Source organism: Vulpes lagopus, chromosome 8, assembly GCF_018345385.1.
Source record: "Vulpes lagopus strain Blue_001 chromosome 8, ASM1834538v1, whole genome shotgun sequence".
In the NCBI taxonomy this organism is placed as follows: domain Eukaryota; kingdom Metazoa; phylum Chordata; class Mammalia; order Carnivora; family Canidae; genus Vulpes; species Vulpes lagopus.
The window spans coordinates 6,031,632-6,151,026 of record NC_054831.1 but is presented as its reverse complement, the minus strand read 5'-3'; the positions used below and the strand labels follow the sequence as shown (position 1 = coordinate 6,151,026).

General features: G+C 45.4%; 2 protein-coding genes across 2 annotated transcripts; one reads left to right on the top strand and one right to left on the bottom strand.

Moving 5' to 3' along the window:
• The first annotated feature begins 30,771 nt into the window (after positions 1-30,771).
• Positions 30,772-106,917, top strand: TRPM8 (transient receptor potential cation channel subfamily M member 8). Its single transcript, XM_041767598.1, has 25 exons — positions 30,772-30,888; positions 34,798-34,871; positions 42,391-42,547; positions 43,482-43,659; positions 45,778-45,950; positions 51,428-51,602; positions 52,869-52,936; positions 54,993-55,190; positions 60,226-60,328; positions 61,447-61,565; positions 65,557-65,847; positions 67,524-67,619; positions 68,468-68,597; positions 70,154-70,299; positions 73,312-73,424; positions 73,821-74,037; positions 80,301-80,392; positions 81,599-81,740; positions 82,786-82,957; positions 84,101-84,278; positions 94,009-94,199; positions 98,248-98,347; positions 99,386-99,419; positions 103,960-104,052; positions 106,737-106,917. Exons 1-24 carry the CDS (start codon positions 30,772-30,774, stop codon positions 104,008-104,010), a joined length of 3,315 nt encoding a protein of 1,104 aa, XP_041623532.1. The 3' UTR covers positions 104,011-104,052; positions 106,737-106,917.
• LOC121497865 (glutathione S-transferase P-like) lies at positions 41,465-42,185 on the bottom strand. Its single transcript, XM_041767599.1, has one exon. It carries the CDS (start codon positions 42,183-42,185, stop codon positions 41,553-41,555), a length of 633 nt encoding a protein of 210 aa, XP_041623533.1. The 3' UTR covers positions 41,465-41,552.
• Positions 106,918-119,395: the final 12,478 nt, after the last annotated feature.

Below are 119,395 nucleotides of genomic sequence, written 5' to 3'. Positions count from 1 at the left end.
AGAGACTTCATCCTCTCCAGACAGCATATGCATCTCTTGCCAGCCTCTTGGCTATAACTAGAGCTATGTCAAAACAAAACTTAGCAAGGGCTGTGCTGGGTCTGCCCCAGACAGAAACACCAAGGTAGTATGTTCCAGAAGGAGCCAGGAGCCCACAGCTGTAACTATGACAAAATTATAGGGGTATTTCTATTTAGATCAAGAAGAAGACAAGGATGTGCGTTAGTAACATTATAATTATATCTCTGCAGTATATAATTATATTAATATTAATAAAAAGAACTACCCAGTGTATTATGTGTAAAAAAAGGAAAGAGCTTAAACATTAGGAAAAAATAAACAGATGATTTGCAGGTGATATAATTGTCTATTGAGAAAATTTGAGAGAATAAACCAACTGAGAAACATGTAGAATTAATTAAGGCTTTCATCGGGTGACTGAAATTTTTTCCCCTAGCATCGCTCCCTTTCTAGGTAACTGAAATTAAAAAAATATATATATATGTAAATAAAATTCTCTAGTTTTCCCATATATCAATGACTAACTATAATATATAGTAGAAAAATAGAAAAGTTGGAATATAAATAATAAGGAATATATGGGGCCTATGTGATTGTAACTGCAAAATTTTTTTGAGGGAGGCAAAATATTTCTCAAAATTGAGTGATATGTCCTTAAACAGCTAGACAAAATGTTTTATAGTACAAATGTTAATTCAGGATTTATGAATTAATTGGTCAATTAGATATTTAACTGTATAACCTTTTGTTTTTTTTAAATGGCTAATTATAAAAAATTAAGTAATATAGGAAATGCAAAAAAAAAAAAAGGAAGAAGCGGAAGAGAATCATGTAGAAATAATCATTGTCACTGGTTTTAGGCAGGTGTCTCTGAACATGATCTATATAGATCTATGTATACAAGTTCACATTAAGAGAATATTACTAAACTTCATATTTCAGAACTTGTCTTTTTCATTCAATAATATATCATGGATATCTTTCCAGGTCAAATAAGTATACAACCACATCATCACAGCATAAACTTGGGGTGGAGCAAGAGTTACACGAGGGATTCTCTCTTCTTGGGCATTGTTGTTATCCTTTTCTGTTATTAAAAATGCTACATACTAAATAGTTCATATATTTATCATAATTCCAATAAATATCCTAATGGATTTTTTTGTTGTTGTTTATGAAAGGGATAGAAAGTGCATCTGGAATTACACATGTACAAGTTTAGGAAGGAAATACTTGAAAGAGAAAACCAATGTGGGATATTTGTCCTAAAAGATGTTAAAATACCTTCTAAAGCTATAATGATTAGACTATGAATAGACCAGCAAAGTTTCGGAAACAAAGCAAAATGACTAGAAAAAAATTAAAGTTAGATTCTAATCTCTTATGATGAGCAAAAAAAGCATTTCATATTAAGTAATTATTTAATTATGTATTTAAAGATTTTATTTATTCATGAGAAACAGAGAGAGAGAGAGAGAGAGAGAGAGAGAGGCAGAGACACAGGCAGAGGGAGAAGCAGGCTCCATGCAGGGAGACTGACGTGGGACTTGATCCTGGGTCTCCAGGATCATGCCATGGGCTGAAGGCGGCACTAAACCGCTGAGCCACCCAGGCTGCCCTCATATTAAGTAATTATTTATATGTTAAATGTATTAGGACAAATTATATGCAATCATTAATATAATTGTGAGGTGTGGAGTATATAAGCCTGATACTGAAAGCCAAAACCATAAAGGAAACACCAGATAGATTTTACTTTAGCAAGAAAATGAAGAACTTACACAAAACATTACATCTTTATGATATAGAATGGTTCTGTTGAACAGAAACATGATGTGAGCCACATATGTAATTGTAAGCTTACTATAGTAATATATATTAAGAAAGTGAAAAACAGGTAACATTATTTCAATGACAAATTTCATTTAATTCAATGTGCCTAAAATATTACCATTTCAACACGTAATCAATGTTATTTCACTCCTATGTGGAATTTAAGAAACAAAACAGATGAACACAAGGGAAGGGAAGAAAAAATAAAATAAGATAAAGATAGGGAGGCAAATCATAAGAGACTCTTTTTTAAAAAAAGATTTTATTTATTTACTCATGAGCAACGCAGAGAGACAGAGACATAGGCAGAGGGAGAGCAGGCTCCATGCAGGGAGCCCAATGTGGGACTCGATCCCGGGTCTCCAGGATCACGCCCTGGGCTGAAGGTAGACACTCAACCACTGAAACACCCAGGTGTCCCCCATAAGAGACTCTTAGCTCTAGGGAACAAACTGAGGGTTTCCAGAAGGGGGTTCGGGAATGGGGTAACTGAGGGATGGGCATTCAGGAGGGCACGTGATGTAACGAGCACTGGGTATTATATGCAACTGATGAAGCACTAAATTCTACCCCTGAGATGACTAATACCAAATTATGTGTTAACTAAGTTGAATTTAAATTAAAATTTTTTTAAATTAATGGAATATTTAATGTTTTTGTTTTCATGATAAGTCTTCAAAATCTGGTATGTATTTTATCCTAACAGCATATCTCAAGTAGGAGATTTGTGAAGTCTCACTAGCCACCCGCAGCTAGAGGTTACTGTAATAGATAGCCAAATGCAGGGGCACCTGGCTAGTTCAGTTGGTAGAGTGTGCTACTCTTGATCTTGGGGTTGTGAGTTCAAGCCCCACATTGAGTGTAGAGATTCCTTAAAAATAAAATCTTAGGGCACCTGGGTGGCTCAGTGGTTGAGCATCTGCCTTTGGGTCAGGTCATAACCCTGGGATCCTGGAATCGAGTCCCACATCAGGCTCCCCGCAAAGAGTCTGCTTCTCCCTGTGCCTATGTCTCTGTCTCTCTATGTGTCTCTTGTGAATAAATAAATAAAATCTTAAAAAAATAAAATCTTAACAAAAAGATAGCACAAGTATAAACTGTTAAAAAGTAAAAGCCAAATGAAAACTGCTTTGAAAAGATGAATGAAAATGAAAAGATGAAGCAAATGAAAAGATGCTTTGTTTGTGTGTGTGAGTCAGTAAGGATGGGTAAGTAGATCCTTAGAAAAACAGGCGAATATGGGAACAAGTAATTCACAAAAGAATCAGTGAACGTAGAATGGCCAAGTACTAGTTATCAAAGAACGCAGATTAAAATACAATAAGGTAGTTTTACCTACCGTACTGTGACGTGTCACAAAACAAATTCTAATTTCCTGGGTTAGTAAGAATATGATAACATGGACCCCTGTAGACGCTGCAGTTGGAAATGTAAATAGATACAACCCTTTGCAATAAAAATATGTATCAAAAACCTTAATATTGGGTTTCCTATGAAGTAGCAATTCTGTTGTAGGAATCTATCCTAGGGAGGCGTTATTAGTCTTTATTAGTCGGCTAGGGCTGCTGTTCCACAAATGAGGTGCCTGGAATAGCAGAAATGTGTTGTCTCACAGTTCTGGAGGTCAGAAAGTCCAAGGTCGGGACACCTGGGTGGCTCAGTGGTTGAGCGCCTGCCTTCCGCCCAGGGCGTGATCACGGAGTCCCAGGATCGAGTCCCACATCGGGCTCCCTGCAGGGAGCCTGCTTCTCCCTCTACCTGTGTCTCTGCCTCTCTCTGTGTATCTCTCATGAATAAATAAATAAATCTTAAAAAAAATAAAAAAAGAAAGTCCAAGATCAAGGTGTCAGCAAGGTTGTTTCCTTCCGGAGGCTCAGAAGGAAAAACCTGTTCCACACCTCTCTCCTAGCATCCAGGGATTTGCTAGCAGTCTTTTTCCTTGGCTTATAGAAGCATCACCTGCTCTGTGTCTTCATCCTTGCATGGTGTCCTTCCTTGTGCACGTCTGTCCCTAGGTTTTCCCCTTTTATGGGACATCAGTCATACTGATTTAGGGACCCACCTTACTCCAGGATGACCTCATCTTAACTAATTATATCTGCAGTGACCCTATTTCCAAATAAGGTCACATTTTAAGGTCTGGGAAACCAGGACTTCAGCATATGAATTTGGTGGGGGCAGGGCACAATTCAACCCATAACAGAAGGTAAAGATTTGAACAAAGATTTGGTTGTAAGCGGACTTCTCTCCATGTCCACTTTCCTAACCTTGGCTAAGCCACCACCATTCTCGTTTGGATTTTTGCAATTGCCTTCCCACTGGTGATTATGTTTTTAATCTCTGCCTTCCTATGGCTCATTCTCCACAAGCAGCAGTTGGGAGGAACACAAGTCCTGTCCCTCCTCTTCTGTTAGGAACCCTCGGTGGCTCCCCTCTTACTTGGGGTAAAATCCCTAGGACTGACCCATGTTCTCCAATGTCCTATGTCATCTACTTCTCCCATCCCTCTGGGCCTTGCCTCCGCCAGGCTCAGGGGTCTTTTGGTGTAATTTGGGCACCTCATTTGTCTGGATGCACTTTCCTGGGTATCTGCTTGGCTCACTCCTTCATCTCATGTGCTTCTCTGCTCAATGTAAGTTCCTCATCTGGTCACCGAGTTAACCTACCAACCTCCCTCTTGCTCTCATTCGATTTTACGTATAGCCCTTGTCACACTGTCCACAGATCATATGTATTTGTTTGTTTACCGTCATTCTTCCCCCTTTGGAAGGGTTGGAAGGGAATTTTTCTTACTCCCTTGCTGTGTCCTTACTGCTTTGAACAATGCTTGGCATAAGGCAGACGCTTACAGACGCTTATGTTTCTTATATGAAAGAATGAAGAAATACATGAATGAATGTTTACTTCCATGCTTTATAGAAACTGGAAACAGCTTATTTGTTTTTTTAAAAAAAGAAGGGGCATGGCTAAAAATATTATGGTCATTTCTAGATTAGAATAAGTCTTAGAAATATATTTATCAACATGAAAATATTCCTAAACTGTGAAAATGCACATTTTAAAACAGTATACCTCAAATAATCTACTTTTTTTAAAATTTGAGGGAGAGAGACACACAAGAAAGAGAGAGAGAGAGAGAGAGAATGCATGCGAGGGCCTACAAGAGAGAATGGGGAAGGGGCAGAGGGAGAGAATCCTGAAGCAGACTCCCTGCTGAGTGGGGACCCCCCCCCCCCCCGCCGCTGCAGGGCCATCCCAGGACCCTGAGATCATGACCTGAGCTGAAACCAAGAGCCAGCTGCTCAACTGACTGAGCCATCCAGGTGCTCCTTGAGTGATCTACTTTTGGAACATATAACTGGTTACTAAAATCTGGAGAAGCATTAAACAACCTGTGAATAGTAGTTCTCTCTAGTGTGGAATTACAGGAGATTTAAATGCGTTTTTATGTACTGCTTTTTTCCAATTTCTAATTACCTATGTGAATTTTAAAAAGTTATTAACAGAAAAAAGAATAAGGGAAAGTATGCAGCACATTTTAAAGAGCTTTCCTGCAAGAATAACTAAAAGGCAAGGAAAATCAGTGAAGTAGAAATCAAAAGTCATCCATAGCCCCATGCCACAATGATACAGGTAAACCCGCTGGTGATTGCATGCATCAAAAATGGCCACGTGTTGGGGCACCTGGGGGGCTCAGTGGTTGAGCACCAGCCTTTGGCTCAGGTCATGATCCTGGGGTCCTAGGATCGAGTCCCACGTCGGGCTCCCTGCATGGAGCCTGCTTAACCCTCTGCCTATGTCTCTGCCTCTCTCTGTGTCTCTCATGAATAAATAAAATCTTTAAAAACAAAAGAAAGAACGGCCATGCATACTAAACATTATGTAATGTTTGCCAGGCATGGTGCTAGGTGATTTCCAACATTTAACTTGTAGGGAAGGGGTGTCTCAATGAAGTTTGTGTAATAGAATTACCTTGAGGAACTTTTAAAATACTGATGTCTGGATGGCCAGGCTTCACCCCAGATATTCTGCTCTCATTGGTCCAATGTGGCCTGGACATCAGTATTTTTAAAAAACCCTCCTGATGGGGGCATGTGGGTGGCTGAGTCAGGTAAGCAGCTGCCTCTGATTTTGGCTCAGGTCATGTTCTTAGGGTCATGGGATTGGGCCCTGCACTGGCCTTCATGCTTAGTGGGGAGTCTGCTTGAGAGCCTCTCTCCCTGTCCCTCCACTCCTCGCTCACACGCTATTTCTCTTTCAAACAATTAAACAAATCTTAAAAAAAAAAAAAGCCCTCCCGATAGCTCTAATATGCAGCCCAGGTTGAGAAGCGTAGCATTAACTATTTTATATCGCACAACAACCCTCAAAAGAAGATTCAACCATTACCTTCACTTTATAGGTGAAGAAGCTTGGCCTCAGAGAGATTATGCAACTTGCTGAGGTTACACGGCTTGTCTGTGATGAATGTGATTGGAACATAGGCAGCCTGGCTCTAAAGCGACCCTCTTGAGCAAATAATGTATATGGCCCATGTGCTATGTTGAAATGCCAGATACTTGGGTTTCATTTCATCCAGGCTAGTGTTTAGCTGAAATATGGGTAAACAAAAAGGCACAGCATATTCAGAAATTCTTCATAGCTGATAAGGAACTATTTAAATATGACACATTATTGTTTCAGGTCATATAATTTCCCGTTTGAAGCCTTATCCTTTTACTGAATGAGATCTCTGATTTGACCAATTTCAGGTTCTTCATCCTTTCTTCAGGAATAAGGCCTTCAAAGCTACTCTTTTTTAGTAGATTACTTTTATCAACTTTCTAAATTTAAGAAGAAACCACAATGGTGAGAATGTTTGGGGATGGAATCTAGCGTGTGAATTATAGAGAAGGAAAGAATTCAAATCCTAAAGATTTGAAACTGATGAGGCCCTTCAAGGTTTGTCAACAAGGAATCATTCCCCCCCACCCCAGTACATCCAGAACTGGTTTGTTCGCTCATTTTTGGCATGGTACATTAATTACACAATGTATTCCAAGCACTCTCTCTCTCTCTCTCTCTCTGACTGTTCTGGGCATCCCAGGATGCCTTGAGAACTCCAGGAGACATCAGCCCTGACCTCACAGAAGTCACAACACAGTGAGGGACCAACGTAGCAGCAGTGATGGTCACACAAGGTATGACTCAGGGAAGAAAAGGGCAGAAATGGAGAACAGGGTTCTTGAAATGGAAATGTTCAAATTGGGCCCTTCAAGGCTGAGCAAAGGGGTTAAGCCAGGCAGAGAAGGTGGGAGAGAAAATACCCCAGCGAGGGAGCAAGCCAACATGCAAAGCATGGAGGAGAGAGTGTCAGGCATGGTTGTTCAGCCTGATGGAGGCATGAGATCAAAGTCAGTCATGAAAATAGAGAAGGGATGCAATGGCCAGCCAGCTTGCTGGTATTTAAATACCACCAGAAGGTGGGTTGGACTTTAGTGGTTGATCCAGGCTGGCATATGGTTTTCCCAATGAGTGGGCACCTGCAGTTGAGCTCGTCTTGGAGTGAAAGAGTCTTCCCCACCACTGCTACTACTTCTATCTTGAGTCATCTTCACCACTTTTCCTACTTCTTCTCTGACACTCCAGGAGTTTCTGTTCTGTATTAGCAGGCACTGTTGTTACTACTAGAGATCCAAGAAGAGGAAACAGCACAAAGATAGAAAAAGGCTAGAACAGCCATCTGTTAAACACCATCCCTGGACTTGAATTCTGAGTTCATGTTCCCTGGGTGCAGTGGGGGGTTGACCAGACGTCATAAAGTAACTTGGGACAAGTCTGATCTCATACTTGTGGGTGTGGCCAGGACATCAATGGGACATCTAATCAGGATCATATCTGAGCCAGGATAATGCCTAAGATGTCCATTGTGTTGGGCCACCAAGAATGTTCTTAAGAATAGCATCATCTTTATAATCACGGAACGTATTGGTCCCCTTTCCTCCCCCGCCAAAAAAAAAAAAAAAAAAAATCGTTGTAGAAATTCTCACCATAGCTTTAGGAGGCAGAAGGTAGGAGAAGTAACTTCCTTGTAAGGATGAGGTTGATTCTGATCCCAACAGCTTATTCTTTCTTTCCATGCCAGTCACAGGAGAGAAAGCACATCGTGAAGTGGAATCTATAGTCTGTCCCTTTAAAGAACACATTAAAGCACCCAGTCCTAAGTGGTTTTAAGCACACAGCATCACAGGACTTGATAAATAATTGATATAAATTAATGGCCAATGAAAGAAACATATCCGTACTGATCTATAATTACTGGAAGCAACCTCATCTATTTTTCATAAAAGTGTCGTTTCATTGCAGTTTTTTTTTCTAAAATTCAGTGTATTTAGAATTTAAATTGTTTTCAATAATTGCTTTCAACCGCTTTCAAATGGCTGACTGTCTCTGTCAAAATGGGGATCAGAGAAGCCTGTGATTTAGATGTTCCTTTCTTATCTTCTGATCCTGCCTGACTCTCACCTGGAGCAGTGGTGCCAAAGAAGGAACTTGGGATGCGCAGGCACACCTGTGGCACGCTTCAGCCTCCTGTCGCTCTGAATCCGTATCCCACTGAGCCTTGGGGGGGAATGTCGTTGCTTCAGAAATTTGTGGGAGCAGGAGCCGAGTCTGGGGTTGGCACGAGAGCAAGTTCACAGCCCAACCGACTGTCGGTTCCATTGGGTCCAGTGCAGACATATGATTTCACAATGAAATGAACCTTTTACGCAGTGATGGAGATTTCAGCTAGTGTTCTAAATTAACTGCGCCAAAACAATCATTCAGATAAAATAATAACAACCAACACCCGGGGCCTGATGTGGAAATTGACTTTTGTTATTAAGGACACGGTCTCTGGAGCTAGACAGACCGCGGTTCGATTTCTGGCTCTGACACTTGTAGCTGAACGTGGGTGAATTACTTCATATTTTTCAGCCTCAATCTCCTTATCTGTGAAATGGAATAATGCCGCCCACTCCATGGGGTGATTCAGAGACCGAATGAGCTGAGATAGCCAAAGCTTTTGGTACAAGGAGTAAAAGCTGGTATTTGACAACCGATCAGGACAATTGAAATCACTCATTTTGAGAAGACTTGTCTCTGAAGTGTGCAGGTAAAGCATTAAGTGTCATCTCGAGGGATGTCTGGGTGGCTCGGTTGAGCATCTGACTTGGTTTTGCCTCAGGTCATGATCTCAGGGTTGTGGGATCGAGCCCTGCATTGGGCTCCATGCTTAGCAGGAAGTCTGCTCAAGATTCTATATTCCTCCCCTTCCCACTCACTCTCTCTCTCAAATAAATAAATAAACAAATAAATAAATAAAAGCTTTTTTTTTTTTAAAGTGTCATCTTGAGGCCGTAGGGATAAGGATGTGGAGACTATGATCCAAGTGAATGAGACCCTTCATTTACATTCAATTTTGGTTCAATCTGATTCAATTTTAAGACTTCTGTTTATGTGGTCTGGGAAGTGGGCACTCTTTCCCCCATGTTCTTTGCACAAGAGATGATGTAGACCCAGCTGTGTGGCCATCCTAGAATCATGAGTAGAAAAACATGTCTGAGAAGAAAGCATGGATAGAGAAATACACAGACAAAGGCCAGATCCTGGTGATGTTCCCTGAGCCCATGACCAAGCTGATCCTTAAGATGGTATGACCCTGTCACATTCAGTCCTGAGCTCATAAGTCCCATACTTGACCTAACTTGAGTTTGGGTTGGATTTTCATTTACTTGCAGCAGAGAGTCAAACTGATAGGCTGATCTCTTTAAAAGATCTGATGAATAAAATTTCTCCAAGTCTCTAATATAATAGATATGCCACTGAGGGTAGAGAAAGATCTAGCAACTTTCAAGTGTGAGTATCAGTGGTTGGGCTCAGAGTGATACTGCAATTGCCAAGAGTCCCGACGCACTGGTGAAAGAGAGGGTACAAAATGAGGAGTGAAAAAGGCAGAGAGAGAGAGAGAGACAGACAGACAGACAGACAGACAGAAGGAAATGTCCTTCACAGAAAAAGAATCATGGTGGGTAGAAAAGTCCTGGTATGTGTTTCCATTCTGTTTTGCAGCCTATATAGGGTGTACTTGTTCTTAGTCCACAACTGATGGCTTTATATGACTTGAGCCCAGAAGTAGAGTTGTTTGCAAACAAGAGTCTCACGATGGAGACTTAAAAAAATATTTCTTTATTTAAGAGAGAGAGAGAGAGAGAGAGAGAAAGAGAGAGAGAACGGGGGAGAGGGGCAGAAGGAGAGAGAGAAAGTCTTAAGCAGAGACTGTGACCTGAGCCCAGAGCCTGGCATTGGGCTTGATCTCAGTGTGACCTGGGATCACAGTCTGAGCAGAAATTACGAGTCAGCTGCTAAACCAACTGAGCCACCCAGGTGTCCTGAGACTTCTTATCTTCAAACGAAGTAGAAAAGGAGCCCATCTTCTGGGGAAGTGGGAGTACAGGCAGGCAGCCTATTGGGCCTTAGTTTCTCTTTAGAGAAATGCCATTTGGAGGAGCTCTGGTGACGTGCTGATGACTCAAAGAACCAATATTTATTGGGCACTGGCCATACCAGGAGTCATGGGAGGCAGAGTTATTATGCTGTTGTCACCCTCTCTAAACCTGAGCTATAGCATCACACAGCAACTAATTTTCCATTTGTTTGTAGTCTACAAGAAAATGAACAAGAAAGCACTGGACGTAGTTGAATGTTACATATTTTATCTTGTTCTAGGATTAGGAAAAAGTTAGGAGACAAAAAAGGCAGAAACACCCACCAATGCACCTATAGATCTCAGGGCTCCATGTTAATGTGTGTCCAGTCTTGGTTGTCATTGGAGTTGTAACCTTCTTTGTGTAAAGACTAATGATGTATACGTTGGTGCTGATCCTCCATCCAGAGCTTGCAATTGATTAAAGGTGACGTGTTCAAAAGGAGGTTCAAGGCTTTCTTCTACTGTATTTCATGGTGAAGAAGCTAATGTAAATAGTGGTCAACACGAAGATGACAAACAAGACAGGCGGTGTGACGAGTGAAGGGGGTAGGAGATCAGGGTGGGCTTCTTGAATGAGGGGATAGTTTGTGACTGTTTACTGTGTGCCAAGTACTACTTTGAACACGTTACATGTGTTAACTAATGAAATCCTCACAAAATATCTACAAGGATATTGTAATTATTACCTCCTTCTTACAAATAGGAAAAGTGGGCACCAAGAGGTCCAGTAACTTGCCCAGGTTCACACAGGTGAAATGGTGGAGTTGGGGTTTTCACCTGGGCAGTCCCCTTCTGAAGCCTGAGCTCTTAACCTCTGCTCTAGGCATCCTCAAAGCAGCCATGTGCTAGGAGACCTGGGGGAAGAGAGTTCTAGACATGGCAAATGGAATATGCCTACAGCCTGGGGAGGGAAAATAGGGAGGATGCTGAGGAAAAAGGTCAGCAGGTTGCTAACCACTGTGGGCCACTGTTTGGCCATGATTTTATCCTGCCTACTATGGGAAGCCACCTGAAGACTCCATAATAGGGACTGATGTGATCTGATAGGGGCTTTGAGGAGATGGCTTTGGAAGAGGGGTAGAGAATGGGTTGTGGGAGCATGAGTGGAAGGGGACAGACCAGCTAGATGCCATATAGGCTTCCAGGAAAGAGACAGTGGTGCCTTGGATGGAGGAGGTGGCAGCGGCGACCCCTGGAATGGTTGGATTTGGGGTACACCAAACTGGGACTGGCAGCAGAGCCCCCAGGAGCTACTGATGGATTGGGTCATGGAGGGAGACACCCAAGAATGACTCTGGGATGGTGACAGTCACCAGCTGCCATGGGGAGGTGCAGATTAGGGCTGGGGTGGTGTGGACGCAAGTGATCTGATTGGCACTGGTAAGTCTGAGACACCTCCGAAACACAGAGGTAAGACATTAAGCAAGATTCCTTGGAAATTCCTGAAAACATAATGTGTCCCACAAAAGTGTGGCTGAAGAGGGCAGCTGAACAGCCTTGCCTTTCTTTGAGTTTTATTAGGGCCAACCTGCTCCCCTGTGCGTCCTCTCTGATTGTGTGTATATGTAGGTATGTGCGTGTCTGTGTGCATCTGTGTGTGTGTGTGTGTGTATGGTGTGAGCCTGTCACACAGAAGTTACACAAAAGGACGCTGGAAATCACCAGCCTGGATCTCAAACCTGGCTCTTCCACTTGCTAGTCATACACTTCGAGCAAGTTACTTACCCTGTCTGTGCCTCAGTTATACTACCTGTAAAACGGGGCTGATGATACTAGCGGCACCTGCCCGCACATTTGTTGGCGGGTTCCATGAGTCAGCACATGGAAAGCCCTTGGAACCGTGCTTGCATACAACAGGCGCTCAACAAATGGCAGCTACTGTCGCAGGTGGGTGTGGACACATTCCCACGACAGGAGGAAATTTCTGATTGCACTTGTTAAAAATAGGACTAGTTTATCGGGTGAATGGTCCGGTACTTTCCTCTTTGAGACACCGTCGTTATAGGATGGATATAAGGAAAGGAGCTTAACAGAAAGCCCATCCTTGGTCTCTGGCTGGGAAGCCTCATGAAAACAGACCGGAAGCCAGCCACGATAGACTCCCATTTCATTACCTACCACGATTTTTACTGGACTGGATGCCTCGAGTGCTGGGCTTCGCCTTCAGCGTGTTTGAATCTGCAGCCCCCAGCCCAGGAAAACATCTATCCCGTCACGTTACTTTCAGGGTAACTGCTCAGTTATCATCTGGGGTCTCTTGGCTATTTTTGTTTCTGACATTTGAACCCTCTGCTACTCAGGGTCCACTCTGGGGGATGGCAGTACTTCTAATAATCCGAAGTGTCCACCACTTTTCACGCTGTCTTTTCCATTATCCCCCATTGGCCGTAGCCACCGTGCTTTTAAGTAGCGTCCAAGCGTCCTTCCTGTCTTGGGGTGGGTTTCTCATCCCCTGGTGCAGAAGGAAGGTGGAATGGTCCTTCTAACCCCAGTGGGTCTGCTGCCCTTCTCATGCCATCTGTGACCACATAAAAGTGGTCAGAAATCACTCAGAACTTATTTTGTCTCCTTAAGCAAAGTTTCGGTAATTTGGATAAAAGGGAAGAAATGGTTTCTTATTGCCTTGAGCTCTAAAATGGGAAAGAGCGAGGTCATATAGGCCACAGTGACTACCATGTGAATTTTCAATATGCAGAGTGGTCTCATTTTCTCTGGCACTCGGAGGCTGAAGCACTTCTTGGGCAGGAGTCGAGGCAAAAGTAGTTCCTCAAAAGACTCAACCTCCCACCTTCCCTCCTCATCACCCCGCTTGCTTTGTCTGCTTGAATCGCAGATTTTTTTTCAATGCGATTTCCTCTGAGGCTCTTTGAGATGATCTGCTTTACGTCTTAAATCCTCTTTCTAATTCCTTGCTCACCGGTGTCGGGGGCAAGCTTGTCTGACTGTCAGGAAATGTCATACCTGTGCCACAGGGTACACAGCCGCATGCACACTCCCCGGTGCTACACTCCCGTCCTGCCGACCCAGCCGAGCGCTTTACAGATGGTGTCCTGAGACGTGAGGACGCCGGGCTCAGAGAAGTCAGGGACCTGGGGGGATCCCTGGGTGGCGCAGCGGTTTGGTGCCTGCCTTTGGCCCAGGGCGCGATCCTGGAGACCTGGGATCGAATCCCACATCGGGCTCCCGGTGCGTGGAGCCTGCTTCTCCCTCTGCCTGTGTCTCTGCCTCTCTCTCTCTCTCTCTCTGTGACTATCATAAATAAAAATTAAAAAAAAAAAAAAAAAGAAGTCAGGAACCTGGCCCAAGGTTGCCCTGGAGCCTTCCAGACCTATCTTCCAGGGATGGAGTGCTCAGGGCCGTTGGTCGTCTGCCTTATTCTTTTATTATTTTTTTTAAAGTGTGATTGATTGATTGATTGATTGATTTAACACAGAGAGAGAGAGCGAGAGAGAGCGCACAAGCAGGGGGAGCAGCAGAGGCAGAGGGAGAAGCAGGCTCCCTACTGAATAGAGAGCCCCATGGGGGACTCAAGCCCAGGACCCCAGGATCATGACCTGAGCTGAAGGCAGATGCTTAACCGACTAAGCCACCCAGGTGCCCAGAAAGTTATTTATCATTGTGGCAAAACATACGTAATGTGGCATTTGCCATCCCACCCATTTCTAATTGTTCAGTTTGGTGGCATTAGGTACGTTTCCACTGTGATGGACCCAGCACCCCCCCCCCCCCCAACTCTGGTTCATTCTGTTTCGACGTGTTTTCTCACAGTGCAGAAAATAGGAAAGCAAAGCTGACTATCCAGCCTCCAGATTTGGCAGGGATTGTGCTTACAGGCTTTGCTTCTCTGATGGGGCCAAGAAAGGTCTGGGGCAACATGCCTGGCCCGTGTCATTATTCACCTGTGAAACCTGCTTTGAAGATCCAGGTGCATGAGCACATCCCTGAGGCAGCCGCCGATTTTGCTCAGAGAAGCCACCTTCTGGCACTTGAAAGATAATGCAACCACCTAGCATTTAAAAAGTCTTTAAAAAATCCCTCACGCTTGCCTTGGTAGAGGAATTTGGGCATTTTGTTAAGTCTTGGATAAAATGGCGAATCTGCGGGTTTTATGTCTGTACCTGTCCTATACCTATAACCACACATCTATACTACACCTGGATGTCCCTACCTGTATATCTCTACCTGTGCGTCTATCTCCATCCCTCCCGTACATGATGGCATTGACTTACAGCACGGATCCATTCACTTAAGACATTCAAGATTAAAAAAAAAAAAAAAAAAAAGGACATTCAAGATATACAGAAGACATTTGACTAGAACTTGTTTAGGTTGGATGGTACTTTGTTATGGATACAAGTTTGCAATTAGGGTGAAAATTGGGACACAAAGAATCCGTTCGTTTAGGAATCAGGAAATGAAGGAGGAAAGTCCACACTAACTTAATTCATCTCACTCTGAGGGCAGGACAGGCCCACTTGGCTCCCGACATTACAGGAAAAGCCCATCTGTCACCCCTCAGGGGAATGTGCTGGGCTGGGCAGTGCTGAAGATGGGAGCCAGGTGGGAGTGGGAGCACCACAGGCTCCCATGGGAACTCTCTGCTCTTCCTGGGGCATCCGTGGTGGTCCCGTGGTGGTCCTGGCTGTTCCCGGGGGACCGGCTGACAACTCCCTCCGCACCTGACCTCGGGGGCTCTATTTGTCTGCAAGAGCTGCTGTAACAAAATACAGACTGGGTGATTTAAGTAATCAAACCTTTCATCCTCACCATCCTGGAGGCTGAATTTCAAGATCGAGTTGGCAGGTTTGGTTTCTTCAGAGGCCTCCCTTGCCTTGCAGACGGCTGGCTTCTTGTGTCCTCACGTGGTCTTCCCTGTGTGTGTCTGCCTCCCGGTCTCATCTCCTTATAAGGACACCAGGCATATGGAATCAGGGCCCACCCTGAAGACCTCATTGTGACTTGGTCACCTCTGTAAGAAGAACCCTGTCTCTAAATATGGTCACATTCTGAGGGATGGGGGTGAGGCACACAATTCAGCCCAGAACAGGGGCTCAATCCAGCATTCTGGGACACGAAGCATGCAGTAGGCACAGCTTCCAGGCCTGGAGTTTGGACCTGTCCGCATCATTCTCAGGAGGCACCTGCTTTCCCTGGACCTCACAGGGACTGGGTCCACCTGGAGACTCTCCTCCTTGCAAACCCTCAAGTTTAGGCTGCGTGTGACCTTCAGCATGGCTGTGACTCTTGCTGTCACTATGAACTCACCTACAAGGGACTGTCCATCAGATCAAAGCTGAGCCCCCAGCTGTGTACTCAAAGCCTCACCTTTCTTTATTCCTTGGTGTCATGACACCTTTGCATGGATTCTCCCAAACACCACCCGTCCCCTTCAGTCTCTACCCCAGCCTCCTTATCCTTTGGTCCTTCCCTCAAAGCATATCTTAAACCCAAGATGAAACCATACACTCAGTTTTGCAACCTACACCAATCAGTTGACAGCATGAATTTTGAGTCTTTCCCTATAAATATGCTCTAAGTCAAGTGCTCACTGACTGTAGTGTTTCTTCTGATGAAAGGCCATGCTTCACCCCCATCATGCTCTTCCCCTCTGCTATCAGCTTCCTCTCTGTCGGCCTGGGATGGTGGCCTCACCCCTCACACCAGTATCCCTGCATAGTGTATCGTGGTCCACTTTGTCTATAATTTTCTAGCTTTCTAGTCCTTTCCAGTTCATTTTCTGGTTTTCAAACTAGATTTCTAGTCTCACCTTCTGATGCCTTTATCTCTGAGAATACCTGGAGGGATGCTGTGTGGGCTGCAGGCTAATGAAAGAGAGGACGGAATCCAGGGGCTCTGGGTATGTGTGTGGGGGCGGGGAAGGAGATGGTAGGTGTGCTGGAATTTTAGTCCTAGGATCCACTTTAAGAGTCATTTTGAGATTTCTCTGATTCTGTCCCCATTCCCTGCTAGATCTCTTCTCACACGGGTCCTTTTCACACATAGCACCTGTCATTCCCAATTGTCCACAGCCCCGCCTCTTCAACATTGCCTTGCACTTGGTCACTCCATTCATTTCCATGACCTTCCTGAGCCTTGGACTATTTGGGTTTGTGGTCCTATCTTAACTTTTTTGTCTTTCTTTGTCAAAGGGATTTTTCTCCCTTTGAACTGAATATGCTCTCCATAGGTGCGGCCACTCTCACGAGTTGCGTCTTGTCTCTCCTTTCAGATCTTCTTCAGATCCTTCTGCCTTTAAGGAATTGCCCCTTGACATTCCTTATGTTTAACCTCTAACCCTTTTGCATTTGTTTGTACTGTGTAGTCAAATTTTATGTTATTAATTATTTTTTTTAAAAGATTTTATTTATTTGAGAGAGAAAATGAGCATGAGCAGAGGGAGGAGCAGAGGGAGAGGGAGAAGCAGACTCCCCTGTGGAGCACAGAGCCCCACACGGTGCTGGATCCCAGGGCCCTGACATCATGACCTGAGCCGAAGTCAGATGCTTAACCCACTGAGCCACCCACGTGTCCCCATATCATCAATTTTTAAATGGCACTATCCTCTTGCTTCTTGCCGATAGCATACACTTCATATATAAATACATAATAGAAAGAGAAGGCAGGGCGCCTGGCTGGCTCAGTTGGGAGAGCGTGTCACTCTCGATCTCAGGGTTGTGAGTTCGAGCTCCATGTTGGGTATAGAGATTACCTAAAAATAAAATCTTAACAACAACAACAAAAAAAGAATAGCCAACACTCCAGGAGCATTGATTATGACAAAACTATTGAAATGATATTTGTGCTACATCATTTAAAGAAAATGAATGAAGGTTGCCTCCTGGCGATTAGTACTTCATCTCTGCTAGTGGAGTATTCATAAAGACAAAGTGTAACGAAATCATGGAAATTATTATAAATTAGGCTTCCTGCCACCCCTGCCGACCCCTGCCCAGCTAGCCCAGTGCTGAATACACGTCGGTGTAGAGAAAGCTACCAGAATCTGAAGAAAAAAAAATGTTTATTAAATGTCCTCTGTTTATGATTTTTTCCTGATCAATTAAAAGCTTTTAATCTATTAATTAATCTTGTCATTACCTTCCATAGTGCGCATTTCCTATTTCACTTGTGGTTTTTAAGATGTGCCGCAAATTGTAGAAATTAAATTTTATATGACTTGATACTAGAGGATTGGCCGGGCAAGAGGAGGAAGTTTGTGTTTACCTTATCAGCGTTTAAAATACCACGTTCGATAGTTAGGCATTGGTCGCTCAGCTTAGATGCCTAAGTTGCTACCCTAAGCCCGGGCTGTAAGAGTCTTCGGCCTACATTTTTTTGTTCCTCCTCGGGGAGGAGGGCGGGGCTGAGGCAGCTCCCGGTATAAAAGCCTTCTTCCCTGGCAAGAAGGGAAGGCCGGCAGGATCTTTCCAGGGAAAGCAAATCCTGCCTCACAAACCTCAACCGGTATGTTATCGACTTTTGCTTTTCGCGTCTCTATAAAACGTTGCCGTTGTTGTAACTTGTAGAACAGAGGGTGAATAGAGTGTGTTTGGCAAGGACATCATTTAGCTTTTCTAGGAAGATTTGAAACTGAGACAAAAGGTGAAATTTCTCAAGGAGCCGTGGGGTTAAGCAAAATACTAGTTCACAGATCTTTAGGGTACTCTTTTGGATTTATTTAGAAGTGGAGCCTGTGCTAGGTTTTTGAATGATTTAAAATACGATTACAGCTTTTATTTTCTGATTGACGGAGTCAGAAATGTCCTCAAATGAGCCTTATTAAAAGATTCACTGGCATCTTAACTCTGCAACTATCTAAAAGCCATCCTATGTTCTCAGACCTATCAAGGACATCACAAAACAGGTTTTTTTTTTTTTTTTTTTTTTTTTCATGGTAAAACAGGTTTTTTTTTTTTTTTAAATCAAGACTACAATGGAACCTAAATTAGCATCAAGAAAGATGTATTCAGACAGTCAAAAGTCTTTGATAAAGAAGCAAGACATATTTCACTTACTTTTACATTTAGCTTCTGAAACACGCTCACTGCTTATTTAGAAGCAAAAGGGAACTACTGGGGGTTGGATAATTAGAGGTTTTATTTCTATTTAATTTTGAGGCCGTGATTGCCAATGCTGACTTCTTCAGAGTTAAGATTCTTAAGCAGAATACAAATACACTTACGGTTGGGGTTTCAGCTCCTCAGCTGTTTCGGGAGTGTGAGGAGCTTTCCTTCAAGGTTGTGACTTTTGATTTGTGATTCTTTAAAATTTGGAACAAAGTTGGTGTCGCCCATTATTCATCTTGTCTTGGCTAAGAATTGATGTTATTCTTGGTACCTGTGAAGACAACAGGATCCAGGCACTTAGGGACTCCCTGCCTTTCCTCTTATCCTGGGGGTGGGGGGTGGTGGTGGGGAGGGCTCACTGCAAACAGCACCTTCCAGCTCATTTGCTGCAGGGACTCACTTCCTGTCTCTCACCTGTCCTCTTGGGGCGAGAGACACTGGGATCAATTGACTTTGGGGGCTCCCCTGGGGCTTTCACCATTGGGATTTTACCTATCAATGCAAACTTCAAAAATGTGGCTGACAAAAATATGGCAGTTAGAAAAGCAGGATAATTCCTGTAATGAAACAAATTCTCCAGGGTGAATGAGGCAGGGGAGGCTAGGAGTACATGGACCCTCGAGGGTCCGTTGTCGCTCCTGTGTGCACCCCGGCAGGCTCAGGCCAGAATGGGAATTGAGAAGATTTCTCTGGATGGTGTCATTTCTATTTGGAGCTTCTGCAAGTGTCATACTCACCATTATAATGAATAATTGATGGGAGCAAAGAGTGGAGATGGCCGTGGTTTGGTAGGGCCCCTTGGAACGTTCTTTCAGAGCGTGAACCACACAATTCCTCTCCTTCAGTGTTTGGTGAGGAAAACTTCTCCCGTCTCCTTTACCATATGGAGACTTAGATATACGTCCTGCTTGGAAAGGACATCTCAGGACTGGTTTGACTGTGGTGAGAGGCAGGTAAGCCGTAGTCTCGAAAATGTGCCCCATGCCATTCTTGTATTCGGACAGTAACAGAGCAGATTGGTTTTTGGTTTTGGTTTTGGTTTTGGTTTTGCAACGGGCTCACAGGGTGTAAGAGTATTCCGTTGGGAATGGGTGATATCTAGATTATTTAAAATTGCTGATGAGCATCAGCAATAAAAAATAATATTAGGCCAAACTCTCCCCTGGCCAGGTTTTGATTCCTTGATTTAAATTTTAATAGTGTACTAATACAATATAAATGACAATCTATCTCTTCCCAAAGAGGTATTAAAGTAGCACACAAGAGCTTAATGTTTAAGGACTAGGCTCTCAGACCAGCCTGTTTGAGTTTGAGTCCTGTATCCTCTACTGATCTGCTGTGTGACTTTGGGGAAGTTGTCTAACCTTTCTGTGACTCGGTTTCTTCATCCATTTAAGTGGGAAAATAATAAGGAGGACTGAGGTTCATACATGCGAAGAGCTGAGCATAGCGCCTGGGACATAAGGGACATTACATAAGACATGACCATTATTCATTCCTGGGATTAAGGTGCCATTCACGGCACGATGACATGTGTTTCATGGGCTTTCAGGATGAGCTGCATTGTCCATAAATTCAAGCTGTGACCATAGAAGCACACTAAGGCCAAACTGATATAATAGGGTCTCTGAAGCATCCCAGTTACATGCTCTGTGTTTTAAAAAGATCCAATTACAAGTTCTGAAGAGCCTGGGATTGCAGCCAGAGACAAGAGGGTCATGGGTGCTGTTGGCAGGGTCCTGGGGGAGCGCAGTGGTTCTCTAAATGGGGTCCCCCGACCAGAAGCACCAGCCACACCTGGGAACTTGTTAGAGATGCAGTCTGTGGGCCACCTCAGAGCCGATGAGCACTTTTTGGGGGCCCAGCAAATTCAGTCTGTGCAGAGAACATGTGTCTCTCTGGGTAGGAAATCCGAGATGCCGTACCTTCTGATGTGTGTAGTATCTTTGAGATCTTATTATGAACTTGTGAAAACGTGAAGAGCAATTCAAGTCCATTTTGGTTTTGATTTTTATTGAGGCCATCTCCATAGCGGGTACTAGGGCTCCATTAATTTCATCAGATCCATCAGCAATCTTTAAGAGCAAGGACCATAAATAAAAATAATTGAGATATTGATAAAAATATGAAAGCAAAGATCATACACAGTTAAACAAATAAGTCCTAAGTCTGGCCAGACTCTCGGGTATCTGTACCCTGGGGCCCATCCCTTGGCCTACCCTGGAATCCTTTCCCTGGAGCTTTATGTTCAGGATGCACCTTCCACTTGCCTTCAGGACTTTAGAGGGACCAGGCATAGGTTGTAGGTATAGGTGTCACCAGGTTCCACCTAGGATGCCCCCCCACCATGGGGTTCTTTTTACACGGAAATTATTTTCCTTTTAAATTATTATTTGGACACGATGGTATGTTCAGAGGAAGTTGGAAAACGAATACCGAGAGGTCCCACATACGCTTCGCCCATTTCCCCCAATGGTGACACCACACGGAGCTCTAGCCTAACACCCGAACCAGAAAACTGACTTTGGCGTGACCCACAGACCTTACTGGGATTCCTCACCGGTTTCACATGTGCTCATTTGTGAGTGTATGGTTTTACACACACATTTTAGCAGGGGTACATTGTGTAACCGCCACCACCATCAAGCTTTGGGACGCTTCCATCACTGGGAAGATGCTCCTTTAGAGCCGCGCGCATCTCGCCTCACCCCCTCCCCTGATGCAGGTGCCCTGGCGGCTGCCGGGGGTGGGGACGCCTGGGTTTGGTCCTGCTTGCTCCTGACCCTGACCGGTTCATGCCTTCGCGTGGGGCCCAGCCAGGGTCGGGTGCAGTTAGCTTCTATCAGCTCCTCATGTCACCCGCGTCACCCTCTCCTTGGACCCTCTGCTCTCCTCTTGCTACTCAGCAATGTTGTAGTCAGTCTCTTCAAAACTTTGGGCGCCCACCAAGGAAAAAGTAGAAATTTAAACTGCTAAGAAGTGGTAACACGTGTTCCCCACGTATACCCTCCCCCACCCTGCCCCCTTTTTCCAGAACTACTTGGTGGGTGCGGGTGGCCCCCTTCCCCACCCCAGATCCCACGTATTCCTCTCTGCCCCCCACGCAGCTGAAGATACAATTCCTAGATCCAGTCTTTTCCCTTGGAGAAATGCAAATATGCTCCATCCTCTAGCTTGCAGGAGTTTGATGCCAGCCTTACTCCCCTCCCTCTTGTACCTCATTTTTTTTTCCTGCGGTGCTGTTTGTATAATGGTGTGTTTATTCTTACCTTGAATAATTTCACCAGAACATCTCTAAGCCTATTAGTTTTGCCCTGCAGGAGACCCAGTGTGTGTGTCTGTTTTTTGTTTTGTTTTGTTTTTTTGAACGGAAGATCTGATGTTTTTCGTTGGCCCAGCGAAGATGTATTCTGTTGACTTTTTGACTCTCAGGCCTGCTCTGTGTGGACCACTGTCTTCTTCTGAAAGGCCTGCCACTTACATGACGCATCTCTGTGTGCTCCCCGTGGCCCCACAGGTGATGGCCACAGCAGGGAGTGGCACCGCTGCGCCGAGGAGCTGCATTTGTCGGGGGCAAAGCCTCATGACACACTGGGCGGGTGCTTGTGCCATGGGCTGGTGTCCACTGAACACCTGAGCATGTTCTCTGGTTTGACATTGGGTCACTTGATGGTGCCTGAGTAGGGTGCCAGTTTCCTGCAGAAATAGGACTGGAGTCAATTCTGGAAGGCACTTCACTGGTGGGCCATGAGACTTCTTTTCTGAGCATCGCCCTTCTTCTCTCTTGGTCACAACTGCCTTCGTGACGCATTATAGGACTGGGGACACAACGCTCTCCCCTGAGTCATCCATACCCAGCATGGGCTGTAATCAGAGCACAGTAATAGGACAACAGCAAGCTTTCCAGGGCCGCAATGAAACAAAGCAACCAAACTTGAGTCTGTGTAAAAAGAGCCCATGGTCAAAGTGAAAATTTTAGGTCATTATCTGGTAAGAGTCAAAAAAATATTAGCATTTAAGAATAAGGGGGAAAACCAAAGAAATGTTGGACAGAAAGAATAACAATGAGGCTGCTCTCTGGGTTTTCCTTTATAAGATCAAAAGTCTAAGAAGAGTGGAACAGGTCCTACGTGGGGGGAAAGTGTTGTCAAGTTGTCCACGTGCAGAAAAAGACATTCACATGAGTAAAAAGCTCCTCACACACATATCTTATGAGTCACTCCACTGAAATCATCCCCAGGGACTTCCTTCTAATGCAGGCAGATGAGTCCAGGGTGGACAAGGCAGGTGTGAATAGACTCCCACCGGGCAGGGACACCAGGGATGCATGAAGAGGGTTGAAATCATAGACATAAAATTAATATGAAAATAAAAATTATTCTCCTACATGAAATACAATCTAAAAAAATAGCTTGATAATAACAAGGTAGGTCAAAATCCCAGATTACAATGACTGTCATGGGTGTGTGTGTGGGGGGGGGGGGCAGGTTGGGTAACAGTAGCTCAGAGAGTGACCCAAAGGCAGCGGGCAGATGAGCAAACTTGCCCCAGCGCTGACTTTGTGCCGTTAGTCAGGTTTGCTGTGGGCTCCGTCATTGTTTCCTCCAGCTACTCAGATTGCCTCCTTAGCGTTGCTGCTGAATCAGATACCTTAGGGGTCCTGCTTTGATTCTTACATGTGTGGGACCCAGAGAAAATCGAAAAATCTTAAGGCCGCTCTCGGTGCAACGTTTTATTCAAAAGATACTCAGGTCAGAACAAGAGCACTGGAAATAAATATGAATGCAAGGGCCCAGTGGCAGGCGGACTTCTGAGAAGGCCCAAACCCCCCTGACCCCTCTCTTGGCCTCCTGGTGCTCCTGCCCCTGTGTGGTCCCCTCCCCTGGAATGACGGTGGGACCTAGCGACTTGCTTCTACCAATAGAATAAGGCAAAGGTGACTTGGGACATCACTTGTATGATTAGGTTACACAGCCCATGACTGCCTTGTGGCAGATTCTCTCTGTTGCCCTATCCGCTGGCAGGCTTTGACAAACCAGGTGCCACGCTGGAGGCCCACGGAGCCAGAAACCACGGGGGGCCTCCCGCCACCAGCCAGCGAGGTCCTCAGGACCCGTGGAACTCTACTCTGCTGACAACCAGGTGAGCTGGAGAAGCAGAGCCTTGTCTCATCCAACTTTGAGATGAGACCTCAGCCCCGGCTGGTACCTGGACGGCAGAGATCCCCCCTCGACTGTGCCCAGGTTCCTGACCCGTGGAAACTCTGAGGTCCAAGGACGTGTTGTTTTTAGTAGTCACCTTCTGAGATGGTTTCCCACCCAGCGAGAGAGAACTCATAGGGATGGTTGAACTCAGGAAAACATCCAGAAGATGCCATCCACCTATCTTGCCATGGCCGTACCATGCCCTTTGCCCCAGGCAGCAGCCTGCGCGCCCGGCTCTCCTCACACACTCCTACCATCTCTCACCTCTTCCTCCTGTTTCTCTGGGTCCCTTTGAATGTAAATCTATTCAGCTTCTCTAGGCTACTCCCCATTTTCACTCCACATGGGCCCCAGGAGTGAGCAGATGAAACACGTTTCCCTAGTGGGTGAGGCAAGGGGAGAAGGTGGCGATGCTCACGACTCACTAGTCTTTTCGGCCACTTTGCTTTCCCGGCGACACCTTATTCACTCTTCTTCTTATGAAGTCCCCACACTACTATTGCTAGTAAGGACAGGAGCACGGACGCTCATGTCACCCTGGCACCATGCTGAGCTGCTGTGGGCTCGTCCTATATGATGCTCACCATCTACGGGGTGACGCTGCGGGGCAGCCTCAAGCTTGGCCTTTCCTGAATCCAAGCCCTTGCTGTTGTTTTGTTTTTTTTTCTACCTATTTTTTTCAGTCTTCTTTCCCTCGAAGCTAGATTATATAAATAGATATTTCTCTGTGTGCTGATTCAAGTTCCTTCTGACACTGAATTGTTCATCATTAAAGATGAGTATTTTGACAAGTCTTTTGGTTTTGCCTGAACGTTGGACTCCCTGGCCAGTGGTGTGATGTTTCCTGAACCTTCCTGATGTGTTCACCAACCCCATGATTTTTGAGAAGAACAGCACAGTGAATTGAGTGTGTGCACTACAAGAAATCATCCTCTTCAAATAGGATATTAAACATTGTGAGATGTCCTTGCTGTCATTTTACTGGTGGATTATTTTTTTAAAAAATGTTTTAAATTTAAATTCAATTTAGTTAACATATAGTATAGTATTAGTTTCAGAGGTAGAAGTCAGTGGTTCATCAGTTGCATATAACACAGTGCTCATCACATCACATGACCTCTCTAATGCCTGTCACCCAATTACCCCATCCCCCCACCCACCTCCTCTCTAGCGACCCTCAGTTTGTTTCCTAGAGTTAAGAGTCTCTTATGGTTTGCCTCCCTCTCTGTTTTTATTTTATTTTGTTTTACTTCCCTTCCCCTATGTTCATCTGTTTGTTTCTTAAATTCCACATATAAGTGAAATTATATCATTTTGTCTTTCTCTGACTAGCTTATTTCACTTAGCATGATACTCTCTAGCTCCAACTACATCATCGCAAATGGCAAGATTTCATTCTTTTTGATGGCTGAGTAATATTCTTGTGTGTGTGTGTGTGTGTGTGTGTGTGCGTGTGTGTATACTGGATCTTCTTTACCTATTCATTTGCTGATGGACATCTGGGCTCTTTCCATAGTTTGGCCATTGTGGACATTAGGGTGCATGGGCCCCTTTGAATCACTATGTTTGTATCCTTTGGTTAAATCTTAGTAGTGCAATTGCTGGGTCATAGAGTAGCTCTATTTTTAACTTTTTGAGGAGCCTCCGTTTTTCAGAGCGGCTGCACCAGTTTGCATTCCCGACAGCTTACTGGTGGGGTCTATCAGGGGAGGCCCACCCATGCTACAGGCTATCATTTTCTTGACTGGCTTTTCCGACTTCTAGTTGAGAGTTCCATTCATTTAGAGAAATACACTCAGAGTTAAAGAGAAAATAAGGGGATGGTCCTAGACTTGAAACGCATACTTTTAAGCATCATTACTCCAGTGACCTCCAAAGGGGTGGAATGCCTGGGCCTCTTTCATGTGAATGCCAAATACTGCAAATCTGATCCACAGAGAGAAGTAGTATCCCAGTAGTAACTCTGGAGAGGCTTCAGGACCATATATGGTGGTTATCGAATGCTGTATCATGTTACATTGTGTTCTCGTTTTGGAGTCATGCAATCTTATTTCCCAAGTTGTGTGTGAAACTCCAACTCCTGTTTGTTGGGGTTGTCATGAATAAACCCATCACCTTGGAGCTTGGTAAGCCATCTATAAACTTATTCTTCTTCAAGGACAATAGTGGCACTCTTATCCAATTCAAGAGACTAAGGCTCCAGACGTCCCCCATCTGCCTGTGCAGGTAGGAGATGGGAGCAGGTGTGCAGAGCAGAGTAGATGTTTCAGGCTGTTCTTTGGCAGCAGAAACTTCCTCAGAGGGCACCTTCTAGGATCTTGGATGCATGAATATGATGAAGGCAGGACTGCTCCCACTTATGTGGGAAGGGGTCCCTGAGCCCCTCTCAGCAGGGAGGCCCTAAGGACCCTCTTTAAATTTTTTTTATTATGTTTTAGGATTTATTTTTTTTATTTGAGAGGGAGAGAGAAAGAAAGAGAGAGAGAGAACGAGAGAGAGAGAGAGAGAGAGAGAGAGAGAGAGAACGTGGAGGGGAGGAACAGAGGGAGAGGATAGAAAAACTTTAGCAATCTCCCCATGATCCTGAGATTATGACCTGAGCTGAAACTAAGAATTGTACACTTAACTGACTAAGCCACCCAGGTGTCCCTCGAAGACCCCCTTTTATTTTATTTTATTTTTTTAATTTTTAACTTAAAAAAAATATTTATTTATTTATTTATTTATTTATTTATTTATTTATTTATTTATTTTTAGAGAGAGAGAGAGAGAGAGAGAATCCCAAGCAGGCTCCTCACACAGCCTGGGGCCCAATACAGGGCTCCATCTCATGACCCTGAGATCAGGACCTGAGCCAAAACCAAGAATCAGGTGCTCAACCAACTGAGCCACCCAGGTGCCCTCAAAGATCCCCTTTTAAAACCACACTCTAGGCTTGGCTGTTGTGTGAAGCCCTGACCACCTGTGTGCTGTCCCCATTTCTTCTCTGGAGTCAGAGTCAGGCAGGCCAGGTAGGACCAAGGTGCTGGGGTAGGAACATCAATCAACCAGTTCCTTGTCCAGGAAGGATTTTGGATCATATGTGAGAGGGAAAGACAATCCAAGTTTCTCATCAGTATTTGTTATGTTATTGTTGGCTTTCTTTTCCTTTGATCTTCAATTGGTTATCTGTCTTTGATCAATGACTGTAGGGGGGATCACTTCTGCACTCCTCCCTGCCCCATGAAGCTCTTCTGCCCCACGCTTTGTTATTCTTATAAGGGACACATCTGCCCTGTGCTTTTTCTTTCTTTCTTTCTTTCTTTCTTTCTTTCTTTCTTTCTTTCTTTCTTTCTTTCTTCTTTCTTTCTTTCTTTCTTCTTTCTTTCTTTCTTTCTTTCTTTCTTTCTTTCTTTCTTTCTTTCTTTCTTTCTTTTTTTTTTTTTTTTGCCCTGTGCTTTTATTGCTCTCTGTCCTCTAGTTTTCTTCTCACAAGATTGAACTAAGACCCAACAAATCAGCTGTCGGACCTTCCTCCCATGTGCCCCTGTGGAGGGAAGGTCCACACGGGGTGTCTACACTGGTTGTCTACACAACCCCCATTGCTGAAATGCCGTTGACATTGTCACTAGTTATCTTCCCCTTGCCCAGCCTCTAGATGCTCATCTTATTTATTAAGTATACTTTCCAGATTACATAAGCAATGTATTTAATTTTGGTAAATGTAACAAAGTAAAAAAAAAAAAAAGGAATAAAAAAAAAAAAGAATTACTCACCATCCCACCCCCCCGCCCCCCTCCACGTTAGCATATAGTGGTTAGCATTTTGGAGTATTTACTCCTGGGTGCCTTCTACACATTATCCATGAGGCAGTTATCTTCCCTACAGCTGGAGCTGCCCCTCCTGTGGGCGGCTGAGCCGCCTTTATAAGGAGCCAAGGGGGGAAAGACACACTCAAGTTTTGTAGCTCTAGTGCTTCACCCAAACCCCTGTCTGTGAAGCCTGAGCTCCTAACCACCAGGATTCCTTGCCTCTTGCTTTTTCTTTTTCTACTTGCAACGAATCATAATGATTTCTCCATGCCATAATGATTTCTCCCCCTTAATGGCACCACCCTTTCACTTCTTTTGGGTGGGATGGTCTATTAATGGAAATTTAGGTTGTTTCCAAGTGTTCCTATTAGAAAGAACTCAGCAATGAACGGCTTTTCGATACAACTTTTTTTGTGTTTCTATTTCTTTTATCTAGGGTCTCCAAAGCCAGTTCACGTGGTCGTCAATATTTAAGTGCCTTGCTACATCATTGCCCAGATGCTTTGCAGGCTGTAAAATGGATTCCACCCCCACCCAGTTATCTGGAAGTGTCTGCTTCATCACCTTCTTCCCAACATCAAACAATATTGTCTGAAAACACCTCCTCTCAGTCTCTCATTGTTGTTGGGCTTTTATGACAAGGGAGGCTTGTCTGTTTTCACGTTCATTAGCAATCTGTGTTCCCTCTGAGGTGGATTTGGATTTTAGCCCTTAGCCTATTTTTTCTACTGGGTTTTGTATTGTTTGGCCTGGTAATATGACTTCATTACCTTTCCTTAGCACTGAATGCATTGACTGGTTTCTCCTTGGTGTGATGTTCTTTTTTTTTTTTTTCTTTAAAGATTTATTCATTCATTTGAGAGAGAGAGAGAGAGAGAGAGAGGAGAGGGGGGGAAGGGGCAGAGGGAATCTTAAGCAGACTTCCTGCTGAGTGCGGAGCCTGATACAGGGCTTGATCCCAGGACCCAGGGATCATGACTTGAGCTGAAACCAAGTCTGACACCCAACTGACTGAGCCATCCAGAAGCCCCTACCTGATGTGGCTTTCATTCCGTTCTCCCCTCCTGGCTATGGTCCTATCCAATTCACCCATTGTTTCCTGAGGTTCCTGGGGGAGGTAGGCTGTGGATCTTCTCTTTTCACTCTCCAGGCCCTCGCCTGTGGCCTCTTCTGACCTTTGCCCATGGCCTTCGTTCCTATATCTCTTCTCCCAATGCCCCATCTCCTCTCTCATACACGCTGTTAACTCCTGGTGGTGTTCAGATGGCGGATGCTCACCTGGAGCACCTGTTAGGTAAGGCGTCCTACAGAAGGCCCAAACTCCTAATCAGTCAACCTGAATATCAACTGGCCTCAGAAAAGCAGTTGGAAACGAATACCTCATCTAGGCGCTTGACACGTCAGAACAGGGCAGCTGACTGCACATCTCACGTGACTTGCCCCTTTATATGATTAAAAAGCAAAAATACACCTGTTCCCATTGCAATGAAACAAAGCAGTTTCTCATTGTGAGGCAAATGAAATCACTTCCTGACCGTTGGGGCCCTACTTAGAAGCAATTTGCTGTATGGGGATCAGAGTAAGATACCTTGCAGGATTGATCTGTGGTTTTACAATAATGTATGTAAAGTACCAATTAATACTCTGAGCCTCTCTGTGAAATGTCTGGGGAGAGAAGTAAAGAAGCACTCATTGTTTTAAACAGCCTGTACCAGCTGTTCTGAGTGGGTTTCAAAGAAGCGTCCAGTCTCTGTGGGGTGGGAGAGTTTTGAGGCTGCCTGAGGCGGGGCGGGCAGTGCAGACGGAGAAGTCAGGGCCCTTGGGCTGGGGGTCAGGAACGTGTCGGTGAGCAAGGTCTGGGCCTTTCCACATGCTATGTGGAGCAATTTGAAAGCTGGAGGAGGATTTAGGGTTTGGGAGGAGGTGCTATTTATTTTTTAAAATTACTCACTCAGTAAGTATTTGTATAGATCTCCTCTGTGCACCTCGCCAGGCCTGGGAAGATGGTGCTGAACAAGACAGAGCTGGTCCAGAAGCCAAACAGATCATTAAACAAGCAGGGTTCTGGCAGCTGGGTGGAGTGGAGGTGCCACACCACAGGACCAGTCACCGGGATGTGCCCCCGCCTGGGGTGTCACAGAACACCCTCTGCTCCATAGAGAAGTGGTGAAAACATGAGGTCCAGAGGGTGGGCATCTGGGGAAGAGAGTTCCAGACAGAGGGTGGGACCCTGGGGACAGCTGAGGGCCACTGGAGAGACGGGCTCTTGGATGTGGCATACTGCAGCACTGTCACAGGTAGCTGGCAGAGCTTGGCACCAGAAGAGGAGACCCAGGGAGACCGGGAAAGATGATGTTTTTGTTCTAGAAACGTCGTGTTTACTGTGTCTGCCAGTCGATGCAGGGATGGGGACAGAGTAGCCACTGGTGGTTTTCGTCTGATGCCTGGGCTATGGGTCTGAAGGTGCCTCTGCAGGTTGGAATGGAAGGTCTGAGCGTGGGGAGAGCAGGGCCAGCCCTGGAAGTCTCCCCGTGGGTGCTGAGGCTTCTGCGTCGTCCGCACCGAGGGTTAACAGCCTGCTGCTAGGCCTGAGAGGGAATTGCTGGGTGTCCCTGGGGCCCAAATGTTGGCTCTGAGTTTCATGGTGACCTGGACACCCAGGCTCTGGGCCCCTATCACCATGGGGTGGACCTGGGCCAGGATTCTTCTCAGAGTCCATCCCTTCCTCTAGGTGACACGAGACATTATTAGGGTTTGTTCTTTACATTCCCTTTACTCCAGATCCCTTAAGCTGGAAGGAGCTATTGGGAACCTCCCAAGCGTGGTGGTCTGAGAGGCAGGAGTCCGCCTGGGAGGGGAGCACCTGGAGGGCCCAGTGCCGGTGCTGTTGGCTCAGGGAGGTCCTGGAGGATGAGAGGGGTTGAGGCCAGAAGAGCATGGCAGGGGTGCAGTTACCAATGGGGGTGGGGGCTCTGGGGTGGAGCAGGAGACAAGGCTTTTAAAAAAAATTTTTTAAAAAAATTTGTTTTATTGAAGTTCGATTTGCCAACATACAGTCTAAGCCCCCAGTGCTCATCCTATCGAATGCCCTCCTCAGTGCCCATCACCCAGTCACCCCATGCCCCCATCCACCTCCCCTTCCACAACCCTTTGTGTTTCCCAGAGTTAGTAATCTCTCATGGTTTGTCTCCCTCTCTAATTTTTCCCACTCAGTTCCCCTCCTTTCCCCTATAATCCCTTTCACTACTTCTTATATTCCCCGTATGAGTGAGACAAGCCCTCTTACTGTTTGCGACTCAAACTAACCAGCAGCCCCCCCGCCCTGCCCCTCTGCATTCTCTACAGCAGAGATGTCCTTCGAGGGGGCCAGGCTCAGCATGAGGAACAGAAGGAACGGCACGCTGGACAGCACCCGGACCCTGTACTCCAGCACGTCTCGGAGCACCGACGTGTCCTACAGCGAAAGCGTGAGTCCAGGGCGGCGCTGCCAGAGGGCATCGCTCTGGCCCTTATGTCACTTGGGGGAACCCACGCTGCTTCTTGAAAGAGATCGTACCTCACCGTGTGGTGGTGTGTCCTGCGGTTGTCCTGGGCAAGGGTGGAAGCTTCCTCTCCTCTGCGTTCTTCCAGCCGCCTTATTTTAAACGGTTTTATTTAACACATGGTGACATGATGCACTGGTTGGCTGGCGCTCCCGAAATTCACGATATCGCCCCGTCAACGCTCATTTTACGGCTCGGTGCCTGGTGTGTCGCTGTGGGTCCCGTGGGCTCAGCACCCTGCTCCCCGACTCTGCGGCTGGGTCTCGGTTCGGGTCCTCACATGTCCCTGCAGCCACAGCTTCTAGCCCTTCTCCTGGGCGTCCCTGTCTCCGGTTCCAAGCCCGCACTCATGCTGCCCAGTGGATGTGGGGACATGCCCGTCGTGCTTCCCGGGTGCCGGCAGGGCCTTTTCCTTCCTGGGTGCTGGCAGGGGCCTCTTCCTTCCTGGGTGCCAGCAGGGCCTCTGCCTTCTGTGGTGCCGCCTCCCCTTCCCTGTCCCTGCCGGGCTGCTCGGGCAGGTCCCACTGGCTTCGTGCTCACCCTGTGGGCAGACCCAATATACTCGCTTGTCAGGAAAGGAAGCCGGATTCCAGCCTGCTACCGAGGGCCCCCTGAGCTGCGGTGTCGGAAGTCAGGATGGTGGCCCGCCGTGGGCATGAGGATGGAGAGGGGATCAGGAGGGGTGTTTCTGGGGTGCTGGGCACAGTTGTGTTTAGGTCGGGCTGGAGGTTACATGGGGCTGGCTTTGGCATCTACCAGTGAACTCTAAGAAAACAAACAAGGGGGGCAAACACGGCCCCCCACATTGCCTATTTAAGGCAGTGCTGCTCTCAGGTGCTGCTCCTGTCCTCACCCATCCACACAGAGCGCCTCCATATATATATATATATACTTTAAGATTTTATTTATTTATTCACGAGAGACACAGAGAGAGAGAGAGACATAGGCAGAGGGAGAAGCAGGCTCCCTGCAGGGAGCCCGACGAGGGACTCGATCCTGGGTCTCCAGGATCACGCCCTGGGCCGAAGGCAGATGCTCAACCACTGAGCCACCCAGGGATCCCACCTCCTTAGATTTGACACCTGGTCTCACCTTAGCCCTTGTCCTGCAAGAAACAAATGATGGGCAAAGACAGTGGGGGTCTCTCCTCCAGCCTCAAGCAGTGAGAGACCTCAGGGAAGGCAGGAAAGGCAATTTCCCACCTCATTCTTGGACTCGGGCTTTGGTGCCTCTGGGAGACGGACAAAGCCTGACTCTTTCTTGTGCCACACTCCGTGGCTCCTAAAGGATTTCTGGATGGATTTCCCACTCACGCCCTCTGAAGTGCTGGCAGGCCTCTGGGTAGGGCTTTGGAGACCACCCAAGGATGCCCAGTTTCTGGGGGCGGGGCCCTGTTTGCATCCCTCCTCCCTAGGACACATGCACCTGCAAAGTGCATTTCCAGAGGGAATTTTTAGCAACAAAGCAGTGTTGACACCACCGCTCGCCCACGATCACTGACTTCACAGGCTTATACACCTGTTGAGTTTTCTTCATTTGGTGAAATAGATTTAACGTCAGCTAAGAGGTTAGAAAATATTACGAGGGACAAGGAGCATCATAGGCTTTTAAAATTCCTGTGTTCAGGTAAGCGTAAGAATTACTGTTGCATCCCACACTTTTCTTGTCTGTGGAAGAGAATGTACAAGTGCAAATTTCCAGCCTCAGGAAGAGGAATAAAACGGACACTCTGGTACCCACCACCAGCTTAGGAACAGAATTACCAGGACTCCAGACAGCCCGTCTTGCCCCAGGTGTCATCCCCTCCCTCCTGCCCCTCCCAAGGTGACTGCAAGCCTGCATTTTGTATTACCCATTCCTTGCTTTTAGTTATAAGTTTATTATTTGAATATATTTGAATATTCAAATATGAATATATATATATATATTTATTTATTTCCCTAAACAATATATTCTTGACTTTTAGATGGTTTTGATATGTATGGAATTCTACAAGTATTCTTTTGGGAGTTTGTTTTTTTGAGGATTTTTTTTTGGTGTTATTGTTCATCATTATGTTTTTGAGATTGGTCCACATTGATTGCTGTAGCAACTGAACAGCTTCACTGCTGTTCAGCGCTAGGTCAGGGGCACATCTGTCCAGCCTAAAGGGAACATTTGGGTTTTTGGGCTTTGCTGTTAGGCGCAATGCCACGCGGACAGTTTTGGATATGTGAGCTGGGGGTTCTCTGGGAAACATTTTTAGGAGGGAGCCAGGTGGATGAAGGTAGACATGTCTCCCTCAGGGGGCCTGGGTTTAAGACACGGGATTTATGGGATAACTTTTGTCCAAAGAGCCAGGAAGAGGAGGCATTGCTGTTTCTCTGATGTCTCAGAATGAAGGGGTGTGGGTAGCAGGAGGCAGACCGCGGAATGCACCGTGGATTTTATTCTTCAAGACTGCTTGCCCAGTTTAGGGGCAGCTGATGGCAGCTTCGCTGTTGGGGATAAGGAGTCAAGGCTAACTTTGATGCCAGTGGCCTAACTTGGGAGGCTAAACTTGCATGAAGTTGTTTGAGAACTCGACGACCTGAGGGAAGGGGGTTTGGAGTGCCAACCCCACCTCGCCGGGGCAACAATCCCTGTACGGCTGACAACCCATGGCCAGGCACTCTGAGCTTGTGGGCTGTTCATGGGGCAAACCTACTTCTCTCTCCACGGGGGACAATTTTTAGGGGGATGACTTCACTGGCCATGGTAGACAGTTTTCCAGAGTGGTCATACCAGTTTACTCACCCACCCCGCGTGGGCATACGGCCCCACTACCTCACCCTTCATCCACATTTGGCATCAGCTGCCTTTTTGATTTTTCCAACCTGGTGGGTGTGTGATGGGAAGTCACACTGGTTTTCCTTCACACTTGCTTCATTACCGGTGAGGGTGAGCCTCTCTTCACATATTTATGGGTTATTTGTGTGTCCTCTTTTTTTAAAATTTTTTAAAAAAATTTATTTATGATAGTCACAGAGAGAGAGAGAGAGGCAGAGTCACAGGCAGAGGGAGAAGCAGGCTCCATGCACCAGGAGCCCGATGTGGGATTCGATCCTGGGTCTCCAGGATCGCGCCCCGGGCCAAAGGCAGGCGCCAAACCGCTGCGCCACCCAGGGATCCCTGTGTGTCCTCTTTTATTTGATGCATGCTCATGCCTTTTGTCATTTCCCCCTTAGATCGTCTGGGCTATTGTTAATGATTTCCAGTCCTTTATATAGTCTATCTACCAGTCCTGGAGGAGTGTAGTTTTTTTTTTTTCAATGTATTCTTCATCTCTTTCCAAATAGTTTGCTTTTCCATCTAAAGTGAAGCCTTTGGTGTATAGAAACTTGTGGTTGTTTATCAGAATGAGGTCCCGGATATGCCTTACCACCTCGTCCATGGGGGAGCAAACACAATCCTTGAAGGAGTCTTTGGAATATGTCTTCTCTTGAAAAGCAAGTGTAAGGGGAAAGAATCTGCTTTGATCCATTATTTATGCTAAACTACCAACAAATGCTTACATTCCCTTGGTCGTCCTAGAGATGGGAAAACATAATTTGTATGTGTGTCATGACATTTATTACAAGATAACGCCAAGTTAACTTTCAGAAAAATTTGCATTTAGTTATAAACATTTAAATGTATGTCTCTTTTAAAAACTGTTGTGGTATTCTAAAAGCATGAACGGATGCTTGGTGCTATGACTATGCGGTAAATTCTGGAAAACTTTGAAGTAAGTGTAGATCATATTTAGTATTCGTTAATAACAGCAATGTGTGAGAATAAATTAGTCATATACTGTCCAATGTTCTTTCTCCAAAGGACTTGGTGAATTTTATTCAAGCAAATTTTAAGAAACGAGAATGTGTCTTCTTTACCAAAGATTCCAAGGCCACGTAAGCAACTATTTTCCCTCCGTTTTTGCTTCCATGTTGGAAAATACATTATTAACAACCATTACAACAAACAAACAAATGTTCACTAGTTCATTATTAAAGTTGTTTTCTTCTTGCAATTCTCAGAAATGGTGTGTGAGGAAGAATTTGGCACGTAGCTGGGACTCGGTCCCTAGAGCTATTCCCTAGAGCAAGTCCCTAGAGCGATACCATTTTGTCTTATATTTTTAGCTTTGGCAATGGCTGGTAGAGACTCTAAGAGAAGCTGTCACCCCCTTTGGCGTTTGCTCCCATGAGCCTGGGAGCCCACCTGAGCAACCATGGTGTTGAACGTTGTTGTGTTACAGTGGTCGGCAGAGGACCCCAAACATGAGCGCATGTGGCAATCTGACTGGCTCTTCCATAGGCTGTTGACTTGGGGCCTTCCCATACAATCGGATGTTCATCTACTCTGAGTCACAAGTGTTTTGGAGAATCAAGGCTGGGTTTCAAAAGCCATGGGGAGCAGCCACCAGCAGCTGTAAATGCAGGAGGTGCTCAATGAATGTTAGCTAATGAGTGAGTGAGTGACCAACTGCTGATCTTTCCCATAGATGATGCTTCTGGACCCAAAGAGATAATTTTAGTGCTACCCCCCTCTCATCCTGTCCCTCTGCCTTTCCTCTGTTGCCTGGGGCTGGGAGAAGAAAGAATCTAGTTATTAATTGGTTGGATAGTTGCTGCTGTAGTTTATAATTAAAGCACTGATCTTCTACTGAGTGGCGGCAGCCAACAGAGGAAGGATGTAAGAATAGGCAAGAGCAGGTGCTTTAGAATGAGCCCTGGATCCAACCTTGGCCCTGCTGCCTGCTTACTACATGACCTTGAGCCATATTCTCTTTTCTGAACCAAATTCTCTGATGCTAACGTGCTAGCAAAGTGTACCTCATGGGTTGTGGTAAGGATTCAATGCAGTAACACATAAAATACCTACCATCGTGCCTCAGAGCATAAAAGGGTCCTAATAAATGTGTTTTCATGCTTCGTGTGAATTGGAAAATGAACATCAGAAAAACTAAGAGTCTGTATTTTGTCACTGGTGTAAACTTACTCATCATGAGTTATTTTGACAGTATAAACGTCATGAGTCAGCTCTTTATTACCTGAATGGTTTCAATGAAAGACTTTGCAGTTAGTCTATTTGTTTGACCAGTAGAAAATACAGTTTGGATTCATTCATTCAGTCAATAAATATTTATTGGGCATCTACTATGTCATGGGGACTTATATACTTGAGTACTTATTCTACAATCCCCCTCTTCAAGGCAGTGCTCTTTCTTTCATTCATTCTTTCTTCTTTCTTTCTTTCTTTCTTTCTTTCTTTCTTTCTTTCTTTCTTTCTTTCTTTCTTTCTTTTCAAGATTTTATTTATTTATTTGAGAGAAAGAGAGAGAGAAGGCATGAGTGGGAGGAGGGGCAGAAGGAGAGGGAGAAGCAGACCTAGTCCTAGGACCCCAAGATCATGACCTGAACTGAAGGCAGACGCTTAACTGACTGAGCCACCCAGGCACCCAAGGTAGCTGCTCTTATCATTTGACAGGCAAGGCACATGTGTCCCAAGAGTTCAGTATTTACCCAAGGTCACATGGCCAGTGGGAGATGGATGAAGGACTGGACCCAGGTTTTCTGATTCTTAGCTTGGGTGTTCTGTTTATTCCCTGTCCCTGCCTTTCTAAGAATGACATTGCCTCAGGCACCTAAGCAATTTCTTAGGTGCAGATGTCTAGTCTAATTGGTTTAAGTGAAATGGGTAGTAATGGGAACTTTTGGCTGAAAAGCACAACCAGAGCCAGGACTCAATGACTCCCCGATTGTCTCTTTCCACCTGTTATTTTTGTTGTCATCTGGGTGAGCAAGCTCTTCACAAATGGTGGCAAAGTGGTCACCGTATCGGATATGTTATCAGCTTACCATTTTACCAGTGAGGGAAAGAGGGCCTCATTCAGCAAATACACCAAAAATTCTGGACTGATATTCATAGTTCTTGGCCTGGCTTGGCCATATGTCCACCTCTAAACTCGTCCCTGAGGCTGGGCAATGGGATATGATATGTTCATTGACCAGGTTTGGGCATTGTATCCACATGGATCCTCAAAGGAAAATCAGGGTGCTCCTTCTAACAGAACAGGAAATAGGATGCAAGGTAGGGAAACCTATAGCTATCTACCTTAACGTGCTTGATTACAGCTTGAGTCTGGCTCAAAACAAAGGGAGATGTGAGCAGCCCCCATCTTCACAGCACAAGCAAAGGACGGGAACACCTCAGGGTCTTCTGGTTCCTCTCTTAGAAGGGCACAAGATTGTAGACCAGGGTCAAGACTCTATACTCTTTGAAATTCCCATATTTATTACTATCATCTCTCCATAAGTGGTAGGAATACTCTGTGTCCTCCAAATTACCCACTGGACAAGGAAATCAAATGAAGTGACTATTAATATTGATACCCCGAATTTGCTTGCTTGCCACACGAGCTGACATAGGCAAAGTCTCCCTAGAGAATCCCTGGGATTGCTCGTATGTGCTATACCCAGATTGCTCAAGTCTCTCTGCTCTACCCCTTGTGGATGTCTATTTCTTGAGTGGTCACTTGGGCCTGATGCCCAACCATTGCCCCTACTGGTGGGGGCCCTCTGAAACATTGCTGCCCAGCTTAGGGGCTGCATCCTGGCAATTCTGAGGCTATAAGCCCCTAATCTGGTTTTGCTCTCTTCAGTTTTTACTGCGTTGGCCATGCTGCATTCTAGGTAGAAATAGGGAGGACTCTACTTTCTCTATAGCTACTCTGTGCAGTGAGACTTTCTGCCAGGATGGAAATATTCTATATCTGCACTGTCTAATATGATAGTCACTAGCCACAGATAGGTATCGAGCATTTGAAATGTGGCAGGTACAATCAAGGAGTTGAAATTTTTTAAAAAAGATTGATTGATTGATTGATTGATTGATGATAGAGAAAGAGAGAGAGAGAGAGAGAGAGGCAGAGACACAGGAGGAGGGAAAAGCAGGCTCCATGTCGGGAGCCCGATGTGGGACTCGATCCTGGGACTCCAGGATCGTGCGTGCCCTGGGCCAAAAGCAGGCGCTAAACCGCTGAGCCACCCAGGGATCCCCAAGGAGTTGAATTTATGTAATTTTAATTTTAACTAATTTAAATGTGAGATTATACTGCCACATGTGGCTAAAGGCTACCTTATTGACAGTGTAGCTCTATAGGGTTTGCACTTGATCTGGGAGGAAGAATTAGGGTCCTGATGTTCTTCTGTCTGTTCCATCTCTTTTCTGTCACCCTCATCCCTCCTGTAGGCATCTGCACTTCCTTCCTGGCCTCCTCTCCATTTGTAAATCAATTAATGCAAATTGGTGCTTAGAAGGTTACCAGCCTGCAAACCAAAATGGAGCCAAACAACTCTCTCAGCCAAGGTCCCCTAAAGAACATCCCTACCCTGAGAAGGGAACAGGGCTTAAGAGTCTGTTTTCAGCTGTGGCAAGGACAGGTGGGGCATGGCTTTTCTCTCCCCCATCTTGGTATGAGCTTCATTGGGTGTGGATAGACCCCAATGGGTAGCAAGATGCTAACAGCTAAAGAGAGGAGAGGAAGCCAATGAGGACCCTCGTGGGAAGGACTCTGAGACCACTGGGGAGCAGCCTTGGCTCAGGAAGTGCTCTGGGACTTAGTAAGAGAAAGGACTGAGGAGGTTGAAATCAATTCTAGTTGACTTGCTTTTCTTGGTCAGACTGTGTGATGCCCTGAGAACTGTTCAGAAAGGAGGCAAGATTGCTGCTGATGGTGGGATTTTGCACCCAGGTTTTACCTTGATGTTTATAGTCCTGGAAAATACTGAAAGTCTGACATGCATTTTGAACACAGATAATTTCCATACTCTATAGTAATTAAGACTTTGAGTTATAAGGACATAAGCTAGCTTAACCTAAAAGGGCTGGTTTACTCTAAGGAAACAGTAGTGCCACACAGAACCCAGGAAAAGGCTTGGTCTCAGTCCAGCCGCATAGAGGGGATTGGGGAGCAGGGACAGCCTCACTGGGGTCCACATCATGCGTGTACTCTCCAGCAGAAACCCACACTGATGTATTGTTCACAGCCTCATCCTTAGGAGGGTGTGCTGCATATGAGGATTCCTGCCATGATGTGTTTGTTCCTCATTACATATGGTCTTCATTGCATGGCTTTGGTAGTTACTCTGGGCTTCCAGCACTTCAAAAAGATCTCTGGGGGTGCCTGGGTGGCTCAGTTGTTTGGGTGTCTGCTTTTGGCTCAGGTTATGATCCTGGGGTCCTGGGATAGAGCCCTGCATCAGGTTCCCTGCTCAGTGGGGAGTCTGCTTCTCCCTCTGCCCCCTGTCCATGTGCGCTCTCCAATCAATCAATCAATCAATCAATCTAAAAAAAAGATCTCTGTTAGCAGAGTAACTCATTTCATGTAACACAATTGAGGCCAGTTGCTTCCAGGTAGTAGGATCTTGGTCATAATTAGAATCTGTCTGCTTCTGGAGCAATCCTAAAACCTCCTCCTCAAAGAGTTTTGCTCCATTATATTTTTAGAAGCTGTCACAGAAAAGCATATACTGCTATTATCATTTTGTAAAATGAAAATGTGATCTACTACCACAGAGTATTTTTGGAATTAATCCTACATTTTGCCATTTGTCAAATAAGCTCATCAGTGAAGAGGATCCTTGGGAATACAGCCTTTCCTGTGACAGCTATATAATAGCTATGTATGCTTAGGCTCACCTTCCAGAAGATTAAAAAAAAAAAAAAGTACTTACCTTGCAAAAATCACTGAGGAGTGATGAGGAGCCAAACTATTTACAGGAAGACTAATCAATGTGTTCATTCACTCATTTATGCCTTCATCATCTGGAGGATATTAGCTGAATGTCCTTATATGCCGGGAACAGAGAATATAAGATAAATGGAGTCCAGCTAGAAGCAAACCCTAACAGCATTTCTCAGCTGTATACCTTTATTTGACCCAGCCTACCCAGGGAATCCTTGCTTCAGAGTCACCACATATAGTTGCCCAGGGTGTGCACTGCACAAGTGCTAGGGGCCACAGGCTTATGTCTGCCAGAGGGGGCATCTTTTCTAACACATTGGTGGTTAGGGTGACTACGTACTTTATTTTGAGGGAACACTGATGAACATGATGGAGGCTCTGACTCTACTAGGGCGTGGGCAGCAGATATAAACTGGGATTTTCCTGGGCAGATCAGGGCGTTTGGTTATTCCCTGGTGGTGGCTCTGTCTTGCTCCATTATCCCTTTGCTCTTGCAGAAGAGGGAGAGCTCTACCCTTCTGTCTTATTTCAGTGGCTAAACAGGTCTCTCCCTTTGCTGCTCTCTGGCCTCTTGGGACAGAACTCTGTTCTGCTTCTCCACTGCCCATGGCTCCCTTGAATTCTCAGCACCTTCTGACTCTTGTCTGAAGCCTGATGGGAGAGAGAACCCAGGGGGCCAAGTGGGTGGGGCAGGCAGAAAGAAACCAGGAGAAGGGTGAACAGGGCCCCACTGGGGAGAGTTGCTTTGGCCACATTCACATTTTTGTTGTGGTTCTTGTTCATCTCTTTGGAGACCATGATGGTCAGGAGGCAACACAGCTCTGGATAGAGGAGCCAGGGAGCCACAGCAGGTATTTTTAGATTTTTTTTTTTGAAACTGCATTTTTCTTCTTTTCTGTTGCCACTGCCTCTACTAGTCTTTGATTTGCACAGATGGCACAGCCTGAAAGTCACCCCATGGAGGCTGTGCCACAGTTTCCAACCTCTCAGGAGCCCCCAGGGGAGTGGGATTCTGCTGGGGTAAAGGAAAGGTTTGCTTGCTCTGCACTGCACCGTCCTGCCAGGCATCCTACTGACTGTTCCCAAGACGTCCCCCAAACTGGAGACCAGGCCACCCACCCAGTTAATCCCTGGGTGCGGTGAGCTCAGGCCAGGCCTGCCTCAGAGCAGATTTTCAATCCTTTACCTCTTACTGCCTATCCTTCCATCCTCTTACGACTTCATATATGCACACGTGTCATTTAACAAACACGTACATTTTAGTTCTGTTGCACTTTTCATGGGAAGAAATAGTGTTCACTTATGCAGTTTGTCCTTGTCCAGCCCAAATGATTGAAAGTATCCCAAGCAGCTCACGTTTAGTATGGACAGGAGGGTCTCTCTAATCTCTGGATCACTTAGGAGCCCTGCCAGGGGACCTAGTGTCTCCAGTGAGTACCGTACCCAGGAAGGAGGGCTCATCTCACCTCCAAAAAGCGTTACTGGCTGGGCACACAGACAGGGCTGGCATCCAGGGCTCCTGTGTGTTATGAACCACGCAAGAAGACATAAATGGTCTCCAGGTCTCTAAGGCTTCATCTCCTAATAACCTCATGGCTACGTCCGCAGAGACAGACTCCATGAAGCTACTCCTATATCCCAGCTCTCAGTACAGAGCCAGCCTGTTGGTGGATGGACCATAGACAATAGGGAGAAAACTCCAAGATAGTTTCCAAATAATCAACTGAGATGATGAAGATAGTCTGAAAATAAGACTTTTTTTTTCTCACTTGAAAATTTTATTGGTCAGGGAGAAAGGAAGTCAGCCAGCCCCCCAGCTTCCCGCCCAGGGTTCCACAAGCTCTCACTGCTTCCTGTTGTCATTGATGGGGCGGTTCACGTGCTCGGGGGACGCCAGGAACACCTTGAGCTTGGGTCTGGGCCTGAGGCGTGCCACATAGGCCGAGAGCAGGGGGAGGGAGTCCAGGCAGCTGGGGGCCAGGACCTGGTGAATCAGCAGCAAGTCCAACAGGTTATAGTCTGCGAAGGAGATCTGGTTGCCCACGGTGAAGGCCTGGCCCCCCTCATTCTGGGATAGCAGCGTTTCAAAAGGCTTCAGGTATGTGTGTGCCTTCACATACTCCTCCTTTCCTGCCTCGTAGTTAGTGTAGATGAGGAGGATGTATTTGCAGCGGAGATCCTCCACACCATCATTCACTACATCCAGCAAGGCCGCCGCCTCCTGCAGGTCCTTCCTATAGAGCCCGAGGGAGTGGCCCAGGTGTTGTAGGATGGCATTGGACTGGTACAGGGTGAGGTCTCCGTCCCAGAACTTGGGGAGCTGCCCGTACAGACAGGAGGCCTTGAGTGAGCCCTTCATCCAGGTCTCCATGGTCACCACCTCCTCCTTCCAGCTCTGGCCCTGGTCAACCAGCAGCATGTACATGGCCTCGCAGCGCCCTCGAACAGGGAAGTAGATGATGGTGTAGGGTGGCATGGTTGCAGTGAGGGTGGCGGTGGCGGTGGCAGTAGCTGTGGCAGTGGTGGTGATGGCAGCAGAGCTCTGAAGATAAGACTTGATGGTCAGATCACTTTTTGTATTTCTTGAAGCTAGTAATGCATAGTTTATTCTAAAAATGTGATGAAACATTTAAGGAGGCTTAATGAAATCCGTTCCCTCCTGTCAATATCATCCGACTCAGGGAAAATGTGTGCAAGTGTGGCTATGCCCAGAGCCAGCACATAGAAGGCACCCAGATCAACTCAAACGAGAAATGGAATTACAAGAAACACACCAAGGAATTTCCGACTGACGCCTTTGGGGATATTCAGTTTGAGACTCTGGGGAAGAAAGGGAAGGTAAGCAATGGTTTTCTACTTTAGCTGATTCATATACTAACACAACCTGGACTCATATGCTAATCCTGAGTTACCTTGAATTGTCTAATAGTACAGAGGCAGGAGAGATGAGTAGTCAATCCAAAAACTATTGCAGAAAATGATAAAATAGTCAAAAAAGCTGTGATTAGATTCTGTGCAGCTGGAAGACTTAGCTCATGCCTAGCTGCTACTCAGAGGCCTTTCCCTGAGCACGCGGTGGGTGTTCATGCTACATCTGCGTTACACCCCCTCCCCTGCTGCTACACAAGGCCCATAACCATTTTGGTGCATTGTCCCATTTAGTTGAGTGTATGGCACTCTTGGGAATGCATATGGCTCTGAATAAGGGGACACTTACATTTCAGGCTTGTCCACCAGGTGTTACAACAAGGTCTAAGGACTGGCAGGTGGTATCCTCAAATGTTCCTGGGTCTCTGTCTCCATGGCAGCCCATCCATAGGCAGCGGGAAGCCTGGGCCTTCACTCCTTACAACCCAGGGCCTGTGTTTGCAGCCCTGGAAGCCGGCTCACTGCTGTACCTTCCCAGGGCCCCTGCCCCAGGATGCACCATCACCATCTCTTGCCTGCCCACAGCTTCCCCTACTTCGTTTTGTCCCCTGGTCCACAGTCAACGCTAGCGCTGGAGGACTCATCGACTCTGCTTCAAACACCTCACAGGTGCCCTACAGCCTTTAGGCACATTCCTGAGCCTAGGATAAATTCTCCAGCTGGCCCAGAAAGGCCCATTGGTGGCACCCACATTGTAACCCCTCTGTCCCAGCCTACTGTTTTCCTCCCCTTCCCCGCGGGGACCCCCGTTGGCTGCTGGTCCGTGCACCTCTCCCATTCCACAGGAGCAGGTGGCTGGGACAGGTGCCGACCCCGACCCCAACACTTTCCCTCTTCCCCGCAGTATATCCGCCTGTCCTGTGACACGGATGCAGAGATCCTCTATGAGCTGCTGACCCAGCACTGGCACCTGAAAACGCCCAACCTGGTCATATCCGTCACCGGAGGCGCCAAGAACTTCGCCCTGAAGCCGAGGATGCGCAAGATCTTCAGCCGCCTCATCTACATCGCGCAGTCCAAAGGTGCGGGTGGTCCCTGCGGGGTGGGGATGCTGCGGGGCAGGGAGGCTGTGAGGGGGGGATGCTGCGCCGCCCCTTAGTCCCTAGAGGCTGAGCCCCGTCGTCTTTGGACAGAGCCAAGTCCCCAGATGCAGTTCATGCGCAGAATCTAGACACTCCAGAAGTACACGATTAATCATGATTTATTTAAAAGCAAGGTCCTCAGATGAATGGACAGGCAAGAAGCTCTGGCAGGTGGTGGTGGTCATGGGGGTGTCATAAGGTAAAATCTGCATCATGATGCTTCCTTGTGGGCACCTTTGTGTCCTTGAATCTTGAATCATCTAAGGTTTTCATTGTGTTGTTTCTACATATAAAATTTTACCCAGAATATTCTGGCCAACGGAAGAGGAAATTTCATTTCTTTGCTCTTTAATTTTGAGATCGATGATGGGCTTTTGGAAATAGCAATGGTGTTTGGCAGGTTGTAAGCACCAGGTAAAAGTGTGTGATTGAGATCAAGACGAGTAACTGTGGCTTTGTTACTTGAAATATTTGGCTTAGTGCTGCCTTTTTTGGTAATTTTTTTGTTTTGAAAAACTCAAACCTGCAGCAGAGTTGAATCGTGTAATGCACATCTGTACGCTCTTCACCTAGAGCCCCAAATTATTAGCATTTTCCCACATGTGTCATATTGCTTTCCAGAAACAGTCCCCTGTTAGGATTTTTAAAGACTCATTAGAGAGTCTTTTGCAGGCATCATGACCCTTGGCCCTTAAGTATTTCAGCATGAATCTCTCAAGAACAGGGGTGTCCTCTCTTAGATAAGAGTTTTCTTTGAATGTCAAGAAGAAACCTGGATATTATTCTCATTCATCCTCAATTTCCTGACCCACCAGAGGAAGCTACAGTAGATGGTTACTTTGTTATGAAACTGAGCAGCTCCACTTCCTTACTGCTAAATCCTGAACACACATCATTCATGCAGGATACTTATTAAATGCCTACTATGTGTCAGGAAGTGTTTTAAGTGCTGGGAATATAACAGAACAAAACAGACAAAAGTGCCTGGCCTGAGTACATTCAGTCAGAGGAAGGGAGGGGCTGGCTCTGATGTTAGCAGTCTTGGCGTCCTCTGCGTTGGCTGCTCGGAGTGCTGCTTCAGTTCTCCTTGCCTGGTTTGCAAGAGGGACGTTGACAATTAAAATCCGTCTAGAGGAAGGAGACTGGGTGCCCAGGGGTTGCAGTTCATATTCTGTGAGAAATGGTTGCAGGAATCAGGTGTGACAATCCTAAGGACCATGCTGCGTTTACCTTAAAATATTGGAAGGGTTTTATGTGGGAGATGACTAAGCTTGTTCCTTACTGCTGAGGACAGTAATACAATTGCAGAATGGAGACAAATAATGAACAAAGGGACTTTCTAATAACTGGGGGAGAGGGCTACCCAGAGCCTCTTGAGCCTTCCATCACCAGAGCTAATCAAGAGACACCAGTGACCACCGTCAGGCTGGGTTCCTACATGGGTAGTGCATTAGATCAGGGTCACTTCCAACTTTACGTTCAATTATTATGCTAAGTTATATTTTATAAGTATTTTCTTTACTTCATTTCTGGAAAAAAATGAGCAAAAACCCTTGACATTGTGAAGATTATCAAATATAAACCTTTAAATGCTGGTGTGCAAAGTTGTGTAATTACAAGGTAAAGCTAAATTGTAGGCACCAAGGTCATGGCACGAGAATAGGGGTCTGGGAGCAGAGTGCTCCGCTTTCCATGGCAGCACTGCCTTAACTTGCTCACAGGCTCGGGCCCAGCATTTATTATTCACCATGAAATTTACCTGAAAGGCTGGATAAAGATGCAGATTCTCTGGCCCGACCCTCTGGAGAGTCTGATGATTTAGATCAAGAGTGGGGCCCAGAATCTGTGTCTTTTTAAAACCAATATCTCTTAGAAATTCCTCCAAACATCCTCTTCTCCTTCTTCTTCATATGGTCCTTGGCAAGGCCCACTGCAAGGTGCGGCTGGCAGTGTCGTCCTGGTGCTCGCATGGTGGGGGCTTCTTCAGGGGTCTGTGAGCACAGGATGGGAGACTTACTCAGAGCCAACTGAGCATTTGCTCTCCTCCTTCACTGACAGGTGCTTGGATTCTCACTGGAGGCACCCATTATGGCCTGATGAAGTACATCGGGGAGGTGGTGAGAGACAACACCATCAGCAGGAATTCAGAGGAGAACATTGTGGCCATTGGCATAGCGGCTTGGGGCATGGTCTCCAACAGGGACACTCTCCTCAGGAATTGCGATGCTGAGGTATGGGACAAAAGGAGGGATGGGATAGGAGGAGAGATGGGACAGGAGGAGGTCTGTGAGGTCACGTGGGAGGAAGACCATGGCTTGGGGCTCTGGCCTGAACATTGTGGCTCTATGATAGAGCTAGCTCATGGGGAAGTCGGCCTTATAAGGAGTGCCTTTGGGACCAACAATTAAAACAAGAATGACATGAGTGCTTTGGTGGCTCAGTCTGTTAAGTGTCCGACTCTTGATTTCAGCTCAGGTCATGATCTTATGGTCATGAGATGGAGCCCTGTGTCCAGCTCTGCGCTGGGCATGGAGCCTGCTCAGGATTCTCTCTCTCTCCCATGCCTTTGTCTCTTGGCGTCCTCTGCGTTGGATGCAGAAAATAAACAAACACACAAAAACAACAAAAAAATTAGGACAAACAAACAAGGATGACACAATCAAAACAGTCCTGAGAAGGAGTTACCAAAGGATATGTTTTGTTTTTTAAACTTTCTTCCTGGTAATATCGTGTTAAAGTCAGGTTCTTTGTTCTTTATAACCATGACCCAAGTCTGTCCCAGAAGGGCTCAAGCCCTGACCACACTCACAGGAATTGCTGTGAACCCTGGTTAATTTGGTATTAAGAAAGTTATGAACAGCTCTCCCCTTAAAGTTTCCTGCGAGCATATTTAGAGAGTAATCAACACAATTTCATGTTCTATGTGCAAGGTAGATGTATGAGATTTTGTACCAAGTGTGGAATTTTGGAAACAACATTTCTAGTGAGTTGAAAACCTCCTTAAACGATAGGTGATGTCTACCTAGAAGCTTTAGACCTGATGTTCAGAAAACTCAATTTAGTCTATGCCTTCTTCTACCTGGGACTTCTTGGAAGTTTAGGTGGTAAATGTTCAAGATGTTTAGAATTACTCTGGTTTTTTATATTTTAATTTGAAAAGATTTTATTTATTTATAGAAAGTGAGCATGCGTGAGCGGGGCAATGGGGGGGGTGGCAACAGAGGGAGAGAGAGACTATCAGGCAGACTCCACCCTGAGCATGAAGGGATTAATCTCATGACCCTGAGGTCATAACCTGAGCTGAAATCAAGAATCAGATGTTTAACTTGGCTGATCCACACAGGTGCCCCTGATTCTTTTTGCTTTTAAAAATGATATATTTTTTTAATCAACATTTTTCAGGTGTATAAGGGACAGAGGAGAGTGGGGAGCCATTTCTGAGCATCTCTCGGGAGTGGTGGAGTGGGAGGAGAAGGGCTTTGCAGATAGAGTAACTAGGGGTGAGGAACTTTTTCTAGCTACGTGGTCTTGAGTGAGTTCTCTTCTCTGAGTTTTTATGATAATAACCTTGTATTATCATGGGATGGATTAACTGTATAGAGTGAATGGTAGCTTTTATTGTTATTTCTAGATGTTCAGCCAGGAATGCTAAAATCATTTTACATCAAATGCCAACTTCAGGGGGGAGGGTGGCCTGGGGTAGGATTCTGAGGACAGTGACAGGCTGAGTGGGAAAGAACTCAGTCTTTGTCTTTAGCCATATTTGTCTGGGGTATTGGCTAATCATCATTGCTGTCTGGTGGATACATTCCATAGATGAATTCATAAAATCACAAGAACAACCCTGTAAGGTAGGTATGCTTCCCCCCTGGATTGGAACAGCAACTTAGTATTTCCCTGGTGGCATCCTCTATCAACAAGTAAAACATGAAATGAATATGTAAGGATTAAATAGTTCCAATCACTTGGAAGTTAAGAAAGAAACAAACGAATGACACCTGCTAAATAACTCAAGTTCAAAAATGAACTTTCAAAATTTAATTGCAGATCACTTAGAAAGCAGTGGAAATGAAAGTATTATATGTTAGGACTGACAATATATGTCCAAAGCTGCACTCATAGTGAAATGCATAGCCCTATACTTTTATTAGCAAAAATCAAGAAAATAATTCAATAATAATATCTAACACTCTTTAATATCCACAACAATAAGGTTAACAATGAATTAAGTGCTACTATTACCTTTCTCATTACAGATGAGAAAGTAAGAAGCTTTCTTTAGTCACATGGCTAGTAAGTAGTAGAGCTATGGTTCATGGTCTTTTAGCCACCGCAGTTTCAAATTAATAGGTTTGAAAAATAACATCACAATAACACTTAAGAAGAGGAGAAAAAATAATATTCCATCAGAAATAAATTAATTAGAAAAGAAAAAAAAAGAGGAAGAGTAGAAATATTCTTTATTCTCTGAAACCATTTTGACAATTTAATTAAAGAATAAATAGAGCTGAGAAACCCACTATAGTAATAAATATTGAGAAAAATTGTACAGATGTAACATGCAATTGTATGTCAATACATTTGAAAATCTCAGGAAATTTATGTTTTTTATATTTTATATTTTTTCATAAAACAATAATTTCCAAAAGCTGATTCAACAAGAAGAGCTAGAAAATATGACTGCATGAATTATCAGTGAATGAGCTTAAAGGGAAATAAAAATCTTCAAAATTGCTCTGGGCTTTGGTGATTTCACTCAGAAAATTTTTAAAAAGTCTATTAAGAGTTAATTTAAAAAAATGTTTGTAGTCTCCAACACATAGAGAACCATGAGATCCTTATAAATTGCTGCAGAAAGAACAAATCTATGCCCTTTCTGGAAAACCATTTCAGAATTTGTTCCAAGTGCATGAAGACTGTTCATACCATACTTATATCACTCGAGAATTTAATATTTAGGCAAACATTATTAAAATATTTCTGATAATATCAAGAATTGACAGAAGCCTAAATATCTAGTAATATCAATAGTAGGAGGATCTTCAGCTAGATTACTATATAAACATTAAGAAAATTGTGCAAAATAATATTTCCAAAGATTTTCTGATAATATGGGAAATATTTGAAGTTTTAAATAGAAAATTATGAAAACTACATAAATTAATCTATATGCCTAGGAAAGATATAAGTACACTAAAATCTTGATGACTTCCACTGAGTTGTGGAATTAAGCATGATTTTAATTTTTCTTGTACTCTTCTGCATTTTCCATGTTTGCTTCAATGAGTATGTATTATTTTTAGATATTCAAATCATAGCACTGGTTTTCATTCCTTTTATGTGTCTGTTAATGAACATCTCTAGTGACTTAGAGTAGTTTCATAGCAAACCCATATGATCTTGTGGTCAACCTCTGTTTCTTTTCGGTCTTCCCTGAAAAATAGTGCTTGGTCTTTGCATAAGCTGAACCCAGTAATTGTTCATAATAACTTTGTCAACCATATCTTCCCATGTGGTTTCTATTCATGGCTTCATTACAAACCCCACTACTAGTAGATGGGCTCTACAAGGACCCAGGTTTAGCTGGCCTGAAACAATACCAGGTTTCACAAACACTGAGATTTTATTCATCTGGATCAAGGCTACACTGTCAAAAGTGTTGTTGCATTACATATGCACACACAAAAAGAGCTCATACATCTCCTTATTGGTTATTTCAGTGTTAAAATCCCCTTGTCAAAGTACAACTACAAAGACAAAACCACAAGGCAAAACAACATAATAAAATTTCACACACACTGAGTGGGATCATGTTAAAATCTATAAATTGATGCAGGAAAATTGAAATTGTTGCATTATCAAGTCTTCTTCCAGTGATAGGATATGGAATTTACTCAAGTCTTTGTCTTTGAGGAAAATTTTACAGTTTTCCTCATTAGGACCTACATATTTCTTCTGAGTGTTATTTCTAGAGATGATGTATTTTTGTTATTATTGCATGTAGGGTCTTTATTCAATGTAATTTTGGAAGTGATTTTTATGGAAAAGGATTTATTTGTTGTTTTGAATCAAACATTTTATGAATTCTCTTTCTGTTTTAACAGTTTTTCAGTTATTCTATGTTTGCAACCATATCTCTGATAAATAGTGTTGTTTTTAAACATAACTCTTCCATTTAATTATACTTTGAATTTTTTGCTTATCTTGATGTCTGGGTTAAAATGTCCAGAGTAATGTTAAATAACAGTGATGATAACAGGTATCCCAACAGGCATTCCAAATACTTGGTATCATCGTGGTGGGAATGAGACTATTATTTTCACCAGTAAATAGGATTTGGCAAAAACTTCAAAAAATGTATATTTTAAGAAAGTACCATAAGGCATCATCCTTTTATTTTTAGTTTATAATTTTTAAAATTAAGAATGAATATTGAGCACAAAAATGTCTGTTGGGTTGCTATTTTTTCCCTTTAAAGTATAATCTAATGAACAGAGTTCTGGAAACAATGCTAATTATCCTTTAATAATCCTACTGAGTTTAATTAGTCAATGATTTAGATCCGCATTCATTAGAGACTATGGTCTTTGGCTTTTCCTTTTCTGATTCTTTCCTTGTAAGTTTTTGGAACTAGTGTTGTGTTATGTAAGGGTGTGAATGGAATAGGAATGATTTCTTCCAGGAAAGTTTGGAGGTCTCCTGCATCAATTGCCTGAATGCCTGTCTTGCTAATATTATTCCATTTGGCATTTCCAGGACTTTTCTGATTGGTGCTCCTGGCTGGGCAAGGAGCACTTTGAGGAGAGAACTGTAACATTTGAAATTTTGTTTTCATTCATCCTTTGTTCTGATTGAATATATATGCCATCAATAGAGTCAGGAACCTTCCTCTCCTCATTAAAATTTCAACTTCGCTTGTTTTCTTGGAGTTCAGATTGAACATCTTTTAATGTGACCCTTTTAATGTGACCCATCTTTTAATGAGATTTAAGAACTAAACACTTTTGAATGGGATGGAGGGGTCAGGAACTCCTTTCTTCATGCTCCTCCAGCTGTTGTTTATTCTATGGTATTAAGTATTAGGAAAAAGTATCTGTTTAATTGCTTCTTTTTGTGGTCCTATAACTATGGGCTTCTAAAGAGTAAAGACCCCATCTTGTTCATTTTTAATTCATATTATAGATCCTGGCAAGGTCTTGGCATATGATAGATTCCAGGTACATATATATATGTATCTTTATCAATGTATCCAGACACACACACGCATAAATATAAGTGTATGTGTGTGTGTGTGTGTATGTGTACATAACTACATGCACACTCATGTATCTGTGTGTGTGTCTGGATACACACATACACACATAAACACCCACACTTCCTTGAGTGCTATCAATTTCAATGAATTGATATAAACGAGCGCAGGGCAATGAAACAAGAATTGGACTGGGAATCTGATCCTTATCCTGTCACCAGCCATTTATGTGACAATGGGGAAGTCACCTAACCATTTTGAAGCCTCATTTCTTCATATTTAAAATGAAGTCCTGTGCTGTAAGATCTCAAAGATCCTTCTGAACTTAGGACCCTGGGAGGATGTATCAATATAGGTGAGCCTGAATAATTAGCCTTAATATTAACATATAAAAATGTTATCATGTGTCTTGACCAACAAATAGATCTCAAAGACAAGATTCTCTGTACTTTTCAGGGATATTTTTCAGCTCAGTACATAATGGATGACTTCAAGAGAGACCCTCTGTATATCTTGGACAACAACCACACCCATCTGCTGCTTGTAGACAACGGCTGCCATGGACATCCTACAGTTGAAGCAAAACTCCGGAATCAGCTGGAGAAGTACATCTCTGAGCGCACTATTCAAGGTCAGGGTTTAGGAAATGGGCCTTAGACATAGTATCAAGAGCAGTAGCTGCAGCACCAACAGTACCCGCCAATCATTGAGTGAAGCATGGTGAACCCACCCAATTAGATGTCCTATTGCCAAAGAGGAGCTGTTATTTCTCTTCTTTCTTTGACATCCTAGAAGTGTTTCTGCCAAGGTTTCTGTGCATGTACCTTCCACGTGCTGGAGCATAAATGTTGCCTTATCACACTCTGTCACACTACTGATAGCAGTATAGAAAACCTGCTATCTCTTCTGCTAGACAACATTTAAGAGCAAATAAAATCCATCTTAGTAAGTCTGAGATTATGAAGCAATGTAGTTAGCTAGGGTAAAAACCATAAAAATCAACCTGTTAGCTTAACAGTTGGATGCGTTACTGGTTTGGATCTTGGCTATTTTTATACAATAGAACCACTTAAAATGGTTCTTCAAGGGAAGAATGCAGCAGTTGAGTGAAAGCCTTTATTTGCCATGGGAAGTGACAAATTCTCTCTCTCTCACCGCTACTGAGATATTGGTGCTGAGATGTGTCCTGTTATGGAACTAGAGTACCTCATGATGTAGTGACAGACTCCATAACAGGGACATATTGGAGATGTTCTCAACCTTTTTCCCTTTTCACTGGGACATACATAAAGGAAGACACTTATATATGTAATACTCTTTCTTTAGAGAACACATGGTTATGGGATTTTTTCACCCACTCAGGAAAACATAGGATTATGCAAATTAGTGAGGGTGTAATTATTATAAGGATAAACTGGAACCTGGCCTAATATACATTAGCAAAAGTAAATCATTCACAGCCTTCAGTGTTTTAAATATCACTAACAGGGCAGCCCAGGTGGCTCAGAGGTTTAGTGCCGCCTTCAGCCCAAGGCGTGATCCTGGAGACCCTGGATTGAGTCCCACGTCGGGCTCCCTGCATGGAACCTGCTTCTCCCTCTGCCTGTGTCTCTGCCTCTCCATCTCTATGTCTCTCATGAATAAATAAATAAAATCTTTAAAATAAATAAATAAATATCACTAACAAATTGCAACATGACCCGTGTCATACTATTACTGGTTTGGGGGTACAGAGAAACATCTGCCACGATCAATGGGGAGATAGTCAAGTCTGAGATCTGCAGTCATCACCCCACACCCTGGGCTCATGGAGCAGAAGCTCCTGGTCTGCCTTTTCTTGACATAGGTGAGTATTTCTAATGAGCCCAGTATAAGTTTTACATTTTATGCCTTACAGATTCCAACTATGGTGGCAAGATCCCCATTGTGTGTTTTGCCCAAGGAGGTGGAAGAGAAACTTTGAAAGTGAGTCTTGGTTTGGTTTTCTAGAAAACTGATCAACAAGCTAACTCAGCAAATTTGTGTTTTCAGGGCTTTGGAGCTAGTGTAATCTAACCTGACTAATTTATTTTACTACAACAAGTAGGCAGTATTTTCTTCACCATATAATGTTCCCTAACAGTCCAGAGGAGATTTGGGAAGAACATGAGTGGCTTGTATACCTAATGTTGGCTTTGGCCATCAGCCCCACCAAGGAGTGAGTCTTAACTCATAAGACTTAAAGATCATAATCAGCATATATATTGGAAAACCATGGCCACCCCATCTGCATGGAGATAAGCTGTGAACATACACAAACAGGCTAGTGGGGTTCCTAAACCACCGAAGGCCCATCCACATGCTTCCTGGGGCTGCAAGGGCTCTACCTATAAGAAGGAACCCTGAGCCCAAAGTGATTCCAGGGTCACAGAAAGTTTCCTGGATGATTCTATATCTGCAGCATTGAACAGTGGAGCAAGAATTCTGCTTCTCACCCCATCCGTGTTACTCTGATGTTTCTGAATTCCTCTTAACCTGCAGCCAGGCTTCTGCCTGGCTTTTTTAGAAAGTATCAGTGTAATTGCATTTTTGTCGCTATTTGAAGGCATGTGCATCGCGTTGAAGATCTCACTGTTTTAGCAATAGGACTTCACAAGAAAGTGATTTTTAAGTCCTCTTTTTAATTAATTTCCATGTTGGTTTGCCTACCTCCTTGTGTCCTCTATCCTGTGTAGATACCATGGTTCTTGATCCTCTCCCCTTCCTCTCAGATTCTCCTCCTGGAATTACAAGTAATTCCTGGTGAAGTTATTTGGAATCATGATCTAGCACTTTGTTTATTCTTTTATATTACAATGGCCTTTTCATTCATTCATTCATTCATTCATTCATTCATTCACTCACTCACACCTGCTGTGAGATCTGCTGAGACCATGGTTAAATGAAAGTTTTTCAGGGAAAGAATTTTCAGGAAAAAAATTAAAGAATTTTTTGGAAATTGTCAGTATGTGTAATGGTTGAAGAACAGGAGAGAAGAGAGAAAGAGAGATGGGGAGAAAGGAATTGAAAGATGGTTATGTTTACAAACTCTCTCTCAAATTTTAGATTTGGAATTCTGATTTCCAGAGAACACTGTGGGCCCAGGCACTGTAGTTCTATGGCATTTTCCCCAAATGCCTGTGCAGCTGGTAACTATGCCCAGGACAGGGGACAGGACAGAGGAGGGAAGCTCCCTGTCTGATCACCCCACTTTGGCCCCAGCATGTGGACATTTGTCCGTAGGGCAGGCAATGGGGTGCAGAGCTGGAAACGCCCCTCTGTCTGCCCGGATGAGGCACTACACACTTATGGACAGTGTATTCTCCAGAAAGACATTCAGTCTCTGCTAAAGGCAGTTTCTTCTGTGCCTATAGATCACTTTGTCTTGCTGTCAAGTGATTTAAAATTCTTAAGACCTATTATAGCCTCTGTGGTTTTTATAAAGCAAATAATAAAAGCATGTTGCATATTTATCTGGGAAACAAATCTAATTTTATTCTCTTTTCATAAAAGGGGGCAAGGAAAATTATTTGGGAATTATAAGGGAAATATGTGTCCACATAATACAAAACAAATGGCTGCTGCTTTGAAGGTATTTTCATACCTTACAAGTATGAATATTGTTAACCTCTATCAGATAAGCTATCACCGATAATATTGAATACTGTCTTGGGAGTTGTCATGCATATCTATGATGTCAGTATTTGAAATGATCAATTTTGTATATAGAGATATTTTAGGCACTTATTTATGGAGAACTTAAGCCCATCACACAGGTCCTTTTTATGGGAATTGGTATTAGCACAGTATATAATACAGGTGGCTTACGTTGCTCACTCATAAGTAGTTGCAGACATTTGGTTTGCTTCTGACTGAAACAAAACCCCAAAGGAAAATGTGCAGAGGTGCGTCAAGGTGTCTGGTTGACAAGCTCGGTCCTGAGCACGTTCTGTTGGTCATCAGTGTGTCTTCCATCTAGCTGACTCTGTCTCCCCTCTCCCAGGCCATCAACACCTCCATCAAAAGCAAAATCCCCTGTGTGGTGGTGGAAGGCTCAGGGCAGATTGCAGACGTGATCGCGAGCCTGGTGGAGGTGGAGGACGTCCTGACATCATCTGTGGTCAAGGAGAAGTTGGTGCGCTTCTTACCCCGCACGGTGTCCCGGCTGCCTGAGGAGGAGACCGAGAGTTGGATCAAATGGGTAAGCTGTAGGGGGGCTTCTGGGAGCTGAGAAGAAGGCAGCCAAGTTCATGGGGAGGGAGGAAGCCTGAAGTGTCCAAGTCCACTAGAGCTGGCTGTTTTATCCATTCTCGGTGGCACTGAAGCGATACTCTGGCCCAGACTAGGTTTCTTGCTGGTCATTGAAGCTCACATAAGTTAAATAACTCATCAAGTCTCCAGACCTGGGGGATAGCATTCAGGGTTCAGACTCAAGTCTGCTTGCAAAGCTGGTAATCCTTTGACACCATGACTTCAACAAATGTTTAACTTCCCAGTTCTGTGTGTATCAGTGGAGAGAGGAAAGAAATCTCTGGTAATGATGTTTTAGAACTCCAGATTCTAAACAGAGTCTACACCCATTGGAGAAGTTGTTGTAACAGAATGATCGCCTTTCTAAATTAACTGGCCTGTGACACAATTCAGAATCTCTCACCTTTCTTATCAGATCATGGAAGAAACATGTACTTATCAGAATATCTATTACATGTCTTATGGCTTAGCCTATGGAAGTATTTCAGCATAGTGCCATGCCATTCTGTTTTATGATTGCTGTTGACTTGAACCAACTTCCATTTCCTTGACTGCTCAGTTCTTAGAAAGCCCATGTTAATATCAGTGGGTACATTCAAGTCAGCTCATTCCAGAATGGACTTTGATGCTTGGATATTTTTTGGAATATATGCTGCCACTTGAGAATCATAAAGGAAATAGCAGGCTATAGACAATGAGGGAGTTATTTTTTTTAAAGATTTTATTTATCCATGAGAGATACGCAGAGAGAGACAGAGACATAGGCAGAGGGATAAGCAGGTTCCATATGGGGAGCCCCATGTGGGACTCGATCCCGGAACTCTGGAATCATGCCCTTAGCCAGAAGCAGATGTTCAACCACTGAACCACCAAGGCGTCCTGAGAGTTATTTTTAATCATAGAACCCATTTTGTCATAAGAGTTCAAGGTTGAATTTAGTATAAGAAATATTATTTAACTAGCCTGGCATTTTAACACTATTTAGTTGTGAAAGCATTTCAAAATATCCAATGCAGCAAACTGAAACCCTGGTATCATGAAGATAGTCTTGTTCATGGGTAGTCTCTGCCATTGTTTAAGGCAAGTCTGAATAAACCAAATCCTTGTTAATCATGAGAAAAATGAACTCAGTCTTCTAGGCTGCTGGGTTCTCTGGTAAATTAACACACAGTGGGACCCTACTGGTCTTATTTAATTTCAGATGCATGGATGATTAGCTGGTAATCCTGGTGAGATGCGATGGCTGAAGTGGTCAAGAAGCAAGTCCTTTCTGGATAATTAACTCTTATTACCTAAAATTTAGAATTTAAAAACGCAGATGTATCTTCTTCCAGTGTCAGTGTTGGTGCTGAATGATGTCCTGCCCCATGTATGCTTGTATGATATTCCTACTTGAATTATAGCATTTTTTCAGGTTTTACTAAAAATATAAAGCTTATATAAAAGCTCATGCTGAGATTTCCTTGTATCTTGGCCAACTCCTGTTGAGAGACAGACACAAGGTGAACAGAGATCAAATTTTATCAGCTTCATTGATGATGAAGGCAAAATTGGCAGAGGTGGCTTAGGGGTGCAGTCGTAATGGGCTTCCTTGTGCTGAGCCCCAGAATGAGACAGATGAGCCCATCTAGACGAGGCAGCCATGGATAGCAGCTGCCTCCCCACCCCAGCCAAGTGTGTGGCCCATGGCAGAGCAGAACACTAGCACTCTGCAAGGAGTAGATCCAGAGAAGCAGGAAAGGGCTGGCTGGGCAGAGTGAGAGTCATCAACCAGACATGTCACTCCCTGACCCTGAATGGGAGTAAGTGAAGGGGTGGAGAATGTCAAGGGGCTTGATTTGGATGGCGCTCACTTTGCATGGAAATATGTGGGTGAGGAAAAGGAATCCTCCCTTCCCAAAGTGGTTATACACTTTTCATTCTCCACATATGGAGACCTAAATGGTCTGAGTCAATTCCAAACACAGCAACAGAGCAATCCCAGAGACATTGACTGTTGAGCACTAAACTCAAGGTGCTTTCTTGGGTGCATGGAAGAAATTCAGTGGTTGGTTCAAGGATACCCACAGAGGAAGGAATAGGCAACTCTTAGCTTACCCACCAAAGATGGCCCTGGATCCTCGTCAGTGGCTTTCCCTTTACTCCTCATGCAAGTTGGCTTGAAGAGTCTGAGCCAGGTCATGCCCAAAGAACGGAGGCCGTCTAATGAGTCCTCCACCCTCAGTGAGGGAATTTGATTTCTGCTTTCAGAAAACTGTTACAGGAAATCTGAAACAGGCTAAAAATCAGACACATCTCACTTATCCTTCCTGGGATTCATACCTCATTCATATTCATATCTAATATGCTAATGATCCTTCATAATTATAATCAGGTCAGAAGACATCCATCAATAATAAAAATTGGTCTGGCATTTTAATTATGCACTTATATGAAGTTTTGCAATCAGTACAGATTTCCCAAAAGACCAAGCTCAAGAGTGGAATTGTTAATTAATGAATGTATACATCCAGTCAGATATTAATTGAACAACCCTCCAGGCTAATTAGAGGTGACCTCACTGATCTTGTGGATGACCAACCCCCAAATCTGAACTCATGGTTTCATGACCTTTCCAGGGAACCCAATATATCTCCACTGGGATCATGCTTTCTTTTTCTACCAGTTCATCCAGAATTGTTCTCCTCTGCCTGCTCCTCACCTTCTGGAGAACTTAACCCTTGAGAATATCCCAATCCATCAGTCCGCCTAGATACCATTCATTTATTTCAAACTCTTTCATCTACTCATTTATTCAGTTGATATTTATTGAGCATATACCATATGTCAGGTTCTGGAATAGGCATTTCAGAAAGAGCAGTGTACACAATGGGAAGAGTCCTTGTCCCCATAGAGAAAACAGAAATTGGAATAAAGTTTGTGTTGAGTGATTATGATACATAGCGTTGTATAATTTCAAACTGGAATGAGTGTGCTAAAGAAAGGTAACATGGATTTGGAAGGGTATGAGCCAAGGGAGCCTGGCCTGGTAAGAAAGGTCTCTCAGGAGACTTCTCAGAGGAGGTGAGAGCTGTGATCTGAAGGGCGGGTAGTCATTGGGGGTGAAGACTGGGATTGTAATGATGAGGATAGCATGTGCAAATGTCCTGAGGCACAAAGCAAGCATGGCCTACCTGAGGACCTGGAATATGGCAGTGAGGGTCGGAGTTCCCAGGGGAAGCTGGAGAGCTTATGAAGGGCCAGGCCAGGCAGCTTCTCGATCGCTGTTTTGAGGTCTGGATCATGTTCAAGTGGAAGAGGAAGTCACTGCAAGGTTGAATCAGTGTGAGCATGTGGTGAGTTGTGTTCAGGGAAGCTCACACTGGCTGCAGTGGGAGGCGGCAGGGCTAGAGGAGGCAAGAAGGAGGTGTCAAGGAGGGAGACCATGTAGGATTCCCCAAAGGTGTCCCTGGGCCCCATCAGTGTGCTCTGTATCCATATTCACCTTCTCCTTTTTCCTTTTTGTTTGGAAGGGAAAGATGTCTCAGCCCCTCAGTGCTACCCCCCACCCCACGTGTGCCTGGAATATTGGGACCTGGACCCCCTCCCCTGGTCATTTCTAGTTGCACTCCCTTCCTCTTGCCTGGGCTAGGACTGCCCACTTGGAGACAGGACCCCATCCTTCACGCTCACCCTCCCACTGCCTACAGTGTGTGTGTCCCTGTGGTTTTCCTATATTTCCTGGTCACCCCCAATCACTGCATGCTCTGAACTAAGGCCTCCAGTACTGCCTTCCCAGACTGCAGCCCAAACCGTCGCTCTAATGTCCAAATCCAAGGCCAGGCGAGACTCTGCAGGTCCAGATCCTTGTTTCCAAAAGTTGCTGGGCCCTTGTCTCCAACCTGGAGCCCAGTAAACCAAAACCAGGCTGGTTTCCTCTTCTACAGGTGCTCTACCTTGTTGAGCTCTGGCCAAGCTCAATGGCCCTGGAAGCCTTGGGATTGGGTTTTATTCATTTATTTATTTTTGAAAGATTTTATTTAGTTATTTGAGAGAGAGAGAGAGAGAGAGAGAGAGAGAGCGAGCATGAGTGTGGGGGAGGGGCAGCAGAAAAGGGAAAAAGCAGACTCCTTGCTGAGAAGGGAGCCCAATGTGTGGCTTGATCCCAGGACCCCGAGATCACAATCTGAGCTGAAGGCAGTCACTTAACTGACTGAGCCACCCAGGTGCCTTGAGATCGGGTTTTAAAATTAAGTATTACAGAAAAATCATGAAGGAAATAGCAAATTCCTTTTCTCTTTATCCAATCAAGTCCTCTTGGCTGTTGTTCATGTTGTACTTTTCCTTCCCACAGGTTAAGCCCTGATGACCACACTGGGTGGTTTCTATGACTTTCTCTTCCTCTTTTCACTTTTGTTCGCTCATTCAACAATTGCCTACCATGTGCCAAGCCTGATGACATGGGTGCATGCACATGCACACTCACACAGTCATGCACATGCATACTCACACCTGCACACACTCACATACCCATGCACACTCACACACACCCACACAGCCCACTCACACACTCACATACATACACACACACTCACAATGCTCACTCACACCTGCACACACTCACACATGTCCACACTCATATATGCCCACACACTCATAAACACCCATGCACACACTCACGCATGCTCACTCACACACACATGCACACACACACTCGCATTCACCCCCAGTCCCTGAGTCTCAGCTCTTCAATAGGAACTTTTTCACATGTGTCGCCCTCGTACAACCAGTACTTTGTTCTCATTGTGGCTAAGGACTCATTATTTCAACTCAGAGGTCAGGTGCTACGGGGACAGGTGCCGTAGGTGAGGGAAGGGGCTCTGGAACACCCCGTAGAGGTCTTCAAGAAAGAATGGAATAAAAGATTCTTTACCAAAAGAGAGACGTTTATGCTCCTTATGACTGAAATCAGTTGCCTGACAACTGTGCTCTTTAAATCTTGCCAGCTCAAAGAAATTCTCGAAAGTTCTCACCTATTAACAGTTATTAAAATGGAAGAAGCTGGAGATGAAATTGTGAGCAATGCTATTTCTTATGCTTTGTACAAAGGTGAGTAAAAATAGCTTCTCTAGAAGTTTGGGCTTTGTGTTGCTTTCTGTGGCTTCTAATGGCCTGCATGTTTTTCTTAAAACAGCTTTATGGAAATATAATCTTGTACTTAATTTTGGCTATCATAGATTGGAAGCTAGAATAACTACTATTGACCTGCTGAGTTAAATCTTCTTGGTTGGATGTATTTAATAGAACAAGAATTTTTATGCCATTAAGGTACTGACCAAATACGATCCCAGCACTCTCCAAAGAGCTGTCTGTAACAATCGTTTAAATTTTTCAGCTGAGTCTCAGGAGGTGGTGAAAGCTTTGGGCTCTGTCCTAGGGTTCTGCGTATATATGTACACACATGCACATGTACTTTGTACATGTAAATAATTTTGCATTCAGTTTCAGGAATCTACAAATCTCCTGAAGCTTATGAATGAACCTGTTTTAAAATTCTCACCTGTGATCTTTGCTGTCTTAGAATTCCATCAAGGTGGATGTTACCTGGAGTAAATCGATCCTTGGCAAAGACCATGTAGAGTTGAGCCACCTGATTAATATATGTAAGGTATGCAGAGAGAGTAGGGTGAGGTACCTAGGAAGGGTGATTTAAGCATTAACTATTTATTAGAATTATTTGTATTATGTTTGCCAGAAATTTGGTTGTAAGTGTATTTATTAAAATGGGATTATATTTGTAGAGATTTGTGAATGCAGAATATATTAGCTCTGGAAAAGACATTAGACATTGTTATAATATGGCTCATTATTTTGTAGATTTAGATATATAGTGTAAGTCAGATATGTTCCTTGAAATATAATATTCATGGAATCTGAACCTATGGAAAATATCAATATAGCATAATTATCTGTTAGAATATGAAATGTAAAGATATTATTATGGTTTGAATTGATCCTCATTATATACTTCTAGGACATACAGAATATGGACAAGAGTGACTAAAATGAAGATGCATAAGAACAGGCGAAATGACTTCTCTGAGTGTCAGATTCTAAGAGAACGTGCTTAGAATCTACTTTATAAAAGGCTCTGATAATTGGCTGTGGAATGGTTCTGACTCTCTTTTTTCTAGTGAGTTGATTTTTCCACCTCTGTCCTCCTACAGCCTTTAGCACCAATGAACAAGATAAGGATAACTGGAATGGGCAGCTGAAGCTTCTGCTGGAATGGAACCAGCTGGACCTAGCCAATGAGGAGATATTCACCAACGACCGCCGATGGGAGGTAAAAAGAAGCTCTCCTGGGCTAGTCCAGTGTCAGGTCTGGTCCACTTATTGCGAGATCTTCAATATCGGATCTTGTAGAGGACTGTCCCCTCTGGTGTCAGCTGTCACTTTCCTTATCCATAGTGTAGGACGCTCACATGGACTTAGTAGGTTTGTTGTTAAGAGATAATAAAAACAAAATCACTCATGCAAGAACATATCAATCCACTAATGCCAGCCAAAGCTTCCAGCCCGCAGTCACAACCTGAGAGGTGCTTCTCCATCTGGGTGCAGAGGTGCAGACCCCCTCCTGGGAGCAGATGGGGCGATGTATGGAGATAATCTGTGCAAGATGGCTAAAAGGGGTTTATCAGAAGTAGCTTGACTAAAAATCAAGACAGCACTGCTCATTTTTTGCACCCTGCCCCCTCTGCCCAGCTAAGGTCTTTTTTTTTTAAAATAAATTAATTTTTATTGGTGTTCAATTTACCAACATACAGAATAACACCCAGTGCTCATCCCATCAAGTGCCCCCCTCAGTGCCCGTCACCCATTCACCCCCACCCCCCGCCCTCCTCCCCTTCCACCACCCCTAGTTCATTTCCCAGAGTTAGGAGTCTTTATGTTCTGTCTCCCTTCCTGATATTTCCCACACATTTCTTCAGCTAAGGTCTGATAAGAGGGTTGTCAGCCGTGAGATGCATAAGGGAAAAATAGAACAACTTGATTGAAGACACACAATGAATGTCTTAGAGTTAGATAGAGACTCTGGATTCTTGGCCAAACAAACATCTTGAATACGGAAGTTGTATGTCCGATAAAAACCGTAATTTTTTTCCAGTAGGCTGATTCTTCTCAGAAGAGCTGTAGGACTGCCTACTTTAGCAGTGTCCTCTTGTGTACAGCTCATGTTAAATAGTTCTAGGAGCTTTGTTCAGAGGAACAATTATAGGCCATCATTCTTGGATCTGCGAGGCTGTGTGCTGCTTTGTTTTCTGCTCATTTGGATCAATCTAAGTCATAAGTGGGCAGTGAGAATCTATTTAGTTTTATGAGAGTTCGTGTAGATCAGAAGGCTCCTGTATCTCATGACATTCATCCTGTGTTGTCAGGTTCAGAAAACACTTCTAGGCTCATTGTTGTAAAATCAGATGAAGACTTGATTTATATTAATACATTATCAATTTTAATAATGTAATGCAAATAAAGTAACGGCTTATGGGTTTTTAAATTATTTATTCCCTTAGCAAACATTATCTTGTGTTTGGTCTTTGCAGTAGGGTGAACCCTATTGCACTCTGCAAGGCTTTAGGAAGTTGAAAGTAGGTAGAATTATAAGGAGATCTAGTTAATTGATTCATAAATTGATCCCTGTGTGTGAAATGTTCTATTTAAGTAAGGTCAGATGGTGGAAATAAACACAAACTTAAGCATATATTGAATGGTACATTTAATTTTATTAACTCTGCTAAAGATAGTTCAGGGTGAAAGGCATAACGGTTAAGAGAATGGACCCTAGAGCCAGCCCATCTGCATGACTTAGCCTCCACGAGTCACTTAACCGCTCTGTGCCTCAGTTTCTCCATAGGTGCTGTGTTGGAGTCAGCTCATGCTGGCTTGCAAGGGTTAACTGCTAAGATTTCAGAGATTTTGCAAGTCTGTCGTTAACACAGTCGTTATTAGGAATTAAATTATGTACCTTCAGAATTAAATTTTTAAAAATATTTTATTTATTTATGAGAGAGAGAGAGAGAGAGAGAGAGAGAGAGAATGGCAGAGACAGAAGTAGGCTCCATGCAGGGAGCCTGATGTGGGACTCGATCCCCGGACTCAGGATCACACCCTAGGCCAAAGGCAGGCACTAAACCACTGAGCCACCCAGGGATCCCCCAGAATTAAATTTTTTATTAAAAATAAAGGCAATAAATAATCAAAACTCATCACTTTCTAATTATTTTACCACATTTGCTACTATCGGTGCTCTGGAAGTTGTTTTGGCCTGTTGCATCTTCATGCTGGAAATACTAGGCAGTGGGAGTGCTTCTCCACGTCTGTCCCAATTCAGCATTCAGTGAGGTCACACTGGTGGCTGAAAATTGGGCACAGTGGGAGCCTTTGCACCACAGGCACTGGCAAGTACCACGAATCAGAGCTTATTATTTTCTTTCAGAGATGTGGTTGTTAAACATTTACCTGCACACCAGGCTCACCTGACAATGAAGGTGATGATCATAGAATCAGAGCAGTACCTACCTCATTGGATTGTGATGATGGTTAAATCAGATGGTGCTTCTGAAGCACTTAGAACGTTGGCACGTATCGAACCCTGTATAAGTGTGCATTTCAAAATAAGTAAAAGCTTTTGGAATGATGACAATATCTGTGTCACCTTTTATACTGCACAAAGCAGTTCCACGGTGTTAGTTTATTTGTCATCCACACCAACCCACAGCAGGGATGGTCTGGTTTTTCCAGTTAATAATCCAGGGTTCCAAGGTACCACAGGATTGGGAGTTACTGATACTGTTTTGAGGGCCTGCTCTGACCTCAAATCTCTGAAAAGAACTTGGTCTGTGTTAGCTCATTGCACCCGGCAAGCACCTATTTTACAGAAGAGCAAACTGAGGCTGGGAGACACAGCCTTGTTCTGGGTCACACATGTAGGTAATGGTAGAACGAGGATTTGGAAACAAAGATGTGTCGGACCGCAAAGTTTTCTCTTTCTCTATATGCCAGCGGTTCTCAAAGTGTGGTCCTCCGACCAGTGGCAGCATGGGCGTAACCTGGGAGCTTGTTAGCAGCACAAATTGTCAGACCTTACCTCAACCTGCTAAAGCAGAAATTCTAAGACGGCCTCTGGCAACCTGTGTTTTAATAAGCCCTCCTGATGACCCTGATCGAAGTGTGGGGACCATCGCCCTATCAAGTGTGTGAACAAGGAAAGGCAGATGATTTAGGAGGGTAGAGCCACAGCTTGGAGACCTACGGGACACTTGCCAGGTCCCTCTCTAGGCAATGTGTGATGCCCAGGAGTCCAGCATGAGGCAGAAGCAGAAACAGTTAATGCTGCCCTTGGCAGGGGATATTCACCGGAAGCGGGGGTCAGGCACACATTGTGAGTGAAGTGGGCCGTGTGGACAGAATGAGGAGTTGGGGCAGGGCGGGGGCTTTGGGGGCTAGAGATTCCCGGTCCCTTGACTCCGGCTGGTGATTCTCTGTGTTGTCAGTTTCTGGTTTCCCCTTCTAAATCTGGATTTTAATGCTGGAAATGTGTAGATGTTTATGAACCCTCTAAGTGGTAATGTTGGCAACTGAACGGAACTGTGAACAATGTTCTGGAGGACAAGCGGAACACAGCTGAAAGCTGATGTGGCCTGATGCCCACTGGTCTGTGTCTGAGGTAAACATTAATCATCTTTAATAAGATTCTCAGTAAGCTCCTATGGGACAGTTTTACCAGGAAGCCCAGAAAGTGGAGGTAAAGATAAATAAGACCCGGGTGTCATTGTCAAGTGTCCCAGTGACTTCCTGCGATGTAACACGACCGGCCCTTTGCCTGGTGGTGTGTGGCTCGAAGGGCAGCTCCCAGGGTGTGGAGTGAAGACAGGCTGGTGGTCGGTTCACAGCGTCTACTGTAGACTTCAGAGAGATGGTGGGAGCCACACTGCCCCTGGGTGCTTCTGGCATGCTGGGCACCGGGATAAATTCCTGACCGATGTTCTGCCCATGTAATTATCTCTCTTCTGTGATAGCAAGAGGCCAGGTCACCTCCAAGCCCACACCTGGCTGACTTCAAAGTTTCCACCTTGCCACCTCCCTGTCTGTTTGAACTATGATCTAAAGTGACATTAGAGCTGAAAAGACTAAATTTATTCCCAAAACAGGATTAAAAGAGATGTTGAGGTCACTCTTACTTTGTGGCTGGGAATATGACGTAAAGGAGAAAGAGAACATGTTGTGTTTCTTTTGTTGGCTGTGGGGTCTGAGTCCCCTCTCTGCTTTCTCCATAGTCTGCTGACCTGCAAGAGGTCATGTTTACAGCTCTCATAAAGGACAGACCCAAGTTTGTCCGCCTCTTCCTGGAGAATGGGTTGAACCTGCGCAAGTTTCTCACCAATGACGTCCTCACTGAACTCTTCTCCAACCACTTCAGCACCCTTGTCTACCGGAACCTGCAGATTGCCAAGAATTCCTATAACGATGCCCTCCTCACATTCGTCTGGAAACTGGTGGCCAACTTCCGGAGAGGCTTCCGAAAGGAAGACAGAAATAGCAGGGACGACATAGATGTAGAACTTCACGTATGTACCGGGGCGGTGGTCTGCTTTTGAGTCTTCATGCAAAAAAAATATCTTGACTTCCATAGTTCCCACTTCTTCTCTAAATGCAATAAAGTAGCCTGCATGTTGGCATCGTTCACTTTTGCTACTGCCTTTACTGTAGCATAATGAGATACAGTAAGATAATGAGTCTGCTGGGTGAGTTGTCTGACATCTTGCTCTAAGCTCCGTGCTATACTTCAAATTGTTGTCACAATTTTTCTTAATTGCAAAGCTCCGTGGGGGCACACACACTTTCTGAAGGCATCTAACAAGGAAGAGGGACAAATGAATGGCTCCCTGTTCGTGTCTCAGCCTTTCAGGTGTGATCAATTGCCCGGGTAAAGGACTGCCAAGTTTCCCTTTGTAGATAAAAGGGGCAGTGAGTATTTCCAAACGGATAATCCAGGTTCCCATGTGGGAGGCTGCTGTAGAGGTACCACCTGAATTCTCTCAGGCCTTCGTGTTTCAACCACACGCAGGCCCAGTTTGCGAGCCCACACCTGCAGCTCTTTGCTGAAGGTTTGCTCTGGTTACAGCCCTGTGACTGCCAGCAGTTGGTGTATAAATACCCCAGCTCCCTCCCCACTTGGAGGAGCTAATGCTGAGCATGTATTCTACACTGGTCTCCAGAATTCCCTAGTGGTAGTAAATCTCCAGTTACCTACAGCGACAACTTGTTAATAACACACCATTTTCATTGGTTCTTTCTTTTCTGATCTTATTTCCTCACTCTCCCTGTGGGTTTCACTGGGGTCACCCCTCAAATTGACTATTTGTCTCAAATTCTTGGTTGCTCCTGTGAAAACTCAAACGAGGTCATTATCTCCTGTAATTCTAGGATTTTAATAGGCGTATGTGTGTGCATTGCAAAAAATCTAAAGGTGTATGGGTGTGCATTGCAAAAATCTAAATGAGCTAGGTATTTGAAGGAATTGGAAGTGTTTAACGAGCTTCTATTTGACGCTATTTATGTTAAAGCTCTTTGCAGTATCCATAATTCTGCCCGAAGCATTTTGGATCCTGGTAAAACCCATATGGAAGTTTAAAACAAATAGAGGTGTTTTGTTGTTTTCTATCTGAAAAACTTCCATTGGAAGACAGGGAATTCTGAATAGGAGTTGGCAAGTGAATTAGGAATTGAAAGTTTGAATAATGGTCTCCAAGAAAGAAGCAAGGTTTCAGGTTGTAGTAATTGAACTTAAACTATAGGAAAGTTAGAATTGAGTTTGAGTGACTTTTCTAGAAGAGAAACAGATTTATGTGATGAGAGGAATTCTTTAACCTGCTAGAAATTGTTTAGTTCTTAAACTGATGTTGGCACATGTTGCTGTCCTTTGCTCCTTCCTATCTAGTCATATATCATCTTTTATGACAGGTGAGTGATTTTGTGTCAAATAATCCCACCTGGTGAGTTGCAGTGATGAAAATCTCATCACTGTGCTGTTGGAATGGATTCATATACTAACAGAGGTTTTGGAAAAGAAGGAACCAATGAAAATGGTGTGTTATCAGCAAGTTGTTGCTGTAGGTAACAGAGCCCTCTACACATGGGATGCTCCCCTGGGGCATCCTGATACCATTTTGCTCTTATGCCAGTGCATCTACTAAAGGAATGTTCCATTCACATGCTGACCACACGCTCTAACTCCTCCCAGGATGTGTCTCCTATCACTCGGCACCCGCTGCAAGCACTCTTCATCTGGGCCATTCTTCAGAACAAGAAGGAACTCTCCAAGGTCATTTGGGAGCAGGTCAGTGTCCAGGCCTGTGCCAGATTTACCCCAAATACATGCTTTCTTATGTTTTTTTTTGTGACCTCAAAACTCACATGCCTGATCTAAGACATCATCAATGAAATGGAATGTCTCATGTCAGGTGAATATGGTTGTGCCTCTGTTTCCATGTCAGCAGAGGTGTGATTGGGAGGGGAGGCCCCTAGAAGACCCCTAGAAGCTACCTAGAAGGTAGCTGCACTTGGTGGGCAACCCAGAAGGCACTTGCTTCTCAGGTGTGTGTAGGTGTGGGATTGTTTTCCGAGTGGATGCAGTTTTTAAGTTTAATTAAAAAAAATTAATGTCTAGCTTTATTGCATTAGAGGTAGGAAGCAGGATTTATATATAAATTCTGCTTTGGGGAACTTACTGAGATTTTTCCTTGTGATTTAGCACGAAGGGTTTATGTTCAGTTGTGGAGAAGCTACCTTCTCCATTTTTAGAACGTAAAGTTGGATATTGAGTATAGAGTTCATACGCACAGTCTTATTGCCTACATTTTCAGCTCTCCCGTGTCCTATCCACGCTTCTCCTCTTTGAGCTGCTGCAGTGTGGTGCTGGGCAGTCAGGCCTCACGCAGTCAGTTTCTTGTGGCATTTGTCTTGATATTTTCTTTTTATATGCTAATTTCACATTAAAGACTGTGAGCATCTTCAGGGTTAAGACTGTTCAGTGTACATTGCAAAGTTTCACTCTGTATCGTTATGAACGATTCAGATTTTATCACTTCCTGCTTTTGCCATGAATTTGTCCTTGTCTGACATTAATGTTCACTTGACCACTCCAAGGGATTATGAATTAATGAACATTATCCACCCCTCTAAAAGACCAGGGGCTGCACGTTGGCAGCCCTAGGAGCCAGCAAGCTTCTGAAGACTCTGGCCAAGGTGAAGAATGACATCAATGCTGCAGGGGAGTCCGAGGAGCTGGCAAATGAGTATGAGACCCGTGCAGTTGGTGAGTCTCCAGGAATGGGACAGCACGGTGGGTGCACACGAGCCTGTGGCAATCACAGGCCAGGTGGCAGAGATCAGTGGCATGTCCAGGCTCTCCTTTCTGGCCTGATCTAGGGGCTGCAGACTGCATGTTCAGACGTGTGTATGCTGTAGCAGAAGCCACAGGCCCGTTGGCCCTGGCCCTTACTGATGTTTCCCAGAATGGATGCAGGAAAATGTGGGCTGTCTCATCTTGCAACTGCCAGGGCCATCCCCAGGCTAGTCTAAGAAACTCTGTGCCACGGTCTGGGGGCAGGGGAAAAGGGTTTTTGGATGCTATTGAGAAACTGCGACAGATCTGAGATTTTTACCTGACTTGCAAGTTATCAAGTTAGCCTGTCCTTTTCATATAGAGAAGGCCCTGAGCCCCTGGGTCAGGGACACGGATGGCTTATTACTGATGACCGAGGCAGCAGCCAGAGCAGCATCTTGGGTTGGTTCCCCGTGCCTTCATTCCCTTGGAGTGACATAACTAAGAGTAGCTGTTCCTGCCCCTGCAGCTCCCCCAAAGTTTAGGATATTAGGGGCATCTATAGGGGCTGCAGATGACCTGCCCATGCCCCCTTCGGAGTGCGGTTGCTCGTTACCTGGAATGCAATGGGGGAGAGGCATTGCTAAGCATTACCCTTCTGGAATGTCTGTCTTCTGTTTGCTGTTCAGTCATCCTTGAACAAAGCTTGTCGGTGCTTTTTGCTCAAAAGGTCTGGACCGTGCAGGAGCATGAGAAACCCAGAGCAATTGCCTCCCAACAACAGAGAGTTTGGGCCTGCTCCAGTTTTTCCTTTTTATTTTGCTTGGGAGAGTTTTCGGTTTGCAACGGGGCACGTTGCAAAATGCACGCACGCTGGTCCATCATTGTCTTACGTAATAAAAACAATGCTCATGAGGTTGGCTTCTCTGCATTGGCAAAACGGGCATCCAATGATTTCTTTTACCATATTAAAGTTTCAAAGATATTTTGTTAATTTCTGATTGACTTCAAAAATTGATCCCAGTATTTTGACTTTTAAAAAATTTCCTGTGAGGCTTTATACTCCAATTTCTATCATTAGGTCTCAGGATGTAAGCACATCTTTAATGCCATAGGTCGGTGTCTCTTACACTTTTTTTTTTTTTTTTTTTGCATGGTGCCTTATTGGCAAAGAGTCCCCCTCCAGGAACACGGAGAATATAAATGAATGGAGGTGGAGCTGCTCTGAGAGAGGAAGCAGAGGGTCTGCATGCCTCCCCAGGGTTGAGCCCCATCAAAGAGGGGGGCTCCCAGGGTCCCATGCAGCTCAATTCAGTGGGCCTCTATGGACACCTGCTACCATCAGGAGCTGTGTTGGGCGTGGTGTGCCTCCAGAGCCCCTTTGTTCAGCGAAGGGTTACCGGGTGCTGGCGGTCTCTAGGCCTCTTAGAAACCAGGCTTTTCCCGAAGTCAGGGCTTGGTTGAGGGGGGCGGGGCAGGCCTGTTTTGTGTATTTGCCCCCCCTGCCTCCCCTGGCTTCCCTCCCTCTGATGATAATGTCACCGCAGAGCTGTTCACGGAGTGCTACAGCAGCGACGAGGACCTGGCCGAGCAGCTGCTGGTGTACTCCTGCGAAGCCTGGGGCGGGAGCAACTGCTTGGAGCTGGCGGTGGAGGCCACGGACCAGCACTTCATCGCCCAGCCCGGGGTCCAGGTGCGCAGCGTGCACTCGCCCAACGTCACGTGCAGAAATGGGCCTTGCCCATCAGATGCTGTTTGCAGCACAGAATGAGAGAGCATTCAAAGCAAGCCTTCTCCTCTGATAGAAAAGCCCTAGCAGGGAAAATTGAGGGACAGTCCAGGAGATGGCAGCACATGGGCGTTGTTAGAGACCCCTGTGTCAAGAGCAGGTGCAGGAGAAAGAAGATTCTTGGAGTTTCCACAAAGCGCCCAGTACTGCACCGTAATTATGGGCTGGGTCTCTGGATCCCAGCTGTGGGTCTCAGTGCACTGTAGCCCTAACTGTGTGTGGTGATGGGCCAAGGCACACAAGAGAGTCTTAGTTCCCTCGTCTGTAAAGGAGGGGTTCGTGGGATGGCATGTGAGAGACGCCAGCCCTGGACTCCAGAGCGTGTCGTTGTCATTACCGTGGGCACTGACAGCAGTAGAAGAAATGGGTATGAAATGGGTAAAGCCAGCCCAGAGGTTCTCTGCACTGAGTTAAACTAATGGCAGTTTGCATTCGGTGTCTTAGCTTGCAGAGGGGAGATTTTTCTACTCGTAATCCCAGTTGGAGGGGTCTGGGTGCAGAGTTGGGGGGTAGGGAGAGGTCGGGGGACTGACACTTATCTGTCACACCCACGATGTGGGTGATCACGTTTCATCCTCACAGCGCATGTTGAGGAGGAGGTCATCCCGTTTTACTGATAAGGACTTAGCTGCTCAGAGAGGTTCTGGAACAATCTTCAGGTTGCACTGCTAGGAATTGAAAGCCAAGATTTGATTCCATGTCGATTGGCCATCTTGTGAGCTTTCCCTTACACCAGGCAGCCAATATTTTAGCAAAATTAGCAAAGCGTTTGTGGGAAAAAAAATATCCATTCGCTACCACAGCTATGTTAGGCTACACGGCAACAGTCATCAGTGAGAAGGGACACACAAGAAAGAGTCTTGCTTTTGCTGTTTTAGCCTCTGCACCATAATGCACTGGAGTGAGGCTGGCATTGGGGTCAGGGGTGCCCGGGAGGCTGAGCTGGAGGCCAAGACAGACCCCACTCTGCTCATACCTCCTCTGGCCCCGAGCCTCATCTTGCTGGTGCCACAGAGCTTAGGGCCTGGGGGAGGCTGACTCTTGCTCTTGCCCAAATATACAGGTCCCAAGGGTTTTCAGGCTGATGCCAATTCATTAATATGCATGAGAACTCTCCCTGCCAGACACGCAGGACCAGGGAGCTGGCTTCCTGTGTGCCGGCTGCTGCCTGGGGTCAGCTCTTGCTGGTGGCCGTGGAACCTGAGCTAGGGGAGAACTTTCTATGACTGGGGGCCTAGTGATGCCACTCAATGTGCTTGTCACCTCGGCGGGATTGTAAGTGTGAGGAGGGCTGGATGTCACCTTCTTTGTTGGCTCCCTGAGAAGCAGGCCTCAAAGCAAGGATATTTATTTATTTATTTATTTATTTATTTATTTATTTATTTATTATTTTTACATTTTTAAAAAAGATTTTATTTATTCGTCCATGAGAGACAGAGACAGAGAGAGAGAGACTGAGAGAGAGAGAGAGAGATAGAGATATGGGCAGAGGGAGAATCAAGCTCCCTGTGGGAAGCCTGATATGGGAATCGATCTCAGGACCCCGGGATTACAACCTGAGCCAAAGGCAGATGCTCAACCACTGAACCACCCAGGCCTCCCCATTTTTACATTTTTAAAAATTTAAATTCAATTTGCTAACATAACATATAGTATAACACCCAGTGCTCACCCCATCAAGTGCCCTTCTCAGTGCCTGTCACCCAGTTACCCCATGTCCCCACCCACCTCCCCTTCTGCAACCTTTTGCGTGTTTCCCAGAGTTAGGAGTCTCTCATGGTTTGTCTCCCTCTGTAAAATAAGTCAATCAGAGGACAATCATCATATGGTCTCACTCATAGGTGGACTATAAGAAATAGTGAAAGGGATTATAAGGGAAAGGAGGCAAACTGAGTGGGAAAAATTAGAAAGCAAGGATTTAAATGCAGGTGGTGTGTTCCGGAGGTGAGCCTGGGAAGGGCATGCAGGTGCTGGGGCCGGGGACCAGGGAAGGAAGTAGACACGGTTGTGCTAAGAAGCAAGTTACCACTGTGCTCAACGGGGCCCCACCCCGTGGGGACTTCTGGGGACCGCATGGAACCCACCCTGGTGTGGCAAGCAAGCTGCATTTACCCACCACGTGCAGTTTGTCCTTTGCGGGGGCTGCCTCTCGTGGGCCAAGCATACGCCTGGCCGCAGCAGCCTTCGCAGAGCCTGGCAGGCTCCCCGGGAGAAGTGGCTTCTGCGAGGTGGAAGGTCTGGTGGGCACGCCAGTCCTAGCTCTCCAGCCAGCCAGTCCCCTTCCGACCAACAGGGCCGTTACTGGGAGCTGTGTCCTCCTTTGATGCGGACCAGTCTATGCTCACCCATTCGTGTTGACATGAAGTGTGGCTCTCAGAGGCAACCTGGGCTTTCTAATTCCCACCTTCGTGGGAGGCTTCGGTCCCCCTCTCAGGGCTTGGAAGAGCGTTTTCACGCATTTCAGCTCCAATTGATGTTCAGACGCCAGCCGTCACCCCGTTCCTGTCACCTGTCTGCCTCCAGCAATGAATCCTGGGGGTCCTGTGGGTCGCGCTGGACGGGTGCGTGAATTTGCAATCGTACAGGAGGAAGGAGCTAGAGAGACACTTGTTCAAACTTACATAAGAAGAATTAGAGGTGGTTAAAATTCATAGCTTTAGGGAATTTGGACTCACACCACCTCTATTTTAAAGTTCACAGAACCCAAGTTAGGAAAGGATTGAAAATCAAACAGACTTATGAATGGCTTTGTCAGAGCCCCTCAGAGTCCAGGTAACTAATATCAAAGGATAGGACCTTAATTTGGGGGGTTATTTATTTTGAAGGGGTGGGAGGGCTGGGAAGAGAGGTTGCATCCCTTCCTGCATTTCATTGCATTAATAAGGACCCGTGTCCTTTGTCTCTCTCTCCCTGTAGAATTTTCTTTCCAAGCAATGGTATGGAGAGATTTCCCGAGACACCAAGAACTGGAAGATTATCCTGTGTTTGTTTATTATACCCTTGGTGGGCTGTGGCTTTGTATCCTTTAGGTATGAACACGAATCACGTGATCGTGTGAGTGACTCTGTGTGTGTGTGTGTGTATGTGTGCGCACGTGCACGTGTGCTCTGTGTAGAGGGTTATAAAGCCTGGAATTTATGATGATCAAGGTAGTGCCTACACAGCTGGGGATCTTCTTGGGTTTGATTTCAAATAGATAATAGTGTATCTTCAATACCCAAGGCAGAGGTCGGATGTATTGATCCTGCAAGGCCAGGGGCTGAGTTTTTATTGGGTCGGTCCTAGAAGGTGGTTCTGGTTCCCCTGTCCCCGCTCCCCACCGCCGCCTTGGGCCTGGCTTCACCTGTGGTCAGGAGGAAGGCCGCAGCCTCCACAAGCAGTGATGCTCCAGAAGGGAGTGATGGTGCTCTCACCTCTCGGTCCAGGAAGAAGCCCATCGACAAGCACAAGAAGATCCTGTGGTATTACGTGGCGTTCTTCACCTCCCCCTTTGTGGTCTTCGCCTGGAACGTGGTCTTCTACATCGCCTTCCTCCTGCTCTTTGCCTACGTGCTGCTCATGGATTTTCACTCAGTGCCACACTCCCCCGAGCTGGTCCTCTATGCACTGGTCTTTGTCCTGTTCTGCGATGAAGTGAGACAGGTAGGATGGTCCCCACGTGAGGCACTTCCTCCTTTCCTTGGCAGGTGGCATCTGCCTAGAGCCAATGAGGAGCTGAAGTTGCTTCTGAAGCTCCCAAATCATATTTTTTTCTGAAGGATGCGTTTTCGACATCACAGCACTGCAGTGAGGTTTCTTAGCACCAAGCTTGCTCCTTGCTGATTAATGTTAATTGATGGAAATGAATTACTCAGAATTGGGAATGTGTTCAAAGGGAAGATTGACCTTGGACTGTAAACCCATTCCTGCCATTACTGTCACCAAGGGAGGCAGAGAAGTTGGGGGGGGGTTACTTTTAAGCTAAGAGCATCTTAATGCCCAGTGTGTCAGAGTCACAGTGTTGGAAAGTCTCTGTGGATTTCATGGAGTGCATTATGTGAATTATTCATGGTGTTTTCTGCAATTGCTTTGGGATCTGCATTTTTTGGCAGCCTCTCCCCACCACTGAACCCAAAACTTTAGGCCAGGCCTGGCACGTAACAGGTGCTCAGTTAGTAATTGTTCAATGGATAAATGTTGGTGGTGAAGGGGATGCTGTCCCTAAACCATTATGGAAAGCCATCCCAGAAAATCTATTCAGACTTAGTGATTATTTGGACACCGCTGTTCCTATCACTTCTCTTATCCCTTTTGAGCCCAAACCCAACATCTTACCCATTCAATAAGAATGGTTTACATATTGATGTTTTTACGATGCTATGACAGGTGCTATGAGAGATTTGGAGGGACACAGCATGCTGGTCCTGACCTCGCAGAGTTGCTACCTAGTGTAGGAATCCTAAATCGGTTTCAACTATCATGCCAAGTCTGATAGACTTTTTTTTGTGGCTTCCAGGGGCATGGGTTGAGGATGATTATGAGAATTTTTCTGTTCTCAGCAGAAGGGTGTCTTGATCGATAATCAACATGTACTGTGAGCGGGAGGGTAGGGAGGAGTCCTGGCACCAGTGCTTGCACCTGCCTTCCCCTGCTGAGTAGGTGCATGTGGGGGATAGAGATGGGGTAGAGATGAAGGAAGAACAGGGAAAATGACACAAATCAGTGCTAAGCAAGGACAGATACAGGCTTTCCATCTACCAGCCACTATCCTCCAGGACGGCCCTGTGCACGTGCGGAGGATGCTGTGACCTCACGTCAGCCTCAGATGGACCCCACGTACTGACTTGAGAGGTTGCAGTTCCATCTAGGCACACGGGGGCTGGGACTTCAATGTATGAATTTGGGGGATTCAGTCCACCCCATAACCCTCCCATATGGGCTCTTTCTCCTGGCTGTCATCTTTTGCTAGTTCTCCTTTGACTTACTGTGTGTCAGCAGCGAGGGGGTGAAAATATCCTGCTGGAGAGAAGCAGAGATGGAAAGAGATTCAACATTTAAAGCAGAAATGGGCCCATGTCAATGTAAGGAAATGAGGGGACAGCACCCTTTTCACTGGGAATCTCTTGAACACCATTGTTGGAGCTGGCTCTGCACGAGGGCACACATGTTCCCTTGTCCTAATCTGGTGTGACTGGGTTCTGGGGTCCTGCCTTCCTCCTTGTTCTCCACTTCCAGGTGTAGTTGACTGCCTTTTAAAGGCACATCAAGGAGCAAAAGGTGGCATCCCCAGTGTAGCTATTGCAGAAGAGGGCAAAAGGTGAGGCTGGAAGGTTTTGTCGCACTGGACTCCATGGACTAGGAAGGTGGGGGCTCCTTCAGTGTAACCCTGTAGTGAGGCCTATGGAAGCAGGTGGAGCTGGAGGGCCCACCCAGGAGGTCATGCAGGACTCCAAGGGGCCCCTGGTGGCTTGAGTCCCACGTGTGAACTGGAGCTCTGTGGGCTTCGGCATGTATTCGGGGGAGCAGTGTAGGGTGCCAGGAAAGGCACGGGGTGTGTGAAGACTTGGGCAACACACTTCATGGTTCTGGTTTCTTCACATCAGGTGACCATCCCAACACCTTAAATGCAGTCACTGAGTAGATGGCATAATAGTGAATTCACAGCCCAGTGAGGAAAGAAGTCATGAGCCCAAAGTAAGCAGGGAGAGAGAGAGAGAGAAAGAGAGAGAGAGAGAGAGAGAATAGGGGTGAGCACAAAAAGTCAACAGAAATTGGAAATAGTATGGTAATAACTTACTTAATTTCTTTGATCATTTGATTCTTCATCCCTAAATGGGCATCTTCTCTACTGTACAAGATTATTGGGGGCAGGAAGCCCCGGTGCCCTCCATGGTAGCCTGTGGGTCTCATCCAGCACCAGCTCTGCTGCTAGGTCCTTTGCATTTCTCCAGCTCCTCCTGTATATGCTGCTGTTGCCCAGAAGCGAGTGGCATGGAAATGGCCCAATGCAGATGTTTGTTTCTTATTCATATTTGACCTCTAGGGGTTAGCACAGGGATGGCGTCGGCCCATTTCTGGCAGGTGTGTGTATGTGTTTTAAGAAATGAGCTGGTGAGCCAGGGTCTTCCTCATTCAGGCCCAGAGCTGTGCTGTGACCGGGAGCAGGCAGGGAGCCACGATGGTGGCTTGTGAGGCCAGAGCGAGGGAGATGCTGGAAGCCGGCCTGAAGGGGCTTGGAGGTGTCCTTGGGAGCCGAGGGTGCTGTTGGTAGTTGCTTCTTGGAATGGTTGCTAAAAAGTAAAAAGTTCTTTTCTTGCTTTTCCCACTCCTCATTCATGCTCCCAGTTACTTTTCCACGAGTCTCGGGCCTGACCCTGCCTCCTCACAGCATTTAGGCACAGAAGCTGCTGTGAAAGTCCAGACATTGCTTGGTTCCTCCAGGCATCTAAAGAAGGCATGGGGCCTTCTTTAGGAAGACAAGAGACAGGGCTTATTCTGAGTTGCTGTAGAGGACAGGGTTTGGCATGAAAGGATGGGGTGGGAAGATATGTCTTGGCATAAGCCAAACAGTTCATTCACACGTTCTTCCTTTTGATAAGTATTTACTGAGCACCTACTAGGTGCCAGGCACTGTTCTAGACACTGAGGATACAGCAATGAACCAAACACACAGATATCTTTGGCCTTATGGAGCTTGTCCTTATGGAGTCAGTTACAGAGGCTCAGCAGGGTCATTTCTAGGAGCTTCCAAGGAGAGAACAGCGCTGCATGATGAATCTTATATTTACTGGGAGGTTGGCCTAGAGGACTCGAAATATTGAAATTTGAAGTCCTTGGGTCACAAACATCTCCATACAATGTTGTATGTACATTTAACTATTAAGTCATTTATTTGAAGAAGTCTCAGGACACATGCATTTTGTTTGGAGAAGGACCCTGGGCAGGTGCCGTGTGAAGTATTGCCCAGCAGTGTGAGGTGTTGCCCAGGAGTGTGAGGTGTTGCCCAGGAGTGTGAGGTGTTGCCCAGGAGTGTGAGGTGTTGCATATATCAGGGACACTGAGCAGAAGGAATGATGGGCAGGTGGGCAGGAACCTTGGGGAGGGAAGTGGGCTGCAGAGGTGCCTGGGTAAGGTAATGCACTTCCCAGTCATTCCCCGGGCCTGCCGGGAGGAGGTGATGCCCACAGGTTCTGGCTGAGACCCCTGTTCTCTCTACATTTCTAATGGATGATGTTTGATGGGGGTGAGTGATGATGCAGGCATATAGCTTTGGACAAATGTTTCTTCTCTTTGCTTTTATTTATTGTTTTATTATTTTTAAAAAGATTGTATTTATTCATGAGAGACACAGAGGCAGAGACAGAGGCAGAGGGAAAAGCAGGCTCCCTGCGGGGAGCCCCATGTGGGACTCGATCCTGGGACCCTGAGATCATGCCCTGAGCCAAAGGCAGATGCTCAACCACTGAGCCACCCTGGCGTCCCTCTTCTCCTTCCTTTTAAGCATCACTTTTTGTTGTTGTTGTTGTTGTTACTTGAAGAGTTTAATGAAGGGGCTTAGATAGATAGGTCTGCCAACTGGGTTTTGTTTTTTGGGTTTCCGTAGTTTCTTTCTGGTCTCAGCTAGTAGAGCGATGCCATGTTAAAGGCTAAGTTTCTCAAGCATCACTTTGAACGGACCAGTTTGGCCCAGCAATCCTGTGTGTTAAGGCGGTGGTAGGGGGGCGCCTCGGGCTGAGGGCTGGGAGCAGGGATTCAGGTCGGACGCTGCTGCTCCTGCAGTCTGCGCGCTGGGCTGCAGGACAGGGCCTCCAACAGTCTCCTCGTCAAGGAATCCGACGCACGAGGTCGCTGTTTCTCTTCCGGCTGCACACTCCTGCCGCTGGAATCCTCAGTTCGCTTTCCTCCCAGAACCTGCTCGGCTCACCTGGCTCCGTCTTAATTAACCTAATTCACACTTGTTAGGAAAAAAAAAAGAGAGAGAGAGAGAACCAAACAGGATGTTACCTGTTTTAGGTTGTGTCTGTGCATCACCAAGTGCACTCTCCTGCGGTCTCCTTCCCCGGGGACAGATGTAATATGCTAAATTGAAATTTTCAACCAGGGCAGTCTGTAAGTACAAATGTCCCAGAGTCAAATTGTGGATGTTTATGTAACACGAGATGAGTTCCACACCCCGCTTCGTGGCAAGCACTGTTCAGCCTTAAGGCTCATTGAATCCCCAAATCCTGAAACATATGGTGAAGTGTGGTTCTGATACTTTATGAATTTAGCCCATCTCTGTCTTTCCTTCCATTCAGAAAAGAGGACTCTGTTCATACAAAAAAAAAAAAAAAAAAAAAAAAAAAAAAGCTTTCTCAATGATGTGGTGCCTCCAAGCCCCAGAATCAATCTATTTAGGGTTTTTCCCATCATTCAGGGCACGATTCTGGGGCTGGGGCTGCTGCTTGCCCTGCATCTATCTGGCTCCCAGATCAGGGTTTCACAGGGGTAGCAGGTGGCAGGTAGGGCCTGTCCCATCCGCTCTCATTTTGCAGACGCTTCTTGGCAGGTAATCAGTGAGAGGACAGTGAAGGATGCTGACTCGGTTTCTGGACCCACCGCCTCAGCCATCCCACAGAGGTGCGTGGTCACCCCGGGGGCCGGGGATTTTATTTCCTTGGTGCTTGATTTCGTAAGGCCCTCACCACCTTCGTCCACTAAAGCTGCCGTTCACATTTATAAATGAATACAAGGAAATACTTCTTGAGAAACTGATGATGTTTCTTGAATCCCTTCCAAGTCTGCAGTTGCAGGATCTCTGGGGGATGTAGTGAAGCAGCGTGATGGTGCTGAGGATGAAAATCTCTGAACCTCAGAACCCCCACTTGCTGGCCTCCTGCCTCGGGCAAGTCCCTTCACTTCGTTTCCTTAGGCTTTATTTTCGGGTGCAAAATAGGGAACGCGATACCTGAGTGTCAGGGGGACCCATATCGGGGAGCTCATTTAGTGAAATCGAAAGGTTCAAGTTGATGACGCCTCCTTGCCCCTGCTTTCCTGCCTCCCACGAGGAGGTGCACTGGTGTCCTTACCTGCGCTCACCTTCCCTCCAGGCCTGACCATGCGTCATTTTAAGGATGTCTAATGACTGCCTTGGCCCCGGGGCCAGCAGACTCCTTGGGAATTAGTGTCGCACCTAATCTGACCTTCTCCTGTGCCAGGAGAGTCCTGTGAGCTCTCAGAACACGTGTTTGAAATGGAGGGACAGACGAAAGGGTGGGCGACCACCCTGGAACCCCCCAGACCCCACAGACAGGTGACCAAGAGGCCGTCCAGATGCGGTCTTCTACTGGATCATCCCTCTTTATCTCCCGACATGCTTTCTTTGGAGAAATCATGCCAATATGCACAAATGAGGAAAGGATCGCCTGAGGCACATTTTTCCCATCAGTCATTTCGGCGACCACATCTGCCCTCCCAGGTGCCACATAGAATACTTGTGGGCAAATTAAAAAAAAAAAATCCTTTTATCAAGATGTTTTATTGCCGTGTGCAAAAAAGTATTTACAAATTTACAATGAATACACAAATCTGTGATGACGACAGTATGGACAATACCCTCTAGAATTGTGCAGTGCACAGCGTACACCACGGTACTGGGGGCCTGGGGCTTCCACATTTGCCCACACAGGGTGCGCCCATTGTCTGCGGGTTCATCTTTAAAGAACCATAAGGAGCATGAGTTCTTTTTCTGACTTCATCAGCAACACATGCATCAGGGAACAGCAAGCGTGCAACCTACTTTCCAATCCCTCTGGAATATCACAGGGCATGTGGTAGGACACACTGTTGGCTCTGAAGGGATCTGGGGAAAAAATGTGTGAACATTTAAAAAAAAAAAACACTTGGAAGCAGTTGATGTTCTCTCTCTGTCCTTTTGTGTGCTGCAGTGGTACATGAATGGGGTGAATTATTTTACTGACCTGTGGAATGTCATGGACACGCTTGGGCTTTTTTACTTCATAGCAGGCATTGTGTTTCGGTAAGTAGGGCCTCACCACTCTTCCTGGTTTCAGGTGCCTTTGGGATTTTCTTGGGTGGAGAGGTGAAGGAAGGATCTTTGATATTTCAAGCCCAAGATGAACTTGTCTCCCCCACCCCCACCCCCAAATTCGAGATGATTGCAAACGCCACGGTCTCAGCCTCTTAGGGACACGGCTCGGTGGGCATAAAGTTGCATCTCCACTCTTCTTCCTCGTGGTGATCTATCCTTGAAATGTTGTCCACAATGTTTCCCTCTGAGCGTGCAGAATTTGAGGCAGATGATTAGCAATTGAGGAGTGCAGACTGTGATGAAGATGGTCGGTGTCATGTGGCATATTCATTTTGCACCAGATAATCTTTGAAAATACGCTTGGTTTCTGCTTGAACGCTGGCCATGGAGCCCGTCCTCCCCAAGCCAGAGTATATGATGAGAAAAACCAATCTGGAATCACTGTTGAAAAGCAATGTGTACTCCATGTGATAGAGAAATTGAGGCACGCCCAGACCATGGCTCATATTGCCCACGCCCGCATCCCTCCGGGTCGGCCTGCCCAGGTAGCTTCAAAGTAAAGCTCATGGTCATATGTGAGCTCTCCACATGGTGTTCCCTCTGCAGAGAAGCCTGACTCTTCCTATTTACACCTACCCATGCCCACTCTGCAATTTGAAGTGAGTAAAAACTCAATATCCTCCTCCAGTAATTTTCCTTCCCTGCGTGGGTTCAGCCTTTGAACCACATGATCTCTAGAGAATTCCAGGGAGAAAGCATATATGGCTTTCCATGAACACGTTAGCAGGTGGTCAGCGAATCAAATGATCTGGTGCGAATGAACTAAGTCTCATTAGGGGGAACCTGGTGAAGCCAAGTCCCAAGTGGTTGGGCAGGGACGGGGATCGGGATCGTTATAGGGACCGAGGAAGCCTGGAAGTTAGTGACAATGTGACTGGGTCCTTGGAGTAGTTGTGTTTCGGGATGAAAGATTCAAGGGACAAGAACTCTGAAAGCTCTGTCTTATGCAACGTCGTTGCTTTCCTGGAGGCCACGTGAACAGAAGACCAGTGACGGACTGGTAGTGTCCTTGGCCTGTTCCTACTCATGCTTGGTGGCCCTGACTCTGTTTCTTCGTGTTTGATTATTTTTAAAAACAAAATTTTGAACTGTTTTGTCAATAACTCACACTTTCTGCTCCCCTTCCTTCCATAGGCTCCACCCTTCTAATAAAACCTCATTGTATTCCGGACGAGTCATCTTTTGCCTGGATTACATTATATTCACCCTAAGGTTGATCCACATTTTCACCGTAAGCAGAAATTTGGGACCCAAGATTATAATGTTGCAGAGGATGGTAAGAACGGAGAATATTTGTGGTTGCCATTCTGCTCGCTAGACCCAGACTTCCTCCCATTGTCGGTAGAAGGGTGTTGTCCATAGATATGTCACAATCGGTGAGGTTTGCTTTCCTCGGTGTGTTTTCATCAGGGACCTCTCCTGGTGGAGATTAAAATTTAACAGGAGATGACTAGTAGGAGCAACCAGCTAGTTAAGCGCATTGGACTCTTTACCAGGTGCTTTCATTTGAGTCACATGAGTCAAACTGAGTCACAGCTCAGTAAGAGCATAGGTAGGATAGGGATGTTTATACCCATTTTATAGATGTGGGTCATGGAGGTTAATATGTTTGTCTGGAGGTGTGCAGTGGGTCAGAGCTGCAATTCTATAGCCACGTTGTATAGGTGTGGGATGAGCACTACCGGCCCAGTTTCATAAGGATGTCCAAGGGAAAGCTAATTGCACACTGATGATGTTGGCTTCCTAAGCTTGTTTTCCAGATGACCCAAACCTCCCGCGCTTCAGTCTTTAAATCAGATGGGCATTTGGATTAGCTCATCTGGAGGTTGCTTTCCAACACTGAGGTTCTTTGAGTTTGTGGTTTTAACTCAAAGCATATCTGAGGCATCAAGTCACCATGAAGTCATGCTGTGTGTGCAAAAAGTAAAAAAAATGAAACTGCACATTCTTGTCTAATAAAGATAGCTTTTATTTTCCTAAAGAAAAGAAAACAAAAAACCCCCGAGGACACCATGTAGGGATTTCAAGAATGTGAGTGTGATGAGAAGGAGAGCAGGACAGGTATTCCAGAGTTAGAGCTCCCATCCAGAAAGTTTCTGTGGCTGAGCTGGTTTGGAGACCTACAAGCAAAAATGCATCATTTTTTTTTTTTTAATTCTAGAAGATAGAGGTCCCAAGATCCTAAGGTGGCAATGGCCATTTTTAAAAAATTATGGAGAACCCTGGGTATCTAGAACCTTCACCCCTCCCTGTGGTCAACTGAGTAGATGAGCCGCCCCAGGGCACAGACCTGACTCCCTTTTCTTGTCGTCCCTTGACAGCTGATCGACGTGTTTTTCTTCCTGTTTCTGTTTGCCGTGTGGATGGTGGCCTTCGGCGTGGCCAGGCAAGGGATCCTCAGGCAAAACGAGCATCGCTGGAGGTGGATATTCCGCTCGGTTATCTACGAGCCCTACCTGGCCATGTTCGGCCAAGTGCCCAGCGACGTGGATGGTGAGCCTGACTTGGCCTGGGAGGGGACCTCCTGGGGACAGGTGGTTGCTTCCAGGACCTACCTCCAGGGGTCCCTGCTCTGACCCACAGCTGGAGTTGGGCCAATACCAGGGAGTGACATTGACCCTCCCAGCCTCGTCTTGGTGTCTGAGTGGGATTTTATGTCCGCCTTGCAGATGGGTACAACATGTCAGTCTGCAATTTTTAAACTTCTTAAAAATAGCGTTGCTTATGTTTTCAATAGTGATGTGGCAATTGACAGCAACAAACCTCACTGGTGTAGAAATGAGTGAGTTGTACTCTCTTATATAACTGGGTGCCCCATTTATTTCAAAAAGAGCAATATTGAAAATTTTGCACTGGAACCTGAAACGTAAACTTCCGGCCTTAGCCACTGCCAACTCTCTCTTAGGGGCAGGATAGCGGTGGCACAGGTGGCGTTAACGCGCACACACCCAGTCTACTTAAGGAAAGTGTGGGGCGTGTGCAGACCAGCACATGCTTTGAATGAGCTGTTGAAAGCATCTTTATGATGCTGACAGTAGCCTGGACTTGTCATGCTCTGTCCTGCCACGACATGACGATCCCAATGTATCCCCTGCCCTATTGGTTGCATTTCTCAGCTCCCTGATGTTTCCTCGATTGTCCTTGTGGCCTTGAGACTCCTGGCTTCTTCTGCTGCAGCCTCTTCCAAGACCTTAGCCCTTTTCCTATGCCCTGGTGAAAAGGCACCCTGTTGGCATTATTTCCCTTCTGCACACTGTACTCACCATTTTCCCTAAGGGAGCACATCTCGTCCCCAGGACAACCATACACCCCAATGGCTTTCATCTTATGTGAGGACTTGGACTTTCACCAAGGCCCCTATTCTAGGGTCTGTTGCTAGTGTTAACACAATTGGGCAAATCCCATCCTTGACATCTCCTGTGATTTCATCCCTCACCTCTAATCCATTAGTTCATTGTGTTGATTTTAATCTCCTCAATGTCTATGGAACCTGAATGCTTCTAACCATCCCCACCAGCCCAAGCCATCCTCATTATGCGATCATCGTCTTGTGCTCCCCCGTCCCCACCCTGAGGTGCCATAGTACTGCTCCTTCCAGAGGGCCCTCGCTTTACCTTTCACTTTCTACATCCTCAGGTACCACATATGACTTTGCCCACTGCACTTTCACTGGGAATGAGTCCAAGCCGCTGTGTGTGGAGCTGGATGAGCACAACCTCCCCCGGTTCCCCGAGTGGATCACCATCCCTCTGGTGTGCATCTACATGCTCTCCACCAACATCCTGCTGGTCAATCTGCTCGTTGCCATGTTTGGGTACGTGCTCAGTCACGAGTTGCCCCGGGTGGTCATGGTGTGGCAGGCCATGTGCCAGGTGGGGCTGGAGGCACCAGGAGCAAGCGTGTGAAGGTCCGCCCTTGAGGAACTTGTGTTAGAACTTAGGAGACTGGTGGTCCGGATGCGGTGAGGTCTTAAAGGGACTATATTAAAAATACAATATGTCCCTATTAGCTGTGCTGTAAGTTTATGTGACGCCACAGCCAGGCACCTGTGACACCGTCCAGCACGTCCACGCTCTGTATGTCTAGCATGCTTTCAGCCATCTCCATGTCGAGTGCCACGACGTGGGTGTGATGCTGGGGCAGTGCAGTTCCTCCCCAACCTGCGTGTTTTCTGTGGGCTCCATGGCGTGGATTCTAGAGTTGAAAGGACTCAGCCCCTAGTTAGTTGCTGCTTTAACATTTTTTAGTTTAAATACGATCACGAGAGCAGTCAGAAGAGTGACTTTCTTTTGGGGGAGCTCATGTCTCATGAAGTTGAGGAAGAGTAGGATGGTGACTATAAGAAGTCTTTGTTGCCTTTGGCAGTTCTCCTTATTACTTTGAGAAAATCATGGTTTTTGCTTCCCTTCATCTTTCTTTGGAGGATTTCCAGGGGTTCCAGTGGCTCTTTTAAGGGGAGCACCGTAGTATGTGATTACTTTAAGGTAGGTAGTCATTTTGAGTCCGTGACCCCGGCACAGATGGACAAGGTAGCAACAAAATCTCCTTGTTAAACCTTGGGGTGGAAGAGAAACACTGTCAGAAACCGAGAAACTCTGAAAGACAAGATAAACACTTTTGATCTTGTAAAGCAGGTATTGAAGGTAAAGGTTTAATCTCAAATGAAGTCCTATGATACGGGATAGAATGGGGGAAATGCGTGTGGGCAAAGACTTTTGATTCCTAATGTAGAAAGAGCTTCTGCAGATTGATAGCAGAACGAGGACCCAGTAGAAAATTGGTGGAGGAAGCGTGGGCCAGAGAAGGAAAATTCAAAGGGCAGAAAACCACATGCCAGGGGGCTTCATCCTGTGGATGGGAAGAACCAGATGAAGCCAACGAGATGCTGGCTTAGGACCCACCAGATGAACAGAAACTTCAAAAAAGCCACTTGTGTTGGGGATGAGGCCGGGAAATGGGCACTGTTGCTGGCAACGTGAAATGTCTCTAAGTCCATGGACAGTGATGTGAAAAAAGTTACTAAGAGGAAACACACACACAAATCTTTGGCCCAACTCTTTTGTATCTGGGAATCTATCCTAAGACATAGATACAAGGATACTTGTTGGATCATGGTTTGATGACTGTTGATAGGAGGTTGGTCAAGTAAAGCTTGTTATAGATGACCAAGTTTCGTGCAGGTCTTACAAAAGGTAGATCTCTATTTACTGACTTGAAAGGATAATTTTGTTAAATATAAAAAGCAAATCGCAGATTAATTTTTATGCTATAGCCTCATTTCCTTTCAGTAACAAATAAGGAATGAAAAAGAATCAAGCATGTATTTCACTTGTTATACTGATCACGTATTGCTTTCAGAATTTAGAAGAAAATAAGAAAAAGACAGTTGTCACATAGAGCCCTGGGCTCCTGGGAGACCAAGGATTTTGGATGAGGGTCAGTGGACTCCCTTTGCACAGGGCTGGGTGGGAGCACGTGCCTTTGGGGATGTCACCCACCCATCAGGCTGAGCAGTGAGTGGCCATCTGGTCTTCTGTGTACAAAGAAGTCCTCCCCTGGTCCAGCCTCTATACTGCAGCCACAGTCATGTTTCTAAAATGTCACTGCTGTACTTAAAATTCTGGAAGGATTTGAGTGTTTCCCCATAGCTTTCAGGATAAATTTCAGGCTCCTCAGCTTTTTCCCAAGGCTGTCCATGACCTGGCTTTTGAACACACCCAGGCACCTCACTGTCCCTGGGGGGGCCCCTGGAGTCCATCCCAAAACAAGGTGATCTTTCACATTCTGCAAATGCTGGTCCCTCTGCTGGGATTACTTGCTCCATCTTGACGGTCTCTTGCCCCAATCATGCTGGCCTTTTCAGGAGCTATGCATCATCCTTTGTCCAAGTGGTCCCCGATGCCCTCCCCACTTTGTGTAGAGATTCCTTGCACCCCTTGGGCAATGACAACCTTTTCTCCTTCTGGATGGTAAGTTCTAGAGTGTGGAGATTGGGCCTGGCTTAGCACCTGGTACCTTGTGGGTTGGATGAACGAAAAGAATGGGGCTTCTCCTGTGTTTAGTTCATTATTCAGTTATCATGTAGGAGCCTGGCTTCTGGGGGTCATACTCCCTGAGAAGCATCAGCGGTGAATAACAGACCAGCAAGGGCTTCATCACATAGATGTATAATGCTCATTCTGTGGCAGGTGCCTGGGCTCCAGAGACCATGCGGCTGTTGTCTCCATGTCGGCTTAAAGAGGGAATGGGCTGCCATCTCCACCATCACCCCCAACTGGTGGTCAGGAGTCAGGGAGCTAGGCAGTGTCTGGGTCAAAGCTGCAGAGAGAGGTGAGAGATGCTGGGTGATTAGGTGGCCACATGAGAGCAGGAAGCGAGGACAACTCCCAACGTGAAGCTAGGGCAGAGAATAAATGGGATGGTTTGGGGTCGTAATTTACAGTGAGGACATACCTTTGTGACCTTTACACAGAACACTGGCTAGGCCCTGTGGAATCTAACCACCAATCTAATTTCTGCAGAAATTAAAGAAAAAGGGCCGACAGCTCCCAATGCCATGACAATTGAGCTCCACTAATTTGGTAAATCTCAGAGAGGCACAGAGTACAGTATTACTTAGAGCTGTCCTGAGTCTGTGTGCTGTGAGATAGTCACAGGAGCCCTTCTTGAGGACCATGCCACATTGGTAATCCATTATCTGCATTACAACCATGAACTGGTACAGCTTGGAGCTTGCAAGGACTGGGACCCAGCCTGTAAATTTTCAGGTTGAGGAAGTGAATGCCCGACAGCTCCATGACCACGGCTTGGGCCACACTCTGTCAGCTTACCAGTGTCCATTCAAGACTTAATGCAGTTCTCCTCCTCAAGAGACCTCAGCCATGGCACAGAACCTTCCCATCGCCCATTCAATGGTGAGGTGTGTCAGCTTGGGAGCATCCCTTCTCTTGGCGGGCTTTCTAGAATAGACCTGGGTTCAACAAGAGGCCTTCTCTTCATTAAGACCTGTCTGGGAACTTGTGAGCAGCAAGAGCCTTCCCCTTACCATCCTTGGGCTAAATAATCAGAACACTGTTTTCTGGATGGTTGTGGTTGTTCTTCTGAGCTTTGTGAGCCAACAGCCCTGGGCTGTGACCCCTGTCTGGCACCATATCCAAATATTCATGTAAAAGCTTAGCCGTACACAATGGCAACCTTATGAACTGTAACCTAAATGTGCACTTGGGAATTTTAAAGCAGTATTGAAGTGCTCTCCAGATGCTACTCAATGGGGAGATGTAATGGATGTGATTATTCTGCATTAAAATTATCGATCACAGGCCCTATGTGGCTTATCAGAGCATGAAGTGAACGTAAAGTCAGCAGATGACTCTGGGTCATCTCAACACGCAGCTGTGATGCTTGCGGGTGGGCACCATGTCCTGGAGATAAATCCACCCTATGCGTTCCTTCCCAAGAGGACTATCTCGATCCAGGATAATTTCTATAACCCAAATACATTTTAGCCTTAGGAGTAATATATGCTCGTTATGAATATGCAGAAAATAGAAAAAAGGAAACAATCACCTGATACCAACTAAAGGTTTGGTGCCACTTCACCTGGCTAAGGAGGGCTCTTGAAATGGATAAAAGAAGGAAAGAAAGAAAGAAAGAAAGAAAGAAAGAAAGAAGAAAGAGAAAGAAAGAAGAAAGAAAGAAAGAAAGAAAGAAAGAAAGAAAGAAAGAAAGAAAGAAAGGAAGGAAGGAAGGAAGGAAGAAGAAAATATAATGTGGTCGTGAGAAGAGCTCATGTTTACTGATACTCTTCCGGGCCCCGCCATCCAAGTGCCCCGTCATGGGCTACCTTACTTAATTATCGATCATTTTTGTGTAGGTGCGGCTTTCTTATCATTTTGCAAATGAGGAGTTGGAAGCAGAGAGAAGTTTACATACAATATACATACAGTATAATAAGTCCACATACAAGATACATACAATATAATACAATAAATAATATAATGTAGTATAACAGTATAATAGAAGACAATATCATATAAACAGCTCTGAAAACTCTGTTTCAGGGACTGAGGAGCACGGCGGGGGGTGGGGTGGGGTAAGAAGTGTGATGGAACATTGGGGGTGGATCAGCAGGGCTGAGCAGTGGGGACATTTACTCAGAGGACCCCTAGCTGGGAGCCCAGAGCTCAGAGCCTGGCCTGGGAGGGCGAAGCAGGGGAGATAAAGCAGCTGGGAGAATTAGCCACTGAGGAAGGTGTAATGGTCGGCAGAGGCCAGTTGTGGGGTATCTTTTATGCCATGTTAAAGAAGTTGGACGTTTTCTTGCAGGCGGAGGGAGATCTTGTGGGTCTTTAGTCAGGGACGTGGCAGTCTTGATTGGGTTACTCTGATAGCAAAATATTAAACCAAGTTGGCACTTCAAAATTCAGTGCGGTGAAATTGTTTAGCTGTCTCTTACTGTTGACTTTGTGCCTTTTTTTCCGTTTTTTTTTTTTTTTTTTTTTTTTTTTTTAATGCTGTGGAACAAGAGGGGAACCAGAATGCACAGGATGGGACACTGGGAGGCCACAGAAGTCAGGGTCCCCAGGGTCACAGGGCAGTTCTGGCCGGATATTGCTGGCGTGTTGGGGAAGGAGTAACAGATGGAAAATGTATGAAATCTGTGAAAAGCTTACAGGAGGTGTTTCCTGATTGAAATCTAGCTGGCAAGTTTCTTGTCTTTCAATTTATTCTAAAATTCTGCCATTGTTTTAGCAACTACTTTTCCTTTGTGATTTTTTTTGCAGACTTGACATTCTGTTCTGTTGATTAGTCTGTTTTGGTTTTTACTACCAAATGGCTTTAATTACTGACTTTAAAAAAAATTATTTTAGCATCTGTTGTACAAGTTCCTCTCATTATTCTGATGCAAAACCTTTTTTTTTTTTTTTTGGCTTTTCTTGTATATTTAATAATATGGAGGCGCCTAAGGCATGAGGCGCCTGAAATCCTTTCTTCTTTCTCCTTCAAAAAAAAAGTCTTCTGAATTTTATTGTGATGTTGTGAACTTTGCAGACTCATTCAGGGGAAGCTGGCATCTTTAAAAGATGATATCTTACCATACAGAAAAAAAATGGTGTAATTCTCCATTTATTCAAATATACAGTTTGGTGGTGATGTTTAATGGTTTTTTCCTATAGATCTGGAATATTTTTGGTCACTTTTTTTCCTAGCCATTTGTGATTGTGTGAGAGATATTTTTCTATTATTTTTTAACAAGTAATTTTTGATATGTAGTATTAAAGTTTTGCTTATTTATTTTGGAACAAGTCTCTTTACTTAATTATTTTTTTCCTCTTTTTTTTCAAAATCCTGTCATGGAAAGTTTCTCATATTTCTTATTTATTAAGCTCTTTTCTTTTTCTCCTACTTCTTTTTTTTCTAATGAGAAATGGATGTTGAATTTGCCAAAAGACCTCTAGCAACTAACGAAATGACATTTTTCCTTTTGATCTATGATGTATTATGAAAATGATGAATTATATAAATGATCTTAATAGTTAGTCATTCTCTGTTCTTTGGTCATGGCATATTATTCTTTGAACGTACTGCTGGATTTCATTTATGTTCAAGGCTATCTGAGTCCCGAACATTTGTTATCTCTTGGTAACATTTTCAGTGTCGGCAGATTTCTGAAACTTTGTCTCCCTGTGGGGGGCTCATGCTTCCTCTTGTCCTGCTCAGCAGAGGGTGCTCAGGTGGTCTTTAGGGGAATGAACTCAGTTATCACCGTACATGTCCTGCCAGCTGGGTAGCAGAGGGCACAGGATATCATTGGACTAGTAGGGTTAGACGCAACGTTGTGGAATTCCCCTCCGGGAAGACTCTGGATGGTCAGGGGCTGGCAGGGAGATTCTCAGAGACTGGTTGGGAGAGATGGTCTCTGAGCTGCTCTGGACATTTGGGTTTGCCGAGGATGGGTGAGGGGTGCACTAGTATTGGCACCAGAATGTGGCCTATCCTCTACAGAAATGAAAGACGGTGTCTAAAGAATATAAAAATTTTATATTTTAACAAAGCAGTTGAGGCAGTGCTCCATTGTCAGCCTTCTCTGGGGAATCTTCATGTCTTTTTGGCTGAGTCCGGAACTAACTTTGTGGGGGATAAAGCAGTTTGGAAGCTGCTTTCATATGGGGAAGGTGGGCCTCGGTATAAATAAACCTCAGCATGGCCAGCCCTAGAAATGTGTTATTTATGCAAAGCGGCTTTGGGGTATTAATGCCCAGTAATCAGCTAGCTCACCCCCTGGGATGTGGATAACAGTTTTTACTGTTTGTTTAGGAAAGGAAGGCAGCTCGTTGGATCCCCCTGTGCCCTGAGATGCAGAGCCAGTGGAGTTTCCAACAGGAGGCCACTGGGCTGTCCTGAGGAACACATGAAGCAATGATAGGAGGCAGAGCTTTTCCTATTAGAGAATGATACAAATGAAGGCCTTAGTTTATGGGCATTGACCCAAATCCATTCTAGACTGGGGATTGGTGACTTTTTCTAGGAAGGCCAGCTAGAGTCTTCGCTGTGGCTGGATGCCAAGCATCCATGCCCACCTCTCTGCTTTGTAAAGGCCATTCTAAGTTGGCGATCCCTGCAAAACCGTGGAGGTGGGCTGGAGTTGGGCCAGTTTGCCAGTCCCTTTGCTAGATGGCCTGGAAGACAGGTTTCCACTGCCTCTCAGTGACCAGTTAAGCCAAGATGCAAATCTCTTCCCACTGGAACTCTTCTCAGCCATGGTGCCACGCAGATATCCTGAGGAATGGAGGGAGGCCCACCTGAGGGAGAGGCCAGCTTCCCCTACTCTTGACATGCTAAAAATCCCCCCTTCAGTAGGAGCTGTTAATTCCTTCCAGGTAGAACCTCAGAGAAACAATATTGATGGACTAAAGTGGATGCTGTTGCTTTTTTGTGTTGGCCTATTAAGTCTTGGTTGTGGAAGGGGCAGTCAGTAGATTTCATTTCTGACTAGGTATCATGTTAGTTTAAGATACTCCCAGGGACAATAATTTGAATGGTGACACTTGTTCTGTCATGAAGTAATAGGCTGATTTCTGGCAAGTTCTTAGCCAGGACTTCATTCATCTGGGGTGTGCCCACTGTCCTCCCCATTGCAGTGAGGGGCCTTGCAGATGGAGCCAGCAGGGACTAGTGAGAACAAAGATGTTTGAGTTAGCCTCAAAGCCACCTGACCTACATTTGGAAGACACTGCAGGCTAACTGCAGGATTCACTCTGCTTCACTCTCGTATATCACAGCCCTGTTTTTCACCTAAAAAAAAAATCTACCACATAGAACTGACATGAGAATCAGTCAAGTAACCATTTTGCATGCCTCATGGAGAAGCTTCTGTGCAACAGATGTTCAATAAACATTCATTCTTTTCCCTGCAAAGAATGCATGCACCCTGGGCTTGAGTTTTAGGTGTTGAAGGGGCATGGGCTGCTAACACCTGTCCTGCACAGAATTTAAGACCTGAGGTATCTCACTCATCAGTAAACTCCAACAAGAACAAATCCACGCTTATAAGCAAAGCCATAATTGTGATGTGTGTAGGTGGGTGTTTTGCTCGTGTGTAAGATCTTTTCTTAGCTAAAGGTACTGAAGTCTTTTTTTTTTTTTGCAGTTGTTTTTATTGAAGTTCGATTTGCCAACATATAGTATAACCCTCAGTACTCATCTTAACATGTGCCCTCCTCAGTGCCCATCACCCAGTTACCCCAACGCCCCGTCCACCTCCCCTTCTGCAACCCTTTGTGTTTCCCAGAGTTAGGAATCTCTCATGGTTTGTCTCCCTCTCTAATTCCCACTCATTTACCCTCCTTTCCCTTATAATCCCTTTCATTATTTCTTATATTCTACGTATGAGTGAAACCATATGGTGATTGTCCTCCGATTGACTTACCTCACTCAGCGTAATGCCCTCCAGTTCCATCCACATCAAAACAAATGGTGGGTGTTCGTCCTTTCTGATAGCTGAGTAATACTGGAGTCTTAGACCATAATGTGCCATGGAGCAAGAATGAGGTCTCAAAACAAACAGATCTGGGCTCTCTGCTTGGTCACCTTATTCAGGTTTGGCTTGTGAAGGTTTTACCCAGAATTGGGAGAATTGAATGCATCCCCAGTCAGGCTTTGCTTATAAGAGATTTTAAATGCTGATTGCTCCTTCTTTGACTCTTGGAAGGGTGATTTGATATCAGCAATACAAGTATTGTAGATGATTGAACTTCACATATGGTGAAATGCTTCATTTTCTTTAATTGAGTAGTCCAACCACATCCCTTGGAAATAAAGCATAGCTCAACACATTTCATGGCCCACTCCGTAAGGTGGCATTGTGCGGCAGTGAGGCCAACAGGCGCTGGGCTAGATGGCAAGGTCCAGGTCCTGGCTTCATCACTTCTGAGTTGGGAGACTCAGACAATACTCTGCTACTTGCTGTGCCTCAGTGTCCTCATCTGTTCATTGTAGATGATAATGGGACTGACATCCTATAGAGAGTTGTTGGCAGATTACATCATTAATGTAAGTAGGCTGCTTAGGACAGTGTTAGCCATGTTGTAGTTGGTTTGATTTGTTACTGATAAATCAGTGGCACAATCAGACATTTCGCTGATCAATGGACATTTTTCCTATTATGTAAGTAATTCATGCCCATTGTGCAATGCTTGGAAAGCAAACAACAGAGGATAAAGAGCATTCATGACGTGTGCCAGGGATGACCACTGCTAATGATGGATTTATTTCTCCCCGTGAGTTACGAGTTATGTATTGAGATTATGTCTTAAGTATGAGTTTGAGCCTAATTATTTCACTTGACATGTATTAAAAGCATTTCCCCAAAGTATAAAAATTATTCATAATCATTATTTCTAACGACTTTGTAATGCAATCCTATTGATTAACCACAATGGGAGATATATTTTCTTAGTGTTGAACATTTCCGTTGTCCCATTCTGTTGAAGCAGGAGGTTGGGTTATTTTCAGGACTGTATGTATATCCATCTCTCTCTCTATTTTTTCTCAGTGGCTCCTTGATCTTAGGTTAGATTTCCAGAAGCAAAGTCATGGGAGCAAAGAGATGAACATTTGTAAGGCCCTTGGTAAATGTTAACAAACTTCCTTCCCAGATTGTTTACAGTTAAGCCTCCATTAGCAATCATGAGGGGCAAGTTGTTCCTAAGAGGGTCAACACTTTTGGCCTCTCTGTGGCTAACCTAGTAACAGACTAAGGACAAAAGGGAATCCTTGAAAGGTCTTGAAATAAAATGTTTTTTAACAGTTCACTGGGTGATAAAAGCCCCAAACCCCAAAAGCCAGACACAATTCTGGCCCAGCATGAGTGTGGGAGTGTCCGGGGCTGGGTTGTCCTGGCTCTGGTCTCACTGTGGCTTCGGCAATCGTGTTCTGGACGGAAGCTGTCACAGTACCACCTTGCCATTGATATTACTGTGCTTGCCAATGAAATGAGGAGGCCTGTGGAAGGCTGAGGCTTGCCCTTCTCTTCTTCCTTCCAGCTACACAGTGGGAACGGTCCAGGAGAACAACGATCAGGTCTGGAAGTTCCAGAGGTACTTCTTGGTGCAGGAGTACTGCAACCGCCTGAACATCCCCTTCCCCTTTGTGGTCTTCGCCTACTTCTACATGGTGGTCAAGAAGTGCTTCGGATGCTGCTGCAGGGAGAAACACACCGAGCCTTCCGCCTGCTGTGAGTGGCTTAGCCGTCTGTGGTCGGGGATCAAAAGCAGTGATTAATCGAGGGGTAGCGATGCCCGTGTGCCCGTTCCATGGGGCAATGGGGAGGAATTATTCACGGTGACGTCGCCGCTCATATCTGTATGTGTGTAAAGATCCGGCGCCAGTCCAGCCCCTGGATGACTCGAGGGAGAGAGTAGATTAAGGGAGTGTGGCCGGTCTGCCAGGATGCTCTCCTGCTGGGGGAAGGCCTTGCGGGCGAGCATCATAATAACTACACAGTACATCGACCAAGCATGATTCATGGGACGGTGTCAAAACATGACTTTGTGTTTGCTTCTGGGAGATGTATTCTCTGCGAGGTGTTAGCCCAACTCCAGCAGAGCTCATGGCTTTTCTGGCCACTGCTGGAGAAATAGAAAGTCTTACAATTAGTTCACTACGTAGACAATCCAGCCTATTAACCAGCCCCTTAACTTCCATTCGGAGTTGGGGTGGGGAGGACTTCCCTTTTTGCTGTACCCCCTCTCAGCTGGCAGGGTTGTCAGGAAGTGTGGGTTGTTAGCTCTTTCCTCTTCTCCTCCCCTTCTGTCCCACCCACCAGCGACCAACACTGACCCTCCGTGGGTTGGAGCATGGGGAAGAAGGGGTGGAAAGAAGCAGAAAGTCTTTTCTAGAAACAGGGCTACTGTTCCAGGCTGGCTCCATGCTCTTTGACCTGGCGCGTGTGTAAAATCCATCCCTTATTGTGTGAACACTTGGTGGGCCCTCCGGCTGTTCCTTGGCTGGCCCCTCAACAACCAGGACTTGGCAAGACTTTCTCTGGTGGCTGCTTCCCCTGAGCCTCTTAGTGCCGGGGCTCCTCAAGTCGCACACTCTCCCTGATGGAGACCCACTTCCTTCCAGAAGGAAGGTTGGTTGTCCCTCTCCTGTGGCCATCCACCTCCTTAGCTCTGGCAAGGACGAAGGGGCAAGAGGGCCCCCACCCAGCTCCCTATCCAGACCCCCGCTGTAGGAGCCAGAATCTGTCCCCGTGGGATTCTCAGTCACACTCAGGTACACCCTCCTCGGGGACAGCTGTCTTCCCTGCGCCAGGCTAGATTTTCCTAACACTCAATCCTGGAGCCACTGAGCCAGACACATCTTTGTAGCTCACAGACATGTTTCAACCACATTAAGCAGGAGTGGAAGGAGAGTCCTTTTTTTTTGTTCATTTGGATGTTTGGACACAAAAAAAGACAAACAATGGATAAAAGTTGCAGGGAGGAAGATTTTGACTTGGTATGTTTAAAGCAGTGTCCAACAACATGTGCTGTCAGAAAATGCAATGAATGGTTCTGTGAGGTCATGAGTCCCCATCACTGGTTGGATTCCATCTGGGGCTGAGTGGATGGAAGGGCTATAGGGATGAAGATCCACTCTCCAAAGGTACACTGTGCTCAGTGTAGGATCAGTGGAACCAGACCAGTCAGCGTGTCATTAAGGACAAATGAGTCTTCTGAATTTGGGATGGGGTTGTGAAGGCAGGACAAAATGCATTACCTTCCCCTTCCAAATTTATTTAATGATTAAGCAGAATTAGAACATAAAAATGAGAATCAGTTCCCAGCTTGCCCATCAAGCGGACAGAAGCTTTAGCTTCGAGAGGCAAATAGGTCAGAAATGAACTATGTGAATCTGTTTCCCTGATGGGCCCCCGGGAGAATGAGGATCTTACACCCATTTGAGAAGAAGATAGTGTAAGTTGTTGACATTCTCTCTCTTTGAAAAGTTCTTAGTCTCTGGAAGGAGTAAAGAACTAGAGGGAATGGGTGACCACAGGAGGGCAGATCCTTCTTGCTCCAGCGTGCAGTGATGACAGGAGAGGGGGAGCCCAGAGCCCCATTTCCTCACTGGGGACACTTCGGGAGGTGCCTCCTCATCATGCATTCATTTGTTTCTTCCTGGAGATCACTAATTCCAGAAACCGCAGCTCTCTGTGGTTGCCAGAGCCTCTCGTGGTCACTGATTTCCCAAATTCACTTTGTAGTTGCCTGCAAGTGAGGGGGCCGTCATGGGATTTAAGCTCAAAATTGTCTCTCTTTGGAGAAAAGTGCGAGATTTTTCAAATAACATTTCAGACAAAGGAGAATCCAGACTTCCATATTGGGTATGTTCTGGTGACGTCCTCAAATAATCATGAAAAGGTATGCTACCCAGTAATCACACTTTTATAAAATATATTGCTTTCCGTGATTAAAAAGTAACCCATGTTCATTACAGAACACTTGAAAAGTACAGAAAAACACAAATAAGAAAGAGCAAGGACACATGTAACCCACCACCCAGAGATAAATATTCCTGACACAGTGGTAGATACCATTATTTTTGGTAGATTCTATTATTTTTGTGTGGGAGTGTAATGCGGTTGTTCTGCAAAGACACATTCATAATCTAATCTGTTCATTTGGCTAATGATATATCATGAACATTTTCCATATCCCTAAATATAAATCTATATGACAGTTTTGAACGGTAGAGTATCCCGGCCTACGGATGCACCAGATTTGATATAACCAATCCCTTGCTGTTAAATATGTCAATTGTTTTGATTCTTTCAGCATCATACAACACTATGATAAACAGTTACATGCCTTCATTTTCTAGCACATCAATGATTTTTTGCCTTGGTGTTATTTATAGGAGAGAAACTTCTAGATAAAGATATATACAGGTTTAAGTCTTTTGATATCGTCTGCCACACTCCTCCTCCACCTTCTCATCCATCGTGCTCGAGGGCTGTAACAATTTGTAGATTTTTCCCCAGTATATGGGAAGCCTGTTTATCCACATCTTTGCCCACACAGGCTCTAGTTATTACTGTAGACTCTGCTAATTTCCACTTTGGTTGGTGAAAATGCCATGTCATCATCTCAACAGCATTGTTTTGACTGCTAGAAAAGTTGGCCATTTTTTCTTGGTCATTAGTCATTGTTGCTCTTTGGCCATCTGTGTTCAGGAGCATGTTGATCCTTTCCATGTTGATTTTTAAGTACTCCTGCTGGGCTTCTGCATATATTTAAGTTTGAGGAAAAGACACTGGAAATCACTTTGCTAGGAAAAATACAATGAAAAGAAATTCAATTAGAAATCATTTTCTGTAGATCTCTATTTACTATACAGGATTTGCTTAAATCCTGTCACTTGCATGATGGGCTCTGTCTTTGATCCCCAACTAATTCTTTTTTAATCCAGGAAGATCTTATAATTTAAAAGCAATTGAAAAACAAAACTAGATAGATCTTTTTCCAACTGGACACCTGCATGAACATATGTGCTTTTCTTTCTCCATGAATTCACATGGAGGATTGCTGTCCATTGCACCAGTAGCTAAAACACAGGTGCCATGTTGATCTGTTACTTTGCTTGCCTTCTGAAAGGCCCAAGTACTGTAAGAAACTGAACTAAGAATCTTGTTGCAACATGCCCCCAGGGCCGATTCTATAGCAAGCTTTGTCTTAGATGAAAGGAAAAGACTAGACCTAGGAATTTTCCTTGAGGTCCTCACCCAGACTGCATATTTCACAAGGGAAGGAATGATGTCCAGGGCTTATTTTCCTCTCCTCCAGAGTTTCTATGCCAGTTTTAGGTTTAGAGTAGCAATCCATCCATAATTATCCAGCGGAGGGGTTGATTTAGCATTTGTATGTCATCAAAATGAAAGAGGAGCACATATAAAATGCGAGGACAAAATTCATTAGTGAAATGATTTTGCTAAGTCACAAAACACACAGACAGGCTTTAGATTGATCTCCATTTAGAATAAAGATTGCATTCCTATTTCATTCAGGCAGCTCCAATTCCTCATTGTTACCAAGAAATTCATTAGCATTCCATTGCTCTGCTGCTGTCACTAGTAAGTAACATTACTCAGATCAGCCTGTGCGGGACGAATCTAATTCTTCTGACTCCAGGGTATCACAAAATGACTAGCAGGTGTTGATTTAAGAGGTAAGGGGCAAATGAAACAATTTGAATGTGTGTGTGTGTGGTTTTTTTTTTTTTTTGTCTCATTATTCAAGGTTTCAGAAATGAAGACAACGAGACTCTGGCATGGGAGGGTGTCATGAAAGAAAATTACCTTGTCAAGATCAACACGAAGGCCAATGACACCTCACAGGAGTATGTCAGTAGTTCACTTCTGCTTTGTGAGGCTCCCCTTGTATACATAAGTTGCTCATTTGTGTAAAGCCAAAGAGAACTTACAGCAGAAAGAAATAGCACCCAAAAGATATGGCCTAGGCAATTGAAGATGACAAACGCCTAAGTGTGTGCCGGCCTTTCGAGAAGGGCAGAACTACCCACCTGCCGTCCTGATTGTTTTCTAAGGCCCTGGGGAAGAAAGAGGTAGTTGGGGACTGCAGGGCGGGGCCTTGGAATCAGGTAACAAGAGCGTGGATCTCTCTGCCATGGCCGCAGAGGTGAATTCTGGGAAGACCCACAGATCATGGGCAGTTGGCATGATCTTGCAGGTACCACATGCATGTCTCTGTGACGAAGAAATAGATTCAAAAACGATTTGGTAGATGTGTTACAGACTGTCCTCGAGAAGTCCTGGACATCATTTATGTATCACGTGGAGTTATTATCAACATCCCATAGAACTAGATAAGCCACAGCTAAATCCCTAGATGGTCCCCATGTAATGCGTCATGCTGGGCCTCTCGAGTGTGCCCTTCTTATTAAGCAGGTTAACGTGGCGAACAATCTGATGTTGCTCCTACTGAGAGCTCCAAACATACCTCAAAAATTTGCTCTAACAAAGAAAGAGTAAATATAAACACAACCAATCCCTTTGCTAAGTTCAACACAGCCACTGGGACACACGGCATAGATGGCGCGCTCTTTCTCTTTGAGTAAGAGGTGGACCCCCTAAGCACTTCTCCATTCCTGGACTCCAAGATCTTGATTTTGGAAAGGTAGGATGGACCTTATCCCCCTCTCAGCAGAGGCAGCATGTATTTGCTTCTAACTGGGGTGAGGATGGGGTTTTGGTGGGAGTTGAGGAGAAAACCGCAGTTGACATGAATTTAGTGGAAAATAAAACTGATCTGTGTTTTGTTCTTTAAAAGACTATAAAATGAAGTCTAATAGCCTTTTCTCTCCCTCCCCCCCAACCCTCTTCTCTTGTTCTCTCTCTCTTCTTTAACTTCTTTGAAGAATGAGGCATCGGTTTAGACAGCTGGATACAAAGGTATAGTTCTGATAATAGTTTGGGAAACACTTTTTTTAAAGTCTGTGTTATCCGGGGCACCTGGGTGGCTCAGTTAGTTAAGTGTCCAGCTCTTAGTTTGGCTCAGGTCATGATATCAGGGTCCTGAGATCGAGCCCTGCATCTGACTCTGCGTTCAAGGTGGACTGGACTCTGCTTGAGAGTCTCTCTCCCTCTCCCTCTGCTCCTCCCCCCACCCATGCTCTTGGGCACTCTATCTCTCTAAAAAAAAAAAAAAAAAAAAAAAATCTGTATTATCTTGGAGCTTTCAGCTCAAGGCCAGCGGTTGTGGTCTGAAAACAAAAGAAGTTAATTATGAAAACAACAACAACAACAAAAGATAGTAGTGACCCTATTCCATATTCATTTTTCTTCATTCACTGTGTGAGGTCTGGATGCTGGAATGGAGCTGCTTCTCGGATGTTCCCAGCCCCTGTGGACAACAGTGCTGGAGTCCCACGTCCATGGTCTCTGAACCCTTTGATGTCTCTGTCTGGCCCAGGGCCTCTTCTCTTTTTCTCAGCTGTGAAAGCAGGTGTAAGATGCTTGTAGTTACAGAAGCACCAGCAAGGCTCAGAAGAGCGATTTGGGAGTCTAGGAGCCTCTGTGCTTGTCTTCGATGCCGCTCTAATTTGCTAACTATTTAATTTGAAGGGCACTGCAGATGCACGAATACACATGTGAACGTGAGGCATAGGGAGAGTGTGCCCACATCCATCCTGAGCTGGGTGGCCGGCAATTATGCTTATCTGTAGCAGAAATTACAATCGATTCATAAATACTGGATCCCTGTTAGGCTCTGTGGAGGAGATGATAACCTGGTATTTTATCATGGTATTTTGAGAATAGCCTCCTGGATGATGACATTCACTTTCCCTCCCAGCGCTGTGCTGTTTGATGGCTGGGCAGTCCCCCATCTGGTACAGCAGAAGCTCCAGCACCCCGCGCCTTGTCTGGACCAGTAGGGTCTCAATGAACATTTGCTGAGTGAATAAATGACCAAAAAGTGCCCCTCATGGAGCTCTTACATGAGAATTTACCCAGTTCAAAGATTCTTGGTTATTTATGGGTTATTTGCCACTAGCATTCTTAGAAACCAAGGCTGTGTTTTTGTAGGGCTCACCTCCTGAAGTCTCGTCCTGACAGGACACTATGTCTTACCTAGTTTCTTCCAAGTCCCCCCAGAGTAGCTCTTCTCTTCCTTCTGCGCCTTCTTCTCCTTTCCTTTCTTTGGAAATTACACGTTGGAGTCAACCAATACATTGGTGTATTTTGTGTTGACAATCAAATGCTTTGCTATATAAAAAACAACCACTACGCTTCAGTGGCTTCATATAATCGTTTTATTTTGCTTTTGCTTTTTTTTTTTTTTTGTGGGTCAGGAATTTGGGAAGAACTCAGCTGGGCTGTTCTGCATCTTGTGGACTCAACTGGGTTTATTGGGCTGGATTTAGCTGGTGGCAAGGCCGGGATCTGGCATCCCAGTGCTCCTTGTGTGGCTTGTCTCTCACCTGTGACATCTGATCCTTGTGGCTCTTGGACTTGTCACCACATGGCCGTCTTGAGGCAGGCCCCCTTCTCACATAGCAGCTGGCTTCCAAGAGTGAGGAAGCAGAGTCTGCCATTCTCTTAAAGGCTAGGCCTGGACCTCCTGTGATGTCACTTCCACCAGAGTCTATTGATCGGAGCGGCCACAGACCAGGCCAGATTCAATAATCCACCTCTTGAGGTGAGAGTGGCACGTGAGGACAGGCAAAAAAAGAACTGGAGGCAGCTTTGACCACATGCTATCACACAATAGGTGTATCTTGTTACAGCTACTCTCATTCTGATGTTGTGTTTTGATCATTAATGGAGGGACTGGGAAAGTTCCCATTTTACTGGAGTTGAGTGCTGTATGTAAATGATCATGCTAGGATGCGTGTCATGATTATAATCAATGGAGAGGGAAAAGAAAAGTGCTAGGTATTTTTAAAGATTATAGAAAATTTAGAGAATATGAAGAGAATATATGAAAGGAACAATAGGGGTTAGAATTTTAAGGTTGAGTACGTTAGATATATGTAACTTATAATGAATAATATATATCCTTATATGATATATTCACTTTTCTACCTCTTATATTTATATTTAAATATATTGTCCACTGTTTCTGTGGCTAGACCACGTAGTGCATAATATTTCCTGAGCACCTGCAATGTGCCAGGCATGGGGCTAAGTGCCATCAAAGCAGAGGTGGCCTTCAAATGTCATGAATGGGCCCTTTGTGAAGTCTTGTGGTTATAGGAGCTGAATTGTGTAGGATTCGAGGGCAACAATGATTTTCAATGCAGTATCTGGCACACATTCCACAGATTGCCTGTGTCTGCGTCAGCAGGGAGCAGGGTCAGCAGCTGTGAAGGGCCTGAGTCCAGAGAAGCATGGAGTGTTCCGGGCAGCAAACGAGGGGCAGCGTGAACCAGTGGAGCTCCGGGTGGGAGGAAGTGGGGGCGGCTGGGCCATCCTGTGTGGAAACTTGCCTCTGCCGAGTTGGATTTTATCCCCATGCAGGGGAAGGCTCTGTAGAGTTTTAGGCCAAGAGGGACACATCTGGTGGACTCTTCTTTCAAAGACAACCCCGAGCCATCAGGATGGCCACACAAGAGCAGGTTAAACAGTGTGGTTTGGGAATAGAAGGATCTGGGACTCATGTGGGTGTTGTGTTTGTGGAGAAAACAGGCCATTTTTGGTTGTTGTGGTGTTTTTACTCATGGTCTCACTTGAGGCAGCTTTGTGGGGGAGAGAGAGAGAGAGCAGGAGCCTCGGTCCTCCTAGACACTACCAGGCTTGGGTCAGAGGTCACTGGGTGAACTAGGGCCCTGGACAAGCTGACCTGATTCCCAGGGACCAGGCTGATGTGGGCTGAGACCTCCTGACCACTGAGGGTCTGGTGGTGACAGTGGGCCTGAGCTGTGGGGGCTGTGGGAGGTGGGGGCTGAGCAATTCATTTGTCACTTAGAGCACAATTGGAGGCTTTCCACACACATGTGTGGGCCAGGAGTCCCCTGGGCCCTCAGAGAAGAGCTTGCAGTTTCCCTCCCCTTTGCATGTGCCTGGCTGTGGAGCTCAGCCCCTTTGCTGGTTCCTACCAGCAAATGCACTGACCCTGTGCTTTTGTAGGTTTGGGCGGGTCTCAGGGAAGCCTCTAACTGTGCAGGATTTCACTACCTCTCTCCCTGCTTCTCATCCTGCCCTCCTGCCCCCTCTCCTTTTAATTCCCTCCTCCATCCTGTTACCCCTTCTCTTCTGAGCAACAAAAAAGTCACTCCTTTCCATCTACAGAGAACTTCAGGGATCATCACCTGTTTTTGGGCAAGCTCTCAGAATCTTACATCTGCTTTAAACAGTTTATTAAAGTCATTCTACCATCAACAAATACAGGGCCCTCCCCAAGCCCCTCTAGTGAATAAAAAATTTCTCCATCTCATTATACCCCCAAACAAAGTCATTTGCAATTGACCTTAGGTCTGTAAGTAGGGATCTTACTAGACCTTCTTTATTTTAGGCAGCTATTAGCCCTTATGGATTCTTTTTGTTCCTGGAACAAAAAGAAGTTAAATGAAAAGATTGTTACTGGACATAAGTCCAAGATAAACACAGATTTTTTTTCCTTGAGCAAGAGATATGGCAAGTGAGAAGCTGACTGTACAGAAGTTACGCTACGTCCATGAGCTTTTACCAAGTATACTGATAAGGCATGTAATTTAAAACGAGCTTCAAAAAAAAAAAAAATAAAACGAGCTTCATTCATCTTGTGTCATGAGCTTGTGAAAGACCCATGTATTGAAAATAATTTTATTATGCCTTTTACTTAAATTGTTTTACTATTTATCCTTTTTTGTGGGAGTAGACACTTTGCAAACATTTGATTTATTTATATTGTATCATATTATTATTAAAGATTTTATTTATTTATTTGAGAGAGAGAGAGAGAGAGCACAAGCAGGAGGAAGGGCAGAGGGGAGGGAGAAGCAGACTCCTCCACTGAGCAGGGAGCCCAATGCAGGGCTCGATCCCAGGACCCCAGGATCATGACCTGAGCTGAAGGCAGATTCTTAATTGACTAAGCTACCCAGATACCCCTGTCTCATATTATTTTTATTAGTATTATGCTTTTATCAAGGTGAAACTTTTTTGGTATCTTATAATTTTATTAATGTTAATTACACATGATATCATTATTTCTATGTACTATTTCTCTGTGTGGTTAAAACCTGTCATTGCTATATAAGAACCATTATTGATTTGCCTTTGAGAAAAGCTCACAGTCCTTGGTGTTGATATTTGCTAGCGACATGATTTCAGAATGTAAGCATTGGACAGGACCCATGTCACCTGCCACTCATTCTGCCCTGTTCCCGGATGTGCCATACTTGCTGTTTTGTATCTACATCTGTTTCATGGAAAAACCATAATCATTCAAATCACTGAAAGTTGAAAAATTCATCTTAAGACCAGTTCTATTTTTCCCCCCCTTTCCAAGATTAATGATCTCAAGGGCCTTCTGAAAGAGATCGCTAATAAAATCAAATAGAACTTCATGGACTGTACTGGAGAAAAACCTAATTATAGCAAGGTAAGTCATTTTAATGGGCTATATTTTTGTTATGAAAATTTACATATTTCAAGACTAATTTAAAAGCATGGTATTTTTGTCTCGGTTATTTTATTTTCCTGTATTATCAGGTTTGAAAATAATGTGTTGTTTAAAAAATTCGAACAATATAGGGATAGGAAGGAACAAGTAGAAGCCTCTCGTCATCTTTCTTTCCCACCAATTTCGCTCCCTAGGAGAGGTCAGCACTGCCAGCAATAGGGTACAAGTATCCTTTTGAATATTTTAAAGGTACTCACAAACTATATAGCTATTTTAGCATTAACTGAATTGAGGTCACACTGCTCAAAGACTTGGCATTTTTTTCTTTCTTAACTCTCCTTTATGGATATTTTTATGGATCAGTGCCTAAAATGTGTACATCATTCTCATGATACACTGTACACTACGCATATTTATTGCTATGGGATATCTAAACGTATATTGATCATCTTTTTCCTACCAAAAATGTTTTAGTGAGACATTCAAGGCCTTTCAGCAATAGTTCATTTGCACAGTAGAAATGTAATTCAATTAACGGCAGTTGAGCCTGAGACTTTGCTCCATGGTCTTACCATTTGCCTTAATGATGTTTTTTCATTACCTGTCCAAATTCTGAACCTAAATGTTAAAATATTAACAGGTAGATTTAGGGAAACACAGCATTGGGGATTCCATTTGACTAGAATTTTTTTAAGAAAGTGAATTGCAAGGAATGGAAACACAATTAAGACTTTTTCCATCCTCCTCTTCCTTCCTTCCTTCCTTCCTTCCTTCCTTCCTTCCTTCCTTCCTCCTTCCTTCCTTCCTTCCTTCCTTCCTTCCTTCCTTCCTTCCTTCCTTCCCTTAATATTTGCTGAGTGCTCACTAACTTCTCAGACAAGTCCTGTGTCAGGACCTGTGCTGGGGCTCAGACCCTGATCACAGGCCATGCACTAAACACACTGCAGAATTTCTCTTCTCAGATTGATTGATTGTGTCACGGGAGGAATTGTGTTGCATTAGGTTCCTTTTGATATTTCTGGTCACTCCATACTTTTCCTTGGGTTCTGACAATTATGGATCATATATGGGGGACTTTGTTAGAGCAAGACTGATGCATGTTTTATATAATCTGAAAGGCAGGTAACAACAGGCCTTACATATTAGGAGGAATGTATTTCAACTCTTTCATAATGCAGCTTAATGAATTTAGCTTAATGAAAATAATATTAGACCTTAAAATAAATTATAATTTGAGCTTGAAGCATTTGTCATTTTGTTTAATTTATGAGCTAAAATGTGTTTTAAAAAAACCAGGAAGAGATAAGAACAAATTAAACATGATTTTAAAAGACCCATGAAAGATAGAAAAGATCAGAAAAGATCCAAAATGAGATATGCATCCACCTCTTACAGCCCCAGTGTCCTCAATTCTTCTCTTCAGATGTGTTGACTGTAAGTAAAATGAGCAAACACGCTGGCCTCTTATCGACTTGCCTTTTGCTAAAACTTTATTTTTTATTAATATATGGAGAATTAATGAATTGGTGAATGAAAGTGAATTGGGAAAATAACATTCCTCCATTTCTTTGTGGGCCACCCATGAAAAAAGAGGATGAGAAGAGGAATGTCTGAGAAAAGGGATACTCCATAAATTCATAACCACTGATATCTTTAGAAACAATGAATTTGACATGCCCAGTTTTTTTTGTATATTTATTTCTTCTCAGTATAAGACCCATTTTCTTTTTCTTTTTCTTTTTCTTTTCTTTTCTTTCTTTTCTTTCTTTTTTTCAGTTGTCTGCCTGGCATATCCTTGAGAAGTTCATGCAAAATGTAATTTTATAGGCAACTGTCTACATGCTGCTAAAACATTATTCTTGTAGTGTCTCTCTGATACTTCTGTCTCTAGAGGGTGAAAGTAATCTTTTTGGGGATGGGGCAAGGAAAGAGAATGCCAGCTGTAGGTGGGAGCGAACTGGTGTTGGTAGGGGCAGGTCTTCACCAATTTGCCCATTGGGGCTCTCCATCCCTAAATCAGCCTTTAATGTAGTAGTTTGGGATAAAATAAACAGATTGCTGTATATATATTTTCCCTTCTCCCACACTAAGGTTGAAAGGAATTAAGAACTGAGTATAGAACAAAGCCATTTGTTTTCTCATACCTTTATACTTAGAGTGGACCCAAGGACCTAGGAAACATAGGGGATAGACAGTCACTGGAAATGGTTTGATCTCTACATAATAATCCATTGCGCCTTGCCTTTGCTACACTGAAATTCTGGCTTAGTGAAAGAATTTGAAGTTCTTTTGGGTGTCATAATAAAACTGATTTCAAGAAATCATTGCAATTCTTAACTTTATTTTCAACTCACCCTTTTATTAATGGAACACCACTCAGCAAATCAAGCACTTGGAAACTTTCTGGGTCTTCACCTGGGCTGAGCCGAGCCTCTGTCTCTCACCTGTTATCATTGTGTTCTCATGGCTAATTGGTCAGAACTCACATCTTTAAGAGAAAAAAGTTGTCTCATAGCCACTTCAATAGCAAAAGAAAATCAATTTTTGGAAGTGTATTTGGACTCATGCCCAGTATATTACCAATATATTTAGAAGCAAATCATCTCCTGAGAGCAGATGTGGGGAGTTCGTTCTTAAAACCGTGTTCTTTCTCTTTTTCACAGGTGACACCAGAAATCGAAGTGGGAACCAGTCAAGAAAAGCTGATGAACAGTTTTGTTACTGACTGCTCAGTAAGAACTGTTCAGGCCGTGGGTATCTAGCAGATGGCTTTCATCACCCCAGTGTGCTCAAATCTGGGAAACGGACGTGTGATTGGTTTCACACGAGAAGATAGACATGCAGGAAGAGCTCCCCTGAAGGCCGCCCTGTTACTTCCTGAGTCCCCACCACTCATACCCACTGCGGGTCATCCTAGAGTGTGTTCCTGCACTCTTCTTCTTTCTCCACTTTCCCTACTTCTGACTCTGTGCATATTACATCTCTCCTGCGAGGGGGTCATGCCTTCCCTCCCATACCTTTGTTGTTTAATTCCATCAATTCTTGGCTGCCTCCCTTTTTGGAGTGTGTGACTCATTAGTGGGCATGTTGTTAAATGTCTCCCCAGTCAGGGCAGATTCTAAAACATGGTGGAGCAAGAGGGCCCTGCTCTTCTCAGGAAAGACTATTCTCACTTCTCATTAGGCTTTTTAACTATCGCAGGAGGTGACAACTTACCCTCTCACACTTCACCAGGAGGTCCCCATTCTTAAAGATGTGAAGAACCACCCCAAAATGGGACCTTGAGAGGCACCCCTGATTTTGTTTTCAATGGGTGCTCCCCGCTTCTCTTATTCATTCTTTTTCCTAGTAAAAATAATTCATGGATATTATAGAAAATTCAGACTACATAGAAAAGTAGAAAGAATATAAATAGTCCCACTAGTGGTTAAAGATAATCACTGCTAACATTTTAGGGTGTGTTACCAAATCTATTTTTTTCTGTGCATATTTTATTTCTCTTATAAAGTTTTACATGATGTCATCATACCACATATACAGTTTTTTATAAGCTTTTTCACTTAGCACTTTATCAAGGACTTCTTTGGTTATATTCATGGTCTTCTTAAATGTTATATTAAGGATTCAACCTCCAGTGATTTCCAGCTTGTCATTGAAGGCTGTTTCCAGTTGGTCGGTGGGATGAGCATCTTGGTGCATGAATTTTTTTCTGCATTTGGGAAATTTTCCCATAGTTAGACTCCTAGGAGTGTATATTGGTCATCAAATCATTTACAAGGCTTTTTCATAAGTAGCAAATAGAAATGATTAATTTTAGTCCAAGATATGAGATACATGAACTAAGAACTCTTCACATAAGGTATTATATTTAATCCTTAGTTTAAGCAGAAATACACTTAAACATTGCAAATGGTGAAGGTATTTGTGTAGAATTGGGGAGATCATCTTGTTGAACACTTCTAGTGCCAGCTTCCTCTGGAGGTGGTGGTATCTTTGCCCAAAAGACGTGCTAGAAGAACATAAGGCATTTTAAGTGTCCATAATTAGTTTTCCCAGCTTTGAATAGACTATAAACTCAGGAGCTGAAGAAGGAAATCTTAGAAGGAAGCTATTAAAAGATCATCTAATTAGAAAACTACAAAAGTACGGACCAAAAAAAGTGTTTTATCATTTTGTCTGGGCTTTAGTTAAAATGATTACTCACAATATTCAAAATGTTGGCAGGGAATGAATACATGGGAATGAATGGTTTTTTACTTAAACCTTATTAATGGCTTAAAAGGGAAATCCTCTTCAGTAGAGTTGATGAGTTCATGGTTTCAGATGCTAAAAGTAGATGGAATAAAATTTATATGGCAAAAATCGCCAGTGAGTGGAATTTTGAAAACTTCTCTGTTATTGGTTTCACTATGGCAACTAGAATATCTGCCTTTTCTGAAGCCACCAAGAAAAGACTTAGGTCATCTCCGCGCTGCCTGGGGAAAAAGAAAGTAGGTGGCACTGTGTCTGTGAGATTGTTCAGGGAGAAACAGCAGTCTCAACCTCTTACCCTTGTTCAAGCAGTGAATCTGAATAAAATCAGAAAATCAAACTGGAAACCTCTCATAAGACAAAATTTAGCATAACTGTTGGCTGACCTCCCTTCAGTGTGTTTGTCCATATACTCCTATTTCTGCTGCCCGAGTTTTTGTTAGTGTAAGAAAGAGACCTGCACGCACATTAGTATCAGCAACACAGGAAATTTCTCCTATTGGTGCTGATGATAGAGGGCCTGGGCAATATTCAGAATTCACTGGTCCTAGAGATTTCAAGAAAGCTAGGTGTTTTCAACTCAGCTTGTCTGGTAGATGTCTTCGCATGGCTATGCTACCTGATTTTTGCAGATGCAAAGTCATTCCTTTAAGAGAAGCTCACGGAAATAGCACAGGTACCGATCATACTTCTAACCAAAGCCACTATGCCTTCCTGTGCGTACCCACTGTGTCCTGTGCACCAGCACTGGTGGTCCTGCAACTTGGTTTGATTGAGTGTGTTAATGAATTAAATGACAAAGAGGAACTGTCAGGTGTTGCTTTTGTCATTTTATTGATAGTGGAAATAAAATAAGATTACCTTTTTTTTTTTTTTTTGGAGAAAGCAGTAAGGATTTCTATTGTCAGCACAAAGAAGAGATGTAAGCATAACAGAAGGCAGAAATAGATTAATGAACATTTTAGATTCCAGGGCCTTTCTATAGAAAGGTCAGCTCAGCTCCTTATGTAGACATGATACTATCAAAACAAAACCAAAAACGACCAAAAAAAACCAAAAAGAAAACAGAATTTGAGACAGTGTTTAAGACAATGACCAACGTGTACATGGCGAGAGGAGAAATAAAAAGGTGGCTTCCCTAGTTCTTTTTCTCAGTAAGTTATATATTTATAAAGATTTGGGACTCTCTGTGGAAGGCAATGATTTCAGATAGAAAAATTTAAAATTCCTCCGCCTCCCAGAAAAAAATAAAGTTTCATGCATGGCCCAAACAAGAAAATCAAAATAGGGTGATGCTAGTTTCACACAAAACTCAAGACTATAATTTAAATGTAGGTACCACCTTCTTTACTTTAAAAAAAAAAAAAAAAAAAGTAACATCCATTTATCTGCACCAAAACAGTAGACTGAATTTTCTCCCTTAGGAAGTTTTCAACCAAACCGAAGTTAAATTAATCTCACTTTAAAAAGCACAAAAAAGGAGGTGCCTGATGGCTCAGTCGGATAAGCATCTACCTTCAGCTCAAGTTATGGTCCCAGGGTCCTGGGATCAAGCCCCACATCAGGCTCCCTGCTCAGTGCAGAGTCTGCTTCTCCTGCCCACGTGTGCTCTCTGGCTCTCTCTTTGTGTCAAATAAATAAAATCTTTTTTTAAAAGTGCAAAAAAAGATATGCAAGACCATGTTCATTCTGTGGCGTATAAAAGAGAAGCGTTCCTACAACAGCCCTGGTGAGAAATAGCTACGGAATGAGGTGGTCTGTTGGGCCGACCAAAACGTGAGGACACTCCAGTTTCAGCACAGGAAGAGGGGTCCCTGCCAAGTCTGGCTGTTAACTGTACCCAGGTCTCAAACAGATGTCAGGTCTCCCAACTGACAAGGCCTGAGGACACAGAAGAGCACAATTAAGAGGGCCAGGGTTGAAACTAGTCTGTGAAACACATGAGTTGCCCACGCTCCCACTGGTAGTGGTCAGGAAACCAAGAGGCCCCAGTTCTGGAACGACACAAACACTATTTACCCAGTAAGCAATGGGCAAAGGTCTTGTCTACGGTAAACAACACAAAGATGGGTGATGAGGTCCCCATACTTCACTGCAGGGATTACTTAGTTTCACTGTAAACTAACCAGTAGAGATGGCTTCTTCCACACAAGGACAAGCTTTGTGTTAACATTTCTCAAAAACCAATTACGTGTCCAGCTTTGGCCTTGGTTTCCGAGGTCTACAAAAAACAAACAACAACACTTCCCGTGTCAGAACCGAGGTAAAAGGGGAGCCAGGCACCAGATGCCCTCTATCCAGAGCCCCTGGGGTACACGGATCACTGGAAGTCAGTGGGTGTAAGCGTGTTCACGTCACAGGGTTTGAGATTATGGTGGTTGTGTCTTCCCTTCTTGGGTGGCTTGACTATTGCTGGGTCTTCGGCCATTCTGGCGGCCCAGACAATGATGCGTTCCCCTGGAGAAGGCTTCAAATTCCTTAGTTGAGTCAGATTCGTTTCCATAGGGATTTTGTTCCCAAGGTTACATGGGCTGACCTCTCTAAACCGGAGTCCCCCATATGTCACCACCCCTCAGACATATTTAACTCTTTCTGAGGTTAAAGAGATTCCCCTTGTGCTCTCACAAGAGGTTCTCAGGATCTGTCTTGGGGTCAACACGGATGTCCGTTGTTCACAACCCCGTGTGATAATGGAGCCTCCGGGCCAGCCTGGAGCATGATTTCCTTGCTGAAGGTGGGATCCTCTTGCTCCAAAGCTGTCACATGGGTGCCAGGGAGAATTGAAGGAGTGTGTGTCCCCCTACCCCTCTCAGCTTCTTCGGAGTCTAGTGGGGACAGAGCTGCTGGTCGTCATGGAGATGGCCTCTGCCCACAGCCTCTGTCTCAAAAATAAAAGTCTCAGAAGTTGGGCCCTCAGCCCAGCTGGTGCTGATAGCAGAGATGAGCAGCCTACCAGCTCCCCCGCCCTGGGCCTTTGTTCTCCAGAAGATGGAAATCTTTAGGGGAAAAGCAACCTTTGGTGGCCTGCTCCGTTTATCAATCAGACCAGAGTGCCCCCCCCAAAGTCCCAGCTTGATCCGAAACATCTGTGGTTCGGAAATGTGCCCTCTGCTCTGATCCACACATTTATAGCATCAGTTTTTTTTTTTTTTAAATCAGTTTCTTCCCCCTGCAGAAGTCTTGTTTGACAAGGGGAAATCTCCCCCCGCTACCTTATATGTACAAGGTGCTGTCATTCACTGTCCCCAGGGAGCGTTTCCTGGGTCCTAAAACTGGTTTAGAATGAATGGAAGCAACTGGACGCCCCTGCCCTCCCCTGTCTTGCTGTCTCCCGGGGGAGAGGGGATGGATTTAAGAAAGCAGACGCGACACCGCAAGGCAGGTCTCCTGGGCTAGGCACAGACGCAAGGGCCGTGGGAGGCAGCCTAGGCGGGGATCGTGCAAAGGATTTGAGAAGCACCTGCTGGGGCTCAGGATGGAGGAAATTGGCTTCCCCCAAATTCTTCTCTCGGAGATCACTCCTGTATTTGCACAAACGCCCAGAGAAGCTCCCTGGGGTGGTGCGCCCCCCACGTGGCTTAAGATGGCCACAAACTGCCATGCACAGACAGGAGGGAGGCATTGAAGTCGCCGGGGGAAACCGAGGAGGACGCACCAAGTAGGGGACACAGGACCAAGGGCCGTGATCTGGGGGGGGGGGGCGGCGCAGTGTTTGGGCCCCCCTCCCTGCCGCAGTGCAGATCTTCAGAAAAAGAACATGGAAAGCAAGAAGCCATCCCGACAGGGGCTGCGTCATGCCTGTGACCCCCACACCTCTGCCGCCCCGATTTCGGCAATAACCTTCCAATGCCTGTTGCCACCGGAGACTCACCGCTCTTGACTCCCGAAGCCGCTCTGAGTTGTCTTCCTGACATCACGATGCCGCGTTGGATCCCCTGCGCTCCAGTCTTCCAGGGGTCACTCTTACGTCCTGCTCAGCTCCCTGGGCGCAGCCTGTGACCTCAGCAGCCTGGCCCCTTCCCACCTCCACGGGCGCTTGACTTGACCTCCCCGCTTCGTTCCCAAGCTGCAGCAACAGCTGCCTCGCACCAGATCCCCGGCCACCGCCCGCGTGGCTCCTGGCCCGGCCTGGAAACCCTGCCCTCCTCCCAGCGATGCTCCTTTCCGACTGCGCAGCGCTCCTCGGCCCGGGAAACCATGTGGCTTGGGGTGGCCTCCCTGCCCTGCGGCTTTCCCCCACTCTTTGGCTTCATGCCCCAGCAGATTCTCGAATAGGTGGCCGGGTGGAGCCGAAGCTCAGAGCTACGGGACCTGTGCGGTGGCTGTGAATCACAACTTCACCGCCGGCTGGCTGTGTGACTTTGCAAAGATCACACAAACCCTCTGTGCCCTGGTTTCCTCCTCTGGAAAATGACCTCAGAGAGTTGAGAGGATTCAATGACATAGCTTGGGAGGGTCTCAGGTCCGGCTGGCCCTGGGTAACTGCTCAGTGAATTTAGCATCTCTGTGGTCACCACTCTCCGCTGTTCTTTTGTCCAGAGTCTCTTCCACCTGCCTTTCCAGCGAGCTCTTACTCTACCGTCAGTGCCCAGCGCGCACCTAGCCACCCAGGCTGGAGGATCAGCATGGGGCGCACTGGTCACCCCTTTCCTGGTCCAGAGTCCTGGTCAGGAAGTTGCAGTGACCGGTTCTCATTGCAGTCTGTTTGCATGTCTCCCTCCTCCCTCTCCGTGAAATTCTGGGGTGAAGGGACTTTGTCCTACTGGTTTGTTTTACTCCCTGTACGTAGACGCATCTGGTCTATTGCAGGAGCCCAGGTAGGGACGGATGTGATTGAATCGGTCTATTCTTCACTGTTCTCCAACATGCCCTGCGGTTTCTTCATTCATGTTGTTTCCTCTCCCTTCCTGGCTGGTTAAAATATTACTCATCCCTAATTAAACACTGTCCAGTTCTTTCCTTGTTTCCCCAGGCAGAGGTCACCAGGCCGTCCCCATGTGGGTTTGGAACCTGATTTATAAACTTGGCCGCAGCCTGGCTGCGAGGTGTCGTGGTCACGGTGCAGCGATCTGTTCCCCCACGGGATTCGCAGCTCTCATGGGACAAAGACCTGGTCTTTTCCATCATTTCTTTAACCCATGCATTCAGACACGTACACTGTGTGCCTTGCAGGCCGGCTACAATCCCAACCCTGTCCTCAGAGGCCGGAGCATCTGCAGGAAGGGGCAGGTCCAATTGCATTTCAGTCCAGAGTCTTGCACTGTGACAAGAAATGTCAGTACAGGGCTCCCGGGAGCAGGTGGAGAGGGCTCCAGACCCAGCTCCCGGGAGCAGGAAGGCATCTCCTGGAACCAGCGAAGGGCTAAAGAGGATGAATCCAGGGAGGAGTGTTTGAGGTAGAGGAAAAACACGCAGGCGAGTGGGGTAGGGCATAAACTTGAACCGGCTTGCCTGGGTTCAAATCCTGACTCTGAAAGTTGCTGAGCCCAGTACCTGGCAGGCAAGCGGTGCGTCCCCACACAGTGTTAGCAATGACATCTGTCGGTCATTTATTAACTTGGCCTAACTTCTGGGTTCTGGGCAAATGTTTCACCGTTCGGTTATCCTGTGAAAATTCAGCTCATAAAAGATTTTGCCAGGGAAAATGAAAACAAACCAAACACCTCCAGGGAACCGTATCTGTATAAATAAAGAGGGCAGGGCTGCCTGCAGGGTTGCAGGGGACCCGTGGGGACGGTGGCATTGAGGCACATCCTCAACCGCTCCTTCTCACCTCAACCCCAACGTGCATTCTTCACACAGCGGACGGCTTCCCTTTTTTTAAAAAAATAAGCCAAAAAAGAAAAAAGAAACAGCTCCCAAATTAAGAGTTTTAGTAGCCTTTTTTTTTCCTTTTTTGAGTTATGAGGTGAGGGGAATAGTGTTTGTGATAGTTTTGCGTGGACAAAAATGACCTTGCGTGTGCTCATCCTGCCTTTTACTGCTTTTAAGTAGGTCCAGAAGCCCCAGGGTGTGTCCGGGCCCTGACTCTCCAGGACTGAAGCTTCCTCTCTCCTCTCTCATTTCAGTGCTGGCAGATGGTTAAATTTTTCTGAGATGAGGGTCGGATTAAAGGGAAACCGCTCTTCCAGGTTGGTGGAGAGGGCTTCTAGGTAACCTCCCCTGCACCCCATTGCAAAATAAAGTCCCCACCTCCACCCCCAGCCCACCCCCGCCCGCGGGTCTCTGCATTTTCTTGAATCTGCTCAGCAGAAGCAGCAGCACTCTTGGATTATTCCAGAAATGGTTTCCTTTCAAGGCCAGCTGTCAGTTTTCTTTAGGCGGATTAGATGGTTTATGGATGCTTTGCTCTGAGCCGTGTGCCTTCAGTGACCCAGAACTGAAGACACCCCGGAGTTCCTGCCCTGGGGCTTCAGCACTGCACCCCCCCCACCCCTGCAGGTTTCCCTGCCCACCCCCTCCCCAGGGACAGGCCGGGGCTGACCCCATCAGCATCCTCCGAGGCCTGCAGAACCCCCACCTCTCTACCCACCTGCCCCACCAGCCCTCGGAAGCCCCAGGCCCTCCTGTCCTTGGCATGTCAGGAAGTAGGAAACTCATTTCAAGGGAGGGTTGTTTCCAGGTCAGGAGAACAATTTCCTCCTGCTGCTGACAGCACTCTGCGTTCCAGCTCCAGGGTCCTGGATTTAAGTCCCTTCTTTGCGAGCTTTCCTCTTCAGATCCCTCTGCTAGTGAATGACACAGTTTCTCCCCCTATTTAGAAAGAGAGGAGGCTTTCATTTTCAGACGCCAAGTGCATCTGACTTGGATGGAGCATTTTAAAATTTATTTTTAATTTTTTTTTTTTTGCGGTTGGATAAGGGAAGATAAATTCACTCTCATGGAGCACATGCCGCCTGCCTCTGGATCCAAGGCACCTGGATTGATTCTCTCATATCTCACTTTTCTTGAAGAATATGGACAGCCCATGGCTGAGATGGGAGAGATGGAGGGACTGAGCCAAACCATGTGTGACCTGGGCTCCCCACTCTCTGAAACACTCAGGACCTGCCACTCTCACGATAATCAAGAATAGAAACCGCTTTGGTCAGAACACTGATGGGCCTTCTCTTCTTGGTCATTTGGGTTGCTTTGAATTCATTTATTTTTCTTTTTTCTACAAAATTTTATTTATTTATTTATTCATGAGAGACACACAGAGAGAGGCAGAGACACAGGCAGAGGGAGAAGCAGGCTCCATGCAGGGAGCCCGATGCAGGACTCGATCCCAGGTCCCCAGGATCACGCTCTGAGCCAAAGGCAGGCGTTCAACCACTGAGCCACCCAGGCGTCCCTGAATTCACTTCCGTGGACATGGCAGGGATGAAGGACAGATGTGAAGTGATGGGTGTCAGCCAGTTTTCGTCCCCCTTGCCAGCTCCCCCAGCCCTCTGAGGAGCAGACATTCTTGCTCGGTTCATCCAGCCACCGTGTCGTGGAGACGATCCTGGTGAGGGAAGTTTCTGGAACAGACACCAGGCTGGCAAGTGGACAGGAGGGAGGCCTGGCTGGATTTGAGAAACAATCAATGGCATGTGGAGACCGGGTCGTGTCCTGTGGGTGTGTGCACACGCGTGTCCGTAGGTGCATGCACACACTTTGTCTGACCCTCCTTGTTTCCCTCTGCCCCCCATCTCTCTGCAGCGGCCACACCAGACCTCCACCAGCCTCCCAAGCTCTGGCTCCCCCTCCCCATCTCCTTCTTGGCACACAGCCTTGCACCCTGCTTCCCTACTCCCATGGGCGCTCACTTAACCTTTCTCCTCCCGATTTAGAGACCTCCCTACACCCGGACCCAGGGTTTTCTCCTCCTCCTCAGGCCCTGTCCTTCATCTTCTCCAGCCAGTGCTTCCTCCTGCGCGTCGGACACCACCCGCTCCACTCTGCACCTCAGGACCCGAGGGTGGACCGCTGCTCCTCACTTTTATTTAACCACTTCCCTTCTCATGTGACTAGTTCTCATGTGACTAGTTCTCATGTGACTAGTTGGAAGAATTTCCTTTCCGAGCCTCAAAATGCCAAGCCTCCACTCCCCATCTTTCCCTTGGCCTTTCTGTCCCTTTCTTTCATGGCCTGGGTTGTCACAGTTGTCCCCGTGCTCATGGCCTCCATTTCTTTCCCGCCCCCTCATGCATCAGCCCTCCTTCCACACCTCCTTCCCCTCCTTATAATCACCAGTGAGTCCAGGACCTTCACACTCAACGGCGTTTCTCAGTCCTCTCACCTCCCTTCTCAGCAGATTCGACCCTGGTGATGGCTTCCATCTTCCTTCTTCTCCTCTTCTCTTGGCTTTCTGGAAGCCATGGTCTGTGGGTTGTCTTCATCCTTTGATGACACCTTCCCCGCTGCCTCTAGAACCCCTTCTATGCTACTTGCCTCTTAATGATGGCTTTCTTAGGGCTCCGTCCTGGCTGCTCTCCTCATGCTAGCCTGGGGCCTCCAGTTACTGTCTACACGGTGTCTACTTCTGGATTTATCACGTCCAGCCCGAGTGTCCCAGCTGAGCTCCATGCCTGCTTCTCCAGGGGCCCAGCTGCCTCTCTGCTCACACTGTCCAGTGTTTTCATCAACCGTGCCAGGTGAGCATCCTGGGGTCCTCTTCGGTGCCCTCTCTCCTCTCACTTGGAACCCTGGTGGTTGTACCCCTAAATGTCTCTGGGATCTAACCGCTCTCTCCTTCCCCACCGCTCCTTCCCTCTTCCCAGCAACAGCCCTCGACTCTGACCCCCGCTCCCCACTCTTTGCTATTCACCTCCTCTAGACTCCACATTTGGGCCAAAGTGCCCTCTTCAACATGAAAACCTGATCATGTGACACTCTTGTCTAAAACCCTTAAATAGGGGCGCCTGGGGGGCTCAGCGGTTGAGCGTTTGGCTCAGGTCATGATCCTGGGGTCCCGGGATTGAGTCCCACCTGGGGCTCCCCACAGGGAGCCTGCTTCCCCCTCTGCTTATGTCTCTGCCTCTCTCTGTGTGTCTCTCATGAATAAATAAATAAAGTATTTTAAAAAAATAATAAAATAAAACCTTTAAGTAACTTCTTGATGCTCTTGGGATAATGATCTTGGTTATTAACACAGACTGCAAAGGTCACATGCTCCGGGCCTATTTACCCTTCTAGCTGTGTCTTTTTGGACTCCTTACCTCCAACTCTCCGGTGACATAGTTCCGTAGCAGCCCACGGTATGGCTCTATGGTGCCCCTGAGCCTCCTCTGATGTTCCCTGTCACTGCTGTCATGTTGCAAGTACTTATGGGATCTTGGATGAATACTTAGCTCCCCTCCAACCCCTTAAAGTGTAAGGTCCCCGAAGTCAGGAACTATGTCAGGTTTGCTTCCCAACGTGTATCCAGCGAGCAGCACGTTGCCTGCCATATGACAGGTGGCGAGTGTCTGGTAGGTGAGCCAATGCATAGGTCAGGTGCTTGCTGGGAGGCGATCATCCCTGGCTTCTCATGGTTTTTGGTTCTTTATTCAACGGTTTTCATATGATGAAAGGCCCTGGAAGATCGAGAGAGGGTCTTTTTTCAAAACCATGGGCAGGTGTGCTAGCTCTGATAGGAAGGTAACTTTTCCCTCCAGAGGAACGGGTCGGCACCCTACTGCCCTCTAGGAAAGATCTGGGTTCTCTAGGAGCAGGGATCTTCTGAGGCACAGTTGACCGTATTTGTGGGTAGAATCTGGCTCTTCTTGTGTCATCTGGGGGACCTGGGGCTCAAGTAAGCAACACGAACCACGAGGCTCCTCTGACTGCCGCTCTCAGGGATTAGCTGCCCTTCACCTGTGACCTGGGAGTGTTGGGCCTTCTCCAAGCTTCCATGCCTATCCACGGCTGCATGAAGTCTCAGACCTTCCTGAAATCTTGACATGAATTACAGTAATTCTATTTTATTCATTCTGCATCATTCCTGGACTTGGGTGTCGAGGTGTGGAGAACGAAATAGTCTCGGGCCGGGTTAGCGCTTCCATGAGACAGACCGCATCCCGGGGTCGCTGCTACAGGATGCTCTGATGGAAGCGATGGTTTTGGCGACCGTCTCTCTTCTTTCCTCTCGTGTTTGTATATTCTCTTTTTTCTTCTTCTTCTGATTTGTAGTCCCCCATCCCCCCACCCGGCATATTTAATCTCTGCTCTGTTCCTTTTCAAGTGGTTAAACTAGTTTCCTCCACGGTGTTCACTGAATCGTAGAGGGGACTCTGAAGAGGGCAAACGTCCCAGGTTCGGTAAAAGATGCTGGGAAAGCCCTGGCTCGGAAGTTAGGAGACATAACTTTTATTTATTCTAAAGATTTTATTTATTTATTCATGAGAAACACAGAGAGAGGCAGAGGCACAGGCAGAGGGAGAAGCAGGCTCCCTGCAGGGAACCCGATGCGGGACTCAATCTCAGAATCCCAGGATCACGATCTGAGCCAAAGGCAGACACTCAACTCCTGAGCCGCCCAGGTGCCCCAAGACATAACTTTTAGATCTGTCCCTGCATAACCAGTTATGTGAAATGGGGCAGGTCATGAAGTTCTGGCTTCCTCATCTGAACTCCTGTGTGCATTCATTCATTCAAGCATCCCTTTTTAAATTATTTGAAATAAATGACTCCGTTGTTTCCTTCAAAGGACTGACACTCTAATGAGGAGACAGATGAGAGAACTCAAGATCCTAACACGATGTGAAAGGCATGATATCAGAGGAGGTCTTGGGGACCCATGCAGGGCCCATGCAGGTACGCAGAGCAGCAAGAGGGAGTCACTGGGAACCTCAGTCAGCACCTGGGGGCCTGAGCTGAGTCGGTGGGGCAAGTACTTGGCCAGGAAGGAGGTTTGAGTCCAAGCAGGGAGAAAGTCCCAACAATTCCCATTGAGCCTTTACTTACTAGGCTGTACCTCTTCCAACAGATGGCACCAAGCCTCCACTGGTGTCCCTAGGGGAGAGTCTTTATCACCCCCTAGGGCCATGAAAAGTGTACCTGGTGGATGGCAGCAAGACAACACAGTTGGCTCTACCACCAGCCCTACAATGTGGGCCCTTTCTGGCTG

Excerpts from the sequence above, each read along its gene's own strand:
- TRPM8 (XM_041767598.1), top strand. The coding sequence starts at position 30,772 with ATGTCCTTCGAGGGGGCCAGGCTCAGCATGAGGAACAGAAGGAACGGC. Across the intron at positions 43,660-45,777 it reads CTACATCGCGCAGTCCAAAG|GTGCTTGGATTCTCACTGGA; the intron begins GTGCGGGTGGTC and ends CTTCACTGACAG. Across the intron at positions 70,300-73,311 it reads TCGCCCAGCCCGGGGTCCAG|AATTTTCTTTCCAAGCAATG; the intron begins GTGCGCAGCGTG and ends CTCTCCCTGTAG.
- LOC121497865 (XM_041767599.1), bottom strand. The coding sequence starts at position 42,185 with ATGCCACCCTACACCATCATCTACTTCCCTGTTCGAGGGCGCTGCGAG.